The sequence below is a fragment of the Lytechinus variegatus genome, chromosome 1 (genome assembly GCF_018143015.1).
Source record: "Lytechinus variegatus isolate NC3 chromosome 1, Lvar_3.0, whole genome shotgun sequence".
Classification (NCBI taxonomy): Eukaryota; Metazoa; Echinodermata; class Echinoidea; order Temnopleuroida; family Toxopneustidae; genus Lytechinus; species Lytechinus variegatus.
In genome coordinates, this window is record NC_054740.1 from 70,253,979 (window position 1) to 70,382,639 (window position 128,661).

Consider the following 128,661-nt stretch of genomic DNA (forward strand, 5'->3'; position numbering starts at 1 on the left):
ATGGTGTGACTGGTGTTAAAGACCAGCCTCCGACACCAAACTGAAAATCACCCACTGTGTTTGGCTTGAAAGTGAACCCTTAACACCCATTGCTATACTCCTGGGATCTGTTGCCCTAAAGATACTGGTATGTACATGTAACTTTGCTATTCAATGATGGTAATTTTCCAAGGATTCCCTTTATTGTTATTGGGTGTATGACATCCTTGCTATGGCAGTTACAACTGGATTGCTATGTTATCATTAGAGTAACTCTTTTGCAACAGGTCCCAGCTCATTAAAACTTTTCAAGGGGTGGAAATGGAATGCTATTGTGAAGTCTGACTATCTGTTTTATACGGGAATCGCCCTGTAGTTATCTCCAGTTGCATAGAACAAGGTATAGACAACACAAACAAGAAATCATTTTCCCCGTCACCAACTTTTTATTTTTTTTCTCACTTTTTCATTGAATTCAATTTGCAGAATGATATCACTTCTTGTGAATGTACTTATTGCTCAATATAACTAAATTGATTTCAGGAAGATGTACTAGTATTTGAAATAGAAATAATCACATTCTACCTCGGAATACCTTGAAAATATCACTGTTCTTAATAATGCTTGATAATGCCTGACATCCTTTAAGATTAGGAAGCATTGCAGATGCATTTATCCCATTCAAGATAATTAATTAGGCCTACAGTAGTAAGAGTGATGATAATCATCATTTTCTTGGACAGGACTCTGAATCTCTGCATATTGATTCCTGTCATACCTGACAATGTCGGGTAATTAATAATAGGTTTCACAAAATACTCTTTAATAATTCAGATTGTAACAGGAGAGTGTTGACGTAATCTAAAATCACACAAGTTGTAAAACATCTGACTATAAGTGATGAAAATGCCTTGGATGTTTTTTCATTTTTCTTAATATGGAACCAATGATCATACATCCAAGGATTACATGAGAAGGCAGACATATAATTTCCATAGGGACCTTGGTCTGAATGAATCAGGTGCCCGTCTTACAAAGAGTTACGACAGATCCAATCACACTCAACTGAATGGAAGTCTATCAATGTCATAATTTTTTTCTACAAGAAAATTGCTCAATGGACTTTGTAAACAAGGAGAAGCACACTGAAATTCAAGGAAATGTTTTGAGCAAACATCCATTTTAGATGTTGACATTGATGGGTGTCCATAATTGTGATTAATCAGATCAATCGCAACTCTTTGTAAGACGTGGCTCTGATCTACACAACAAAGCAGACAGTTCACTGAAGGTATCAGAAATCAACTTCTACATGCAGCCCTAATTCTTGGAAATTTTGCCCCTTTGCAAAATTGTAGAAATTAATAACATTCAGGAATGATAGAGACGGACATCTCTTTTCTTGAGAAAATTATGATGGATATGTATCAATTGAATATACAAACAAAGAAAATGAAGATTACAAAATTAGTGATTACCGATTTTGTAATCTGCACTTTCTTTATGTTGGTTAGAGGATGCCAGGCTTATGTAAACAAATATTACAATCAGATGGATATTGTATATTTCATCAAATACACTACATTAGATGTACTTTCAGCCTTACACGTATATGTGTTGTTATTTGTGCATTCTGATACCATTACATAATATTGATTATTTCTGAATCGAATTATTGCACAATGTTATCATAACAACTGCTATGAATAATGTGTAGAGGTTTTACTTCAATTTCATTTAGATTCTGCAATATATATAATACATGTACTAAAAATCAAAGTTGAAAATTATGAAATATTGATTTAGATTCATAGATTTGCCATAAGTCATTGTCATTCCAGTTCAATTCCAACAAATCAAGTCATTGTTAACACACCTCTTCAATGAAGATATTACAGTTCATTATGGGAAATGATAATTCTTCTCTTCTAAATTCTTATAAAGAAATATAATTCTTCATTCTGGCTAGGATAGACCAGCTTTTAGTAAATATGTTCAATAAATTATTAAAATAGTTAAAATAAAATGTGACCACTACATGTATGTGGCTGTGGCTAGGGTAGGCCTACAAACCATTTACACGAACGGGAGGACCGTTCACACGTATAGGAGGGCCTTTCACACGTATGGGAGGGCCTTTCACAAGTACAGAACTCTTCACACGAGTGATCAACTGCTTGTAGACAACCTTCCTCTCAATGGAGTGATGTCTCACACTCCACTCTGGACGCTGTCGGCCGAACGAGATGTACTTGACCTTGTGACCCTCCCGGAGGTTAAAGGTCATACATGGGTCACTTCTCTGGTGATTCTCCTTGTTGTAGGTACCGTACTGAATAGCCCCATCTGTGAAAGCCAGCCAGACTAGAGTGGAGGGGTCATGGTAGATGCAACTGGGAATAGTTGTCGTGTCGATGGCAATGCCACCACGGGAGGTACGCAGCTCTGTCTGTGTGTCTTCCATGGCTGAAATGAAAATGTAGTGGAGAGATGAATAGATGATGGACGATAAAAAATTCAGGTTACTCTGCCCAAGTTGAGTCTCTTTGGACCAGGGACCTGTTGCAGAAAGAGTTGCAATCGCAACTCTACAAATCTCGCGCAACTTTATTTTTAACCAATCAACAGCTTGCGATTGATTTTTTTACTTGCGTTTAAACGCAACTCTTTCTGCAACGGGCCCCAGAGAATTTTTTTCGACTAGGTGAAATTTGACTTAGAAGGTGTTATTAGATCTTTTTTTTTGGGGGGGTTGCATATTCTGGTCTAAATTAATGCTTAGAGTGAGGTGATTATTAAAAATGGGAGATTAACTTTTGCAGATAGTTATTAAATGAACCATCCTTTGGAAATTGTATCAGCCTTATGCATCATCATTTAAAAGGTTAAAAGTGTATCTCGTGTTATGGAGGGAGGGGAGTAGGTCACAATGCTATGAGTGTGATTTGAAACAGCATACAAATTTCCAGTTGCCTGTGATATATATCACATCACTTCATTGGTCATATGAGCAGTAGACAAGAACTATTGCACATTAATCACTGAATTGTACCAGCTGGCTCTAAACATGATGTCAAGGTTATTGCACTCGGGCCATACTCATTTCAGTACAGTGTATTATTTGTAAACTTATTTGATTTATTGGGAATCATGATCATGTCACAAGAATCTTACCATTGAATTATTTTCACCAATACTTTCAATTTTGAGATCAAGCACTATTCTTGGATGTCTATCGCAATTTATTTCCATCAACTGTGCTGCCATTTCATATACCAGTCTGTTCACATCTACCCAAGATAATAGTTATACAATAATGCTAGGTGTGAATGTACCGCTGGCAATACAGTATGCCCTGCTGTACTTACATTGGTGCTTTTGCACAACATGGCAAATGCCAAACATGGTAGATAGCCTCTTACTTCATACATGTAAATCTATGCATTACAATTTACCTGTACACTATTAATACAATTATCTTCTGTAGATGTGAATGTATTGAAATATATGTTTTCACTAATTACAAATACCATATGCAATACTAGAGTGCATATCATATTTTCATTGTGCAAATATTGCTCTCAGGTGTATGTGAGCACAAAATCAAGGGCACATACATGCACATGACTTATCAAATTAAGGCACTTGTGACTTAGGATTAGCTCCAATCTTTGGTCTGATTTTTAAACAAAATTATGTGATTCATATGCAGTGAAACCTGTCTGTAGTGGCCACCTAATGGATACACAAATTTATGGCCTTTATACAAAGATGGCTGCTAAAGTTCTGAAGCACACAATTTGCCTCCATGGGATTCAAATTCGGTTGTCATTATATGCTGCTGGCTGCTATAGACAGGTGGCCTCTAACAGGTTTGACTGTACTTACCAAGCTCTGCTTCGAGGTTGACCTCCTCATCAAAGAAAGCAATCATCTGATCTGAATGTTGAATATTCAGTAGCTTCATTCCCCCATCCAAGTATGTGTTTATATCATGACAATGCTCTGCTTGGTAGATAGTTCCTGATAAAACAAAAATGATCATAACATTATTGTATACTTTATACAGTAATCTATGGTACTACAATATTAGTAAGTACATAGGCTGTAAACCTGACAACCTTCAGAATCAGATTTAAACTTTGTATTGCCATTACTAGACAAATACTACAAATAAAGTCATTTTTGGAGAATTTCATGAAAGAGTAATTTTCACGGTGACACCACATCTGCTCCTGCGACAATTGCTCTTATCTTAATATCCCAGAGGGCATAGGGTTAGAATTTTTGGTTCAGAATAATGCAAGGATTAAGGTTTATTTAGTTTTTGAGGTTAGATTTTACAGGTTGGCATATTATGCAGATTTTCCACCAGAGCAATTGTCGCCGGAGCAAATGTCGTGGAACCATTTTCACTGACTATAGTTTTAAGCTACCAACTTCCTTGCATCTGATTGGCCAGTGCAAATTTGTAAATGAAATATTACTGGTTGCTTATTATATTAAACACCCATCTACATGTATAATGAAATTTATGAAGGATTTACTCTTCATTGTTAAACTTTGCTATTTAAACTTTAAATTCAAGTCTGTTATCTTGACTCACCCTGGTTGAGTCTGATGTGGTAGTAGCTACCGATCGTTCCTCCGAAACCATCATAGAAATAGAGTGTGCCTTGCTGGATGCCATCGTAGGTAAATAATGCAGTTTCTTGGGTGGTGGAGAAGATCTTAAGAATGCCATCTTCGTATATTATCTGATACTCCAGGAACAAGGATGGATCCAGGAGGGCAGGCTGATCTTCACGGATGGTGACGGAGGTTATGGCTTCACAACCAAGGCACTCTGAGAGTGATATCTTCCGGGAACTCATATCTGGAGAGGAAAATAGAAAGAATGGTAAGAAGATAACAATGCCAGTTAAATTTTCATACTTTCTAATGTAAGACTCATGAACATCCACTGGGAGCATTATCTCCCAAGTAGTTATACTAGTATATGAAAACTGTAGTTAATAGCAAAGTCATACATATTTTCTGTCAAAAGGTAATTTATTCTTAGAGTTCGTAAAGATTTCTAATTATCGTAAATTTGACAGTATATCTACAGTGGTAACTTTGATTTTGATCAGCTGCTGAGCTCTGTTTACCATGATGTCAGTTATTGTAAATGGCAAAGCTTAATTAACCCTAAATAGACGGGGCTATTTCGACGCCTAAGAAGACGGGGGGGGGGGCTGATTCAGCCCCCCCTTATGATCTCGGCCGTCGATGGCGCGATCGTGACGAAAATTGGCACACGCGTTACCCATGGCATTATCTACAATACTATAACATCAAATTCTGCAAAAAATCTCATGTCTCATTAATTATGCTAATTTATGCGTAAAATCATAGTTTGCTCTAATTAATAAAATAATGCCCCTGAAATGCTAATTTTTGTTTCACATACTCTAGATAGGCATCTGATCAAATTTATTTTTTTTCAAATTCAACATCACATTTATTTTCTTATGTATTCTATTGTTTTCTAAATTTCTTATGTATTTCTTTGTTTTTCGACTTTTTGTTTTTTATTGTTTTTTCAATGGAAATTGTCGGGGACTTTATTTTGACCATAAAAAAGATAAAATTAATTGATTTTAAGCAGTAAAAGGAAAAATAATGATACATTTATGAATTTTGGCTAAAAACACTATTTGCATTGGATTTGTACACAAATTCACGTTTTTGAGTAATTTTGGGTCTGCATGCACTTACAAAATGTTGCGTAATTTCGGAACCGCATATCCGGGGGTCACAATTTTGGTCTCAAAAGTTGCGCGAGACTTGAAAGTAAAAAGTCAGCGAGCGACGTGGTCAAAAAATTTCGCGCGGCGGACTTCTTGCAAAAAATGTCGATGGGGGGGCTGATTCAGCCCCCCCAGTCTTTTTAGGGTTAAATGATTGCAAGTCCTCAATGAAACAGGCCCTAGGAATTATTTATTTTTCTTTGAAATGGACATCTGACAATGTTTTAGTCAATGATCTTGATTTGGATTATTTCATTCATGATCCTCCTCTTCAATTTTCAACATACATGTACAAGTCAATGATCAGTAATGATACAATGAAATAATTGAGAACAAAATGTATCTCACTCAACACAATCACATTAAGTAAAGAGTCCAAGGTAATTCCGGTAATCTCCAGTCAACTTACGTATCAAACTCATGCTCGACTCTGGGTGCGCCTGGTCTGTGGCAAGTGCAATCAAGACAGTCCCTGAAGCTTTGATCTTGAGGTCTATGAATGGTGCACCTCGCTCATATCGAAGACTGAAGAAAGTAAGGGATGTTGCTCGGATGCGGTCATGGGTCCACTGCAGAACGTTGGCTACAGGTTTTAAAAAAGACGTAATAGGCTTGAGACAAAACTCAGAAGCATCAAACCTTACAATATGTAGTGAATTTATCATTATAATCCTGCCAGCATATCTATATCACATAAGTAAAAACTGATTTCTGGACCATTTTTTGTGCTGTTTTGTTTGTATTTCACACAAAACATAAAGAGGTACACATGTTGATACATATGATTTAGTAAGGAGAAACAAGAAAAAATGATGACATCCATTTAACAAAACTTTATATAAACTTAAGCATTACCAGTATATGAAAAATAAATCAATTCTCTTCCAATGTTAAATAAAAAAAATATCCTGGTGCTAAAATGTATAAGTCAACCTCAGTTATAATACAGGTTAGATTAATACATTAATGCAAATCTAGCAACCTTATCAGGAGTCATCAATATAAAAGATTACATCAATTAAGTTCTACTAACCATATAAATAGAAGTACTTGTAGGTGTGAATAAGATACACGCTGTCCACCTTAGCGACAAACTCTAGCTTGGACACCGAGATCTCCTCCCCAATGAACCAGTCTAGCATCGCTTCGCTGTCCTCAGCTGTTTCTCCAAACTTAATCCTGCTGTTTCTCCAGGATAGGTAGTACTGCTTGCCTGAAAGACTCAGCACACCTTCTTGAACCAGACGGGAGGCATCGCCAGGAGATGTTGCCTCACCAAGAGATCCCGTAACGTATTCGTTGCCGTTGTCTCCAACACCTGGGTTAGTGTCAGAAAGAACATTTAGGGTATTAGAGAGAACCATGGAAAGACCTTGGAGTTACTATAAAAGTATCATAGAAAGCTGTGAAAGTACCATGGAATACCATGTGGTACCACAGAAAGTAGTATTGAGTTCCATGAAGTACCATGGAGTTCTATGAGAGGATAGAGAACTGCGAAAGTACCATGGAGTCCCATGGAAAAGCGTGTAGAAATCCATGGAGTACAATGACATATAAAGAAACAATCACAGGGAACTGAGAATGTACAGTAAAGTGCTATGCCAGATTTGGTCTTCCATGGGGTGGTTCAAAGAATGTGCAACTTATTTATCAATTGAACTGGCTAAAAATCAAAGAGATCAGTTAGATGATTTTTAAAAAATGTCTTTTTTTAAATGAAGGATCTGGCCGGTCATCACAGAAATCAAAATGTTCCCTGACAATCTGTATCCTACTTCTGGAGTGTTTCTATTGGAAGGTGAGGGCACCTAACTCATCTTGGTAAAACTTTGTTTCCTCTGACAATTCTTGTTCCTTGAACATTAAGAAAAGCCTCAGTCAGTCCTGCAAGAAATATGCTAGTGACGGGCTTGGAGAATCCAAGGAAATGAGAGACAATTTGCTGCATATTTATGGGGTCCACTTTACAGTTTCACTGGAAATTATAGGCCTATGCAACAATGTCTCAGTCAAAAAAACATATCTTTGGCAACGGGAGAAGAAGAAGAAGAAAAGAAAAAATGTGATGATGGAGAAAGAAGGTGGAGAAGATTGGCAGGAAGTCAAAGTGGAATTCTACCACATTCTACTTACGGATTATGTACATGCCGTTGCTGGTGTAGAGATGAATGTAGAGCAATTCTTCAGCTTCTACACTGAATACCAGCTCGCGATCAAACACGTCCACTTCTAGACTGCAAGAATCATCGATATCCCGAAGAATGATTGAAGACGACCTCTGAGTAGTACCTGTATCAAATGTGGAAGAAGGTCATGTGACTCATGAATGCTCATGATCTACGCCACTGGGAATTTTCTGACAATTGCAAACATCAAATATTGTAAAATACCTTTTTAAACTATCACTTCGAGTTGCAGGTTGTCGTTTAGCACATATATGATATACATTATCTATTCAATGGGCTTAGTTTCTTGCATTAACGATCATTACTCTGATGTATTCTCTTTCTAACGCATAATGATGCACACTCGTCCCACCCCCACACCTGCATTCACACATATTCTTGCCCCGGATACATACAACCTCATCCAAATACAAACACCCACAGACACCTACACACCCACCCTCGTACACTACCCACACAATATGTACAGCCTTTATACACATCTGATACTTAACACGTCTGATAATTAACGCACATTAATTAACTCCCCGAATTACATTATTACCATCTTTAGGATGGCAATCCGTCACAGATAGAGTTGATTACCAATTTAAAATATGGATGTAAAAAGTGATACACAATATAACCCCCAAATATATTCAGGATATAGTGCGCCATAGAACAATACATTTTGAAACTAGATATTCAATTAACTGTCCCCTTTTTATCGAAAAACCTCAAACCGAATATTATAGAAGATCATTTTGTTATCATGGCTCTAAAATATGGAATATGTTATCCCTGTCTCTCCGTTTAGCAAATTCACTTAATTCTTTTAAAAAACAATGTAAATCGATATCCCTCACACAAATATGTTTTTAAGATTTCCATGAATACTTTCTGTTATAAGTTTATAGTGATTTTGATTTTTTTTTACTTTTATGTATTACATTTTTTTTCTCATATATGTTCATTTTGTAGATGATTTTATGTGATATTGTTTTGTCATGTTTTTAATTTCTGTTGATACAGGGCCCCTTGGTCGAGCAGTTCTTGTAACTGACAGGGATACCCTGTTAAAATAAAACGACAAATTAATGAGTTTCCTCTGTAAATTTATCATCAGCAGTCATTGCCCTTGTGTAGGAATGGCTCTTTCTGCTTCTCTCTCGTTGCCAATATCTTCAAAACCTAACACCCTTTTTTTCAATAAAAAGTATTCTTATCAAAATAAAATTAGCAAGACCAGATGAAACGTACCAGGTGATACAATGGAGAAGATCTTCCATGTCGCTAAGTACCCTTCAGAAGTGCATCCAATGTACTTGATATAGAAAGTATCCGGATACCCGACCACCACCTCCTGTCCGACCACAGCTCCATCATAAAGCAATGTGAATTTGTAGGAGTATGTTCCGTCATGGTCATCCTTGTCATCGAATGTCTTCTGAATCTTCAGAGTGAATATATATGTTCCTACTACTTCACCCTTAAACAAACAGATAAAAAAGTAACTTTACTTATAGTGCATATCCAGATAAGGATCAACTCTTCATGATGTGGCAGGGGGCGGGGCCAATACCTTTTCTTACAAAATTACCAGACATGCAGTATATGCATACTATTACCAATTAATTCAAATTATTCAAAATTCCATATATTCATAAATTGATTTGCAAGTTATGTCACGCACAGCTGCCCTCAAATCAAAATATTACAAATATGCCTCCACAAATGATCAGTGTCAGGTCACAGATAACTGCATCTTCTCACGTCGAAACAAGTTCCATTATCTACATGCAATTTTCACAGATAATGTGGGGGAAAACTGTGTTAAACATCAATCAAATGACATTTGAAAACAAATATGCTGATTTGATCCTGATTTGATATACACTATAACAGCAATAGATTTTTGAAAATCTCTAAGGCGCAACTATTAGTGGAAAGATTGAAATAAATGCATTTAGAATAGAGATAAATATAGAGCTCTCTAAAAAGGCTAGGAAAAGAAGGAGGTAATTGAAGATGAAGAAAAGTACAAATGGCAGATATTCATCATTAATTTGGATGAAATTAATTTGATATAAGTTTACTTACAATTTGTTCAATTGGTCCGGCGTAGAGGGAATCACATTGGTTACTTTCTGTGTTACATCGCATAACCATGAATTCGTTTCCTTCAGTTATGCCTGACATAGAGCATGAAAAAATGAAAATGAAATAAACGATTTAATCCCTGATAAATCTTTTATTATCTAAAATAAGACCAAGAAAAAAACGACCCCCACAATCAGTCCATCAGGTTTTGCAGGTACCTGTAGTCCAAATTTAGTAAGATATTTGGCAGGAGTTACAATTTTCACAATGTATCCCATGACAACTTATGATCAATTCTCAACATACCCATTTTGCATCTCAATACAGTTTCATGTCAGATGAAGAATAATATTAATTTAAAAAGAAAGGAAAGAAAGAAAAAAACATGAGTTTCTTTTCTTTCACCTATTTTGTTCTTGGATGGATGACAAAATGTTTAGACATGCAAAAGATGCATGAAATAAATGTTTGTCAAATAATGTAAAAAATTAGTAGTTGAGATAAAAAGAAATATTCTTACCAATTGAATAATAATCTCCTTGAAGGAATTGTGCTTGTGTCAAAAGGATTGAGAAACCTTTTGGAATAGTCACGCTGAAATCAAACTGAAGTTGTAATAGCCGATCAAAGTCCAAAGACTGGTCAAAGAACTGAGCATCACCAGAAGGTTGAGTTTGTAGTATACCCGACTCATCTAACAGGGGGAAGACAGAATTTAATAAGTGAAAACTTTATTTCCTCTTGAATAGTTTTTCAAGTACACAAATTAATCCAATATATATGCCTATAGATTAGGAGTAAAACTTTGCGTTTAATCAAATATAGACACTGGTGAGTGTTTCAAATAGCTGTTGGTAAGTTAAAAGTGACTGTAAGAACGACTGATGATCATTTCTTACGTGCTAAATAATCACAAATTAACATTGAATGGTGAATATACCACAAAAAAGGATCACCAGTCATTCTTTAAGTCACTCTTAACTTACAACATGAAATATGTATTTCATAAAGCTGTCTGTAAATTAATATCATCTTTTACAAACAACTGGTGACCCTTTCTTGACGTAAATTAACCACTTCAAAATTTGATTGGTGTTGATCACCTGTTGTTCCTAAAGTCACTCTTCACTTACGACCAGCTTTATGAAACGGCTCCCGGTACAGTCAGATTTGCAGGCCAAGAACAAATGAAAATTAATTTAAACAAGAAATCTACAATCATAAATAGTAATGATTGTGGTAAATGATAATCAATAATATCAAAACCAAACCTTGATAAAGATCAATATTTTGTTATATTTTTATATTTCAGTAAAAAGAACATATCTTCCATTATCCTTCAGTGTTTCTTATTGTCCTTTAGCAGCTTTAGATTTCTTTAAATTGGCCTTGTAGTTTTAAATTGAAGATTAATGGTCGTTTTCATTGAATATTCACTTGACTGTTACTTGGGCGAGTTGATTGCAAGTTTCATAAATTTCATCAATCATGGATTTCATGCCCATTAAGTCATCCTGAGATTTGACTTGAACTCAATAGTTTATATCACAACCATAGAAGTCACTTATCATGATTTTATTGCAAGAGTCCACTGTCCATTATTGGATATTTAACATATTTGGCATTTGTAGAATTTGTCCCAGCACTTTTTTTTGCTAGAAACATCATTGAATACGGTCATAGAACTTACCTGGCTCTTCATTGAATGGTTTCACGGCTATAGAAGGGAGAGAAGAAAAAGGAGTGGAGGCTATGTAAAAAAAATGCAAATTTATTGAAAAGACATATTTACAAAGGTGAAAAAACATGACCAAATGTATACAAAACTTACATAAAATATATATGTTTAGATATGATGGATAAAAGCACCTTATGAAATATGATTTTGTGTTTAAAAATATTGAGCAACATTATCATTATGAAGGGGGAAAGCTAATGACTTATAATTTCATATTTCAATGGGCATATTGCATATGAGTGCAGTTTATTTATTGAGAAAGTTTTTGAAAGAATAAATTGAACAGTTGTGGGAAAAAAATAAATGATCAAGTTTGAGGGCAATTTTTGAAGTTACCTCATTTGTTTGAATGTACAGTGACAATACTATGATTGCTAGAAAGCTAGGAATATGGTTTTAAGTTAAAAATATATTCCTTTTTGAATAATAGCTTTCCTATTCTTTACCAACAACTGAATATGAGCAATACATGCCCACATACACCCCTCTCCAACTTACCCACATCCACAAAAGCACACCAACACACCAACACTTTTATCAACATTTCTTTATCAATGATTTCATTCAAATGACAAATTTACATAAACTGAATGTAAACAATTACAACAAAATCTTACAAATCTTAATTTTGTATCAACAAGAATATACACGAATATTTACCAAAATAACTGAAGCAAACAATGATGGAATGAAATGCCAAAAAATATATGCTTGTACACCTAAGGAAACTAAACTGAGTGCAACCCTCTATATTAATCTAATAATGTATGAATATTTATATTAATGATTGATTTGCAGAAAAATAAATCAACATATCATTTCATCCCCAATTCCATTTTACATCAAGCTTCCACATACAAAAAAAATAATAAACACATGTACATTTACATATACACCCTATCACACTTACACCCAATACACACATACACAGGTGCACATTGGAAGAGGCAAGGTTCAAGCATGAACAACCAGATGAGTTGGTGTAATAGTGAGTTTTAGTGTAGCAATTAATAGTAAAAAAAAGTAATTGTATTCTGCTGATATAAAAGAATACATTAAAATACAAATCAGATGATATGGGACTATAAGAATCATAACGGAAATCAGGGGCAGATCAAGGATTTTTCAAAGGGGGAGGGGGTGTGGGCATTTTCCAGAGGAAATTTTTGACAAGCCTCCCCCCCCTCAAAAAAAGGGTTTTAGCCAAAAATTAAGGTTATTTTGTCCATGAAAAAAATTGACAAGCAAAAAGAAAAAAGGTCTTCACTTTAAAGGGGGGGGGCACACTTCCGTTTTAACAGCATTTTTACATTACAAATTTTAATTGTGCCTCTCAAAAGGGGGGGGGGGGCACAGGCTGGCTGTGCCCCCACCCCTGGATCCGCCAGTGACTGAGAAATCCAATAGACCTATGCATTTCACGTTTCTATAATTGCAACAGGTTTTTTTATTTAGCAGACCCTAATTTTGACCATGGTAGGGTCCATGTCTTGATAGCGATGAGCTCGTAGCCATTTTAAATCCTGTCCGTTGGAAAGACTTGTGTCCGGTATAGATTTCCATTGCCCAGGGTCTATATCCTATGGGGCCTGTAGCACAAAGCTTAGCGATGATCGTAGAAATGTTTTTCTACAATTGATTGCACTGACTACAATCCACAATCAAACATGAAAATCAAGCGTACGATTAATCGCTAACCTTTGCGTTACAGAACCAAGATAGGTATGATATACTCATCTTGGGATATGGGTAAAATTTTAGCATAACTTGACTTACCAGGCTCTACTACTTCAGGGACAACTGTCTCTTTTACCTCTGTGTGAAATGAATAAAAGAACCGAGTGAGTCTTATGCAACTAAACCAGCAATAAGATCAACAGATAATTCCACTACCACCATCACCACCACCACATCCACTCATTTTTCTTTTTATAGCCTCCTTATCCTTATCTTAATACTTCATATGACAATGTTGATGACCATTGCTATTTATCTTATTTATAATTCTACATGTAGTACAACTAATATAATACTACTTTATAAATATAGGCCTACTCATGTATGTATCTTTTTCATCCATGTCTTATGTAAACATAACTCCATCCATGTGAAATATCTCAAAGACTAAAAAACATAATAATTCAGAATGAATATAGGTAAAGTGAATTTTTTTAACCAGAAAAAGTGGCATGTTTTTAGTGCTATCACACACACACTTAATGATAATTCCATCCATGTGAAATATCTTTATTCTAAAAAAACATATTTCAGAAATTGGGATTGAATATGGTTAGACAAAGAAGATTTTTTTTTATCAGAAAATTACCTGATTTTTAGTATTTTCACATGCACGTAATGATATTCTTATCAAGCAATATGTTGTATAAGAAGTTAATATACCTGATTCGTCAGTAGATCCAGTGTTTCGTATTGTTTCAATGACTGGGGGAACTTGAGATGGTTTCAAAGATGACCCTTGTGTTGATTGGTCATTACCTTCTTGTATGATTCTATTTCCCCGATTCCTTGGTAATTCTACCACAGGACTGTCTCCCCTTGTTCCTTCATCGGGTGCTGGTGCCTCAGTCTCTTCTGGTGGTGGCTCTGTTGCTGGTGCCTCAGTCTCTGCAGGTGGTGGCTCTGTTGCTGGTGCATCAGTCTCTGCAGGTGGTGGCTCTGTTGCTGGTGCCTCAGTCTCTGCAGGTGGTGGCTCTGTTGCTGGTGCATCAGTCTCTGCAGGTGGTGGCTCTGTTGCTGGTGCCTCAGTCTCTGCAGGTTGTGGCTCTGTTGCTGGTGCATCAGTCTCTGCAGATGGTGGCTCTGTTGCCGGTGCTTCAGTTTCTTCAGCTGGTGGCTCTGTTGCTGGTGCCTCAGTCTGTGCAGGTGGTGGCTCTGTTGCTGGTGCATCAGTCTCTGCAGATGGTGGCTCTGTTGCCGGTGCTTCAGTTTCTTCAGCTGGTGGCTCTGTTGCTGGTGCCTCAGTCTGTGCAGGTGGTGGCTCTGTTGCTGGTGCATCAGTCTCTGCGGGTGGTGGCTCTGTTGCTGGTGCATCAGTCTCTGCGGGTGGTGGCTCTGTTGCTGGTGCCTCAGTCTCTGCAGGTGGTGGCTCTGTTGCTGGTGCATCAGTCTCTGCGGGTGGTGGCTCTGTTGCTGGTGCCTCAGTCTCTGCAGGTGGTGGCTCTGTTGCTGGTGCCTCAGTCTCTGCAGGTGGTGGCTCTGTTGCTGGTGCCTCAGTCTCTGCAGGTGGTGGCTCTGTTGCTGGTGCATCAGTCTGTGCAGGTGGTGGCTCTGTTGCTGGTGCCTCAGTCTCTGCAGGTGGTGGCTCTGTTGCTGGTGCCTCAGTCTGTGCAGGTGGTGGCTCTGTTTCTGGTGCCTCAGTTTCTTCAGATGGTGGCTCTGTTGCTGGTGCCTCAGTCTGTGCAGGTGGTGGCTCTGTTTCTGGTGCCTCAGTCTGTGCAGGTGGTGGCTCTGTCGCTGGTGCCTCAGTTTCCTCAGCTGGTGGCTCTGTTGCTGGTGCCTCAGATTCTGGTGCTTCTGTTGCAGGTGCCTCGTTTTCTTCATCTGGTGCCACTTTTGGTGATGCCTCAGTTTCTTCAGCTGGTGACTCTGTTGCTGGTGGTTCTATGTCAATGGAACAAAGGATAATCATCATCAATTTCCTATAGCAATTTTAAACTAAGTGTTAAAATTATTAATAATTTCAGAGCTACTCTATTGTAGGCCACTCACCGAATAGAATGTCAGACCATCACTTTGCCAGAAAGGAATGCATGGATTTTCTGCGTAAGCACATAACATCCTCCCATCATCAATAAACTTAGTTTCAATCATTAAAAAATGAAATCCATTTTTGTAATTTTTGTGCAATATTTTAGGTCAACATATTAGACACATTTACTGAAATGGAATTTCCTGTTCATTCAACTTCTTTTGCATCACATTCATTATTATCATTCTTCTTAAGTAATGCAAAATTTACATATAACTTCTCAATGTCCGAGGTGCTCAGTCAGCTAACTAGGGACATATCACCTACTAAAACCTCTCTCTCCACTTTATGTAAATTCATTTTTTACTTATGTACATCTTTAAGAAAGACCAACCTGTCCCTTTTCTACTTCTTGGTTAGAAAAAAAAGTGATGGATTATGAGTAACATCTATTTCCCCTTTATTGGTTGACTTGTTGATTTTGCAAAAACAACATTTTTTGCGCCACTCCTTATTCTGAAATACTAAATCTGTCCCTGCTTAAAACGTTCTACCTACCTTCGACTTCTTCCTCGCTGAAATCCTGAATACCACCTCCTTCCGTCCTGATGTCGATGTGATTGTACAAATGGGCTTCTGATATATCAGCTGTCATAGTCAAATCGGTAGCCATATTGCTAACTACCACATTGGTTTTTTCAACCGTAACTACAAGGTTGTTTTGTATGGGAATGTCATTGCCCCACAGGAGGAAAGGTTCGCTGGGTGACTTGGCAAGGATTTCATCACTCCCAGTGATAATGACAGATGAATCCGTCGGCTTTGTACTCATTTCTGCAGATATATGAAACAGAGAATAAATAGCATTTAAGAAAAAACATTAATACTATCGAAAATTGATTGAAGATTGTCCAAATAGAAATGACTAACCCTGTGTTTACTTAAATATTATTACCATGACAACAGTGATATAAGGATTTATTTTAATTATACAATGTGACATATTCTTATCTTGTGTAGACTGCAATATTGCTAGGTGTTTATCTCCATAACGTTGCTTATACAGGGTATCCCAGAAAAAAGACCTGATGCATTCCTTAGTGTCAAGAGAGTAGAATGGTGAGTCAAAAAGAAGCTTTGTAATAATTTTTCCCCTTTTTTTTGGGGGGGGGGGGTGTGAAATGATTGTAGAGATTTCATTATTCAAACAGATAGCATGTTATGTTTTCTATATTATTAATGATTCATAATCAGCCTGATGATAACCATGATTTCATTCCTCATAGTCACAACTCTTATTCTGGTATGGAAATGGGATATGTGAACCCAAATTGATGTCATTTTTGTTCTTCATTATTAAAGGGGGTATTATATAGAGTCACTTGGCTATAACTTGGCTTCTTTCTGTTTTCTTTGTTTCATCTCTTTTTAAACCAAAGTAGTCTTTTTTATTCATCTTTGTTCATTACTTGAAAAAAAAGGACTCTCCCCCTGCCCCCTTGAAGCAGCATCAGTGCCTAACCTTATGGCCCATAGTCTGAATTCTATTGGAACTCAGGTCATGGTATTAGTGATTATAAGTTATCATACCCAAATAGTGATGAATGATTTCAATTTCAAATGAGCACATGAATCAAACCTGTATTGGGTGATTCCATGCTAGAAAAATCAGCTATTTTCGCAACATTTTTCAACCTATTGTCCAAACAATGAAGAACTTAAATTAGTTTTGTGGTAATAATAGAATTCTACTGGGTAGACATATGAAAAAATGACAACCAACAAAAATATGCTGTCCATGGGTTAATTAGAGGTGAAATGTTGCATGTCGTACAGGACATTTGTGAGTCCCATACGACACACAACGTATTCGCCGTTAATTCACCCATAATCAAATATTTTTTGTTTGTAATCAGCTTTTCACATGACTACCCACTATAACTTTATTATTGATCAAAAAATAATTTTTCATTGCTCAAGCAATCAGCTAAGAGACTAGAAATTGTTGACAATATTGTGTCAAATTTTGGGTCACCATATTCAAACTACAACTTTAGACCAGTTTGAATTTAATCCGAGTTCAGATTACAGGCCTATACATCCGCTCAGAAAGGAAAGCAGGAGCAAATATCCTAACTAATATCAGTATACATAAGTGACTGAAGCTATATTTACTTATCGTATAACTTGACCCATCTGAGCGACTAAATATCAGGTACAACAGGTCAGCCTCGAGATTAAATGAAAATTGTAAGGTTGCAGGGAAATTAAGTTGTTCAGCAACCGTTGTCCTTTCAAGCGATGTCTCAGAAGAAATCTCTCGACTTGCTGACATTGAAAAAAAACAGGAGAAGCAGAATTAATAAATGTAATCATAGCATATTTATGAGTTTTTATCACTGGAAATATACTGTAAGGGATTGATAGCAGATTTCTATTGAAATATAATCTAGGATATTCACAGTCTAAAAAAGGGTTTAGTCAAAAAGAATTTGAGGTACACGCACTAGATTTAACCTTGAAATTAGATGGGATTGAGACAAAATTTTGTGTAATATATCCAGGCCAACTATTGAATGTAGTATAATTGTTTTTTTTTTGGTTAGATAAACTGTGGTTGGGGGTATTCTAAAAAAAAATGGAGAAAAGAAAAACACCGAAATCGACCCAAGGAAAAGACAACAGGATGTACCTTCAATCTCTATCATCTGTAGTTCTGTGAAATCGCCGTCATCTGTAGAAGCCGAGACAGATTCAAACCGACGACCTTTAGGAATGTCAGCGATTAGTTGGCGTTCACTATCTGGATTAGTATTCCAGATCTTGAGGTAACCTCCATTCACATCAAAGAATATTTCAAATTCCTTATCTTTGTTTGGGATGATAAAGTTACCTGGTACCTCATCGCTTACCAAATCTCCTTGGTAAGTGATTCGGGATGCTTCTGTAGACTCCGTGCTCAGGTCTATAGCGGAGAAGATTGAAAGAAAAAACACTGTTATGACCATGGTAATAATATTAAAGCTGATATCAATGTAAAATCAAATCGAAAAAGACAAAGGGACCATCTTTTACACACACACATATAGAGAGAGATTTTGTGATTAGCATTCCGTAAAAAGATTAGTTTCGTAAGGAAGGATTCAATTTGCAGCTAGTATACAATTAAATATCTGTGTTATCAGTTCCAGACAACCATTTTCCATTTGACAATATATGTATTTTCAAGACTTTTCAAATTTGAAACATCTTTAATAATTTTTTTCAATTGAAATAGGTGGTATGTAATCTGTTTGACCACTCACCTGTATGGAGCACCTAAAAAATGACCCATGGCATAAGTGTAGTAAACTGCCTTAGCGGTATTCAGGAGACACAATGCTCACAGATTTTCCATATGGCGATGGGAGAAACTTTCTTTCTTTCCAGGGGTAAATTCAATGTGTATGCATTTTCTCTTATGACTTAAACCCTTTCTCCTTCACCCATTTCTTGTGTTTAAGTGTATAGGGGTGTCAGGGAGGGATAGAGCAAGTGTAGGGAAATGGCAGTCCTCAAGGGTATTGTCCTTACCGGCTATGTAGCAATCTTTACGATCAAAACAAAAGTAGAATCTGACGAATGTGGCCACGGTGCGTATTCTACAGGACAGTGAGGTTCTTTTCGAACCAATATCCTCAAAGGCAGTACTGCGAGTCAGAGGTCCACCAGAGCTAGTGAGTTTTCTGCCCACTAAAATCATCAAAAAATAGATATAGCATATCAGTATCAATAGAATAGAGACAAACTATTAATCTTTCAGATAATCATGTGATTAGGCCAGCACCAGTAAATGAAAAAAATGTTTAGTGTATTCAGATTGATAATCATGTCATTACATATTTGTATTATTTTCTGTTGAAGCATTTCTGCCCTTAAGTATTGATGTCTTCAAATGAAGTAAAATAGATAGTAAGGGCCAAATATTGCACATATGTATTGGTCTTAATACCACTTAATTCTTTTGTCAAGAACAGAAAACATATAATGAACTTGTATAACTAATGCTAGCTATCTGATCTCCATATTTTTTTTAAGTGTTCTGTAATCACTTTATAACTTGGCAATATATATATTGATATTTGTAAAAACTTAAACAGGGGCTAATTTTGTTTGGATTCTTGGTATAGAATAGATTGTATACATGATATTGTAATGGTAATTAACCATTGACTATTTAATAGTCCAAGACACTAGTTAAAGCTAAACATTGTGGAGTTGGCGTTTAGGGTATACAAAGCTGTAAACTGTGTGGTTTGAACACAAAACTACTGAAGAATTCATAAGAAAAATGAACAGGGTATGACAAAGTTATGAAAATTTGAAATTTTGCAACAATTGTATGCATGTCCTCAGGAACATGCTATGAAAAAAGTGGTGTCATCTCCCCCACTTTGTTAGTTATTATATGAAATATAATAGAAATAAATATTATATTAATATTAGGATTGACAGCTGATTTCCAGGGTACGATAGTAATTCCTGTTTTGATTTTTGTCATAAGGAATAGATTTACCTACACACTGGTGAAGTAGGCCTACCATTGAAATGAGAACGTTTATTAAACGAAACTGATTTTAAAAGAATATATGAAGAGTGCATTAAGGTACATACTTCTTCGGAGGCGGATTTTCACCTTTGTCCATTTTCCATCTAGTGTGGACATGTAGATATCTTCGACTGATGAACCTTCTGGTAATTCAACCGAAAGCCGGTCTCCACGGTCATTGACGATGCTCAATCGATGACTTGAGATTAACACGTTCAATTTGGTCCTTCTGGTAAGTCTAATGAAGGCTCCCTTTGTGCTCTCAGCAACTTTGGTGCCTTTGTAATCAATGTATGCGCGAGAATCATCCTGTGTACTTATATCTACAGAAAGAGAGAATAGACAACAATGCTGACATTCTAGACCAGTGCACTTGGAGTATTTGAGCAGGGGACACAGTACACTTTCTACATCATTCTTGCAAAATAACAATGGATGTCACATCAATTTGGCATGGCATTGACATCAATTAATACAGATCTGCAGATATCATGGTTAACGTAAAGGAAAAGGTTGATGCTGTATGAATAGGTAGGGAATGGGGTGCTTTGGATAACCATTGTGATATAAACAAACGGATGCTGTCGTTAATACTGATACTAATAACAATAACTCATTAATCCACACCCTATGGGAAGGGGTTCAAGAACACCTTTGGCAATCTCACACTAAGATCGACTTTGAGGGCACAGGTGTAATTTAGCACCTTGGTCTGATACTAGCTGGAACAAATCAATTTGTAATTTCATTTCATTGCAAATTTTTATGTTCCATGGACTAGATGGTCTAGAGTTTGTAAACCATCACAAACTTACAAGCAGTGAGACAGTCTTTGCCATTTGGTGCCATGCAGAATTCTAGATCGAATCGAGCTGCCCTGGTTCTGACATACATAGACATGGCAAGTTGTTGTTCATCAAGGTGAAGTGCATGAGCCCTTTCTTTCCCACTGAGAGTTCGCCATCTATAAACTAGAAAGGTGATACGACACAATGAGATAAAAAGAATTGATATAGAATATCTATGAATAATGCACATTTATGGGTGCCCCAATTATCTAGTTGCTGATATTCAATGATGCTTAGTACCTTGGTTTAGCTCCAGCTGCCCAATAAGGCACTAGATGCATTATTCCTACCAGTTATTCATTTATCTCATCTGGGTTGGGTGCAGCACAATCAATATCCACCTGAAGGATATGATACCATGCCTGGGAATTGAACCCTTAACCCTCTGTTTCAAAGTCCAGACACTAACTCACTTGGCCACAGTGCTCCACAATGTTAGGTGCTCAAATCTATGGGTGTAATGATCCCAATTTTTTAGGGGCCCAAACTTGATGTATGGAACAACATTTTTAAAAGGTCACAGGTCAGCAAAAATGCTGTCCCTCTGAATCCTGAAAATGCTTATGTAGTGTGGTTTCTTTTTCTTTATTTTTTCTCATTTTTTCCTGGTGGTGGGACTTTTGTTGGGTCATGGCCACCAAGCCCCCATCTGTACGCCATTGCTCAAGACGCTTACACTACCAAGGCTAAGCTATTGGCTAGCAATTCTACTGCTCAAAAGGAATTCATTCTTGTCATTCCCATTTTACCTCACCTTTGGCGAGTGCAGCACGATAGTAATACCATTTGTGACGTAATCACAATAATATGAAATTGTTTGAACAGTCAACATAAGGCAAGTTAAGGCAATTTTGAGACATAATTCTTGGCCATCAGAGCCAACTTAAGTCAAATGTGGCAGTTCCTAAACTCTGTCAAATTTGTGTGATTTATCACTGACAATTGCTAATTTGTTGACAATAAGGAATGCATGGTATAGGCCTACATGTGAAAAATTATAGAGAAGCGAATGAAAACTTACATTTGCCCATTCGAGATCTCCATGATCCACCTGTTTTACAGTAAAAGAGGGAATTCATCATGATAATGATAAAATTTTAGTGATAATGATAGTACTTTACCACTCCCAGGGGATTCAATCCATGTTTCAGAGGCAAAAATGTCTAAAATTATAATAAAGAATTTTGTGCGGAAAGGAAGCCGATAATTGAAAATTGCAGGTTTAAAAGTAGCTTTAAGATAAATTCAATGGTTTTATTGCATTTTCTCATGCTTTTGTAACTATTTGTATTGCATTTTATGAATCTTAAATAGTCAAATTTATGGGGGGGGGGAGCAAATCTGTATGTATGCCCTTCCACCAATATTTTCACGCGAAGTGGTGATCGCCCCCTGCCCCCAAGGACTGATACATACTACTACTTCTACCAGGGGCCGTGGAACGATTTTCCAAGGGGGGGGCTGACCATGCAAAAAAAATCACGATCCTATAGTCACTCTTTCTTTTTTTTACACGGTTTTGGAAAAAAAGTGGGGGGCTGAAGCGCCCCCCTGCTTCTGCAGCCCCTGACTGCTACTACTACTAGTAGTATTGTTGCTGCTGATGTTACAGAAATGATGTTAAAGGAAAGTAGCCAAAAAGAGGCAAAAGCCGGTATGTTGCTACACCCTACAAGTTAACAACCAATAACTTGTACAACAAAATGTGAACATTGGAGAGAACTAGACCCATATACTTTAATCGAAAATAGACAAGAGAATTCTGGTATGAATGAAGCAATCTGTCCCACCTCTTCTACTGCCCCATTGCCGTCTGTCCTTATACCTGTTTCGCCTGGATGCAATTTCTGTATATCCAACCTCCTTCCTCCTACTCTCTGGTTGAATGAATTTAACAAATCGAAAAAATATAGGCATATATTAACCAGTGATAATTTCTCCTCATAAATGTTAATGAGCTATAGTGAGTATGGCCCTATGTACGTATCAAGATACATGAACACCAATGTAGATGCCAAAGATACAATTATGATCAATCTCATTCTACTTGAAATTTTCCATAAGATATATATAAGTACATTTTTTTATTTTTTCATTCCATTGGATTAGATGTACTGCATTCCATTGTCCAATTTAAAAAGGGACAGATTGTCCAACTATCTTCATCATCAGCAATATGTTCAAATTCAAATGACAATTCAAATAAGTTTGTATTCATTTAAACAGAAATAATGATGGTGATAATATTGAATTCATTCAGCAGCAAGGTATCTTTTTATACCATTATAAATAATTCATTCCACATTATTAAGAATATTTACCTCGACTCCTACCATTTCCCCTCCTTCGTCCTCCATCGCTGTCATTTTCAACTTCACTGTCTCCGCCATTCCTATTTCGGTTACCTATTCATGAAGATATCAATAAATGATATTTCTATACACTAGTGTACCTACGGGGGGGGGAGGCAGACTGCCCCCCTGACAAGTCACAACCCATGCAAAGGATGTATCCCCCCCCCCGACGAGCTTGAAGACCTTTTTTTTTTGCTTGTCAATTTTTCTTCTGGTTCGAAATCCTATATTTGTGGTTGAAGACCTTTTTTTGCCCCCCCCCTGTGGATAATCCTAGGTACGCCACTGTTTCTGTATCAATATCAACACTAAATTACAAAACAAATAAAAATAATGATCAATAGTTTATTCTCCCTTTTCACCCTTCTTGTTCTCTTTGTGCAGTTGTAGTTTTATTGCTTGACTCTTGGTTTATTATATTTTCTCTTTAGCCCCTGCTACATGGTCTTAATTTCATTTGTCTTCCTTTAATATCCCAGTGTTAATCTGTTTTGGGGTTCTCTCAAAGTTTTATACTACACCAGGGAGTGGAATGTGGTAGCCAAAAATGATCAACAACTTCATTGACAGATCCAGGATTTCATGAATTATTGATTATACGTCTTTGCCATTATCATTATTCGTCTGGGAGATTGCTGATTCCGTTTTGCATTAAAAAGGTTATTTCACGTCCCCAAATGGACCCAATTCTCGATCCCATTAGAAGTAATCTGCCAAACACAATAATAAAACAAGGCTTCACACTGAAAATGTACAAATTTTTCTCCCTACTAAGGGGGGGGGATCATTTCCAAAACCGGTGACCCATTTCATAACAGGCGAGTACTATATAGTCACACCAACGAAACCGACTTCGTACTGAACATTGACATGTCGTATGAAATAATATATATGGTCAGTCTGGGCACCGTTGCATAAAAATTACTATTAAAGTTACTTTGCCATCCGATGGTAACTACCATGGAGACGCTGATCAATAGTCAATCGAAACTGAGAATTCCATACAAGTTGGCATTGGATGGCAAAGTTACCATAATGGCGAGTTTTAAGCAACGGGGCAAACGAGTCAATTTTGCAGGTATGGCACTGGCCTTTTATTTAGTGCCACACCCTATTGGATACATGCCTCCATATGTTCAATGAATAAAATAATAAGTGTACCTCGTTTTCTGCTTCTGTCTTTACTTTCAGAACTGCTTCCACTAGAGCCTAGAATGAAAAGGATGCAGGATAATGTTGTTTATACTTTACGTAGTTATACCGATTTCATTGCAATGTACAGTACATTAAAAAGGATAGAATGTTCTATCAACATTAAAAGTACAATACTACACATGGCCTCAAATTGTTGTGGAAAGGGAGGGGGGGGGGGTACACATACCCAAAACACATGGTTCAAGTTTCATTCTTCAAAATGCGATTGTGACTGAAGCAAATTACATTAAAGTGTCATGCGAGTCACATTTTCAGATGGTATGGAAAATGTATGGTTTACTTTTGTGTCTCAAAATAAACATTATAATTCGTCTATCAACTGAATCCAAAAATCAACTCGTCGCTAACCAAAGTGAGTCACTCTGTATTCATTTTAAATCTATTTAAATTATAGTATAGTTCAGCTAATGTTAACTTCTAAAGAAAAAATATATAATAGATATCTACCTTCACTATTTCCCTTTCCTCTTATACGTCCTCTCGTGCGTTTAGTTTCAACTTCAGCATCTCCAACGTTCCTCCCAAGGTTCCCTGTTCATACATAGGATAAGGATTAATGGCATACATTGTCGGATGTCTATATTACAAACAGAAATAAAGATTATGGATTATCAATTCTTCATAATTTCTTCTTCTGTTGCTGTTTTTTATCTCCTTTTCGACTCCGATTTGTCTTTGTCTTTCTTTACAAGTTACATGTTCAGACATTTTTCCCATTCCTTCTTTCTTTCTCATCCTTTCTCTTTCTTCTCCTTTCCTTTTCTTCTTTATTTAATTTTCTTTCTATGTTCTTCTCCTTCTTCTTTTTCTTCTTCTTCCGTGATTTGTGATGAAGATCCTTGCATTGGCATTCATTGGCATCCCACCAAACACCTGGGTGGAGAGTGAAAAGTGTGTTTTGACGCTTTGTGATAATGGGACGTCATTGTGTCTCGATGGGATATGAACACACGACCCTCCCAGTATACAAGCTGAGAGCCAGCATGTCATCACAAAAAAAAAAACATGTTTCTAATTGTGCTATTATTCACACATTACAGAAATCACCAAAGCAATGCCCATATAAATTTTCCCAGTTTAGGGGTAACACATTCTTTAAATGTATCACGAGCACATTGTATTTACCTCGAACACGTTCTCGGACTCTGCTTCCGTATCGTGATACAAACTTGGAGAGGAAATCTGAAGAAACTGAATAAGATTTTGAGAAAAAAAAATTGTTAAAACACGCGGACACATTTTTGTTTGTTTTTTAATAGCAAATATCAACAAACATCAGAGTCTGTGGCGCAAGCATTACAGAGCCTGAAATCCCGTAATTGGGCAAAACAAAAGATTGAATAGTTTGATAGGATATATATATATATTTTTTCATCATGTCAAAAGTGTCCTTTTTATGGGGGGGGGGTATCACGTCTTTTACTCTTTTGCCACCGATTCCCCAGTATACAAAAGTGTGAATAAGCTTACTTACATTCGATCTGTTTGACTTTCAGCGACGTTGTAACGTCCGATCCACCATTTACAGTTGCATAACAGAACCTATAACCGACCAATACATCCTCGTCGATCACTGCCACCATTTCTGCTCCTTCAATATCATCATTCCTGATAACGAGTCTCCCTGATGCATATTTGATGCTGAAGGAAAAATCCGAGCCTAGTGTGTAGAATGAGCCCAGCATTGGCTCGCACAAATCCTGTCCACCAAGCCTAATGGATGATTCTCCGGAAGAACTTAGAACTGTTCAGGATGATATTCAAAAATAAATATCCGATTAAACATCAGTCTATTTAATATCTCTCTCTCTTTCTTTTTCCCTCCTCTCATGATCCAATACGTCTATAGATATTTTTTTCTTTAAAGGTCAAGTACACCCCAGTATTTGAATAAATAGAGAAAAATCAAACTAGCATCACACCGAAAATTTCATTAAAATCGGATATAAAATGTATGGCATTTTAAAGTTTCGCTTATTTTTCACAAAATAGTGATATGCACAACTCTGTGACATGCAAATGAGTCAGTCGATAATGTCCATCACAAACTATTTCTTTTGTTTTTTTATTGTTGAATTATACAATATTTCATTTTTTACAGATTTTACCATAGGGACCGACTTGACTGAAACATATAGGGATTAAACAATGCTAATTCCACATGTTCAGGGAGGTATTAATCACTGTTTCACTTGACAATGAGGAGAAAATTAGAATATTTCATATAATAAAATACAAAAGAAATAGTGAGTGACGTCATCAGTCTCCTCATTTGCATACCAACCAGGATGTGCAAATAACTGTTTTGTGAAATTAAGCGAAACTTTAAAATGTCATAACTTTCTTATCTTACATCTGATTTTGATGAAATTTTCGGTGTTATACTTGTTGGATTTTTCTCTTTTTATTCAAATCATTCTTTTTTGTTGGGGTGGACTTGTCCTTTAAGGGACAAATGTCTCTCCTGCAATATTTCTCTCAAACTGTGATTTATCATACAAAATATGTGACTCCAAACTTTGATAATGAATGCTCCATAGATTAACCAGAATATAATACGTGTTTGAATTGTATTACAATTTCTGATAAAAAGTTTTTGCTGATGTGGTTTACGGTACACCGTGTAGAGTGTTATAGAAACAGTGGATAGAAGAAGAGAAGAAGTGGATAGGCGAGAAAGTGGAGATTTGAGAGTAGAGTATTCTTTCTTGAAAATAGTCCTGAAAAGGACTGTAAACCAGAAGGAATGTTGAGTGAGAACAGCTTGAGTAGCAGAGCTGGTGAGGAGATGCTGGCTTGAGTCGGCGATTAGAGATGATGAGTAGTAGAGAGACTCGACGTTTCGGACAGATGAAATCATGATATTCCCATTTCTTACCAATAACGATACTGTCGTCGAAGGAATTTTTGCTCCTAGTAAACTCGATCCTGATCGATTCTGAATCAGTGCTGCCAAATTCAAACTCCAGATCTCCGTTCTCAGATAGCCCTCTAAGCACCTGTTCACGTTCACCCCGTCGACATTGGAAAGTTCGCCATCCTTCACAACAAAATAATAAATGTAATTATTGGTAAGACTCAAATTAAAACCATCTCTAAAGGAACGATTTCTTAGTTTGAGTTTGAGCTTTTGTGACGTATAATCATAGAAAAAAACACCTAAAGTCAGCCTTTGTTTTTCACAAAGGGCGGAAATCCCAGGGGGACGTGTCCCCCTACTCAAAATAGTAGGGGAGGACACAATATCAAATGTCCCCTACTATTTTTGGTCCTTCATGATGGTAAGAAATTCATCATTCAAACTCGAAATAAAACATGTATTTTAGGACGAGATGACCTTATTTTTGTGATGATAACATTTTTTTTTGCTTGTCAAATTTATTTTTGCTGTATTTAGCTGAAATTTGCGGTGATATCCTTTTTTTTCCTTGTCAAATGTTCTAGCCCCTTGTCCCCCTACCTTTTTGGAGAGATTTCCGCCCCTGGTTTTCAGCAAGGCCCTATAATCAACAATTAACTCGATAATTACATGATTTACATTGGCATTAAAACAGTAAAAATCTACCTTTTGACAATAAAGGTGTAACACAGGAAGCTACATGGGAAAGTGGAGAATGAAATTTCGGGCCTAAAACATGGTTGGATCATAGGTTTCCTGGCAATCTCACTTCATCTTTTCCTGTGTACTTTCAGGGTGCCACAAGGCTCAGCACTTGGGTCGGCATTATTCCTGATATATGTCATTGACATTTTGTGAGGGCATCTTGTCAAAAAGCTGGCTCGTCCTGTATCGCAAGGTCGACATGAGATGTCCTTAAAACCAATGCACTTATAGGTTATTACTGTATTACGCTTATACAAGAAAAGGCCCAATAAGAAAGAAAAAGATTGTTTAATAACGACAAAAGCTAATCACATGTATATTCTTACCTCGTCTTCCTGATTTCTCACTGCTTTTTGAACTGCTTTCACTAGAACCTATCGATACAAAAAATCAAGCGGGAAAGTTCAGTTATTTTGTGACTACCAGATGTTGACATTTATAATCGATAACCACGGAACTGTTCTTTAAGAACTAAGTGACCAATCAAAATGACCTTTATTTTGTTTGCTATTTGCTTTTACCCCTACACCTCCAGTTAAAACTCTTCTTGGAGTATTTCGGAGGAACGTCATACCAAGTACATCACGATTACCTTTTCCTTTCTTGCCACGTCCTCCACGCTGACGTCCATAAGCAACTTCTGCATTCCCAACTTCAACTTGGCCTCCTGTAATCATAATTCCAAATAATATTTATCTCAATAATTTAAATGAATTGAATTTAATTCTATGATTAAATCATAATTGGAATGCATGATGAATACTTTAATTATGAATACCATTATTACTAATTACTACGTGTATTTCATTTTGCAAGGAATTTTTTCAATATAAATAACCTTACCTCCTATGCCATTGTTCTCTTTGCTTTCTGAACTGCTATCGGAACCAGTCAAAAAATTGAAACATTTACCCACTTGAAATCATGTTTGAGTGTATTTTACTCTAATACAATTAAAATCCAACTTTATATTTTTGGCGTTAAGTTACGTGCTAAGTATCAAGACTATTAGAAGACTTGGATATCTTTTATGCTGTCTATGGTTTTTGGATTTAATACCATTACTTGTAAGGAATTCACGAGAATTCTTATTTACTCGTTTGCAACATCTAATCTTATTTGCGAAAATCAGAGTACTACTTTTTATTATGTTATTCAGATATGACAGAAAAAACATCCTTTATCAAAATAAAATTCACTAAATCTCGTCTCATCTTTAAGCAAAATCAAGTCATACTCACATAATAAAGGGTATACATGGGGTGCAATTTAGTCTTGAATACTAATATTACTCATTACTGCACGATTATCATTTTCAAGGAATATCCCCTATAACACAGATGAAGACTAAACCTTACCTCCTTTGCCTCTTTTTTCTTTGCTTTCTGAACTGCCACTGGAATCTAAATATATAATGAAAACGTTCACCAACTTCAAATCAAACTTTGAGTGTGTTTACTCTGATACAATTTAAATCCAAACTTATAAGCCCGACGCGTATGCTAACATCCATTTTTATCTATTGAAAGCCTTCGAAATATTCTGATGTGCTTTTAGGTGTAAGAATGCAAGAGAGATCTTAATTGATTGTTTGCTACATCTACTCTAATATCCAAAAGTCGAGAGTGGATTAAGATGAATTCAACTTTTCCAGATATACAATATTACCTTTTCCTTTCTTGCCACCTCCTCCACGCTGTCGTCCATAAGCAACTTCTGCATTCCCAACTTCGACTTGGCCTCCTGTAATTCCAAATGTATTTCTTATTCATTTGTTGTAATATGGTTGATTCCACGGTCAGTCGCACTATTAGGTTCCATAAAATGGATTTTGTAATGTTTCTAAGCAAAACCAGCAATTGTTTCTTTCAAATTATCATGGATTAATAACATTAACATGGTGCATACCTTTCATAAATCCAATATTCGCTTTAGTCGAAGCAATTTACTAGACCAGATTATGCTTAAACATGTGTTATTTACTTTTCTACCATGTTTACTTTTAACGGATTTTTATGTCCACAATAGATTCAAATTAGCCAAAGTTACCTATTTATCACCAATAGGATTACTAGTCATGACGCCTGAATACGATCAATCAATGAATATTCCCAATAAACTGTATACCAAGACTATTTTTTTTCTTTCACCCTTAACAGGTGCATTTATTTTCCAACAAAAATCTCACATTCGGTTACAAAGCCATATAACATTCTACAAATACAGTTTCAACGTTTCAGGCAAATTGTACATTTTTCGTTTTCCCTTTTTCACAAGAGCATTATTGTTATCAATTCGTATTTTAAGTTCCTTCAAAAAAGTAAACCACAATCTTTTCTTCCTTTGATCTGTTCCCTTTTCGTTCCTCAGAATCAACATTTTGTATATGCTCCAGAAAGCAATAGACATGATATCATCAATACTTTTTTCTTGATAATTTTTCAACAAAGTATTAATGTCAAAGCAAAGTTCTACGTTATAAACATTCTTAACCATCATAAACAGATTATCGAAAAAGGGAATGTTCATTTTGCATTTCAACAAAACATGAAGTCTTCTGTGCAATTACAAGCTTCACACTTGTCAGAATTGCTAAGCTGCCATAAAAACAACATCCTTCTAGTAGGAATCAAGTTATACAGCATTTTGAAATTAAACTGTTTCAATTTGTTTTCTTTTGTATTTTCTAGATTTCTTTGAAAGATATTTTTCCAATTTATGTAATCATCAGTTAAGTTTGTCCAGTATGATGGACCATCACTACTTCTTTCATATGTTAATAAGATATGATAAAACAATTTACTGGAACAAAACTTCATTTCTTTTTCTTTTTGACGCACTGGTATTTTTGGAATTTCTAACAAACTGGTTTCCTTTATATTATTCATCCAAACTTTCGGTACTGCCTTTTGTAATTTGGAATAATCAAATAGGACTCTCGCCTTTGTTTTTTCAGCATGAAAGTTTTCTTTCAATTTTGAAAAAGATATAAATTTACCTTCAATACAAATATCTTTCAAAAAAATTATATTACTTGAGTACCAATCTTTGTAGAAAAGTGGCTGATTATCATGAACGATATATTTGTTATACCATAAAATCTGATTATTTGAATGAATACCAAGACTATATACTTTACCTCTCTTTCCACCATTCTCATTGCTTTCCGAACTCTCAGAAGAACCTGTCAAAATAATAATCACCAACATGAACTCATGAGCTTATTCTTATACTATAACATTATTGAAATAGATCTTTATGATTTTTATATTAAGTCACACAATTAACTTTCAAGAACATTGTTGCCGTTAAAAAAACATTTTGTCTCTTCTATCTTCGACCTTGTTCCATGAAATATTAAAATCAACGAATTGAAAGAGATCTTCTTTGAGTATTTCCTACATCTAATTTGATTTCTAAAATATTGTTGCTATTCAATATTGCATCAAACATTTACCTTTTCCTTTCTTGCCACCTCCTCCACGCTGTCGTCCATAAGCAACTTCTGCATTCCCAACTTCGACTTGGCCTCCTGTAATTCCAAATGTATTTCTTATTCATTTGTTCTAATATGGTTGATTTCACGGTCAGTCGCACTATTAGGTTCCATAAAATGGATTTTGTAATGTTTCTAAGCAAAACCAGCAGTTGTTTCTTTCAAATTATCATGGATTGATAACGTTAACATGGCGCATACCTTCCATAAATCCAATATTCGCTTTAGTCGAAGCAATTTACTAGACCAGATTATGCTTAAACATGTGTTATTTACTTTTCTACCATGTTTACTTTTAACGGATTTTTATGTCCACAATAGATTCAAATTAGCCAAAGTTACCTATTTATCCCCAATAGGATTACTAGTCATAACGCCTGAATACGATCAATCAATGAATATTCCCAATAAACTGTATATCAAGACTATATATTTTACCTCTCTTTCCACCATTCTCATTGCTTTCCGAACTCTCAGAAGAACCTGTCAAAACAATAATCACCAACATGAATTCATGAGCTTATTCTTACTATAACATTATTGAAATAGATCTTTATGATTTTTATATTAAGTCACACAATTAACTTTCAAGAACATTGTTGCCGTTAAAAAAACATTTTTGTCTCTTCTATCTTCGACCTTGTTGCATGAAATATTAAAATCAACGAATTGAAAGAGATCTTCTTTGAGTATTTCCTACATCTAATTTGATTTCTAAAATATTGTTGCTGTTCAATATTGCATCAAACATTTACCTTTTCCTTTCTTGCCACCTCCTCCACGCTGTCGTCCATAAGCAACTTCTGCATTCCCAACTTCGACTTGGCCTCCTGTAATTCCAAATGTATTTCTTATTCATTTGTTCTAATATGGTTGATTTCACGGTCAGTCACACTGATTAGGTTCCATAAAATGGATTTTGTAATGTTTCTAAGCAAAACCAGCAGTTGTTTCTTTCAAATTATCATGGATTAATAACGTTAACATGGCGCATACCTTCCATAAATCCAATATTCGCTTTAGTCGAATCAATTTATTAGACCAGATTATGCTAAACGTGTTTTATTTACATCTTCTACCATGTCTACTTCTAACGGATTTAAATGTTCAAAATAGATCCAAATTAGTCAAAGTTACCTCTTTTTCCCAATAGGATTACTAATCATAACGCCTGAATACGATCAATCAATGAATATTGCCAATAAACTGTATATCAAGACTATATATTTTACCTCTCTTTCCACCATTCTCATTGCTTTCCGAACTCTCAGAAGAACCTGTCAAAATAATAATCACCAACATGAACTCATGAGCTTATTCTTACTATAACATTATTGAAATAGATCTTTATGATTTTTATATTAAGTCACACAATTAACTTTCAAGAACATTGTTGCCGTTAAAAAAACATTTTGTCTCTTCTATCTTCGACCTTGTTGCATGAAATATTAAAATCAACGAATTGAAAGAGATCTTCTTTTGAGTATTTCCTACATCTAATTTGATTTCTAAAATATTGTTGCTATTCAATATTGCATCAAACATTTACCTTTTCCTTTCTTGCCACCTCCTCCACGCTGTCGTCCATAAGCAACTTCTGCATTCCCAACTTCGACTTGGCCTCCTGTAATTCCAAATGTATTTCTTATTCATTTGTTCTAATATGGTTGATTTCACGGTCAGTCGCACTATTAGGTTCCATAAAATGGATTTTGTAATGTTTCTAAGCAAAACCAGCAGTTGTTTCTTTCAAATTATCATGGATTAATAACGTTAACATGGCGCATACCTTCCATAAATCCAATATTCGCTTTAGTCGAATCAATTTATTAGACCAGATTATGCTAAACGTGTTTTATTTACATCTTCTAACATGTCTACTTCTAACGGATTTAAATGTTCAAAATAGATCCAACTTAGTCAAAGTTATCTATTTTTCCCAATAGGACTACTAATCATAACGTCTAAATGTGATCTTTCAATGAATATTCCCAAAATTATAAAGATTTTATTTTACCTCCTTTGCCACCATTCTCATTGCTTTCCGAACTCTCATCAGAACCTGTCAAATTAATAATAAAACAATCACCGACATGAATTGCAATAATTGTGAGCTTATTCTTACTATAACACTATTCAAATATCATTTCATGAACTTGACATGAAGTTACGTTGATGCGTTTGTCTTACTTTCTATTTTAATTCAAACCAACAGAGTGCCAATTTGAATTTCCCTCTAAGTTATATTATTTTCTCACGGTCATTTGTTATGCCGCCAGATCATTAAAGAAAATTGCGTAGAAGTACGATAAATGCCAGTTTCCATTTCTAGATACAATGATTTACCTTTTCCTCCTTTCTTGCCGCGTCGTCCATACCCTCGTCCATTACTAACGTCTGCATTTCCAACTTCGACTTGGCCTCGTCCTGTTACACAAACAATTTGAACTCGGTGGTCTAACTATATCATCACAGAGTCTGTACACCTAGCATCCTCTCAAACAATTATGCTGACAAAAAGATAAACCCTAACTTTGCTTTTGAAGGTTTACTGATTTCCAAACCATGATTATCATGAAAAAGTGGATTCGTTACAAATGTATTTGATGGGGATTCTTTAAATTATTAATAATGTACCACAAAATAAGTAACAGTGACATTTCCTTTTGGGGCACAATCTTGCATTCTATGATTTATATTAAAAAAAACTAAAATCATCCCTTTGCATCCTGAAATGTGCGATACGTTCATGCATTATTTACTTCTTATTGCATCTAAATCTAAAAGTGTGTGAAATTTGGACATATTTTTAAAACTTGAGAGAAAGCGCTTAAAGTCACATCTTTGGTTGCATGATGAAATACCTCCTTAAACCCAAATTTGGTTGGGAATCGGTCCATGGGGGCCGTAGATATAACCTCATGAATACATAACTAGCTCCATTGAAAGTCTATGACCTTGTTCTAAATGTTTGTCATCATGCTCTACCAAAATATGGTATCAAAAACGCTGAAATGCATAATAAGTTTTTGTGACGTCATCACTTTTGTACTCTATAAGAGTTGCTGTAAAATCGAGGGAAAAATGGAATTTGAGTATGAATCAACATTATAATTGATACTTCATGATTTTCATTGGAAGTTTTCCATCACAACCCTATTGAAAAGGGATTAAACCAAGTGCAAACATATCTCACACAAAAATGGTAATTATTTGGGAGAGGATGGTGTTACTGGAAATATTTTGTAGTTTAATGCTGATGTCCCGTTTAATCACTCAATTTTACGTACTTAGCAAATATATGTAGATACACACACTCACACACACACACACACACACATATATATATATATATTATATATATATATATATATAATATATATATATATATATATTTATATATATATATATATGATAAATATATATATTATATATATATAATATATATACATATATGTATATTATATATATGGCCATGCGTTTTGAGTTGGGCCCATTTCCGTTACAACTCAAATTTTCCTCGAAAATCGCACCATTTTATAAAATTGTATTTTTTTCTTATGTTTGACATCCTTTACCCATAAAAGTATATATATTCTGAAAGGAAATTGTCTGAGGAATTCAAAAATGCAATCAGAAAAGGCATAGGGTAATGTCATAAAAAGTTAAAGGTCAAAATATGTGGAACACTGTGAAAAAAAACATACTTCCCAATAAATCTGAGAATCAGATAAACTTTACACCCTATAGGGAAATAACATGCATATTTCAACTCTTTAGAGTGAGACCTTTCCAGTGATATATAACTTGTTGGGGATAACTCTACCAAAATAACTGGGCGCAATCGTCTTTTGAGACCAAATTTCACATCACAATTTTTGCGGGTTAATATGTATCAATGCTTGATTTACCCCTAAAATATTAATTAGTCTTGCCTTTAGTTGCATAAATACACTTGCAAACACTAACCAGTATATTATAATATATTAACTGTGGTTATTATGAATAAAAAATGATTTCATTTGACTCAAATTGTGGGTTTCGTCACCTCTTGGCTCAAAGACCGGTGGACCACAGGTTGACAACTGAGAGTCAGGTTTAACATATAAATATAGGAAAAATGTGAATGCACAATGAAAAGTCCTCATTACTGCTTGAGCTTATTTAAAATTAGTGTAAACAAAAACAACTGACAAGTTATAAATTTTTCATTAATTAAAATTGCATAAAAGGTGTATTTATATCTATTATGTTACCAGAGTAATCTGAAGATTCTGACACAAAGTTATCACTATCAGTCTACGCTGTCAATATTGAAACCATGAGGTCATAATTATTAAAACAATAGATTGATTTATCTCTGAAGCCTTTAATTAGTTTGTGCTTTTCTATTTGAAATTTATGCAGCTTCTAAATTTTATTCAAGGTGTAACCCACAACTGTATTTTATCTCTCCTCATTTCCTATACATCAGACAGTCAGAATTTCAATCATGTTAATTTCATGTTTTACATCAATTAATTATACTAATTAGCTTAATTAGGTACCCTTTAAACTGAAAAGTTCAAATTCGACCAACTTATGATTGAAGAATAAGCTAGTGAGCCCCAAAACTATTACATATTTAGGTACTGTGATGTTACACATTTAGTTTCTTAATGAAATGAAAATTTATGCTCCCCTCGTCTACCACCATGCAAAAATGGCCAATTGATGTTACATAATTGCTAATTACTGGTAAACGAAGTAATCTCAAGTATTTCTTTTTCTTTTAAGTAATTGGTATAAAGATTCCCTTTAATATGATACCAAATATACCCATGTAGCACATGTATTTCAAGTTTTATACCATTAATTATTACTGTGCTTGTCGTGCAAATGTAACGATACCACCTATTCGCGGGCCCAACTTAAAACGCATGGCCATATATATATATATATATATAATATATATAATATATATATTATATATATATATATATATATATATATATCAATGATTTTCTTAGTCTGTTGAATGAATCATGAAAACTTACCGCCTCCACGTCCTTTAACTCTGTACCGTCCTATAAACGTTGAGATCTCAGTTTCGGAAACTTAAACATTGAAAAGGGATAAAGTGAAAAATATGATTAAGGCTGGATGTCATATAATGTGACTGCAATTAATGTCAATGATTTCATCAGTATATACATCCATGTATATAAATAATACAGATATGTTTGTGTATTAAAACGATCTAGTTGACTTAAAATATACCCTTTTGATTTCGGCGAGATAACACCTTCTAAATGAGACTTCAAAGCATATTTTATACCACTTTTTACTTACCAAACTAAACCGGGGGTCGTCATTTTTTCAAGCAATCTGCTTATAATAATAATCCTTCTCCTGCAAACTGTAAATGTTCAATTTTCTTTGTTGGTAGTAGATCACACAATCATTCAACAGTGTGAATTACATCTTCGCATTGTCCACTTATTATTCGAAAAAACTGTGAATACACTGCGAACACACTGTGAACACACTGCAAATACGCAGTGAACCCGCTGCGAGTGCAGAGTGAATACATTGAATGCACTGCTATAACAGAGTGAATGCACTGTGAACACACTGCGAACGTAATGTGAACTCACTGCGACTGCACCGTGAACACACTGTGGCAGTTTCTTTCCCAGCAGGGAGTTTCGCACAGTGGCTCAACTTACATTCAAGCTCCTTAATCTGTAGCGAGGAATCTCCTTTTCCACCATTGGAAGTGGCATAGCAGTAGTTGAAACCACTCAATTCATCACCCTCGACCGATGCAGCAAGTTCAACCCCTGATAAAATGTTCCTGACAACCAGACAATACCGAGTGTAGATGATAGTGAAGGAAAACCTCTTTCCTTTTTCATAGAATGATCCAATGGGGAGGCACAAATCTTCACCATTAAATTTCATGGTCGATTCACCAGAAGAGCTTAGTACTGTAAAAAAAATAATAACAAAGTGAAGTGCAAATATATATATTTTTTAGAGGTGTCCTAATGGCTAATACTCCAAAGCGAAAATAAACATTATGAATGGAAAGATGACAAAGTATAGTATCAATAATACGTTCTATAATGTGACATACGTTAAGAAATACGAGAAATGATAGGCAATACCACGACAATAGTTTCGTAAAAGGACACTATGAAAAACAAGATATTGGACAATGTTCATGTATTCTATTGACATTATCATATACATGTTAGATTTTGCACACATAATCATAATTGCTGGCACGAGAAAGAAAGGAAAATTCTTTGATATAATACAGGGGAGTTATATACGATGGGTAAATTATCAGAAGCTTTGTTTTTCTATTCTGGAAATATATATCTATTTTCTTAATCTCTTACCAATCTCAAGACAGTTCTTTCCATTTTTATTTCGACAGAAACTGAATGAAAACGATTCGGCAGAGCTAGTCATCTCATACTCCAGTTTCTCATTCTCGGTGAGATCTTCAAAGACTAGCTCTCTTTGTCCTCTCCTACATGTGAACGTCCTCCACTCTGAGGTAAGTCAAAATGAAGTAATCATCATTGGTTTAGAATAATGGTGAATACTTGATATAATTTCTAGTTCTTTCAGAACATTTTTTTTTACCAATGTGTCATACCATTACAATTGAAAGTCACAGTTTAAAGGAGTTCGTTATTAAATATTGACTGGACTTTAAAAATAATTGAATGTACAGTCCAAGTGTCAGTTACCTGTCAGTGTCTTTGATATGTTGTAAATATATAACTGCAATTTTTTTCAGTTGCCCAAAATAACATTAAAATTTTATTATTATAATTATTTTCCCCAGCAGAGAAATTAAGCGATGATTTTTTTTCAGTCACGGATATTTCGAAGTGTCTGTAAGAATTTGATTTTATTTATTATATTTTTATTCCACATGAAAAATGAAAGATACAACACACATTATAAGATATAAAGTTTAAGGCAAATCCACAAATAAGTAGGCCTTAACTTACATGATTCTCGCAAATGCAAAAATCGAGGTTCACCACCACCTTCATCAATACCATCATCATTATCATCATCATCATCAAGTATATGTGCAATCTCATTTCAATCTCCATCTTCACAGGCATTTCTATCCCCTCCCCATACGATCTTTGACACAAAATCACCTTGATTCATAACATTTATTGATGTACAAATATTTTACCATTTCGGTTTCTATTTCGAGATCGACCACCACTCCGTACTCTCTCGACCACCGTCTCAGCATTGCCCTTGTCCGCTTTTCGTCCTTGAAATAACAGAAAAGATTGGTATCGAACAAACGAAGACAAAGAACGGCAAATGGACACATACATGTCATATCATGAATATAATGGTAACGTGTTTTGGAAAATTCATACTTGTGCTAAGAGTAAAAAGGGTGGATTCTTTCATGTATATGTATTATACTATTGGCGCCCCAATTAATACTCAAAAAGTGTTTATATCGTATTTGATCCAAAATATATTTACAAAGAAATCCTTTCCTATAGAAAGAAAAATTCAAAACCAGAAAGAGATGGAAAGGGAGCTCGTAGAGGGAGAGAGTATGAGAGAGTGGGGTGTGAGAGGGAGGAGGGGGCTATATTGAGAGATGGAACACAAAACGAGAAAGTGCAAGGGTGAGTGGTGGACATTACTCAGCAAAAAATCCGGTGTTCATTGAACACCAGCCCGGAATCTATACATGTCCACACCATAGAAGTATTGAAACAACACCAGTTTGGAATCAAACCGATGCTGTTTTAATACTAATTGGTGTTGTATAAACACCTTTCTGGTGTTAGACCAAAACGAAACTGGTGTTGTTTAACACTTCTCTGGTGTGGACATATAAAGATTCCGGGCTGGTGTTAAATCAACACCGGTGTTTTTGCAGTGTATATGCAAAAACTAGAAGACATGTTCATAAATTCTTTTTAAAAAAAGAGTTACATTAGGTCCCGCATTGGGTATCATAAGACAACTTTACCTCCATTTCTCCTGTTCATTTGGCCTTCCGAACTGCCGCCTTTAGAACCTAATGAAACATTGGTGAAGTCCAGTTAGTATGGCCTAAACTTGTTCGAAAGCTGAAGTCGTCGGTTTCAATTACTTATTTTTGCTCGTAATACTTTAAAATATAACTTTTATTTTTTATAAAAAGAATGATAGACACTAACTGATTATTAACGATTTTGCTTTATATAAGCTCTCCTTCTTTTCCTTTTCCAGAACTGAATTAATTGAATCTACACTCTAAAAAATGAAGTGCTTATTTAGCAGTAAATTGGCTTGTATAGTGACTGCACTTTGAGTGCTGAATTTGAATGACTAAATCAGCACTCAAAGTGCAATCACATATCATATTTTGCTTGACCTTTATGTTGCTAACGCCCACCCCCCCCCTTGAACACCATAAAATCAAAATGCTTTATTCTGCGTAATTTTTGTTTTGTCCAAAATCATACCTCATGCCTGTTCAGGAGCAATACATCTCTATTAACTTCTTAAGCCAATATCCCCTTAACCCCGGATTCCATATAATTAATTATATATGTAGTTTAATGTCCTACCACTTCGATCTTTATCTGTACGTCGACCACCTTCTCGTACTTTCTTAATCACAGTCTCAGTGTGTCCCTTGTCTCTTTTTCGTCCTCCTAGATACAACAACAAAAGATAATATCTATTATGCGAAAAATAGTTATTTGAAATATGAAAAAATCAAATATTTCCACTTTCCTCCAATTCACTTTGATTCAATTAAATATTTATTCAATTCCAATGAGACATGCATAAATCGCGTCGAAACTCCCTTAAAATTGAGCAATTATCAATTCAAAATATAATATTACAATTGTAATAATAAACAGCATACAAGACAAAAAGAGTATTGATTTTGGGAAGTCATAAAAACCCGGATGTTATTTTCAAGATGACCTACCTTGATAAGAATACAGTGTATTACGTTTGTATTAAATCCATTAAAAATTATAATTGAATTCAAAACAGTTTATGATGAAGATGTAAAACCTGGTTTTATTAGTAATGGTACTTGTTAGGTCATCTCCCTTCAGTTTATTTAAAGAAAAAAAGATCTGATAAAATGTGAGAATGAGACATCGGACAATTGTACTAAATCAGTCATCCGTTTAAAAACAAATCAATTATTTTTAGCTATCTTTCATACCATTATCGTCTCCATTTTTGCGACGACCTCCTCCTCCTTGCTTGACTTCTGTCTCTTTATTTCGTTCAGTTTTCTTCCCTGGTAAAAAAAAATAATAAAATCAGACAATATTTTGACAAATGACAAATTTTATAATGATATTGTCTTGTTTATCCCAGATTTTATACAATGTTAGACTTCTGGGGCTTGTTCCATAAAAAATAGCCTTAAAAGCTTGCATACATCATTATGACATTGACATTTAACACATTGAAACACACTGACAATAAATTTACTAAAGATGCAAGAGGCCCCTCGTGATTCTTAACAGAGTCCCCTTTTGTTGCAATTAAAAAACACTTTTTAAATCAACAATCTGTGATTTAACAGATAGTTGCAGAAAATGTGTAATACATTTGTTTGGATTTGGTTATGAATTAGAGATGACTTGAGCATATTGCATGAATATTTAATATAATGATCACATTTAAAAAAAAAATAAAAGACAAATAAAATAATCATTACCTTTTCGAGAAGTTTCCTGAGTTGTTTCTGTATCCCCTCTCTGGTTCTTCATTTTACCCTTGCTACTCTCTTATTAGAAAATAGAAATAAGGACAACCATTCAATACTGACATTCTTAAGATTTTTAGACGAGTCTGCGAGCTAACTGATGTGCATCATTTTTAAATGGGCACTTTTCATTGATTATATATATCATGTCTGTCAGTGTTATTCCTATTTGTTTTACTTTACTCACATTAAACATTTTCTTACATCCTTGATATTAACAAAAAGTATGCAGCATTTTTACCGGGATTTTTACCAGCACTAGTATGCCTTACTGATGTATCCAGGAGAGGAGAGTTGATGGCGGTTCCCATCTTAACAAATTCCCCCTCTCTCCCTCTCAATCTGCTCGTAATAATCTATTTCTAATAAAATTTACCATTTTCTGTGGTGATGGTCTTCTCATTGGTTGAATGTGACACTTTCGTGAAACCACTTTGCTGGATATTCAGGCCTTGAAGACCTGATAATGAAAGCATGATTTCAAAACAGCGATTTAATTTTACTTCCCCCTTAATATCAATGTTTGATACATCTTATTGAAAAAGATGCATCAAGAGAATCGATACTTTTTTCTGTCCAAATGTTTATCTTGGATTCATCTGTTCCTAATTTGTTAATATGCAAATTCTATGGCTTAATTTATTGTTGTGTAAAATGTACAGTATACAGCTCAAGCTAAAGAAGGAAGTATTTTCTGAAGCAGGAGTAGACCTGCAGTATAAAGAAATAAGGGCTAGGTGTAATGTAGACTTATGTAAATTATTCATACATTTTGTGTTAAATTCAAAATCTGTCGTAACTTAAACTGAAAGAAATATTAAGCTCCATAACGTAAATCAGGCGTTTATAGGTGCATATAAATATTGAATATACGCCAAATATTTTGTTGAACAAATTTTTGTCTTCATTTCCTTACCTGATCCTCCGCTATGTGTGAAACGGTCATTATTATCTGCAACTGTGTAAATCATAATGATAATGAAGAGAAGGAAACGAATATTTAAAAAAAAAGATGGAGAAGATATTTCAATCTTTACATAAGCAATGTGTATGCCCGACGGTCAGTTCTGAGTCAGGGTATAACGAAAGAGGAGGAGGCGAACTGAATTTAGAATATAGTTTAAGAAAATACAACTTCCGGTTTATTTGAAAATGTGACCAACGAAAAATTCACGAAGCAAAAGGGGCGAAAGAGTTATACCATTAGTCTATATGGTTGCAATTTACACATATATACAAATGTTATAATGACATATTGCATTCTATTACCTTACGATGCAATACCCCGCCAGCAATAAATTGATAGATATGTAAAAAAAAAACAATAGACATGCAACAAGAAAGAAAATGTCGAATGGAAAATATAATATAATGCATTGATGTATTAATTAATGGAGTAATGGTATACGTGGTAAGGTTTATTTTTAAAGGAAAATACTAGACAAAACACGTGTATTTCTTAAGATAGTTGAAATTGAAGTCAATCCTCACCGTTGTAACTGCCGCCTGCAGAAACTGTAGAGAAATACAAAATATAATAAGAGATGCGAAGGTATCATCGTCCATGAAAATATATTATTGAACAAAATCTTCATTTCATTTTGGTTGGTTTTCATCTTATTTTACTATTTCTTCGTTTTTCGTCTTCTTCTTCTCCTTCTCCTCCTCCTCCCTTCTTTCCCCTTCTTCCTTTCGTCTTCATTATCAATATCATGGTCACCACTTTGGTGTTTTCTTCCTCTATCTTTCCTCCTTATTTCACATTAATTATGTAATTAACTTATCACTCTCCAAGTCTTTTCTAATATAAACACTGTTTAGTGATTTCCTACTGATTTTCATTTCTTCCCAAGGCTTTCCACTTTCTTTATTAGCCCCACACACTATCCCATCTCTAACGGTGTGTGCGCGTGGGTCTGTATTCGTTCTTCTCTTTCAAACGCACGCACCCACATAAATAGGCCAACACCTTCACCTCCGTTTATAAATGCACAGACCAATCCTTTTTCACACATAATACACACACAGACACGTTCTTCACCCGACGCACATACGCACACGTTACCTATCCTCTTTTGGTTAAAAAAAAACCATACAGGCGTTGGCACTTGAATGATGAATTCAACCGAAGTTGCGTGCCGGGGAACGAGCCCCAACCATTCCTGAGATTTGTCAGGCACATTATCCTCTCAATTGTATGCCCTCCACACATTCCAATGCGCGGATACATTCATATCCATATAAATTAAACCAATGAATTATTAAAATTGCCAATTCTTACATTAAAACCCCATCAAAAATATTTAAGTCATATTTATAAGAATCATATGATACCTGAAGTTGAAACGACTGCAGTCAGAAGTAAGACAGCACTCAACGCCGGGGTTTTCATGTTGAACCAGTCTGTTCTAGACAGGTCCTGTAAACTGTAATTGGGATAGAATGTATTTCACCGAATGCAAAAAGAGGGATATAAAAACGGAAATTAGAAAAAATATACATACATAACGAAATATATAAATATAAATGATAGCTTCAAGAAGATATAGTGATCCTATCTTCTTTTCTTCAGAGGGTCGTGGGTTCGAATCCTACTCCAGATTTACAAGTATGCAACAACAAATTCATACCATATTGATAAAAAGAGTCTTGGGTGCATCTGCTAGAACAAATGACAGACGCCATAAAGAAACATAAAAGTAATTATTGTTATCAATATGATCTATTTCTCCTTTTTTTGAAAAAATGAATCAAGTCGTGCCTCTTTATATTCCCCTAAAATAATATACTCCCCCTCATTTAAAATGCTTCATTTCCTTACACATATATCTGTTTACAATGGTCAAAGCCTTTTATTTTAATCAAAGATTTCTATTTTTCTATTAAAATAATTATCGTTTTCTATCAAACCAAGTTGTTGATCCAACAAGAAAACTAAGGATCCAGTTATGTTTAAATATATTTGTAAATACTTCATGTAAATCTAAATGCCATCCATGATCCAGTGTAATGCTATTAAAAAGATCCATCTTCAATTATTATATTAATATGATTGCACATAATTTTGTCTTAATATGTGATTATTCATTTATATCATTTTGTTGTTTACTTTTGTGTAAATCCAATAACAAGTAGTCATGAAATTAATTAGAAATAAAATTTTAAACTTTTTTGACGTAAAGGATAATGAAATATTTCTAGTCATGTAATGCGTTGAATTTGAAACATCAACTTGATTTTCATTTTAAAGGGAAAGGACGACGGATCGTTCCATACTAAACTTGTCAGCTGGTATCAACAAATATCGATTAGTTTTTTTTCTCGTTCTCTTTTATTATCTATTATCGGTCAATTAACAGAGAACAATTGAATAGCAGAGCAGGTGAGTTAAAACAGACCTGTGAAAAGTTGTTAAAAGTTGTAAATCAGGACGAAATGCTAATGGACCTTTATTTGTGAATAATACCAGAGGGACACTTTCTCTTTCATATCACCAGCAAGGCCCCATTGTTTAGAAGGGCTTTTAATCAATACCTGGTGGAACTATTGTCCAATTTCAGAAAAAAAAATCTCATGCAGTTTGCACGTACTCAAATCGATTCTTTTTTTCACTTGTCAAATTCACCTTTGACATTTTACTCAGATAGGACACTTTTAAACACAATCCAGTCAGAATCCCTCAAGACTATCTTAATTAATCTCTCAAAAGTGGTGTAACTCAGTGGAAACATTTCTCGACCATGTTCAATAAAATGTTACCATCATGGTAACTTTTCAGTCCATGGTAACTATCATGAAGAGGTGATCACACATCGCCAGTTTAGATGGCGGTTGGGCAAAACCGCTGTGCTTCGCCACACCGTGGTTACACCGTACATAAACCGTCACTCATCCGCCTCAAACCCAAATATTCCCGGGGAACTTTTTAGTGGCGATGTCTGTGGTCTGCAATGGACCGTATTCAAAACACCGTTCATCGTGTAAAGAACGCATGCAGGATCACCGTGTTCGCGCCGGAGGATCTGTAATGAGAGGGTTTTTGATTTGCAACGAACGTGGATTTCAGCAACTCGGGCATATATAGCAAGCACTTTTAATCTGTATTCGTAATTCTTGATGGACCAACAATTCTGAAAAACTTGACATAGAACCACCAGAAAAATCCAAAATATACTATCGTGGTATATAAAATAGAAGAATTTTTCAATTTACTGTATAAAATGTTCCCATTATTATGTTTACAGTGAATTTGATTACCAAGAATTAATAAAATTAATGGTTTACCCTTCTAGCCAAATTTTGCCTTCGCGCCGAAATGTCCCAGTTCGTCTTTTATTATTTTAAAGTAAACATTTTCGTGAATTTGTAAATAGGAGCAAATAGAAGTGAAATTAATACCTACATCTCAATGATATCGCCTATGCTGCCAATTTTATGCCTCCATAAGTTTTGTTCCTTTTTTGTTTTTGTTTTGTTTTTAGTTTTCTTCCTGTCTTGTCCAAGTGATTGTCTGTTCACACACTATACAGCAGGGGTATGATATAATATTTTTTGTTAATTATAACATAGTGAGTAGGCATAAATTTTACCCCACTAGTATTCTTTTTCATTGTACAAACCTTTTCATTTTACGATTTGAATTTCAGATCAAAGATATACTATTTATTGCAGGGAATCCATACTAACAAGCTTCGCTTTCCAGTGGGTTCCCTTTTTTCATTTCTGTATATTTTTGTGTTTCGCTTTTTGTTAAATTTTGGAATGAAAAAGAATTAATTCATCAATCAATCAACATATAGGCCTATCCTTTGCAGCGTGAATTATTTGCTAGTTCGTATTATTCAAAGTCCATCCCACTGGAATGTTGAAATGTACTGTAAATACATTGTTTTGCTTTCGCTTTGTATATTGGGAGAAATCGGTGAACAAAATATTCAAATTATCAAACTTCCCTAATAAACCTTCAAAATTCCAATAAAATATCGATTTGAACAGATAAAAATTATATTAAAACGGAAAATTTCATCAAGCTTGGATGGAAAATGATTAAAAAGCATTTTAAACTCCTGCTTGATATGGAATTAAAAGAACCCGTGAAGTCACAAATTCACTACATTTATTTCTCTTGTATACATTTTACTGTGTGGATAATATTGTGTTTTCAAGTTTGTCCTTCCAGTTTTTGTATTCTTCATGATATACGTTTCAGCTCATTATTTTGATAATTTATTGTGATTTTATAGAGATCATCTCTGTCATCAATACGAAATTAAATTTGTTATACGAGTGTGTGACATAATCAGGTCCTTCGTTTGAATACTGACTGAAATGTGCATTCAACTGTATCATAAAAACTAGCCGAACCATAAAATACCGTAATATTCATATTTTATTTCCAATATGTTAAATTTTCAATTTTGTATGAGTGTCTAAATTTTCGATATTTATTGCTTTTCAAAATTCTTGTTATTTTAACAGCAAATAGGGCAGGTCAGTTAATATAAAAAAGCTCCGATATATAAAAGCTTTTATAAAACATACTGGACAATACCAATCTCAGATTGGTCTGGTTATGTTGACTAAATCACTAATTCCTCCTGTCAAGCGACCTGTCTGGGTTCTCGATTTTATCACAAAAAATATATACATGCATGTCACAATCGAGTTTTCGCTGATGTAGACCAAGATTCTTAGATATGTTTTGCTTTAAAATGAAGCTGGTATTGAAACTGAGTGATGATAGTGATTTAAAATGCACTAAAATTGTTCAATAATGTATACTATCTAAATCGACAAAAAGCAGTGAGAATATTTAGCAGCTTTAGCACAATTCCCCTTATGTTAAAATTTTCTAGCAATTTATTAATTTTCTCAACATAAAAAATAATTTGCAGTATGTACAGGAATTGAAAGTAACATGTATCATGTATCAAAGAAAAATGGAAGCCATGGAAAAGTATTAAAAAAAGGGGGTAGTAATCGGGTAAATTCGTTTAAAGTGATTTGGAAATCCATTTCTTATTGGCCTGCATGGGTCCCGTAACAAAAAATGTTAGCTCAAAATGTTGACTAATCGTACACTTGATTATCACTGACTATCTGACATTTTAAGCTGACGTGTTTGAAAAGTGATATGCAGTTTTTTTTTAAACTTGGTCGAGATCCCAATCATAATGACCTTTCATTCAGAATAACAAAACACATTTAAACATGGTTTGATTTCATATTATTTCAATCAAAACAGTTATAGGATATATACACTTTCAAAATATAGTAATTAAATAGAAAAGTTACGAAATTGTGACGGACTTCAGGGTGTGTGTGCGTGTGTGTGCAGATGTGAGGGTGTGGGGGGAACAATAAACCCTAGGAGAAGAAAATCATCCCATGAAAACAAAATCCCACTCATTCTTGTAATCTACCTGAAAAAATCTTACAATCAGTTTAAATTTTATTTAAAGTTTATATATTAACATTTGGATTGGTTTTTTTCACAACCGGTAGATAAACTGTATCCCTAAAACAGTGTGCTGCCTGATATTATGTTTTATCTCACCTACTGTTTGCGGTATAATATATTGCACTGTGTGGTTTATGTGAATTAACTTGAATTAAATCAATTCTAAGCAAGATGAAATTTTCCCGTCAAATATTAAATTTTAATTCTAAACGTTTATGAAAACCCAATAGCGATTGATATATACAGCTGAATAAAATCCCATATGGTATAGAATGTTTGATAAAAAAGTAAAACAAAAAATACCTATGAAAAAAAATACCAAAATACCTATACAAGAAATGGTTTAGAAAATGGGTGAAGCGTAAAAATGTAGCTCTCCGGGTAAAAAGATTCAAACACAAATAAGTAATAATCCTCTCATTCTACCATGTAGTTTCTTTCACTTCTCTATTCACCTCTAAGCAACTTACTAAAACCTAAATTCCGTTGTATCTTCATATTAGAATATAGTATTTCAATATTGTTAATTTATTTCATTGGTTACATGTCTGTATTATCATTGTTCAATAACTACAAAACAAAAACAATTGTACATTTTCATTGACCCTTTTAGTCTCTCGTGACCTTAGTTACCAAATGAAGGAAAATGTAAATCTATATACATTTAATTATAAGAAATGGTCAAAGACTAAGTCTGGAAATTAACAAATAACACATAGATTAAAGAAAAAAATAACGAAGTACAGTACTGGAAAAAAAATAGCGAACGGTGAAACACGTTACACAATTGTTATTTTTATTTTGTTATTAAAGCATCAGTATTCAGTATTGAAGTTTATAATAAAAAAAATATCCAATTACTGCAACTGTCAGTTAACGATGAATTTTCCTCTTTGAAGTAAATGATTACATATACTTTCATACTTCCAGCGGTATAATAATTTATCTGATTGTTTAAATTAACGACCCCCTGCAATGTCGAAATATAAATAGTTCACCTTACCTTATTATTTTATAGCTTTACGATCATGTATGGGTTGGATTCCAAGTCAAAATCACAAGAAAACCTGGAGTTTTCGGTGCCTTTACTGTCACCGATCAACTCTTTGACTGAAATGAAATCAAACTGAATCACAAATGCATTTTTCCTCATCTACCGATGAAAGCAATAGCTGCACGTTTCACACGTAATGATCACGTGGTCTAACACTCGACCAATCAGAATGAGGCCATTCCCTGAAACTAACTGTCGGGATTTAGTAATAAGGCGCCCTTTTACTGGTATCTAGTATTGATTAAAATACTCCATTGTTTTACTGGTTGGCGATTTCCCACACCCACTTTTGGTTTTATAATATTGCCTTCATTTGTAAAAGTACAACTCCTTTGTTCTGCTTTGTTCTCTTTACTTAAAATATGGGAAATTTCTCTTTTTTTCTTTGGCGAGGAATCGGTGGCAGATGGGATTGCATAACTAAACAGTCGACGTGCAGAAAATATTACCCAAGAAAAATAGTCACTCCAAGGAGAAAGTAGATTGCTCTAATTTAGTTTGAAAATATAATGGTGAATATTTGTTTTTCTTTGGGATAGAGAACTGAAGAGTGTGAAAGTGATATATTTACTGTTACATAATCATCCACACCTTATAGTAGAAAGTGAATGAGAATAAGTATCGAAGGAAAAAAGAATAAAACAAAATAGGTATATACAATGAACCGCCTGTTTGCTTGAAAAGTTTTTAAAGTGTTGAAGATGAAGTTGAAGTGATCGTAAAAGAATTGAGTTTGGAGGAAATATCTTAAATCATACAAATATACAAATTTGTATCATTTTTGAGCTACCCAATTAAATATGTGCTCTTATTTATATGTTTTTCTATTCTTTTCGAAAAAAAAATACAGTGGACAATACATGACTTCCATCATTATTCTGTATATAATTATGTTACAATTACTATATGGTTTACTTCTGATTGTGAACTAATTTTGCATTTCTTGATTTACTATTCATTTCTTTAAAAGCCCTTCTGATTATTATATATCATAACATTGTTCCCATAATACTTCATAATCACGCGTCTAGACATTTGTCCTGATGCTGCTATAACTTGGAGGTGTCTATGCATGATCTCCATCTGGACCAGACGACTTCTTTGTCGTTCTCTGTCTTTTATACGACTTTTATTGATTTTAAAACGGATATTCACACCCAATAAACGCGGTTGGCAGGTATAATAATTTCTCACGACATGTGCTGCTATTTTACTTCAGCATATGTCAGCTGTCACTCCCAGTCATTTACAATTACGGTGATCTGCCGATATGATTCAATTCCTAGTCTGATCTAGTTCCGCTTTGTTTTTCTTATTTTTACTATAATCATTTAAACCTTTTTTAAAAGAAAAATCCTTCTTCAACTTCCTCTCCCCCTGCCTTTTTATCTGATTGTTATTTTCATCGTCTTCGTCGTCATCATCTACATCTCCTTCACGAGCATCGCCACCAAAAACACCACCATGGCCTGCATTGTCATTATGATGTCCGATTTTTTAGCCCAATCATATTTGTTTCCTGATTTGCGTCTCTGTTTCTTTCAACCTGTCTGCGTTCTCTCTATACGTTACTCAATACCCCCACTCCCACACACACCCTCACCCACACCTACTACCCTCTCACACGCACATCCACTCCCCACGCTCATACCTATAGGTCACATTTCTTCATGTTTTTTTGTTCTTCTCTAACGCACGCACACAACCTCACAATTTTGGACACTTACTAACGGTAAATTGCCAATTCGTCCACTGCCAACTCGTCTACTCACCACATGGTCTACCTTCATTGAGTCTTATGCCATTCCGTCCATAAACATTTCGTCTCACAATTATTTGGTCAAATTATTCATTTGGTCCAATCATCACTTCGTCTAATCACCAGTTCGTCTATTACCATTTCGCCTAATAAATAGTCGGTCTATTGCTAACTTTCTTTTCATTCATTTTGCACAATCAACACTTTGGTTTAATAGACCAGTTCGTAATTACTTCATGGACAATTTTGGTCAAATGACCTTTCATTTCTTTCATCATGATAGGCAGATTTCAAAGCAAGATATTACGTAAGCTTGCCTTACATAGCAGGATGAAGGAATTGAATAGACCAGGTGACCAGAATAGCACACCAATGAACGCTTAATGAAGGTATTTGTTGCATTCCTACTTTGAATGCATATCTTAGCATGTTGCACAATGTACTTGACAAACTGTGAAACACTAGTCGTTCGTGGAAGCATTGTTGTTTTTTGTGGATGTAAATAAAAACGACAATTCAAAAGAATATATGAATAATCAAGACATCAAAGTTGGTGCTTATCTCATTAGATTTTAAAGCACCATGTCACTTTAGTGCAAATGACCTTCTTCTGATCATGCGTAGAATCTTTTGATCATGCGCAGAAAGGAACTACGAACTGGCTTATTAGACCAAATGGTATATCGATAAATTGGCTGTTGGACAAACTGGATATTAGACGGAATGGCATTAGACTAAATGAAAGTAGACCAGGTGGCGAGTGGACGAACTGATCGTAGGCCAAATGATAGTCTACGAGTTGGCAATTAGACGAATTGTAAAAAACCTTACTAACACACCCCACACTTAACCAAATGCACACACCCCACACAGAACCTAATGCACACACGCAAACGCACTCCATCACACACATATTAACATATGAAAAAAAACCCAAACAAACGACGCTGCATATAGTTTCTAACAGTACAATACTGTCCTTATAAATAATGTATGTAGATACTTTTCCAGGATCAGCCCCTGACAAGGGGGGGGGGATATTGGTCACCTGTTAACATAAATCGGTTGATATACAGGGATTATTTTTTTGACAAGAGTTTATGTTAATATGATTATAGATCATAAATCTGTTCTAATAGTAAAATCCAGCATGATGCTCTACAAGAAAAGGTCTTAACACAACGACTTTAAATATAATACCTCTGGCCAAGTCGATGCTCTTTTAATTCAGTCATGTTCGGTGTAACAATCATGTCAATGGCGTGTATCTACATTCTGTGTGTGGCTCCCTCTTACGACCTCTCTGCGCCCTTGAACACACACAACGAGAGAAAAAATATCAATCGATTTGTAAAGATTTAAATATATTGCTCTTTGAAATAAAAACCCGTAAATTTCTTCTGTATTTTGTAAAGAAACAATCAACCAAAACTTAGAAAATTTTCAAGGTTCAGGAGAACCGCATATGAAACGAGGCGGAAATCGTGACAAAAAGGGGAAAATAAATCAAACAAAGTAGGTATTTGTGTTATCTTGTGAATACAAATATAGACCCATCGCTCCGTACATGTATAAATGAATACAGTTGCTCAATGTGAAATCGTGTAATACATGAATTAACATTGCATGTATCATCGACCAACACAATGTGAGAGATTCAACATTAACGTGAGAACTATGTCCATTAATATACATTCCGTATTCAATAAAAAGTTTACACTTTGCGAAAGTCCTGGGAATTGAAAAATATACAACATGAGGATATTTTTTTCACATTGTTTGGTTTGGGTCTTATCTATCAGATGAAAGTAAACATTTCGACAGAATGTTACACTTGAGCGAGCACTGTCCATTTGTGTAAAGCTCGCAGAAATGATCATTTTCATGCTGTATCAAGGAAAAGGGCGAAATCGAAATGACCGTCGGCATATTGCTTATACATAATGTTTTGCATTTTTAGCCAATTGAATTAAAACAGATACATTTAAACATTTTGTAACATTTTTGCCACCCAAATAAACATTTTAACCGTAGGTCAGCACAACCTTTACTTTTTTGTGCCAGCTGGATCTGAGGACATACATGTTACTGAATGTAAACAAAGGTTTATTTCACGTATCTCTGGTATTTTTTTCCCTTATCACTTAAAGTGGGTTTACATTTCATATTTTATCTAATACTTGTTTCTCCACAGTGTTCCTAAGCTTGGCAATTATAAACAGAAGAAAAGTAATGCCTAAGCCATTTCATGTAAATCACAGCTCCGTGTGAAGCAGATATCATCATGATGGCTTCGGTGTGTTTGAAAGGGGGGCGCAATCGGATTTTATGAAGTGTTTAACTATTTCCATTTCTGCACCAATCATTTTTAACGAAATTTTATAGGAAGTGGTGCTCATGTGGCAACGTGTACACAGAAAGATTTGTTGACAGTTATATCGTTATTTGCTTAAAGAGATCTGTAACAATGTTTAACTATGGAAAATGCTTCTGGATATTACAATTAAATGATTTTACAGGACAAAAGTGCAAACTTTTTTGTATACGCCCTGTATAAGTGAGGAATTCTGTCAATGTAGATGGACAATTTATTTATGCTTTATCCTTATAATAAACATAAATAGAATGAAGAACGTTTAATCACCGTGTTTATTCATTCTAAATCAAGAATATATTCACATCGATTTTTTTTTGTCATCTATGCAAAGTTGTAGGCGGTACTCAAATGTGGCTGATATCAAAGACGAAGAAGAAGTGGTTCTCTGAAAAAAAGAGTCTGTTTAATTCGATAAAACCTGATTTTTCCTAATTCTGTTATGAGATCGATTGAATTAGCTTCATAATTATATATTTGTCTAATATCATATCCAAACAATGATCTTGCTTGCTACACTGTGAAAAATACCGATTTTACAGAAAAAAAAGAAAGAAGATTTTGCAAAAAGCAATAACAGAATCATTCTGTAAATTAATAAAGCAGGAATTTTTCTGCAATTAACAGAACAGGTCTGTTTAAAAAGGAGAAAAGGGTGTTTTATTAAAGGAAATTTGTAAGGTTCCATACACCAAATACCAATTTCCTGTATAATTACGCAATCTGGTAAGATTACAGGTGTTCTCGAGACTCTGCTGCAGGAACTTCTTTCATTTTAAGGATAAATTTTCTAACAGTGTAATGTATTCAATGAGTTTGCATATATTTATTCTACTGTCCACACCACACGGAAAAGGGTAAAGAAACCTTGTTTTCTTGGTCTTTTTTAGAAATGTTTTTTTCATTCATTTTTACGAGGTAGACAGTCATTATACTTCTCGCATCCATATACGTCTCTACCTCATACATATCATAAGAAGAAAGCGTAAAACCAAATTGTATATGACAACACTTCTTGACACCTATGATAAGGTAACATCATATTTGCACCGACGAATACACATCAAATCAGGGCAGAAAATACAGATGACGTCATAAGTGCAAATTCTATTTTATTCTCTATTATTTTGCTGTCTCCTGTTACGTCCCCCATAGTGATTCTTATTCATGACATAAAGTCCCTGCTACGTAATTTGATAAAGCCCCTAATTGATGTTTGATTTGGCGTTCAACTCGCAATAACAACATCACTCCGAATCATTTGCTCTGATGCCGCGAGATGTTTACAATTTTGAAAATGTGTGCCCTCTATTGCATTCCGAGACAAGTTCAACAATATAAGCTGATAATGACGTCATAGTGAAAGGTGTTCGATCGACGCTCATGCATTATGTACTAATCATTGTATGGGGATGGAATGATGCGTATGTGAATGTGGGTGTGGGGTTGTGGGGTCATTGTAGCGTGTGTGTTTTTTTTAGTGACTATCTAAAAACAATTACGATTCAGTAAGTTCGGTTTGTAACATAGCATTTCAGTGTGAAAATAATGTTGAATTAAATTTAATGTATATTTTCGTTTTTTTTCTTGACAGGAAATGGATGTTTATGCCTTCGGTGATTGCAAAAACAAAACGTTTAAAGCAGAAGACAGAGAAACAAGAAATACGAATTTCCTACCAATAACTGATAAGATCTCTCTGTGATTTTGCTGTTTTCTTGAGCTTTTTATTCAGTCACCTTGGTTAATAGACATTTTACTTAATTTATAGAAATAAAATTTAAGAAAGAAAAACACACTCTTTTGAAATATGTATATTTCAATTAGGCCGCACTATATTAATGATTATACATTATTATCTATATATAGAAATTACTACACTTGGATGTGGACTGCCCTCATTGTTTAAAAATTTATGATAGATTTGAAATCAAAACAGTGATTAAGAACATATTGTGGTCATCAGTTGAATAAAGTGAAAATATGCTTTTAAAAGTTCCCTTCAAGTGTATCGCAAAAAAAGAAATCAGTTTCTCTTTAGTCACACTACAGCTGCTATCTTGAAAAAAAAGCAGTGTCAGACAAACGATTGAGAGGTTGTTTTTCTGCAATACAAGAGGCGGGAAGGACGAGATCAAGGACATTATTCAAGAAGTCGGGAGGGCGAAGCGAGTAGAGTAGGGAGAATCCTCCGTGAAAGCATTTTCGAATAAATTTGTGTGTTTTTCGAGGCTGAAGTTCAAGAACCTGGTATACGAAGGAATTGTTTATGAAGAAAAGGCCCGCCTGCTGTTGAGAAGTGGGCTATTCTCATTATTTTTTCTGTATTTTTTTGTAGGCTGAGTATTAATCTAATATCCTCATAAATATGACTGTTGTTCCAATGCCCCATTTTCTTGTCAAATTATGATGGAAATAAGAGTAGGGGATGCTTAAAATGCTAGATTGAATTTCCATGGTGTGTTATCTGGTTTGAAGTCCCAAGTATACCCACTTGTTATTATAGTGCATGTGATTTCCACGTGATAGAATGAAATCCACCGAAGTATTCACCAATTGTCATGAGGCATTTGATATTTGGATTATTCTCAGTGTGATTCAGGTTTAAATCATATTATGAATCGTTGATAGATGGCTAAATATATTGACAATATAGCCGTCTGCTGCGTTAGTTGATTTACACCTTAAGGACCCCATGGAAGAACAGTGGTATCTTGTTGATACCGCTGAAATAGGCCATCCTCCATCTGTATGTTATGTTAAATAGATCATGTATGTATTTTATCTTTTTATATGGAAATAAATACAAACAAACCTTTTAAAAAGAAAAGTTTATACTGCACATCATTGTTTATATCACTTATAAATTATGAGTATGTTGATAATATTATGGATTATATTTGTACATGGTATATGAAAACGCATTTTATACATGAGTTAGACTATTTTGATTTTAGCAAACGCAGCGGCGTATTCGGTGGCCAGGGGGGGGGGAGCAAAAAAATTTCCCGGTCACATGGCATAACCTCGTACTATTGTGAATTGGTCATATCATGGTATGATCAGGGCCCTGTTGTACAAAGAGTTACGATTGATCCGATCAGTCGTAACTCTATGGAAATCCATCAGTGTCATAATGTTTTCTACGAAAAATTTACACAATGTCCTTTTTTATTGAAAGAGAAGCGCAGTGAATTTTCAAGAAAACAATGAATGTAGGAATATACATCACAGCTAGATAATATTTTGATCAAACATGCATAATAGATGTTGACGTTGCTGGCCGTCCATAGTTGCGATTGATCGGATCAATCGTAACTCTTTGTACAACAGGGCCCAGGTGTAATGGTGTAATAAGGCGACGATTTTGAGAAGGCCATATTGCGTATCGGGTAGGATTTATCTTTAAAAAATGTTGCGAGCGAGCAAAAAATTTGACATTTTTAATACAAAAAAATTGTGATAGATTTTGACATGATATCCAGAGAATATACTTCAATCTTCTATCTTTCCATTCCTTTTTTGCGGTCTGTACGCCTGTATGCTTAATATAAGTCACAAGCGATCGAAGCGAGAAAAAAAATCACCATTTCGTGAGAATCTAACTTTGAGATATATTTTTTGACATTATATTCAGTAGATAAAAATCATAGTCTTACACTTTTCCTTTGCTTTTCTTTCCTCTTTTTTTTCTTGGTTGCAGAACTATTGGGGAGCATGGCCCAACCTTTCCGTACTCATATACGGCTGTGCTATGCGGTTGGGGTCCTGGGCGGAGCCCCTGGAACTTATTGATATCAAAGCCATTTAAACCTCGCAGATTGCCGCTATTTTAATCAAACCGCGGGTATAAACAGGATATAGCTTTTACACAACACATTTATTCAACCCAGTTGCGTAATGAACAAATATTTTGAGAGGACAATACATAGCGATGTGGGAAATTTTGTAAAAAGTCGCCAGCGAGCAAAGCGAGCTGGAAAAAAAAGTAATTGCCTATTGAAATTAAATTCTAATTATATGATATATTTTTTATTATATTCAGCAAACAACACATTTCATCGTTTCCATTCGTTTCATTACTTTGTCTCCTATAATTTCTTTTATTTCCCTTTGGTGTGGAACCAAGACCCCCCCAACGCCTGTACGCTAGTGATTGAGTATTGAGTATGGGTTTGCTACGAACTCTCAGGAAGTTTGGTTTTTATAGATTATGTAAACATGCATGGCATCTTATTACCCTATTGGACCTTTGTTTTTCATGGTATGCTTTAAAGTTTCTTTTATGCTTCTGAATTTTATACGCGCCTTCCCCCCCCCCCCGGGTTTTTTTTTTCTGCGTACGGACATGGAGGACATAACAAATAAACAACCATCACATAAATGAGCCTTATCTGATATACCATCCGTATGTATGAAGAAAACATCTTCGCTATATCACAGTTGGACTTCATTTGGGTCGATGTATTTATAAACAGAGCGCATGTGGCGCCGTCTCGTTAATGGGTGTAACTTCACGGTGAGAGCAACACTCAGTCAAGTCAAATGACGGCTCCTGCAATTTGCGATATCTCATGTTTTTTAACCCTTTACCAAAGTTGAATAAAACGCAAATACATGTTGTAAATCCCAAAGCATCAAGTTGTTTGCGCATTTTTTTTTCTAAATTGGTCATATATATTTCTAATTTGCTTAAAATAGCAATTCTTATTTTAGGTCAACTGCACACCGATAAACGTTCACTGTATTCTCAATATAATTGCTGTTTTAATGGTAAAATAATTCTTAAAATAACAAGGATAGAGAGAGCTTTTTATAAATCGAGTCTGACTTATTTATCTCCGTTTTTTTTAATAAACCGGAGATAAAAGAAAAGGAAAGGAAAAACAAGATGAAAACGATTATATTCATTAGTTGTTTTATGAAGAAGTAGAGGTAAATAAAAATCACTTAATAAGTAAGTCTATTTAAACGCGAACCTGATTTTGATAGAAATATGAAAATAATATGAATAATATTCAATTCAATTCATTTATTTCCATATTCAAATTGTACAATGTAAAAAGCATGATAAAAATACAAGAATCAATTAAGAAAGACAAAAATACCCAAAAAATACAAAAATACAAAAAACACCCAAAAAAGCAGAACATAATGTAATCTGAATACGGAGGAATTGCCAAAAAGCCAAAGACGCTTATCGAGGGCAATCCCAGAATAAGAGTAAAAAGATACATTCATATCATGAGAAACAGGAAGTGTGAGACAGACAGACAGGCAGAAATTAGAGAGAGGGGGATTGGAAAGAAAAGGAAGAGAAATAGGGAAAAACTGAGAATAGAGAATTGACATGAAAAAAAAGAAGATTACGAAGAAAGAAAATAAAATATACATGCTAAGTATATTAAAAATCTACACGCAGTATATATGCCATGTATTTACGTTTGAATGTTAACAAAGTCGGACATAATTTAAGTTCATCTGGAATGTTATTCCAGCATCTAGAACCAATTAAAGCAATGGTAGTTTTTGAGAAATTAAGTTTTAAGAAAGGTAAACGTAAATCCCCTTGTGCCGTAGTACTATATAAGTGTAAAAAGATCACTAAAACTCAAAGGCAGTATGCCTTTGAAATAAGAATACATTAATATGGCAACTTGTAGGTGATTAATTTGAAAGACATTTAAAACATTCATTTTCTTAAAAAGAGGAGAGCTGTGACTTAAAGGTGGAGCATTGCACATAGCCCTAATTGCACGTTTTTGTAGTATGTATAATCGGTTAAAAATAGTAATATGTGCAAGAAGTTTAAATTTTGAAATAAATTTAGTTGGCTGGAAATCCTTTTCGGGAAGCAGGAGAAAATTAAAGGTAAATATCAATTAATTAATCATGTCTTGATCTTAGTTAACTATCTTATTTACAAAAACCGAGAATTAAAAAAACTTCCTTCACTGATTGAAATAAAAATAGTATTAAGGGGGATCAAAGAGAAGAAAAGAAATTAGCAACAAAGAGGGGGACTCTTACAATCCATTTCTCTAAATGGGAAAACTTAAATATTAGACCATGTATTGGAGCCCGGAGCCAGTTCTCCACCGGATAGGGGATGGGGTGTTTAAGGGAGGGTTGGGGGGGGGGGGGGGTAATGACAAGGGCTGAGTTTGTGTTTGAATTTATTTGGGTGAAGAGGCCGAGGTGATGGGTCTAAAATATATATGCTGATGGCTTCAATTCGTTTAGGTTTTATTAATGATTTATTTATTTATTTTTGTATTTGGAAAATTTCTCTTATGTTTTTTATTTGACACTGGAAAAAAAATCAATATGTTGGAATTTTCTGTAGAAGTTTCTTCTTGATGCATATAATTATCATCAATGTTATTAATAATTATGTATTGGAAGATGTCTGACATTGTGTTTTATTGTAACATTCATGAAAATATTATTTTTCAAAGTTCTATTTGTTATATATATTTTATTTTGTATATGAATTTAAGTTGTCAATAAAAACTACTCAATACAAAAAAATTCCACAGTTTCCCCAAACAATATTACAGTAAGACAAATGGGGTAAAATCATTTAATTGTATAGCATCATTAGTACTTTAAAAGGCACGACAAGTTTAATACGATTTAAAACACCAATAGCCTTAGCTATCTTAGATGATATATTATTAACATATTCATTCCAGGTAAGCTTTTCATCGATTAATATACCCAAGAAATTTGTGTGCTCTACTCTTTTGATATTGACATCACCTATTTGAATTTGCATATCAGAGTTATGCAATGAATATTTTTTAGATTTAAAAAGCATATATGAAGTTTTGTCAAAATTAATTATGAGACGGTTGGATATAAACCACTTGTAAATATTCTTAATTCAGTATTGACAATAACATTTGTTTCATTTAAGTTTTGACCTGAAATGAATAAATTAGTATCGTCTGCAAACATAATTGGACAAAAATGTTTACTAACATATTGAAAATCATTTACAAATATTAAAAAGAGCAAAGGCCCGAGGATTGACCCTTGTGGCACTCCGACAGTTAAATCAAGTTGGTCAGATGATACATTGTCAATACATACAAACTGCTTTCTATTAAAAAGATAACTTTTAAACCAATTGTGTATATTTTCCCTGCTACCGTAATATTTAAGTTTCTGCAATAATATATGGTGATCAATGCAATCAAACGCTTTTGAAAGGTCCAGAAATATTCCAATTAAAAACTTTTTCTGTTCAAAAACATTGGCAAGAGTGTTTGTGAAATCTAAAAGAGCAGTGCTCGTTGAGTGACCTCGTCTAAAACCAAATTGTCTTTCGTATAAAATATTGTTTTTATCAATATAATTCAATAATTTATTATATACAATTTTTCAAATGTCTTAGTAAAAAAGATAAAAGAGAAATCGGACGATAGTTAGAAACTTTTTCTTTATCTCCTTTTTTAAAAACTGTAATTACTAGGCACTTAGTTTATCGGGGAATATACCTAACTCTAATGACATATTAAAAATATTGCACATAGGTTGTAAAATAAAACATAACGACTTTTTAAAAACTTCAATATTGATATCATCAAATCCCAAACTCTTATTTACCTTGAATGACTTGACTACATCAATAATATCAGCTTGACTCACCGGAGTTACAAACATGGAATGATCTGTTCTTCTTTTCATAAAAAAGGAAAAAATGCAAATCGCTCGATGGTAAACTAGTTATAAGTTTAGATCCAATTGTATACTGAAGTAACTATTAAACTGTTTAACAATTTCAACCGTATCTTTGGTTTTCACATCATCATCATATTTAATAACTGTACACTGATCTTTGACTTTACGTTTGTTAATAACTTCATTGATGGTCTTCCATGTTTTACTAATATTACCGTTAAGTTGAGTAAATTTGTTTACATAATATTTCCTTTTACATCTTCTAACTTCGGTATTGAATTCATTTCTGAATTCTTTGTATCTATTTCTTTTACTCAATGATGGATCTTTAATGAATTTACGACATAAATTATGTTTCTTTTTACACATCTTCCGTAAAGTACTATTAAACCATGGTTTATTATCTTTAACATTGTATTTAGAAAGTTTGAGAGGGAAACATTCATCATATTATTTCTTGTACTGAGTATAAAATGCATCAAATCTATCATTAACATCAGTAAAATTATAAACAAAAGACCAATTTTGTTTTTGTAACTCCATACAAAATTGAGAAATTGAGTCACTATTAAAGAGAAATTCCAGTAGTTGCAGTAAACACTGATTTCATGAGAAAGTCTGTAAAACAAGGCTTAATTGTCAGTATATCATCGAGGATCTAGATCTGGTACAGTTACATAAACTGAACTTTGTGAAATCTTGAAATCTACGCAGAAAAATGTTCACGCCGAAGATCCCCAGCACATGATAAGCGCACGTGGGACAATGTATAATCATTGCTTAGAGCGTCGGGCCCGACGCTCTACCCGAATCCTGTGCTTATTTCCTGATTTCTCAGCAATTACACAATTTCTTCCAGAATCCTTTGGCACATGCGTTTTATTTCATTGGATTCTGTACGAACTCATTTTGATATCGTTACCAAAACTAGCATTTACCTTTAATTATTCGCTTTTGATAAAACGAAGGTAAAGAATTGCACTTTTTATAATTTGAAATTGCATATATTGCCCAATGGTCACTAAAATCACACGTAAGAATTCCAGCACGACTAACACTGTCTGGTACATAAGTAAAAACATTATCTATGAGTGTGGCACTCTCAGAGGTAAATATGAGATGATCTTGATGACAGTGTGAAGAAAGGTAATCAAAGAATAATAACATTATCGATTATTCGAACATTTTCTATTAAAGAAAACAATCATCATAATAGTGCAAGCGCATACATTCGTAATTTCGAAGGTTCGTTATTCCGAAGGTTCGTATTTCCGAAGGTTCGCTAGTCCGAAAACGAAGTGAGGTTTGTAATTCCGAAGGTTCGTTAATCCGAAAAAGAAATGAGGTTCGTAATTCCGAAGGTTCGTTAGTCCGAAAACTTAATGATTAACTAACCTTATTTCGTTTTCGGACTAACGAACCTTCGGAACATGGAACCTTATTTCGTTTTCAGATTATCGAACCTTCGGAATAACGCCACAAATGTTCGGATTAACGAACCCTTTTACGATTTCGAATCAAAGAACATCGAGGTATAGGCTATTTACGTGTTTCGGAATTACGAACCTTCGGAATAAAGAATCTTCTGAATTACGAACCTTCGGAATTACGAAGTGTAACCTAGTGCAAGCTATTTTAAATTTTAAAGGGGAAGTTCACCCTGACGACAAGTTGATTATAAAAATAGAAAGTATTAGTGAAGGTTTGAGAGAAATCCATCGAAGATTAAAAGAAACTATAATATAAGCTTATTTCTCATTCATTTATGACGTCATATGCGAACGCCTTCACGTGAACAATTAAGAAATAAAATTTATATATTTATCTATTATATTGCAAAATATGTGGAGCAGTTGCCTGTGTATAACAAAGCAAGTTAAAAAGTTGAAATTCATATATAATTACACTCTCAATCTTTGATGGATTTTCTTCAAACCTTCACCAATATTTCTTGTTTCTCTGGTATTTTTTTTGTTTAGAGTGAACTTTCCTTGAAATCCCAATATGTAAGATATGAGCAGATGTACCTACCAATGTCCTTAATTAAGTATAGTAGGAGGAAAGGAAATAACATTGATTTCAATCTCAGAGCATGGGAAATGACTGTCATGGATTGGATATGTTCATATCTTTAATGATGGCATCGTTATGTGTTTTTCTGTACTTGAGAATGTCCTTTTAGTCTAGTTCTATTTTCAGATTCACAACGTGACCAGGAACTTAAGCAGAATCAAATGGAGGTAGGGAATGGGAATGCAGACAATGTTTCTCAGGTTATGAAGGAAATAATCATGAGATGTGGAATGTTGTATAGGGATAAGGAGGAAGATAGGGGCAAGAGATGGAGGGATGGAGAGGGAATTTGATCGACGAAATATGCCGAATGAAACAAGATGACCCCCCAAAAGAAGCAGGAATAAGGGAGGTAGACCTATGAGAGAGAGAAGTAGAGAAATAGAGAGGAAGAGAAATACAGAGAGAGACAGGCAGACAGAAAGACAAAATAATAGAGAGGGAGAGAGAAAGCGGGGGGAGGGGAGAGAGAGGGGGGGGGCGTACACACAACATCTTGTTTATCCCCAATGAATAAAGCCAGGGGAACGGGTGCACGTCCCCATCCTACTCGACTGGTAACAAAAAGGCAGAGAAAGAGTTTGAGGATTCGAAAATCTCGACTCCCTCATGTTTATTGTTTCGCCATTGCTCACTACTTAGTAAAGGCGCTTCGCGCTTTCAATAGGAGCAAATTTATGTAACACGGTCTCCATGTAGGCATGGCTCATGTACATTTATCTTCATTTTTACATCATTGTTTGCCGTATAAATGACCGTATAAAAATATCGGTCCCAAGGTCTCATAAAGTGTTCAATTTGTTATTAAATGAAAGCCAGTAGCCATGCTTATTAATAGTGTACTGGCAATTGTACTGATCTTTCAGACCGACAAAGAATGTACATGTTTTTATCTAGTGTCTGGAATGACGTGATATTATACCACCGTATGATTACTGCTAGAATTTTCATGTCTCACTTCACGATATTATCCGATTCGCTGTTCAGAATGAATGAATGTTCGTGCATGATCGAACACCTCCGATAATGTTTAAACGATGTATTTTGAAATGAAAGAGTTAAGATGACGAATCTTATTTGAAGACGTTGTCATAGCAATACCATATTTAATGATATTTGTAAGGCAGCATAAATTTGAAAAAGAGGAAGACAATCTTTGAATAAACTATGTTTTCATCCCCCTACAATGCCTGACTAGATCGGGAGCTTCTTATTTGACATTTCTTCCCTGTTTTGTTGTGTGTATGATTCATTTAAGGAGAATATATGTTGGTATGAAATTGCTTCAGCCAACATGTATAATATAATTATGGAGCAATGGTTTGGGGAAATACACACTCAACCTACCTAGATAGAATATTGCTTTTACAAAAGAAGGCGTTGCGTGTTATTTTCAACATGTCCGCTTTTAGCAGCCTCCATTTCCAACCTGATATGTAATGATCTTGAATATATTTTTGTACAGGAGTACTTGAAATATGTTTTGTTATTTGTATGTCAAAATGTACAAAAGAAATTGTAATTGTTGAAAATGGAAATAAACGAAATTAAATGAAATAATGCACAATTCCACAGTAATACATTTACCATATGAAAATGTCCATACACGTGTCCTGTGCCTATATCTTCACATGTTCACCATGAAGCTGCAGTCGGGTAGGGAAGGGAATCTGTATTGCACAAATTGTGCTTTTTTTATATTTTTTTAAAGTGTTCACACGAGCGTGGATCTTTCTCATTTATTACAATTTTTTTTGTAGATGTAATTTCTCTCCATTTCCAGCATACTTGAAATAACTTATAACCATTTTCAAATTAAATTTACCCAAATTAGTCGCCATAAGTTCATATTGACTTTGAATCGAAGAGATGATAAGAACCAAATAATCATTTTTTTTTTAATTTGACTTGTGAGTTGTGAGAATATTACGTGTAGAAAATCTGAGTTGTGAGAATATTACGTGTAGATAAAAATGTTTTCATGAGTGAAATCTAACCTAATACATTTTTATAACTTTTTAGTATTTAACAAACATGCAAGTTACTTGTTTACCCAACATTGGCCAATTATCATCATTGGTATGTCATGATTGCTGTGAATAGACCTTCAGGAAAATTATCTTGTTATTTGGAACAAACTCCTTTCTTTTGTGTTGGTGCTAAATCCCTTTCTGACTACGTCATAGTCTCTTTCTCATCTGCGAAGAGCAAGGCTATTGTAAATTTCTTTGAAGTCTTTGTCAATGTTTATGTTTATTTATGAAAAAACACAATGATGAAACATGTGGAAAATTATGACATGAGGATGACCTGGCCAAGCTCCTCGTTTCCTTGTTACTATTATGTGTCATGTATAATAAATTAATGTTTATTCTTCTTTTATTCCGAGGATAGAATGGGGTCAAAACTCGTTCGCCTTACTTCATTAATTGGCCCTTTGGTCTTGCAATCGATGTGCGTCGTTATCCATGACGTCACACAATTGATTTATTATGTAATAACTCGCGTGAACGCAGGAGAGATGTTGTGTAATACTAATAGTTGCGTTCTCTTTTTATTGACACGTTTAGTTGTTTTTACTTGACGATGTTGTGAGTAAAGAGAAAGTTTTGTCATCAATTTTAATACAGGCATGTGGCGTATCCTTTCCGGCTTAACACAAATGTGTAATGAATTAAATGTATAAAGTTACGAATATATAAGAACATGAGGCATTTAAAAGATATGAAGCAATTAAAACGATTTTTACACTCCGATTACTTATATTAATAAACTGAGTACATTATAATTATTTGCTCAAGGTATGCCTACTCTACATTCATTCTGATTTATGTTTTCAGAAAAGTACATTTAGATGTAAAAAACACAAAAATAAAGATTAGGGAAAGATGCAGTGAAATGACATTCAATCGTATTGTATTTATTACAGATGGGTTTCTCGTGACAATTTTCCATTTCTTGTTTTGTTGTTGTAATTTTGAACGCTTTGCTTCAAAGTGGTTTTGTTACAAAGTTCACAGATATAAGCACGAAACCATTGGATTATACAAATAAAACTATAAAAATAAAATCCCCCGAACCTATGACCATCTTGAGTATTAATTGAAATTCAGAGTTTCAGTTTTGGATTGCCATTTTCGGTTCCGTGTTATGAACATTGAACATTGTGTTCATTTCCGTATATCAACTTGTTTTAATTCTAAGGGTTCCTGTCGGAAGTTAAGTGGCAAAGAGTTTTTGAGAAAGAATTTGTTCATACTACAGAAATAAAAAAAGGTGATGTTTATCAATATTCATCTATCTCTATATTGTTGAACACTGAGTAGGAGGGGTAAAGGATAAAATAACTAATGAGGCTTTTTTAAGGGGGCGGGGACATAAAAGCTATGTATCACGATGCAATGTGGTCTGATATTGGCATTAGTACTGCTAGATAGTCATCTGCTCCTATAGCCTTCTTCATGTCCTTTAACTCTTTTTGTTATTATCCTTACAATTTCATTTACCTCTATGACTATATATATATATGTATGTATATATATATATATATATATGTTATACAATAAGGCAAATTGTATATATTTAAATAGAGAGAGAAATAGAGAGGGGGTCGAGAGAGCGAGCATTGGAATATCTACATATCAAGCAATGTTTTATTGAACTGTAGGCCACGTGGAATTTCATTTTGCATTGTTTCTTCCCTTTTGTGTTCGCTGATAATAACAATATGACCAAAAGTAAAACTACAATAAAACAATTTGATTTTACGTTATTATTTTATTTTACCCACAACGTTTTTGTCCGATTTTATTAAATGAAATTCAGTCTTCAGGTGCGTGTAATTAAGAATTCCATCAAAGGATACTGTTTGAAATAAAACTATATATGAAAATAGTAATTATTACTGGCAGCTGGGACTCACAAACAGTATGAACTCAAGATGGGCTGTAAAAATGCAAAAAATACTGGATAACTGTAAAAACAAAACATTTTAACATTCATTTTACATGAAAATCGCCATTAATTTACAAATACGAACACTATTGCAATCAACGTAAAAACACGATAGTTCGTCGGTATTTTTTTTTACAAAGATTATTATATTTTACTTTGTTTTACATTTAACTTGTAATTCGACGGTACATATCACTGAATAAATACGTTTGGTTTGTTAAATCATTGTGTCGTTCATTTTGAAAAGGTATACCTATTCAACTTACGATTTTTCTATGTAAAATTACTAGTATTTTTAACAGTGCATAAATGATTTTAACATGCAAAAGTAGCTTGTTTGGAGGAAAAACTGGGTGAATTATACTTGAAGTGGAAAGGACAGAATATTTCTGTCTAAATATTATTAGGTATGATATTAGGAAGAACTTTTGAAAAGACGAGTGCAGTTTGTACAACTCTGGTTAAGAGCACCAGGATCAAAGGTTTTTTTTCTCTTTAATTTTATCCTTTTGATTCTGATTAAATTAAAAACCCTCAAATGATTATATCTTACTAATCTTGAAGTATATGATGTTATGAAAATACACAGTACCCAAGAAATACAATGTCAAATTCAAATTATCATGAATATATACTATTCAACCTCATATTATCTGAAACCTGTATATGTCTCTGTTCTTTTGCATGTTTTAAGATATTTTTGCATATAGTTTGCATCGCTATTTTTGGTGTTACTCAGAGCAAAAACCTGTAATCTTGGAAAATATTTCAAAAGATTATTAAACGTAATACTTTGAAATTAAAAAGCTGAATGAAAGTCACCAAATATAAATCTTTATTTAGGCACATGTAATCGAAGATTCACATGTATTATTGATACATCATTTGTTACTTCAATTCATTATATTATATTTTTACATAACCATTACCTTGTCTTGACAAGTTCCAAGAAAAAAAATAATTCACACCTCCTAATAAGGAGTTCCTGAATGACAAACGAGAGCTCAGAGAAGCATTGATTTTTCATTCGCGCGCTCCATTCGTCAATGGACCAAGACGGACTAGAATGCGCATGATACACACACAGTTTCTGCATTCATAATAGTCAGCTTTTAAGAAGTCACTCATAAAATGTTGACGAATTACCGGCAAGCGGACGCGCTGCTGTTTAAGCTCCTGTACGTGGATACTTAAAAGGATAGTGGACGATATACTCATTTCTTTCATATTTCAATGCATGGTTCCCCCCTCGTTACAAGCATTAATTCTTCAAGTTTGAGGTAAGTGAATGGCATGAAACTATTCATTACGTATTTTTGTCTACTTAGTTAGCAGCGGCCCTTTTTTTCGAGCCTGGCAAATGATCACTTACAAGTGGCCAGAATCAGCGGCGTATCATTGCATAGCTATTTGCACCTATGTCCGATGTCCACTAGGATCTGCAAACAACAAGTAGCATTCTTTAAAGCACGATTCTCTGTTTGCATATTAATCACACTTCATCTTTATCAGCATCATTATAGTGGGTCTCCTTCGATGAAATACAACAGTCAATACTAACAAATAACACATCGGTTTTAAATTGATATACATTGAAGGATAAACTGATGTAGTATGAATCTTGATATATCACAGTACAGCCCACTATATACGACTATAATGTAGAAGGCACAGGTCAAAAGTAAAACCATGGATCGTACTAAAAAGTTATTATATTATCGTTTACATTCGAAAGCATACTTTGCCTTGTATTCGTATGATTATTATGACACAGAAGCTGTTTAATTCACAATGACGGTTTATTAAAAGTGGTCATTGTATCTTTGTATTATTTGGGAAAGAGGGAATCACTTGGAATACTAGTGCCAATCACTCACGCAACGGTGAATGGCACGCAATCCGTGAAGAATTGTCATGTTTGTCAGAATATTGTCTGTTTTAATAGTGGGTTTCTTTCTATTGCACTAACCTTGAGTTAGGGAGAAACAAACCACGGATGGGCAATGTACAGTTTATGAGATGGCAAGCGAACAGTGTACTGATATATTATATATATATATATTATCATTACAATTATTATTATTATTATCATTATTCATATTACATTATCACTATTACTATCAGTATTGTAATTATTATTACTTTTATTATTAATGTTGTTGTTATTATCATTGTTAATATTATCATTAGTAGCAGTAGTAGTGGAAGTAATATCTTATTAAGTGTTCCTTTTACGAACACCATCACCATTATTTGTCATCATTATTATCATGATCATCACCTTTGATATGTGCAGCAACATGATCATAAAGGTTTTGTATGGGTTCAATCGTTCTTATTGCAAGCACAGATCACGTACTTATTTCCGATATTGCTTGCAATCTTACCGTCTGATGAACAGCTGCCTATTTCTAGTTCTTATCTTTCCTTTCCTAGCCCACTCCTTCTCCCACCCAATCCCTCTTCGATCTTCATCTCAACCATCCAACCCCCTCTATCCCCCCCCCCTCTCTTTCTCTAGCCATTTGACTTCCATCACGTGGTGTACGTGAGGGTACAAGGTACAAGTAAACATACTGACACATTGTTACTGTAACGGTCTGAGTCACTGTATAGTTCGTTATTTTACCTATTATTATTTTAACCTATATGCCTTGTCCACATTTTGCGAGTATAATTTCCAAAGGGATTAATTCCGATGAAGAGCTTAGGTGGTTTACAATATTAACGTTCGGGATTATAACGCTTATGGATTGGAATAAAAAACAATAAAGAGATTCCCACCTTGATAAGCAGTTACAATGTATGTTTAATTTGGTCAGTTGCCACAATAAAATTGCCAAGTTCATGTAATGTATGAATCTGGATTGACATTGACCATTGGGGGATTTGCCAAACCATTAAGAGAGGTCGGGTGATCTCATAGATAGGAATAGAATCACCAGATAGGATGTGAATCCCGATGAGATTCTTAATTAGCCGGATACACTCTCTCCTAATTAAGCAAGAACATTGATGGGAACGAACTCCATGCAGTTTGTAATAGACCAGTTCGTAGTTACTTATGGACAATTTTGTTCAAATGACCATTCATTTATTTCATTGTGATAAGCAGATTTCAAAGCAAGATATTACGTATGCATGCCTTACATAGCAGGATGAAGAAATTTAATAGACCAGGTGACTAGAATAGTACACCATTAAACCTCCATTGAGGTATTTGTTGTATTTCTACTTTGAATGCATATTATAGCATGCTTTATACAATGTACTTGACAAACTGTGAAATACCAGTCGTTCATGGACTCAATGTTGCTCTTTGTGGATGTGAATGAAAAACACAATTCACAAGAATATATGAATAATCAGGACATCAAAGTTGGTGCTTATCTCATTAGATCTTAAACCACCATGCCACTTTAGTACAAATAACCTATCTTTGATCATGCGCAGAATCTTCTGATCATGCACAGAATGGAACTACGAAATGGCTTAATAAAGTAAATTTGCAAGGGATATATAAAACAAGGCGTATATCTTCAACAGATCTTCTTGTACGTTGCGTTGTTGTGCATTTCTACTGGTATAATTATTCATATATACTGATATGAAAGGCCTCGGTAAATTCCGTGTGGATGACGTTTTAATGCAAATGTCGAAAGAGGGAGGGGTCAAATTTATGCAATGGCTAGTAAAACAGCAGATTCAATGCTCGGACCCTCAAGCCAAGTTAAATAATCAGCTGACACGATTAAGTGTTGTAAAACCGATGGCGTAAAAGGTTCAGGACAGTGACGTATGGGATTTTAACTCTAGAATAGTTTTTGTTCTTCTTGATTCAATAAAGTCAGTGGACAGTGAAGCCAGGTCGCCATATTCTTTAGTTCTGCAAGCTGCGCCCACGAGCGCTTTATAGTGCATACCCAGGAATGCAAAGAGCTTCACAAACAAGAACAATTCTCTAAAGAGTCTCACTGTTTGCTGTCATTAACTAAATACAAGCAAAATAAGTCATACAATAGAGAGTGACAATGTCTACTTGGTGTCTGCGCTGTTGTTTTGCAAGTTCATGGTGAAGACAGTTCTTTTCAAGGCATGACAAGGGCGATCACATTCACTGACATGTATGAAAATGAAGCTTGATAGCATTTGCAAATGTATAGGCCTAAAGGTACATTGGAAAACGTTTTTACGGGGGGGGGGGGGGGTCGGAATCTGCACAGACAGGATTAATGCAGGATCTTACTGAGACATTTGGCATGAAGACTCCTGCTACGCTGTTCGTTTTCAATATCATTGTCTCTGAAATATGGCAGATAGCATAAACTACTTAGTTTATGAAAAACATGTACATGTAAAGACGCAACATTACCAAATGAAAAGGGAAACCGACAAAAAATCGAAGTACAATGTCAGCTGTCAGGTTTAATGCAACAACTTTTTACGCCGTAGAAAGTTTTTCAGCCTAGCGTAAGTATATGTGCTTTAATAGGATCCTAGCAAACTCGTTGACAACGACTAATGAAGGGGAATATTATTCATTGGAATAACGTCATTATTCCGAGTATGTTTGAAAAAAGCTGCGGGTACCTGGCCCATACAGGTTCCTGTCAGCGGAAGACTCCCAAGTCCCTGACGGAACTACCACATGTCTTTAACCCCGATGTCACCCGAACGAACTATACCACTTGGGGTCATGCTCAAGGTTAGATTATTAGAAATACCAAACCATACAAAATAGTCATGCAATGGAGGTATTCGCATTTTGATATAATGGTTCTTGTCGAGGCATTGACAAACTGGCCCCACTCACTCTTAATCATGCAACAACCAAATTACAATCGTGGCGGATAGGCCTACGCACAGCTTTGTTACTGCTCTCGCAGAAAATCCACATTGATCTGGAAAATAGATATAATTGAAGGGCATATTCATGTATTTACTTAGGTTTTAATCCAAAATAAACATGGATTTTAAAAAAGAAGAGAAAGAGAATGGAAAAAGAAGTAGATATTAGACACTACTAGGAAGAAGGGTTTTGGTGGGGTAACTATAAGTATGATTCCATGTAATCGTGTGAAATTATTTCACCCAGAGATATCGTCTTTTCCTTAGGCAATTTTGTAATTCGTTTTTGTGGATTTTCCTGATTTACTGATGAAGATTATAAGGAAATTGAAAAGTTTGATACCTTAAAAGAGGCATGTATACAGAAGCCAAGACATGTTCATTTATCAATTATTTCTTTCACACACGCGCTCGCGCACACACTCAAACCTAAATGCTGTTACCCGCTTTTGACAGAAATGGCGCTAAATTATCTTTGCAGTACACACCCCTTACACGCATACATGGTACATGAGACTTAAATTATTAATGTAAATCTACAGAACTCCACTCTTCACACTTTCCAATTCTTCTGTATTATGTAACAGCAAAATGGAATCTACGTTTCTTACGGTTGCTATATCTATCTTGCCTCTGGTATATGTATGGTATCAAGTTGGGAGAAAAAACGTGTATATCAAGCACGTATGTTCTCTTCAATATAAGAAGCACGTTTCCCTTTCCACTAATAAATCCTGGGAATAAACTCGAGATTTCAATTTAGCTAGGATTGCACGTACGCGAGAGCCCGCCATTACGCTGATTACAAATATATAATGACGATGTATTCTAATCTTTTCGAATGCAAATGAAATATACTAAATGTAATATTCCTCTCTCTTTCTCTCTCTCTCTTCCTCACACTTCCTCTGTCTCACTCTGCACTCTGCAAGTATACTCCACTTTCTCTAAGATGTGCGTTATTGAAATTTTCATTTTAATAATGCCTTTTGCAATTTCTATTGTGTTCCAACCTGTATATTAAAAAGGGATATCCAAAAGCAAATGGCGTGTTACTAATATTAAAATCAATTTGAGTTCCTTAGTATGATTGCCTCATGTTATAAGAAAAATCTGTAAACATTTATTCATTTTTTTTTACCAAAAGAAATACTGTATACAATTCGAAAATGAATCTTACAGTTTGAGAGAGCTAACATAGAAAGCAAAATTAAATGGCAAGTGATAGGAATGGTTTGACATCCCGGTCCGCAAGAAGATCATAAATAGAAAAGTGGAAAGGCCAATTCAGATAATAGCAAGTTGTTTTGGAAGAAGGGCGATGACAAAGAATCAGCTTGGCCCTGTCATTTTAAATTGGAAGAGTATAGCAAGACTTCATTGAACAAGGGTGACGGTGTGGGATTTCTGCTGACTTACAAATTATTAAGCTGACACTCTTCTGCAATATCATGGTGACTAATATCACACTGAAAACACATGGCCGTTTTGAGATGTACTTTGGATGCTGCGTAACTACTGTATAAGGTTTTGTTTCCTTAACCTAAAGTGTTTGTGCATTGAATTAAGGAACGAATCCGTCAGACACTTACGGATGGCTTGAGAAGACGCGTGGTAAATAACTTTGACTTCTCTGGTAGCATAGCTCGGTAACTCCTGATATCTTGGTTACAAGTTGCCTTTCGGAAGTTTGACAACCGCCAATGATATGGTAAGATTTGAATCTGGAAGCTTGGGGTTGATATTCAGTCTGTAGACGTATCTACCCAACCCTCCTCAGTCATGTCAGTACCTTGACCGAGGACTTTCACCCGCCATCTGCCCAAGTATGTCCGAAGTGACACCACGTAGTGATTTGACGGGCGTGTATTTGACAAGGTGAAAACATCGTGACTGTCTTTCACTCTTTAGTGGTCCGTGAGGCTTCAACTTTAAACATGGGATAAGGTTACTCGAATAAGATGCCAGAAATGATTTTTTTTTCTTTTGCGTCAGAGCAAGAACAGCTCATAACAATTAGGTGATCGGAGGTGAAGAGTAAGTAATAACAAACTGTTGTCACCTTTTTTCTAAAACTTTTATACTGATGACTGTAAGATAAAGTGCCCAGCCCACAAGGGGGGGGGGGGATTGGGCTGTGGCGTTGTTAATTCTGCCTAAGAGCATTTTTATACGACTTCCAAAGATTTCGAAAGTGAGCACATATCGTTGCTAATCAACTGAAAGATGGATCCATTATAATGATACGGTCAGGGGCGTGTTTTATAAGGTTGGGTCATTTATTTTTAGATGAGATAGTGAGATAGCAAACCTTTTTTGCCACGAATTTCATATATGTACACAATCCGTGTCTCACATAATGTATTAATAATCCTTCAAAATCGACAAATAGATATTGAATTTGTCTCCATGTAAAATTTATGAACAATATAATAGTGTCGGTACTATGGTTGAATGGAGCTTTTACAACGATTGTCAGAAACTTATGATACAATAATAGCACAGTCACTGGGAATCTACCATTTTTTTAATTGATTATTTGTTTTATTTTATCTATTCACCATGACTCTTAACCATATTGAAAATTGGAAAGCGTAAATCCGACTACTACACGGTAAAAATACAGTCAAACTAAACAACTGTTTAATAATTTTTGACCAACGTCTCGTGCGGAAATCGGCGGAGGATAGCTCATCATTTTCACTCAACGATCTCTACTTCTCAGTGACCCATCGTTTGGTAAACTTATATCCTAGATTTTACAGTGTAGATTCTGTCTCAGCTCCTCAGTCAATAATAAATATTGTGCAAATATTGATATTGATAAGATATCTCTGACCGAATGTACAAAGTCCTTCCTATATAAACTTCAAGCCAGACTTATTGTAACTGTACACAGAGAAAGACATAAAACCAAACATGTTATGAAACTAATGATAACATTAAAAACATATTTGTATTTCTAATTCTCTGGAAAGATGGTTTGAACTCATTGCCGTTGGGTAATCACCGTTAAATGGCAAATGTCTTCCGGCAGGAAGTGATAAAATATTGCCAAAGATAATGTAATGCATTATTGATGATATGATCTATATTCTACATTCATTATGACCTTCGATGCCAAAAGTTTAGCTCTGAACTCTGTCTGAGTCGATGAGACTTGGGAACCTAACTACACTTGAAACCGAAGATGCTACATTTGACAGCGTTTAAACTCACAACCGTTCCCAAATTTGCTACTCAATCCACAACAACCAGTGCCACTTATATTCATCAAAACCACTTCATTTGATGTTGTTTTTTGCAGCTGCTGTTGGCATGTAAGATTGTAGAATCATCAACAAAACACAAGAATACTACTCTTTATCTTTGTTTCCCCACTCCTTTCTGAAACTTCTATTACAACTACAATTAAAAAAATCATCATAACTAGTCTACATCTGGGGAGCGTTTCGTCAATATTTTATTATCCGACAGGTTTTCAGATCTGACAAGTTTCCTTGATTCTGATTGGCTGATAGTCACCGTTACCATGGTAACTGTTGGATAAAACAGTACTTGTCGGATAAAACGTCCGACAAGTCCTTTCATGAAACGCTTCCCTGTTTTTTTTTCTATTGCTAAAACTACTACCGGGTGCTCCAATGATCAATCAAGTAGTGGGGTAATAAACAGAGGATAGGAAAAGAAGGATAAGAAGGAAAACAGAAAAAAGGTATATGAAGAGGGATTTTCGTCCCGTATCATCCCTTCATTCATTCAACTCCATGTATAACACTTGCTGTATCTGTCGACGCAAGATGTACATGTAGTATAGTGACTTTATTTACTGTGGCTTCATGATTTCATTTGTACGTATTGCACATCAGTAACCTCCAAGGAACTACCAGTAGATCTTAGCTTGTGTCAATTGATGCAAGATGAATCAGGAATTTTAATAATGTGCGGGTAGATCCTATCTCCAGACAAAAGAAAACTGAATACTCTTTTCTGATGAAAAGTAAAAATCCTTACCTATTTCAATGTTTAAAAGACAGATGGTCATATTCCCATACCAGTCCCCCAAATGTCGTCATCAGTAAGTGTAAATCAGAGGGATTTGGGCATATATCAATCCATCACTTACAAACTATGCTCATTTAAAATGAACAGATAATAAATATTTTTAAAATCGCTATATTGTTGAAAACTATATATTCAGAATGTGTTATTTTCAAAAGCTGTTGCTGACCTTTGCTTTGTGTGGCCGTGCCTACAAATATACTACCTATAAACTATGACAAGTAACTCCAAAAGATAAAAATATACACTTTGGCATTTTGTTGTTTTCAATATTTCGTAAATTGTTGTTCTTGGGTTCGATAATACTCATTCACTTTATTTGGCTTTTCACTTTCCTCGACTTATGTTTATTTCGATGATTCATTTTATGATATTTCTATTTTTGTCAAGCACTCGTTAGCATACATGGTTGTTAGATTGCATTTTATTTATAACTCCAAAATATCTTGTTTTTAAGTAATCACCCCATATAAAAGATCGAATTGGATGAAAATTCTAATTTTGGTAAGGTAGTTTCCATATTTGGATCTATAATAACCTTGTTTTGGTGATTTAGAATAAAATTTAAAAATAAGGATCGTTCTTGTTTCTTTTTGAGCAAAATTTCTTCAGAGCAGGCCAAGGGGGGTTTCAACACAGTGGAGCGTTGTGGCCCAGTGGATTAGTCTCCGGACTCTGAAACAGAGGGTCGTGGGTTCGAATCCCAGCCATGGCGTAATTTCCTTCAGCAAGAAATTGATCCACAATGTGCTGCACTCAACCCAGGTGAGGTAAATGGGTACCTGGCAGGAATTTATTCCTTGAAACGCAGCGCGCGTAACAGCTGCACTGCTAAAGCCAGGGTAATTATGCTGCATATACTGTAGAGCGCTTAGAGACTTCTGACAAAGTAAGTATTAAGCGCTATATAAGCAAGTATAATTATTAATGATCATTGATCAATGTGATATGGAGGCTGCAAAATCATTGAAACCCTTTGAGTTGTGTGTTATTGCTTTTTGCCCAATTTTCGTTTAATCCTTTTGAAGCCTTACGATTTAAGGTGAGGTTACGAACTTCGTTATATCTTAAATTCTCTTTCAATCAATGACAGAATAGCTTTGGTGATAATTGTGAAAGATACAAAAAATAATAATGTTAAAATGATGATGATTGTGGTATTATTATTTGAATCGCGTTTCAAAAAGCCCTCTAAAAGCATGTTCTTTGCTCTTTTGACCGATACTGGTTATGCTTTTGATGTTGTCATTGGCATGCAATGTTACCATGGTAACTATAAGGCAAAGAATATCCTCAAAACAGTGAACGGTACAGTCAATTACGACTATAGGCGAAACAGTGATTACCCCTCCCGTCCCGAGGTCGATCCTGTGTGAATCTACAGTGTCAAGAAAGCTTGCCGCATCATTATTTTCCAATCCATCATCGTCATCATGATGAGATAAGGAGTGTTAGCGGGCTCAGGAGGTCTTATGCACGAGATTGTTTGTTAATGGTTAAATGGCGGTTTAAGAGTTAAAGGTATAGTCTGTTTTAAAGGTGCTAGGTTTCAACTAATAACAATGTGTTTCCATTTACCAAAACGTAATTAGATTTTCCGCAACTTATTAAATTATATTTCAAAATACATTTTTTATATAAATGAGTGATAAAAAAACATATATAATAATAATAATTACATTTGTAGGGCGCTTTATACGGCTGTTTCAAAGCGCACAGGTTGGCAGATTATAATAATATACAGTCAATCGGTCACAAAAAAAATATGAGAAAAGGTGAGCTTTAAGTGACGATTTGAAAATTTCTACGTATCTAGGTTTACTTCGAAGTGTGCATAAGTTTGGGTTGATTTAGTTCATACTTCACATCCTCGTGAGGAGCTTGTATTTTTCATGCACTCGGCAACCCTTCACGGTTTCCTGCTAAAGAAAACTCTCTGTGGAATTTAAAATAATTACCAAAGCTGATCTTGAGCATCATGCTCGGGAAAGCAAGAAGGGATTCCGCAGCATTTTGGTGGATCGTCATGAAGAATGACGCGGGCGCCATACGAAAGAAGAACCGAGAACGTATCAACTTGGATACAAACAGGACTATAGAATGACGAAAGTATAACGGTTTGACGATTAGACGATCATCAGCTTAATTGCATCAGAGGGCGGATTGGGGAGGGTGACGGTATTACGTTTAAGATGGAGAAATAATCACCACTGTGGCCATGGTGGAAGGTTGGAAGTAAGAGGTAAATAACCTGTTTAATTTTGATTTTCCAAGTCGCATTTACTTTATTCTTCACTTATAAATGTATGATAACGATACATTTTTAGAATGCAGAGAAAGGTTAATATAATGGGGGGATAAAAGAGGAGTCCAAGGCATAAAGTTGTGAGGAGATGATTGGAGAGACAGAGCGTGTGGGTGTGTGTGTGTATGTGAAAGAGAGAAAAACCCAGAAAAACCTTATCAAGCCCAAAATACAAGTAAGCATGCCCAAGTGTTCGGGTAACATCCCATTACATGCACAGCTTAAATGCCAGTTCCACCCAATAAGGAGGTTGTTTACATAAATGGGGGAAAATCATTAAAATTGGATGTTAAAGTTCGACATACAGATCTGTGTCATGAAATGAAGGATTTTTTTTAATGACATAACTTTGCTCGATTTTGATGATACTTCAGTATTATGCTTGTCTGATCTCTTGTATTTCAAAATCAACTTGACGTGGGGAGCGGGCTTGCTTTTAAAAATAGGAAAGATAATTTGCAGACTTTCTCTAGCAAGATGAGACATCGTTCATATGTTTGTTTTATAATGTGCACATGTGCGCTTCTTGTTGCTGCCCCAATTAGAACCGTATTGTCATAATCGTTTTATTTTTCGAGTCCGATCTTTTGAGTGTGCATTCGTAAGTCCTCACTTGCATGGGCAGGTTCCATCGATTTCAAAGTATCAGAATAAAGTTATTTGACTAGAGAGTCCTGGGTCCCGTTACACAAAGGTTAGCGATTGATCGTACTCTTGATTTTCACGATTGGTTGTACACTGTATAGTCTATGCAATCAATCGTGGAAAATTTCTACGATCATTGCTAACCTTTGTGTCACGGACCCCTGGAGATAATCTTTGGGAAGTATGGTGAAAGTTGATTTTTGCCCCATGTTTACCAGACTTTGACGTAATAATCCACTCAGGCTTCAATGGAGAAAAGTACAATCAACATTATTCATCCAGCAATTCTGGTACATATTCTGTTTGTTTAACCGTGTAGAAAACCAGTCCAAAATACCTGTGAAAATCGATAGAGGCAAACAGCACGTAGAGATCATGTATGCATTGCAGAGGGCCAAATTTGTTACCGTGTGAAGTGGGGATAGCGCCATTGAGTTTTAGATGCATCTTGCTGCCTGATTTATAATGCGGCGATGACATCTTGGTCTTATAATGGACTTTCTAAATTAAACTAGGTGCAAGGCTGGGTATAAGATGAGTGTCGATATATTTTGTCAGGTCTGGGGAATTAGGTCACAGTAGTGTCAGTGTTCTATGGTTATGCTTAATGGTTATTTGTATTATAATTACTCGATAGATTACCGAATGCCAAATAAGTATAACTGATGTCACTTTACTGTTTGTGGAAATGGAGACGGAATTGTGTCTCGTTCCTTCTAATACCTAAATAAAGACTGAACGTGTTGGGTACATGTTGAGTTAAAAGGTAGCATGCACATTTGTTGGGTAAAAAAGCTGTATGTGTTAAGGATTGCGCTTTTCTCTTTGCCATGTTGTGTGAAATGTATAGACATGAAACTTGCTTTTACATAAAATTTTACCCATCAAAGACGCAGGTTCGATTATTTTTTTTACCCCAACAGACCTTATTGGCCATTCTGTACCTATTAGCGTCCTTGATATTTAACCTTTAAACCATATTTTGGGAAAAAAATTACACCAACATAACTAGACATTACTTATGGTTAACCATAGCTATAAGATATGCACACGACAAAATAAAGTTACACTGCTCGTGTGTGTGGGTGTGTGTGTGTTGGGGGGTCAATGAGTTCTGGCATGAACAAATCAAATAAAACTGTACTCATTGTATAGTTCACAGACATTTTGTCAAAATGTATTTTGGGGTTTCCGTATATGCTTGGTCTAATCGCTTTATATAAACAATGGCACGTGACAGAGAGGATTGTGTTTACACCAGAAATATGAGAGGCAAAAGAGCCCGTTTCCCATTCCAGAATTAGATTTCGTGAAAGTGTCATTGACAAGTTAGCAAGCCATACGCTGCCTCATACTTGTTGTTTAATAGATACAAAAGAGGACGAATTTAAATGAAATATATGGCTCCCCTTGCCACCTATACATTCAGTAGACCTTTTTTAAAAATTGTTTGTACTTTGCATTAATTACGATTTTGTCGCTGGCTTTCAATATACAAGATTTTATAATGAGGTTAATGATTTGGAGTCAGATGTCCGTTTGGACTGCTTAATGCAGGGTTGATTATAAGGCTAAAAAAATGAAAATTAAAGTATTATAAAAGAACCTTTGTTATTTTATTAAAATACCCCTGAATATTATCAAAGGGCACACTCCTCAAAATAATCTTCCTCCGGCCGAAATTGTGATCGTATCTCTTACCGATTTTATGCTTGTGTTTGAGCGCCAAAACCCATATATGAAACCGAGCGTTATTTAACATACCAAACGCAACGAAACTCGAAAATGAGCATATATACTATTCGTATTCATCAAAGTCTTCTTTCAACAATAACATGCTGAAAAGGCGTTTGCAGGCCAGACGAGGATGATGGATCTCTTGGGACTGTATCACGTAATAGGGACATATTTTCTTTTCACGAACCTTCGTATGTGCGCTGTGTTTTATATGATTTCTATTCCAAACTAATAAGACCTGTTTACTCTAGACGTTTGGAATAAAAGTAATAATGCTGGTGGGTATATGCGCAAACTAGAATCCTGAAATTACCATGCATTCATTAGCAACAGAGCAATGCCGTGGTCTTTCATGCATTCTATGTGCCGGGGAAAGGGAATACGTGAACAGATTGGGGGCAATTTTTTAAATCTTCCCTGTCGACAACAAGTTGAAGAATTGAATAAAAAAAATTTAGAATTCTATGGATAATTTTATATTCTTTCTGAACTGACACTTCAGTGAGATAGTAGGCTAAATGCACCCTTTATTTTGTATTGAGTTTTGATTGAGAGAGTATACTGTCTGAAAGTGCTAGGGATGTTTATGATACGGAAGAATTTGCGATTGCTGCCAGTTTATTACCAATGATAAGTTGACGCCATTCATCCAAGAGCCACATTTAGAAATGATTACATAGAACTGAAACTGAATTGGATATACGTACTCCCAGTGCATTGGACTGCACACAAGTGTTTTTTTTTTTCATTTTTGTTTTCTAAATTTCTTATCTTAAACAATGGCCATTCGGGGTGCAATCATTTCAGTGAACTTTCTTCTTTTAAATACCATTTGAATTTCATGAAGAAGATTTTGATTGCTCGCAGCGGTTGTATTCTTCTTTCCACATGTGGAATTCCCATCATGTGAAAGAAAGTTCTACAATGCACCAATTTCGAGCGTGTTTGCTCTTCAGTTACTAAAAAGAACATCTGAACCTTTTAAAGCTTTTAATTCTACTAGTACAGGGGAAATATAACAATTGTCAGATTCTGGACTAATATTTTTTTAGATATGTCTTGATAATGCAAATATTCACATGCTTATGCGATATTTCTTTAATCACCCGTGACATTCGAGTAATATAGGTTTTGTCGCCATTATAGATTTAGTTGCCCTTTTTAAAATACTTTTATTTTTCCTCAGGGATTAGAAACTTAAAAGTCAAGTGGACTTTACAATATTACTTCATGTATTTTATGTAACTATCGAAGTATCGATACTCTTAATGGTCTGCATTCGAAGTATATGCAAACAAGTCATGTTTTATAACTTTCAGTCAATTTCGAAACAAGACGTAGACGCCGCTCGAAATGAAATATCGCGTCTTTCGACGATGATAATATTATTGAGGTTGTTGAAAAGCATCAAGGAAAAAAATATTACAAAAATGTTAAATTCAATGGGGGAAAAGTATCGAATCAGCCGAGTGAAAAGATAAAAAATGTTCAAGACTCTATGAATTTCATAGCTTTGCACGGCCATGTTCCATGGCACGACAAACCCGCTCTCTAGATTCAATCGTTCATTCGTTATGTATTAATATGACCTCGTCTGACACGAAGCCACATTTCCAGTCGCCATTTAAAATTGATTTTCTTACCAACTATTGTGTATTACCAACACTAATTTGCGTCAATCTATTTTTATTAGTGGGGCGGAATACAACAGAAACAGAGAAGAAACATTACATGGATGGTGGGCACCTTCCATCAAGTGGAATGTTTCAAGTGGAATGTTTCAGAATAACCCTGGGAATAGACCCAATGCCCAGGGTATGTCTTCACCTTTGTTGAGAGTAACAATAATCGTAGATTCTCTACGCGGAGGTCTAGGAGAAAATAGTTATTAGTAATCTAATGAATGCTATTCTATGTCAGGATAAAGCTCAACGGGGCTTAAGGTATCAATAGCAACCAGCATCCACACAATGATACAATTCGATTTAATCTAATACATGTATTGATTCAGAAAACAGACAGTATCAGGCAGCACAGGCGATTGGTAGCAGAAGTGCTTCAGAGATTCTACACACGTGACAACAAAAGAGAAATGCTAATGATGATAACTAAAGCGAGTATGATGAGGGTAATAACGACGATAATAATGACTCATATAGGCCTATACTTCTACTCTTACTACAAATACTTATAATTTTGACAATAATGATTATTTATGAAGGTTATCACGGCGACGAATGAATCAATGTGGATGCTTCACTGTACATGTTCTTTTCCACAATGCTCACTTTCTCAAAGTCGGCCAGGACATCGAGTGTCGGTAGTCTTTTTAAGCCCAAACATTTGCCGACAAAAGAATACATGTCATAGTGTAACGTGGAGCCTCCAGTATGAATGATGATTAAGATATCGTTTGAGGGTGCGAGTATGTAATTAAGATACAAATGAATAGTTCTTTCTCTCATTATGTTTTGTCGAATTCGCAGGTTGAAAACGCAACGTGAAGATACTTGGACCTTTGTTTATCGCTCTTACTGAACGATGTGTCTCCTTTATTAATTAATCCGATTGTCTGTTTAACTCACATATGATATTGATTCCATAGGGTAATATATTTTTTCTGTGGCAAGGCCAATTGAGCGCCTGTCGCTACACTTACAGTATATCCAAAAGTAATACAGTTCTCTAGTTTCAATGTGTCACAGTGGTACATTTTCTTTCGGAATTATATTATGTAGTAAATACTCCAAGTGGTACTATTTTGTATCCCCATAATATAAGATATGTTCATGTGTAATATACCTATACCTCTTTAACGAAGGAATTGTGTCAAATACAAAAAAATTGGAAATCAGTCCACCGATTAAATATTATTCTTCAGTGGAATTTTAAACTTCGCACACTAAAAGTGATTAATTTATTTGCCCCTTTGTGTAATTGTACTGACAACTTGAATCGACAGGTCAAGAGTGTCAAGTTCGCCTCACCCCCCTCTCTTTCACCCTTATCTCTTCCTCAAACCTTCTTCTTTTAAAGGTCTATGCTTCTATCCATTCTTCTCCTCTGAGTCATCTCGACGTGCCACAAAAAAAACGCACACACAACTCAACCCACGCACACTCTCATCATACTCACACATGTGCGCTCGCACTTCCACACACACCTTGCCAACTCGGGCCACACTCGTGAAGTTACTCATTACATTGCCGTAGGCTCATTACAACATTCGATAATGAGTATGAATACAATTTACAACATTTCAACACATTCAATCTTTCCCTGCTTATCAAATTCTGCTGCTGTGAAGAATAATGTTAGGGTAGTCTTTGTACGTGTTGGGGGGGGGGGGGGGCGGGGTTAATGCTGTGTTGATATTTCCCCCTTAATCTTTAAGCCTCATCTAAATACAAATGTAAATGTTTAAACACTAAATATATGTCTCCCTGATTCTCAACATACTTCGGGGCCGGCGTGCAGGCCACAAATTCCAGATATCCTAGTATAATCATGTCGAATTCCAAAGTCATTGTAACCACTATCTACTGCACCACAAGAATCTACTGCACCACAATGACACCGACAAATAGATGGGGGCTTGGTGAACCATGCCCCACCCCCCCCCCCCCCCCGAAAAAATAAAGTTGACGTACGACCACGAAAAAACGGAGAGAAGGAAAGAAGAGGAAAGGGGAAAAGGATTGAATATGATATCGTCACGTTTGTCAAAATGTATCACAAAGTCAGCTTTTCGTTACAAAATGTTAGAAAGTTTGCTTGTTTGTTACTTATTAGAAATTTTGCCCGATAAACCTTATTTCGCCTTGAAAATTGAAATTGTTGGCCCATTATGCCAATAATCATTAAATGACACAAAACATGGCTATCATGGAATTTGGGTGATGGGAGGAGAATAAAATCTTTATAAATTTGAATACTGATTGTAGATACTTACGTCAAAATCTGAATAGTTGTGCAAGGTTTGAGTTTAGCCATTTTATGGAAGGAACAAACAGGGAAAATAAAAAAAAATCACTTTCACTTTGTTTGGCCTCTTGTACTACCCTTAGTTTACCTTGAGTTTTTCTGGTTTCTCCGTGTACGCAGGTGATGTATCACCCACTGCCAGTGTGTACTATGCATCAATAATGCAGAGAGCCAATTATCCAGTATGCAGCTCATCAATTTGAAAGGATTGTAATTAGGCCCCTCGTTCTCTTAGCTCTATGCCTGTTTGTTCATTCCCCTTTATTCGGTATTTCTTTTTCAAAGTTACGAGACAAAGGACACAGGTATTGGGCGATAAATTATTCATATCTCTTAATTTCACGTAGATTAAACAACGTAGGCATCAAAACTGGCCAAAATGATTAATTGCCTTTGTCGTATATTTCAGAGCGATCTTTTTATGATGTCAGATCCATCAAGATATAATCGAAACAAAACAAACGTTAGAAAAGATGGGAGGAAAATGTGTGGATGAATAATCATAACGTGCATTGTGGTGTACTTCATTTACTTCAGAGAATGATTCAGATATATCTTTTTTAATAGTATTTTAAATTATTCAGTTCCAATCATGCAAAAATTCATACAGGCAGATAATGACTCATAACATACCAATAATATACAATAGCCATTCATATCAAGTAAGAATTAACAAATGCATATTTTCATAATTATTCATTAAATAAAAAAACTTTTGAAAAAGAATAGGCCTACCAAGGGCCATGTAAACGTACTGTTATTATCTATGAGGTCACTGTGACCACTGTCGGCTATCACGGATAGTCATGAGCTTTGTTGTTTTTAATTCGTCAAATTAAAGACTCAAATTTTTTGTTGTAAACTTTGCCTTTCATGTATTTAACGCCGACAGCATGATCAGAGGCGTTATTTACATATACATCCTACCTTCCTAATACTGGTTATTGTTTTGTTTCTCCCTCGGAAAATAGTGTAAGGTTTGTCATGGTGTGTCTGTTATTGAAATTCTAATGAATTCTTTCGAATCGTTGATATTCAGATTTCAGATTGAGGAGATAGTGATTATTATAACCATGTAGTAGGTCCATGTTATAACTCAGTCACCGCAACCGCAGGTAATGGCACACAACTATGTTTATGCCTATCCCATACAGAAATGGGTTCGGACCTTTTTTTTGGGGGGGGGGAGGAATAATATATTCATACCCTTCATACAAAAAAAAACATACAAAGTAATCAAACTCATCTCGAGGAGGCCGTGATTAAGTTGTAACTTTGACATAATAGTAACCAGTGATCATTGTAAATTAGTTTGAAAGGGTTTTAGATCAACTTTAACAGTACTCCTATTTTGTGACCTGTGGTGTCTGAACCGAGCCTCATCCGCTATATCAGCACGTCTCCACCTCCTCATCAGGGCAAGTTATTTGATTAGTTCAGCCCAAGCAGAATTTGTGAGGATTAATAAAACTCATTTCGTCCAGGTGTCCCTCTGAAATTATGATTTACTGACGCTCGAGATGATTTCAAGAAACCCAATGCCGTCCCTATATATGTCGAGCAGAGTCAATGCCATGTGCGGCAGCTCATCCCATTTATCGTCAGTCATAAACCAAAGTAGGTCAGTCATAACATTAATTTTCCCATCTTTCACGAGCCGTGCATAGGAGAGGCATTTTGGCGGCTCTCAACAACACTCATATTATATTCTTCCTTTCTCCCCCACGTACGTACTTGTACACACCCACAACCTCCCGCGCGCACTTATCTTAGGCTGTTGCTTTTTATTCATCAACTTTGTGGACATCTTTTGCAAATGAGATAAAAAGGTCAATGTTGTTTATTGATATGCGAGTTCAGATTAGCTTCTGTCGAATTGGTGACAGTCGAGTAGGTACTCCATATATTTTTTTTTTCTTGTTCTTTGTTCGATATTGATCCACGGACACTCGTATCAACATGTTTAAACTGGTTATCTACTAAATGATCTCTCCGTTTCAAGTTTTAGTCAAAATTTGAATACTTTAAGTGGGCGTTATTTCAGGAATCCTTACCGAAGTTTCATGTTTCTTCTGTTGAGCCCATTATCATCTGCCTGCCTAACGCATATAAAATTGCAAACGTGATTCTGGCTCAGATCGGGGTGTCGATGGAGTACGTATTGAAATGTGTTGTGGTGTTTGGGGAGAGGGTGTATGAATTATGTAGATCTGGTGTTAACGAGATGTCAATTCGGCTAAAGTACAAAGTATTTTACGAGTGTACTGTTCACCCTGAAACAGATTCCATCTGTAGTCTGTTACAAATCGATTTCAACCCCTGATAAGAAGATGCATTAAACACAAGAAACATCCACGTCGGTTGTTCTATCCTAGTTGGTCGACAGGTACTTGTCCCAGTGTATCTATATGGACATTCTTTGTTGATGAGAACCATTGTGATGGGGAATGTATCACTATCACAATAACCATAGTAAAGCGTTGAAATAAAATGGACAACTAATATCAGTCTTCAGTAATCTTCACTGGAATGTTATAGAAATGGTAATGATACCACCACGGACTCTCAAAGTATGTCTTTTTATCATGTTGTTGAATTCAGAACAGAAGAATGTGTAGAGGATAACACGGCATACATTGGATCATGTGGAAAGGAGCAAGAATATGTTTATTGAACGTGAAGTCTTAAGATAGCTATCACAGTAGACTTATTTTATTTAAGGGTTTAAGTTGTGACACTCCGCTGCATTCGGGATTCCTGAATCAGAACGATAAGAAGAATGTTATATTTTTGTTTCATTACATTGATGTATGTGTATGTGTGTATAATGTGCACGCCATAGCATCAATACCAATTTGATATTCAGATAGAAAGACACAGCTCTGTTTTGATTGATATTCATAAAGTTTATAAAGTGAGAGTTGAAAGATTGCAGTCGATTGATAAGGTAAATTGATACAAAGGAATGTTAACTTTCCTGTATACCGCGTACAAGAGGGTGGAGTAGGGCTCAGATTGTCAAAGATGAAAAGTCAACGACCGTCATCATGACCGAGCAACGTTGAAACGGGAAAATTACTTAACCCAATTTCACTGCATTTAAAATCTATCCTGATTGGCCGAAAGAGAATCATATGCCGTCAACGTCACCACACTTGCAATCTGCTTTCTGTGAAAGTCGTTAATCGATATATAGTTCATGAATTTATTGTGCACTGGAATTAATATGTGTAAGTTAGAGATAGGCAAAGCCACATATCAATGCATTTGAATAAATTAGCTTTTCACTTTTTTTTCATTTTCTGCAGGCTACGCCGAGGCTGGAGTACCCTCATTCGTTAATTACATCTTCAAGCGTCCGTCCATGCCGTTTGTCAAGACTGGTTTTCGGCTTAGGTTATTGGCTAAATTTAACGATAGGTTACAGCAAACTTCTTCGAAATTAGCACTTGACAATCAGAAGCGTGTGTATCCGGCTACCTATATCGTCACCGTGAACACTCGATAGTATCACTTGCTCTAAAGGCCAGAGAAAAGTGGATGTTATGAACTGCAGAAGCGAGCAATCAATCAAATGGCATTAGAACGTTGGGGTGAGCAAGATCACACAGAAATACTCTTACAGTAGATTCAAAAGCGAAAATTCATCGTAACCTCCTCAAAAGGGAGTGTCCCAGGATCGTGAGGGATCACACAAAATCACACCAGACTTCCCCATTAAGTGCCTTCAGTTCAAGTAAAACTATGACGTCACAAGAATCGTGTTCAAGTGATGTTGGCAGCATGCCAACTGCATCATCAGACCAGGAGACATCGCAAGGAGTGCAGTCTTTGAAGGCACTGTCTCTTAACGGTCTCAACCAACACCTATCTCATTCCGCAAGTGCTTCTGAAGATTCACAGTCGATGCCTTCGGGTGTTAAAGGACGCCCTCATCCCGTCCTTTCATGGGGAGAAGTAACGGAGATACCAAACGGTGCAGCGGCCAAGTCACATGAGTATGTGAAACATCCTATAGCAGGGTCATCGAGTAGTAGTGAACCATGGCAGGTCAGGTCAACACAGAATCCATCAAGGCCTTTGGTTAGAAGACCTACTCCAATGGCTATTCGAGTGCCTAAATCTGTACTTGGTAAGAGCAATTTTAGGGGGGAAATAGAAGTGATTTGATCATCCACCTGGCAAGTGTGACACAAAAGTTGCTAACTTTGTATTTCCAGATTTTGATATAGGAATTTGCCACAAGAATGAAACTTCTTATTGATGTAATTTCTAAATTTGTCTGACGAATGATATTTTAACTTTTCTGAAACTGGATGAAATAAATTTTCTTTAGCAATTGGGATAGCTTAAATGGTACTTTTCGAATTTCATTTGAAAAAAACCCCCGGACTTTTTTAATTACTAGTAAGAGAAAATCTCATCCACAAATTCTATTTCTTTGAACGAACTTGACAACAGACATTTTAAAACTTAAAACATTTCCGCAACGAAGCTAGGATCTTAAAAAGAGTTTAACTAGATGCACTCTATATTTTGTAACCTTCCACATATTTAAGATATTCATAATTACTCCCGCTAACATGAAATCATAGTTATAAAATTTTCACACGAATTTTATGTTGTAATCTAAGATTCCTGTTAAAATATCCATAATAACTAGGATGGCGTCCAGGCAGGATTTTTTTTATTTTAACATCGTTCTAATTCTTTGATGCTTTGATGGATCATAAGGATAACAAAACTACGCTAGCTTTAGCATACAAAAATAAATGCACGATATGGCATATCTCATTATATTTTGACTAATTGCCAAACCACATATACATATTAATTCATTATGCGGTCCATTTTTATGGTTTTGAAATTAACATGATAATAATGCTAATAATGATAATCTGTATACCCCAGTACACATTGATTGAAAATATGCACACACATACACTGTACAAGCATGCACACACGCTCACACACACACTCACACACGCACATCATGACATTACAGTAATGTCATGATAAAATGATAATGATAAAACACAAATATGACCAATATACCGCTGTCTCCTCTCAACTGACAGAATCGCATAATAAATGGTATTTGTCTCGTTCTCACTAATTACCTGATTGGACGAGTGGCGATATCTTTAAAGGCTTTCTGTAAATGGCACATCGCATCATCTCCTTGGCGCGCGCTTTCCTCCAAGCTTTATTACAAAAAAGTGCAGTCTTTGAAGCAGACTCAAAGGCCATTATTCTAAAGTCGGGTTTAATTTAAACTCTAGTCTGAAGTTGGGGTTTGATTATGGAGAGCCGATTGTGACATAAATCACTAAATTTATGGGTTAGATTTATCAGCTCATTCGCAGTAATCAATAATATCTTGTAATGAATTGGTTGTCGCCATTATAGCACGATGAAAGTGCACTGTGAGCACGATAAAAATAATTTTTACCAAAAAATAACATGTTTGGCTTCCGATAAATTTTTCACAGATTTCGACTAAAACACTGGTCAAAGGATGTAAGCGTGGAATAAATGGGCGGTTCACAACCATTCATAATGGATTGGTTTAAGAACTATTACGATTTATGGATGTTTCGGTCATGATTAACGCTGATGTTAGTATTTCTTTTATGCATGTATGGGCGTCACCGTCATCCTAGTAATGATAGGTTCATTAGACTTTTTAATCCAGATACTGGCATGTAAATCATTGTGGTTGTTTCGAACGATTCCCGTCAATCTTTCATATTTTGAAGAACGGGCGTTCCTTAAAGTGTACGTAGTAAACATGAGAATTGAATATCTTCACTGTTTCCAAGTTGGTATAGTCAATACATATTTCTGATATGCAAATCAAAATTTTCTAGTGCAAATGATTTAGGGGGATATTAACGTCATTTTGTGGAAAGAAATTCATATTGAAGGAGTGACAAAAGATAAGCTGGAACCACTCGAGGATAGAATGAAAAAGAAAACCACAACCTCCGTGTTTAATTGCAATTAATATTTTGTAAAAATGCAATTACAACAAAATTGCATTCTGCTAAACTACTTCAGCAAAAATGTGTCATTTACACGTATTGCCTTGGCAACAATTGCGTGAGTTGGTTTGCAGAATACTTGTGCATATGGAAATAGAAGGGAAGGGGAATATTCCGAGTGAATGAGAGAATACAAAGTGTTTTATCATTTTAGATACGAGTGTTATGCCTTGCATTTAGATATCTCAGTCCTCTCTCTCAAAGCTTGCATTATTCCATGTAGGTTGCATTACTTTACACCTTCATTTCACAAGTTCCTAAAACGTCATATTATTTAGAAAGAACTAAAGTTGGTAGTGGATAATATTGAAATCTAAATAAACATACATTTCCATCTTTGTGCGAGACTATCCCCATATCATTTTTACTGTACAGTAAATATATGAACGTGTGTAATAATTTCTAACAAAAGTGCATTTATTACACATTTTGTCAAACGAAGGAATAAGTTGAATACTAATTATCATTGTATGCAAGTGACAATAATTGTCATTAAGATTTTCAAACTTGCATGAATAATGTTAATGAAACTATTCTTAAATCGTAAGGAGTTACGTTTAGTTTGGAAATTCCTTTCGAAAGAGAACATGTTGAATGATAATGAGGACTTTGTAACAAGACTAGTATCTACGTCTAACCCTTTTTATTCGATGGAACTCCAAAATGATATCATATCTCATATTGATAGTTTGAATTTTCACCTGAGCAAGTATTTCGCATTTAAGCTTTGTTGAGCGTAACACCGGTAGGAAATATTGCAAATACAGATTTGAAATAATCACCTTGTTTTGGTCGGTATGTTGGTTATCAATTTGTTCTGTTTTACAATTGTGTGAACTGTGAAGTATAAATGTCGAAACGCCTTGTGCTAAATCACTTGTAGTTGCAGTTTGCATTATAATAACATACATGACTTTTGAAGATTTTCGGAGCTGAATGATATAATAATTTTGTTTGAAAATTTATTGAATAAATAACATTGGTTAATTTCTAACAAATGAATACGGAAAATTTTTGAATCATCTCCCCCCCCCCTCCATAAAAGAGAGTAGGCCTAATAAACACGCAGGTGCCATCCGTGAACGATCGTATCATCACGGTATCTCTTAATACATTATGATAATACTTGTAGGTAATGTTGGTTTGATTCCAATACATTTATACCTGTGTTTGTTTTGTTATATACAGACAAGGCATCAAAGAAAATGATGGCCGCATCGTTCGAGGAAGACGAAGAAGACGAGGAAGAGCGTGTTGTTGACGGAGATCAAAGTCCTGTACCAGTGTCACTGAAGCAAGGAACCACTGCTGACGTCCTCGTCATTGAAGACATCGAGAGCAGTGAGGCTGATACCCCATCGCCAAGGATATCGGGCTCGAAAGATCTTCATATCGGCTTGGCGGTTGATGGCCGTACCAACGAGTCGAGTACTGACACTGGTAGCCCAACGATCGTCGTCCGGACAGACGTAGGTGAGGAGATCTCGCACGAAGAGGCGGAGAAGCTAGCAGATGCAGACGAGGATGAGAGCGAGGAAGAGGAGGATGATTTCAACGCCGAGGACAAGCATTTCCTTTCGCCAACAGTATCAAAGTCTTTCACGAAGAATCCTGAGCCGGAACCAAGTAACACTCGGGTTCAGACTGTTCCCCATCACCCACGCAAGTTTGTCCGCAGACAGACGCCAATCAAATTGGATGTACCCAAGAATCTAAAAGGTACCAGTAGATTCTATTTCCCCCTCATTAATTCAGTTATCTAGGCCATCCCGTCTAAAGGTGTTTGGAATACTTGCAGAAATATAATGTTCTAATAATATAATGTCGTTACCTGCAACTTCCATTAAGATTATGAGGGAGTTTAGCCCGTATGCGGACTTTGGGAGTTCGACTTTTTTTTCAAAAAATTCATTTTAACAATATGTGACAATGTAGCAATTGAGGCTGGAGAAAGCATTTTCCAGATATCCCTGAAAAAAAATACAAGCACAAATTATTGTTATGGAAATCTTCCTTGTATTTTAGATATCATGGCAGAGAAATCAAGTGAAGGTATTATGGAGGAAGAGGAGGAGGAGGAGGAGGAAAAGGAAGAGAGGAAACCTAGCGAGTGTGGACAACAGAAGTCAGAAGCAACAAGTGGTCAAGTGGATGACAATCAGTCATCAACGGAAAAACTGTCACCTTCGTCTGCTGAAAACGCAGCCGATGCCAGCAGTGGTGCGGTAAATGAAGAGAACACAAAAAACGACGTTGCTGAAGTTGATGTGTCAGGTCGACCAGATATCATCACCTCTGTGAACTGCAATAACAACAATCGTGAAGCATCTTCGTTGGACCTTGTGGAGGGAGCGAATGGCACAGTCAAGTCCAATGACGGAAGAAACGTCCAGGATGGTCCCAAGGATATGGGATTACCCACCCTTCAAAGACAATCACTCTTCAAGAAGTCGGCTAACTCAGGTAACAAAGACGGCAGTGGGAGCCCTTCTTCGGCCAGGAGGAAAGTATCGCCACACCATACCAAGATCTTGAAGCGACAACTGACTCCGTTAGAGGTGGATCTTCCAAAACACATCATTTCAGGTAATATTCTAATATTCAATCCTCTGGTTCTTTCATCTGGCTCTTACTTTTTTTTTCTCTGATTGAGGACTATTTCGGTTTGCTCTTCCTCTTCTTTTCACTTTTCACCTTTTCTCATTTTAAAACTCCCTTTCCCATCTTCTTTTTTCCCGTTCCAGTCTTAATTGCTTTCTCCCATTTCTTCCGATGTTCTCATTCCCTGAATACATTTACACTGAATGTCTTAACCTGAGCTGAATATGATATTACGAAAGTGATTTATAGAATTTGAATTAACATAGAAAGGAACAGTAGTATAAATATGGTAATGGACAATAAGGATGGTGATTATAATATAACAAAGCCAGTGGCTTAGGTAACAAATATAATATATAGTTTAAAACATTGTGTGTAAAATATATAATGAAATAAATACCTACATCATATCAATCGTCTTTCTAAAAATCTTTGTTTTTCCTGTTTGCAGATGCTATGAAGAAAACATCCGATTCATTCTTAGAAGAAGAGGAGGAAGACGAGAGCTGAATTGAAATTTTTCTAGACTCGAATGAATAATTATTTTGATCACGTTTCTTCCAAGCGAGATGGAACCTCGAAAGCGGAGGCTTTTACTGAATCGAGAAGTGACGATTTCATTCGGTTTCAGAGATCACGACCTACCACCAGCATTGTACTGATCCACTCGCCATACATTACAGCATGATCCACTTTTGGTGATACATATACACATCCTATAACAGAGTAACTAGAGACTGAATCGATAGAAATGTGGTAGGAATGAAAAGTCATCTTTTTTATATTCATGGTGAATTCTAAATACTCCGAAAAGCCACGGAACCTACTGAATTCTCAGAGAATTTATAAAAATAATGTTTAAGTCCATTCAAGCACTGCACGACTATCTTTTGCTCGATTATTTACATGAACTTGAAGGGCCTTTTTGCTGTAATACGGATACTCTTTTTATATTCCTACATCATTCCATCATATTAAACCGATGATTTGCATGTAAGGGAAAACTGGGATCAGGAGAGTGCAAGCATCTTTAAACTGAGGCCTAATGATGGGAGGTTGTTTTGTATGAAGACGCACTTGATATCTCCTTGCTTGGATCAACATTTAAGACAACTGTACTGGCTTGCTCTTGTTGATTCTACTCATAAAGGTGGATAACTTCCACTTAATCAGATGTTGAATAGATCAGTGATTGGAGTCGTCGACATTATGGTTTTCAGCCTTTCGAAATGGTGCTACCTGATTCACATCTTCTAGATGGATAAGGCCTATGATATGAATGAAGCGAATAATAGGCCTACAATGTGGGTTTGCTGAGCAAAGTAAACGAAACGACAGGTAACAGAATGGTATTTGTCTATACTGAATGAAAGCTTTTTTATGCAACTGACATTTGCTCTCTCTTCATTGCATCAAACGAATTTGCTGCTTTGTAGACCTTGCACTGCGAGAGAAGATTAATTGATTTCTGCTTTCAATTAAGAAAGCGTTTGTCCTTTTACCTAATTGCAACGTGGCGGTATACGGCGCAGATGTGATCTCTTCTGCTGTGAAGTCGTACAGTTAGCCCGCTTCGAAGATCGCTATCACCATGGATGGATATCACAAAGACATGCCGTCATTTTGCAAGATCATTTGTACATTAAGCGCTCTGTCAAAGATGTTTACATTATGTTAGGTTATTCCATTTAGGCCTGCAAGCCGAAGCGTTTTGTTTTAGCTGTCTGCATTTCAACCACGTTGCACATCACACGAGGACACTGCATCATAAGTTGTTTTAGCGTATGTAATGTATAACATTTGAACTGTAATGTTCAGTTAAATGACACATTACTGATTGATTTTGTAGTATTATTCACATTTCGCCTTGCTTAAAAAAAAACAATTGCCACATAGTACGTCACACAATGTGACATCATCTTCACATGGTCAAATATGAACATTTGAAAGCTGTGAATAACATTTTTCATGTAGTTGTTCGTGAACATAAACACTCAAAAGTGTAGAGGTGTACACAGTGTGAACGTATCATCACATTGTTAGGGTTTATGGTTATAACACTATAAATCACATCTCTACCTGTGTGAACACACTTTGAATACGTTGTGATACTGTGTTCTTTTCAGTTTGGTGATCTATTCCACAAATTTATCTTCTATTCATGGCTGCAACAGAAAAATTATCCAGGGTCTTACAATGTTCGCATTTAAAGGTGAAGATCACCCTGACAAAAAGATTGTTGTACAAATAGCAAAAAAAAATCATTAAAAATATTGTTTAGGGTTTGAGGAAAATCAATCAAAGAATTAAAAAGTTATTAGAAGTTTGATTATTTCATTTGTGACATCATTCCTACATAGCAAATGTTAAAAAAAATCAATGATATGTCATTTTCTCAGAAAATTGAAAATGGTTTTTACCTATACCTTTTGTATATATCACTAGACAAATCATTTCACACCCGATCATAAGTAGAAAACCATTTGAAAATGAAAGTCATGCATTTTGTATAACATAACATATGGGGCAGCTGCTATTTTATGATGTCACAAATCCAGAACTTAAAATTCTAATAACTCTCTCAATCTTTAACGGTTTTTTCCCAAACCTTCACCAATATTCCCTATTCTTTTTGCTATTTTTACAAAACGCTCTTCTTCAGAATGAACTTCCCTTCTAAAATAGAATCATATACAGTGCGTATCAAAAACAAAAAACGGGACAGATTTGAAAAGTCTATAAAATTTTTGTTTCAAATTATGATCTCTATATTTTGGTGTCAATGGGTGCTCTTGGGTCTTAGCCTTCAAATATTATTTTTTTAAATAGTTTCGTTCATCCTTGAGCGAACACGGAATGATTTTGTCTGGGGTCAAAAAGGAGGCTTGCGCAAAAATGGCATCAAATGACATGATGGTCGGACTTTTTGCTAATCAGCAGACTTCCTCTTAACCTTTTCATTATCTTTGCCATAATTATCGAATTATGCGGTCAACATTCATTTCCAAATCTACTTATTTGCTTGAATATTTCTGTTGTTCCTTTTTAATATGTTCTCTTTTAGGTTTGAATATTCTTTAGGCAAGAACAATTTTTTTTAAACTGAAGTTAGGGAGAGCGTGTTTTGACTCATTACACCATTGCCATTGAAAGACATGAATCCTTTCCTGTTTGTCCTGTCAAGGATATAATGAAACTTGGTGAAGGATTCAATAACCCCTTGAAAATAGGATTCATGTCTTTTATATGTACCATAACATAATTTGTTTCACATAATAAAAGTATTTGAATGATTACAAATTCTCCCAATTAATAATGCGATTCTTCTCACCTGGGTTGACAAAAAGTCTTATTTTGTTACTTATGAAGGAAAATACAAAGGTAAAAGAAGTTTGAATGAAAAAGAAAATAATTCAGGTAAATATATAAATCTATAAATGAAATTTGACAGCATTATTTGAAAATTATGGCAAAAGTACTGTACAATACTGAAGATTTGGTGTAAATTGACCAAAGCCTAACAGGTCCGATCTTTCAGTTTAACTTGTGTCCAGTTGCCATTAATAATTTTACATGTGCATCCAAGGGGGGGGGGCTATCACCAGACAATATATAATTGAGAATTTCAACAGTGTGATTCGCATTGTCACTTATTCAACTATTTCAGCACACTTGACAGTCGCACTGTGGATGCATCAACGCATTGATTGAAACTGAAATTTTAGCATGGACTTCGTGAACAACACTTGAACACACTTTGCGACACTGCGCTCTTTCTAGCAGGGATATTATAATTCCCCCCAAAAATATTATTTTCAGACCAAGTTCCCTTCTTCTTGATCGTTCTCATGTAACCAAGATGTGTTATGATTCATAATGCACGGTTAAAGGACAAGTCCACCCCAACAAAAACTTGATTTGAATAAAAAGAGAAAAATTCAACAAGCATAACACTGAAAATTTCATCAAAATCGGATGTAAAATAAGAAAGTTATGGCATTTTAAAGTTTCGCTTCATTTCACAAAACAGTTATATGCACATATCGGTCGGTATACAAATGAGGAACTGATGACATCACTCACTCACTATTTCTTTGTATTTTATTATATGAAATATGAAATATTTTTATTCTCGTCATTGTCATGTGAAATGAAGTTTCATTCCTCCCTGAACACGTGGAATTCCATTATTTAACATTTCGTGCTTCAGGCAAGGAGGTCCTTATCGTCAAATTCGTAAAAATTGAAATATTGTATAATTCAAACAATAAAAAACAAAAGAAATAGTAAGTGAGTGACATCATCGACTCTCTCATTTGGATGTAACTGGTTCGTTCATATTAACTATTTTGTTAAAAATAGGCGAAACTTTGTAATGTCATAACTTTCTTATTTTACATCCGATTTTGATGAAATTTTCAGCATTGTGCTTGTCTGATTTTTCTCTATTGATTCAAATCAACATTTTGCTGAGGTGGACTTGACCTTTAATAAATGCAGTAGCCATTTGATGATATAGGCATAATATTAAAGTACACTGGCACTTACGCGAACAAACCGCATCGATGAAAAACAAAATTATCACGCTCAACTTGACTCTTAAAAGAACGTCTACATTGAATTCAGACACGTTATTATGATAAAAAAATCATTATTTCCCTATTAATTTCCTTATCTCCATGCATTTTTCCACTTATATATGCTGCAAATGTTTTTGGATAAGCAGTTTGAAGCTGTTAAAATTGCCAAGATTAGTTTCGACTTAATTGTCGAAAGATTTGAATGATATAGACATGCGAATATTACTTCTGGTTTACTTCTTTTGGTTGACAATTATTTGTAAAGATGATGTTAACGGTTATAAATGTCAATCAAAATGTCAATAACGGTAGTGGAATAAATCTTTCCAAGAAAAACATCTTTATTTTTTTCTCATTATGTTATAGCTTGTGGTTGATAAGATATTTTATACGTAAAGCGATTCTTTTTGTCGAAAATATTTTGATTTTCAAGTCTTTAATCGGTAATTAGCATTCAACCATGGAGTGCGTATAGACCACTCCTTTCGTTTTCGATATCAGCGCTGCTAGAATATGAAAGTTTCGGTTTATTTAATGGTCTCCCAGTCGTGTTTTGAATTACTATTGTAATATCAATATCACTCAATTGTAATTTTTATGTGGTTTTTCCAATGAGGAATAAAAGTTTCATGCACGACGTAAAAGCGGGAATTTCGTTACACATTCAATTACACAATTACGAAAACATGATATAAATATACTTGGAACGTAACAAAAACAAAGTAAAACAGTGATAATGGTTAAGCCTTAATTTTAAACATGTACTTTAAGTTTTCAAACCCCAGTTTCCTTCTACCGTATAAGATTGTTATGGACATTTCAATTTTATAAAGAAAGATGAATAAAATTCTTGTCTTGGTAAGAATTTCTTACAATATAAATAAGAAAAAATACCAAGATTACACACATTTCATGGGTTGGCAAATAAATTTGTTTTCCTCTTCCGGATATAGGCGTACAAATGTGTTTCTCCGTATTTGGTGAATTGAACTATTAAATTGTGTTTTATTTGGTTACAAACTAAGTCTGCATAAGTGCATTCGGATAATTTCTGACCGGTATGAGCGTCAAATGTGTCAATCATGATAAAAGTAACCTCGTTTGTAACGATTAGAACTATACATTATTTTTGGAGTAAATTGCAACGCATGTTTTTGTGAAGATACATTTACGATATGTTAATGATGTATATTAATTAATAGGCCTATGCTGTCTTATTATTGACATCTTCCGTGAGTAAAATAAAGAGTTTTGTAAGTCAAGTTCTACTCTTGTTACTAATATTTCTACATATATATATTGTGATGTTCATTCTTTTGTTGTGAATTATCAGAAAAATACACTAAGAAATGAAACAAAAAAATGCGGATGAAACAGTTTTTTTTATTCAGTCTGCTCTTCAAACGTAATGATTTATTGGTATCAATATTCATGGTAATATAAGTTGTGAACTCTCAAATAACTCTGGTTATGGCATATTCAATTCGAAGATAGAATATGATACAACATAACATCACCACAAAAGCATCAAAGAGAGAGAGGGGGTGAGACGGACATAAAGAGCGCATTAAGTGAACTGGAATATGATTTTATTTTTCAATTGAGAATTCTTCGAGTAAAACAATACGTAATATCGTTTTTCTTTCCATTACTCACGGTGAACCGCGGATTAAACACTGACATATAGTTGTATGCATCTTATTAATCATTTTCCCCCAAAAAAAATCAGCAAGCAGTGAGAAGAAAGATCAAACAAACACGTTCTTTAATGCATTTTAATAATTTTCGAATGATTGAAACCACTTTGTTACCGTTGACCAAAATAGGAGAGTGAAAGCATTTAAACACTGGCATGTGGCACCATTAGTTCTGAGCAAAATCAGAATGGTGTTGGCGTAAATCAAAGGTATGCTAGTAAACTAGCAGACCTATCACAATTGGAACTTGTCAATTGTTACTACTTGCTATCTTCACTGCTTTCTTTCTTTTTACCTCTGTTTTTCTTCTTACCTTTCTCTTTGGAGCTCTTTTCCTTACTATTTCTTTTCTCTTCACTGCCACTTCTATCCTCGTCACTGCTTTCTTTTCTTTCGCCTTTCTTGTTCTTTCCTTCGCTTTCTCTCTTCTCTTCACTGTTGCTTCTGTCTTCTTTGCTTCCTTTATTTTTCTTGTCCTTGTTCTTTCCATCGTTCTCTCTCTTTTCTTCACTGTTTCCACTCTCTTCGCTGCTTTTAGTCTCATCACTGTCACTTTTCTCATTGCTGCTTCTAACCTCGTTATTTCCCGCATTCTCTTCGCTGCTCCATTTCATTTGACTTCTTCCACTCTGTTCGCTGCTCCTCATCCCTTCTTTACTCCCACTCTCATTACTACTAATGTTCTCTTCACTGCTCCTATCGTTCCTCCTCTCATTACTGCTCCTTTTTTCTTTACTTTTACTCTCATGATCAGAACTTTCACCATCGCTGACTGCGCCTTCTTTTCCCACCATTTCAACTTCTTCCGAGGTGTAAACAGCGTGAGCATAGGGCTCGCAAATGCGATTCCCGGGTTCCAACCGAGGAGAAAATCCGCTCCCAAAACCGAAATTGAATACCGCTGCTGGATCAGAGGTGGATATCCGGAAGAGGGAAACCGGGATGAAATCCGGGTCGTAGTAACCGAGAAACGGTTCACATTGTTGAGAAGAATCCGGATCAAACAAGCCGGTTTTGATGACATTGTTTTTAACCTCAAACCAATAGTAGTTCGGGTTCACAGCGGATACTAATCCGGCATTTTCAACCGAGGCAATGGGTACATTGCCCCTTCGGATCTCGCTTCTCGTATTTTCTCCAGTCCCATAAACTGCAGGTAAAAAAAAACAATAATGACCCCAATAGAACTTGGGATATTAAAAACAATAAATATATAGCATTTATGAGGTAGAATACATACCTTACAATTTGGAACAGTCTAGTAAATGTTTCACATTTCTGTATTTCTGTTTATTGGTTTGAAAAAAGTTTATTGTTGATTGTTGTCATAACAGCTTAGGATTAAAGTAATGAAATCAATAGAAGTCCTTGCCGGGGTAATTTCTTTTTAATTCTTATTAGTAACAAGATAAAAAAACTCTTGTCATAAATTACTGAAATAGCGCCACTTTAAAATTCAGGGATAGTAAATGAAAAATACAGAAATGTGTATTACAATATTAAAATAAGCTTTCTTATTTTTTTCAGAATAAATGAAATGAATTTCTGCTGTGCATCCAAGAAAAAAAAATCTTGGGCTCGATCTGTAAATAAATCTTTTTTTTTTTGAAAGATCGGAATCAGGGGCTTTTATCTACTGCTTGACAGGGCGCCACACAATACCAGCAGACCTTTGCTGTACATCCACTATCATCTAGGAACATTAAAAAAATACCCCAGTCCCTTAAATTTTGAGCTAACTCAGATTGGAAGATCATCATTTCAATCTGAATATTTTAAGGCGGCTATCGTATATACCTCTGTGAATGCTCTTACCGATTTCATACACTTCTCCTTTTTGTTCACCTGATATGGACAGAACAACCTTCCATGGCTTATCAGTGGCAAGTTGGACGGCGTAGAAATAAGGGGATGGAGCTTCATCGGTGTAAGAGCCAGCAGTGGGTACTGAGTTTGAAATAATATTAGAAAACTGGTTTCAGATGTTGAATGGTAGTCGATTAATGAAAGAAGTGAAAGAAAATGATTTTTTTTAAATATATATTAAATGAGATGACGGTAGAGCATGAAGTAGGAGCTCATATAATGAATTATATCTGAGCGAATCAAACACCTATTGGCATATGACATGACTGCATAGATTACATGGAGCTGTTTTTGTTTTGCGGGGGGGGGGGCAGTAGCAATTGTCATGAGTCATGACGCAATGTATGATACATGATCGATTCGAAACTGTTATAAAATTATATAGGTTGTATAAATTCGAATCAGTGATAGGTCAACATGCCATTATTTATCACAAGACAATACATGTAGAGCAGACAGGTTCACACATTTCACGTTCTGGACTCCGTAACACAAAATATGAAAGAACACTTCTGATTGGTTCCTAGTCAGTATTTTGCGACAAGTGCGCGTGTAACATTGATCTTGATTGGTCAGTTCATTTAGCGATTGATCGCTAATCTTTGTGTTACGGAGCCCAGGATTCACCTAATCACAGGTGAGCTCTCATTGGCACATTTTCTTAAGTACGGAAGGGGGCGGCAAAATGGTATGGTTACCAAAAGTTACTTTATAGACATACAAATACACAAAAATAACTTTATAGATTATGGCAAATTAATGTGTGCTATTCCATGTATCTATATAAACAAAGGCACCGATTTTACCTGTAGTGTAAGCGAAGTGAGACGAACTTGTCATGCTGAATCCGGCAAAGCTAACCGGTAGAGGTTCCGGATCTGTCCATTCTAACAGAGGATCGGTTAACTGTTCATCATACACCCTGATAGTACCGTCATATACGGATATCAAGAAATTCCTTGACAGTTGAGAAATGGAAATGTAATTGATTTTTAACACTCCACTTGAGGCATACATGGTTTAGCCAAATTAGTTCGGCAATATTTGTTTTAGATTGTTTTGCTTATCATTTTTTTTTGGACAGACATGGTTAACATGGGTTCTTATCAAAACTTATTCAAGGACTTCTTTATTATCACATCTACAAAAATCGAAATATTTGATATAACATGTAATAAAGTACAAGAGATCATGCCCTACTGTGTGGTGTCATGGACTCTCGTATTTGCCATGTTTGTATTTTGCATATCACCCGTGTCGTGTGTGCACAGTAACATTTTTTGTGTAATCAGTTAATTAGTTCTTGTTCGATACCTTACTCTTCCTGGCAATAAAAATCCACCTTCTTCGTAGGAGCTAACAAGAGTTTCACACGAGCTGCATCTTCGCAGCGACAAGTCCGAGTTCCTGTTACCGCTAAAGACTGCAATGTGAGTAAAATATGGGAACGGAATTTTATAATGTTGATAAGCATTTATACTTCTTTACTTTGTTTTCTATCTCTTCAGTACAGAACTGCTTTACAAGCATGGACCTATCCACGGGGATTACTATATTGTTACTGGGGGTGCTCAGCATTGTCACAGCACCCCCAGTAGTAACAATAGATAATCCTCTGTGGATAGGTCCATGTTTACAAAAGAGCCCTGGTAAATACAAACGTATTACAATAATATACATTATACAACGAGATGAACTATAAAAGAGTAATACAATAAAATCAGTGGAGGATGAAGACAAATACCAGCAACTGTCAGTTAACGTCATTAAACACATGGTTATGGCGGTCTTATCCTTATTTTTTTTTTAATCAAATCAAATAAAAAATGCTAAATAGTTAAACATAATAATATATATATCAAAATAGAAATATTCTATCCCGAGGCACACAAGAAGAAAGAATGAATACGAGAGTTAGGTGAGTGTCCAAAGCGTCAAGAAGTTACATAAATAAGACTCCAGTTCAGATTTGAAAGTCTCTAATGGTGATATAATTCTTAAATTTAATGGTAAAATGTTCTTTAAAAAAGGTGCTGAGGCAAATAAGTTTTTTTTTTCAAAGATTCCCTACCGCGTAGCCTATATTATAAAACACATTGAAATTTGATGAATGTTTTCCTCTCTTTCTAGATATGCACGATAACTCCTTTGGTACAAGGAACAGTTCTTCATTGCAAGTGGCAAATGCGAAGGATTTTTTTAGTAAACAATGTCTCACCGATTTCATACATTTCGACTTGTTGGCTTCCGTCTGCTGACAAAGCAATTGAGACAGCGCCCTCTGTTGTGACTGTGAACTCAATGTACTTGCCAAAGTAGTTTTCATGAAGTGGATGGAAGCTGTACTCAAACTTTTCTTCCAGTGATGATTGCTCATAGATATGAGCCTGGAAGAGATCGATATCATGGGTCGATTCCAGATGACCTTTGGGTTGAAATAGTAATAATAATTATAGAACTGATAACAATACATGAGGCTTGTATAGCGCACTTTCCATTTTAATAAGATGTTCAAGGACCTTCGGATCATTAGAGAGAAAAAAATATGTATTACAGGTTTGCTCTTTAACGATGAAAAAATAACTCAATGTCTGTCAAAAGAACACTACGCATGTCAAAAGCACTCTTATACGAACTGGTTTGACATTTTACATTCTATTCAATTTTATTAGAGTGCTGCTCAAAAGTTAGTGAACCCCGCCAGAAAATGAACATATTATCTAAAGTGTTCAAGTTCTGACATGCTTTAGATGAATAATTGTGAATTCAGGTGATAAAATATTACATTAAATAAAGTTTGATTCTCTAGACTCGCCGAACATTGTAGTGTTGTTGTCTACATTGAAGGAGTATCTTTTGGGGAGCGGTTAACTAAGATTTTAACAGAAGTAATAGGAGGAATTATATCATAAATTACAATACATCAGTGAAGGATTTTCTGCAAACGGTTGACAGGACTTACAAGGGAATAATAAGTTTCAAAAGCAATCGTACAGCCACACCAATAAAACCGACTCCAAACCGACCGATACTACGTCATTCGAAATAATGTTATATCTGAGATCCGTCTGGAATCGGTTTTGTTGATGTGTGTCTACCGTGAGTGAATCTCTTACCCGTCGATGCACTATAATAGAAGTACTTATAGAACTGCCATTCGTATGTTAGACCATCGTCGCCGGCCGCAAACCAGATGTACTTCGCATGGATCGGTTCATCCAAAACGGCTCCCATAAAGCGATCGCCACTTCCCATTCCGACTTCTATAATATTACCGTCGATCGAGACCCAAAATGTAACATCACTGAAACGCAACAGATGGTCTCCTTGAACGCTCACTATCTCAATATTGTTCTTTGAAAGAGTTGACCTTTGGTTGTTGTCAACCCCCAAACCTAAAGCACGACCAAAATGAAAAACAAAAAAAAAAAAAACAAGCGCGAATAGTTATTTCTTTTACAACATGAGTAAGGAAAAACGAATTTCGCAACCATACTTTGCTTTCAAAAATTTTGTTTTCATTCGAATGCCATACAAACATTTTACTGAAACGTGTGAAATGTGGATCTTCATGGTATAGCACGTTCTCCTTGCTCCAGGAGTGTTTTATTTTCCTCATTTGTCACGTGTCACATGCGAAAGATGAATAATTTTACTGTAGCTCAATCTGTCAATAGAAGATGATTCTCTAAACCAGTGTCAACTCACTTAATATCTACACTAAAACAGTTCGTATCGTTGACAATCCTGAGAACTCAAAACTCTTCTTGGCTTAAACAAGTCTTAAACAAGTCCATATAAACAAGGAATAGTATCTTAATAGTCGGCATCAAAAATTATACAAGTATGTAAAACGTATTTTTATCAACAGAATATTAGTGCCATATTTCTGGTCGTTTTGATATATATCAGTCGTACATAAGTAGAAGTCTAAAAGAATCTCTTAAATCACAGAATTCTTGGCTGAACTGACCCCCCTCCCCCGTTTGATTATAAAAGAAAGGCATAACACAAACTGTCCGTTCTTCGATTGATAAGGTGCCATGTTACTTACGGATCTGGATGACGTCTGTTGCAGCTAAGACAGAAGCCTGATTGGAAAGTGCTATGAGGGCGTTCTGTTCGGCTTTAACACTGAAGGAAAACCTCATCTCAGATTGGTCACGTAATACGGAATAGCTTCGGGGGTAAATAGAGTCTCCGGGACCTTTGCCAGTATTGAACGATGATATCAAGGTAGTTCCTGTCAAGAACAGAATATTGACGATTACTGGATCTTGATAGATCTTAGGAAAAATCTTGAAAATACACCAATTATAAAAATGGAATATAAAGCCAGATAAACCGATTGAAATACTCTTATCATTTTATGAAAACGTCAGTAAATTAGACAAATTGAATATTTTACAATAGGGGTTTGACATTACTTTGTGCGATGATAAATCATATTTATTCTTTCTAATGATGTTCTTGTGATTTTAAGTTTTTAATTTCACTCCAATATGGAGGGATTTGAAATAAATTAAGCTGGAATGTAATTAGGATACAATCGAATTCTGAATTTAGTTTGAATCCTAAAAATTTGGTTTTAAATCTCCAAGGAATTGTATTCAAATTGTTCGATATTAAAAAAAAATGACTGTATAGGATTAAAACAAAAATCCAGAATTCGGTTGGTCCCTAACTACAGTCCATTTGGATTTATTTTAAATCCTTACAATTTAGAAAGTTCCCAGCTATCATTCTAAATAATAATAATTGAAATATAGCCCGAAGAATCTGGTTAGAATCGTTTTATGGAGTCATCTTAAAGAACTGTAATACATAATGTTAACATAGTTTATAAAAATATTTTAATATGATGATTTTTTCTGTAACATATCACATTTGTGATGATTATTTATATATTTTCCTTCAATTTTCATCATGTTCAACCTATTCACAGTGATCTTTACCTCTTGGATAAGATATCAATAATTTAATCAAATTGTCAACGTGACCGTTGTGTGGCACATCATCCCATCCATCTCTTACCTTTTGGTGGAATATTGTATCGATATTTATGATCCTAAAGTGCATGAATAGAATGAATCTGCAGTTACTACTAATGTAAAATAATCAGACATTTAGCATTCAATATTACTTTGTGACGCGACATAATTATGTATGACCAATAATCATAAAATGTACTTGATCTGTTTCTTAGATACAAGCTTCTTATTGTAAGTAGATCTATCTTTTCAGGACAGAAGATGACCTTGTAAATCTCATGACTTTAAAATAGATAAACCTATAAGTTTGTGACGTGATGTGGCGTTACTTCCGGCGTTACTAACAAATATAACCCTTTTCACTTGAATTAATGGTGTTCTCCTGATACTTATCGTGTCATACCTGAATAGAAGATGAATTTGTAAACTGTCCATTGTCCCGTAAATCCTTCTATGGTACCAAATCCAGCCCAACCGATCTCCAAAGGATAAGTTTCTTCGTAATCTAGGATCACTGAATCCGCTCCTGCTGCCCCGGCGATCTGTCCAAGCCTCACATTAAGTTTATTGGTTCTGCCGCATCGTATGAGCTCTACGAAGAACTTGACGGGCTTGGAGCTTGTCAAAATGGAATCGGTCTGTACGGTTAGCACTGCCGTACAGTAGTATATGGATGTACATCGCATGATGTGGGTTTCGCTGTTCCTGTTAACGCCAATATCTGCAGGCACGGATTTTGAAAAAAGGAGAAAATTATCTGATATTCAATAAGTATCGTCGTGATAATTAAGTAGAATCGCAGTTCAAGGTTTTCATAGATCATCAATGAGTTTTGTATTCAATTTCTTTTACAAGTTTACCCTACGGAATAAACCCCACTGTTCCTGCAACGTGGGTTGCCATTACGAAGAAAATTATGATGATAATAAGAGCTACTAAAAAACAGATAAAATAATAATAAATCAATTCAATTAATTATTACAGTAATGATAGGCATAATAATGATAATAACAATAACAAGTATGATAAAAGTATGAATAATAATTACAATAATGATAATAACGTGTTGTTTTTTTTATGTACAGTGTAAAGCGCTCGTGGACACATCCACACTCGATGTATTCAAAGGGGATATTCTGGCCAAAAAGATGGATATATTAGATAAAAAAGAGCCCCCAAAACGTCAATTCAAATAAATTGAGAAAGTAAATATTCCATCTTTATCAGATCTGAATTCACTGTTAACACCCATTCTTGTATCTCCAAAAGCATTGATTCAACCATGCATCCTGTTCCTTCCCTCCAGTATGAGGTATCCACTTACGTAGCTTATAGCTGGGATATTCCGAATCCACTGCTGGTGATAAGGATACCACGGCACCGGCGGCTGCTGTGACCAAGAACTCGAACCTTGATGGTCGGGAAGAATCAAGCGGACCGACTTCATAACGAGGTGATTCATTGTCGAGACCGGAAGTGGTAAAAGTTACCTTATCACCTGACATAAAGAATAATGAATAGGCCCTATAGAAGGCTTCGATAATGACATCTTAAATAAATGTAATAATATGACCAGAATTGTGTACACCAATCGATCTCGTACTGGGTGTAGTTTGCCGATTATTCCTATAAAGTAAATATATCAATCAAGAGATGCTTATATACTTCGTGATGTAAAAGACTTTGTCAAAGCGTTTATTAACGATGACTGAAAAAATAAACCCACATAGATCACTTGGTAAGTTACTTACTTGGTTCTTCTTCCAGCGCAGAGGGCGCTGCCAAAGCTGCAGCAGATTGATTGGACCCATTCTCAGTGGGACCCGGCTGTGGAACTACTGGAGAGGTGGGTTGTTTCACTGCCTTGGTTGTAGTGGTAGCTTCTGCAAAACACAAAATTTGGATGAAATAGATGTCTTGAGACAATGTGACAATTTATTCAAAACACTATTATACCATTACTACCTGCAGTTTCAGTGACTTCTTTATCTAAAAATCAGACAACTATCAGTGCACTTTGATTCTATGTTTAGTGATGATTACACTTCGACCAATTGAAGTGAAAGAGGCCAATGTACCAACATACATTCTGAATTCAGTGAATACGTCATTAAATACCTGGTTTTGAGATGATTTGTTTCGACGAGGTCCAAACGCCAGAACACTTTGTCGTCCTGAATCCAGCATACATAACATGGATCGGTTCCGGATCTTCAAAGACCACGAGCGCGGATCCATCTGACCGAAGGCTGCCAGCAAGACTAGCTTTCCCTATTCTCGCCGACAACGTCCCATCCTTAAAGATGATATTGATGTAGAAAAAGGCGGGAAACAGAGAGCTGAGAATATCCGGGGTCTGGATGACGTGAAGCTGTTTACACTCTGACGAGACGCACTTAGTGATGATCATCATTTGATTGTTGTCAGTACCGATTGCTATGATTTAACAATGACAAGAGAGTAGGGATTTTGGCAAATAGTAAGGTGTTGGATTCGACTCCGAGTTTGATATCACACCCGATTCCGAAAGTGTACACGATTAACTAAAAATAACATTTATCAATTTCTACTTACACAATTTCTAAGAGAGCTTAGAAAAAGATACAATTTTTATCAAACCCAAACAAGGAAATAAAAGACACATTTACTCTTATAATATCGTGAATAAATGAAACTATATATTGTATCAGTTAACATACTTCCAATAGAAACACTATAATGTTCATGATAATTCACTTCGAAAACGCAATCAAAGGATTTACATTGCGTTTTAGAGACTTGAATATTTTACCAATAGTTTCATACCAAGTGTATAATTATCTGAGATAGCTGTTGTAGCTTTAAAAACGATTTCGGCCTGGCAAGCAGACTGAATGGAGAAATCGATCCTCGCTTCATCTGCGGCTGCAAATGGTCCCAGTTGGTAAACATAGTGTTGACTTTGTTGAGTAACAAACTTCGATGTCGCAGCTGTGGACGAAAGTAGCATCAGCATGACTAAGCGACAGGATTTCTCAATTTAATATTATATATGTATATTAGGGAAGTAAAAAATCTTCAATTAGCAGGGAACGTGATCCCATCAGGGTCATCTTATGGTTCCCGCTTCAGGGACTTCACCTGTGTTTTAACGCAAGGTATTGGCAGTATATTTAAGAAATCATTATATGCGAACTACCAATTTACTTTGGATATTCAGCAGCATATCAGCCATCTCAAAACTGACTCCGTACCTAGTCCAACTACTCCAAACAAATTGAAAGCATACTGAATGACTGACTCCCTTTCGAGTAGTTTCTGACCAGGGAGGTTTTCCCCTTTAGACTTGTTTTTGCTCCTTTTTTGCTGTATTCAATTCATGCGACAGACTTGGTGAGAACCGTACCGACTTCAATTTCCTAAGTAACAAAGCTCAATGAATAGTATATAAGTCTATATCCACATACCAGTCAACATAAAAATAAATCTGATATTCATTTCTGTGTTGCCTTGCGAAATCTCACGAGATATCCTCCTGTAGATTAGGTAGTCACAATAATCGTGTTATCAAATATGGATGGTATTATTTAAACTGTTACCTAGAGCATTCTAGAGATTTAAATTTATTTTGAAATAGTTTGTGTTAATACCATGTTTGCCTACTACTTACAATCGTATCGGATGAATTGGTTGATAACCCAGTAACCGGCGGAGTTTGGTGTACGGAATCCCATGATAGCCACCTGCAATGGGTCTGGGATGGTATACATCAGTAACCTCCTGTCCATTAAGTCGATACCACCAAGCTTTCCTAAACTGATGAAAAGGGCGCCACCATCGACCGAACTGAGCTCTAAGAAAAACGCCGTCAGCTGTCTCAGTTTCAACACCCCGTATTCCAGAGCTGTTTCCAGAAGGGTACAGTTCATTGCCTCGCACCGATAAAGGCTTAGTTTAGTGTTACCATCAGCGCCAATACCTTTGGAATAATGTGTTTTAAAAGTTTACTATAAATGGAATTTAATAAGTGGATGACCAAGTGTTATTATTTGACTATTACATGCGTCATAAATGATTTCAGTGAATTTCGAATGTCGTTTCAAGTTAAATGCTGTACTCACGTATTTCATATCGATCATGTTGATCCGTGCGATCCGCAGAAAGTGAGAGAATGACCTGGGAAGGTGATATAACACCAAACTCAAAGCGTGACACGCCCTTCGGTTTTTCGGCATTCGTTACTGTCTTCTCGTGATGAAGCAGGGGATAATACTGAAAATCACCACCTGTCTCCGTCTGGAAATTGGTCAGATCCTCTGTAAGTGATATGGGAATTTATTTTATTCTACTTTATTTTTTTTATTTTGGGGCAGCAAGTATACAATCATGACTTGACGGTAAAGAAGTAGGTAGGGGATGTTATCAGGCATTTGTTCTAGATTGATTGTACAGTAATGTACCAACAGATTTAATGTCCTAACGTACATTTTGTATTTATTATGCATGCGAACAATTTAAAAATGATGATGAGGGTGACCGACAACTATAACGATTGCTCACAGCTTATATGGTGCTATTTACGACATCTAAAGGCACAGATCTTTTGAAAAAAGGGTAGCATTCGAATATATCCAGGGGATGCGAAACTTCGGTCGGACCCGTTTCCCCACATACAAATAAATGAGTCAACAAAGTTCAGATTACAGACATCATAGTAACTTCGTCACAAGAACAACTACCTATGGTCTGAGGGTCAGTGGCCGATCAGAAACAATGGGTCAATGGAAGTAACCATGATGGGATAATTCTGTGATCCTTCGATTAAATAGGGTTCAAATTTGTCTGGTTGAAGAAGAGAAGATGGGAGAAGTTCCATAGATGACGTAGAAAAGGATAATATACCTGGTAGTAGAAGCTTGTGGTGAATGGTCCAATCGCCTAACACGCCGTATGTTCGGATTCCCACATACTCAATCTTGAGTGGTTCCGAATCTTCATAAGATAGCAACGTAATGGTTTCAGCATCCAACACGTCTCCTTTCCCTAGACGGATCTAATAAAACAAAAGTTTCGACGTCATGAAATTGCAATTGTTCTCATCTGAACTTCGTTCCATGCCATAAACCTCACCTTAAACTTCTAAGGTCTGTATTCTAAAGGTTAATTTCAACTTATACCATGGTCTACCTCAGTGTTAAATTTTGGGAAGCCGGAAATGTCGCTTTTTTTATCATATTGTATCTTTCAATGTCTTTCGTGTGGTGAATAACATACTTTTAGTTATTATTCCCTGAATTTTATGAATGATTTGGATGACAATGAGCTGATTATTGAACTCTTAATGTTGGAGATTTGTGTGTCAATGTACTATCCATAGTTTATATTAAATTATAACGATCCTCTTTTTGTGCTAGGGTGTCTGCATAGAAACACAGAAAATATTTTATGTAAAAAGACAAACGTCTGGTTACCACTGATGTACATGTTAAAAATCCAAGATGAGCAAAGGTTATCTTCATAAGATATGGACATAGTGATACAAATAGAAATATTTAGCGTTGTCAATTCTAATAAATTCTAATAAAATGGTCAATACATTAACCCCCCCCCCAAGAACATATTCGTTTTCAAATGTTTATTTGATTAACAGTCATGTGTGGTCTCCAATAATAAAAGGAAATCATCTTTAGTAGATAGTAATAAACACGGTTTCCTTCTGTTAAACGTACGACTACTGTCCCTCGGGAATGTAACGGTGAATATGGACATAACGAATCACCTTTCATTTTGTTAATTCAGAAAGAATTCTCGTCGTCAGTTTGCATAATTATGATATATATAGCTTTCGTGTCAAGACACGTTGGACTCATCTACTGAAGATAGTAACCTGGAGTTTCCTTTGATTCCTTTTCTTTTTTTATTAGAGCCGTAAAGGATAACAGAAATTCAAGGTACGATTTCATTTTTTTTTGGAATTGATATAGGTGTATATCTATCGATTCCAATAATTAATTTTATATCAAGTATCATGCCTTATATGGAAACAAAATTATCTTCATAAGATGTAAACATACCATTTTTTTTAGAGGTCGATCTCACCAGTGAAAAGTAAATCTCTAAAACCACTTTATAAACCTCTTGGTTCACAATACATTTGATTTATAGGACAATGCCTAAATCTATATTGATATTTTATGGTAACGGGTAGGTAAAAAAATACCTTCAATGAGCCATCGATGGCAGGAATTACTTCGATGAAAAAGAGCGTTTTCTTGATAGATTTCAGAACATACGGGGTGTCTTCGCTCAATACAGTATAACAGACAGATTCAAGGCATCTCTTCAATTCCGTTTTCAAATTGTCTCCGGTACCAATTACTGCCGAAATAAAAGCGGTTCACACACTTAAAGAATAATATTGCAAGGTACAAGATTTTAAATCATCGCAAGATAATAAAACAAATAAGCTAACGTTGATATAATGAAGATTATTCCGCTGACTATAGTAAAGGTCAGAATGTATGTAAAGGATCAATTCACCTTCGAGAAAACTACACAGCCCTTTGAAGATTACAGCAGATGAATTTCAGTTCGTATAAACCGATATCCCTTCCCCAGATGAAAAGTCTGTCTTAATTATTTCTTATTTCTTTGAGGACACGTGCATTGTGTAATGAAACTCGGTAATTATTATTTTTTAATATTACTAAACATCTCAGAGCTAATAACTATAACACACTGACATCTCTCAATTGTGCACTGGTATAGAATTTATCTGATTCTACAGCTAGCAATTTTGTTAGTCGTAGTATTATTGACAAAGTTCGCATTGTCGGCTTTTTTTAAATATCAAATAATTTATATAGAAAAACAACCTGATGCGCAATTTTTAACAGTATATATCTATAAAATTGTATACTGAAAGAAATAAGTAGTGAATGATGTATGGCGGGCTCGTAAACCTGTTGCAGAGGTGTTAAGTGTTTCACTGACTGAAAATTTGATAATATGCTGCTTATTCCAAATACTAACGTATTTCATAGTAGTCCGTATCAGATCCATTATGCGAGATGAGAGCCACTGCGACATTCTTATCAGCCTTGACTGCAAACTGGCCTCGACTCCCAGTCGTAAGATCTAGAGGTCCAAGCTTGTTCACATAGCCTGCAGTTCCGTCTGTCGTTACATTCAACACATTGCCTGCAACGATATATGAACAGAACCGAACCTTATATGGAATCTTCTGATTTCAATTGAATTTCTTATTCGGTCTTCACACCAATGTCGCTAAATGTTCAAGGCAAACAACGTTAATCATGTTTCTAATCATATCAATAATCACAGGCCAACTTATTCTGGTAAACCTTATGGATTTCCTTATAAATATGTGAAAGCAATCACCTGACATTTCTATAGGTTTGTCGTAGTTCGGTGGCTGAACAGCAGGAACTGCACCTTCGCCACCACCTGCATTGATGCCTGTCTCTACAGCTTGACCACCGCCGGAAGAACCGTTTACCAACGTCGCATTGCCTTCTGGAGGAGGTGTATGAGTGATCACCGGGTCTCCGGGTTTGTCAGTGATCAGAACTCGGTCATCATGGCCTTATCAAAGAAATGCATGCAAGAAAATACAATGATTTTGATATTGTAAAGATTCTAGTTCCCATGAATTATATTATCACATCCGCACCTAGGTCCCTATAGCTAGAAATTAATACCATACACACTTTTGGCCTTTGTACTTCAAGAAATGGCACATACATGTAGACCCTACAGAGATTAGTGTATGATAAAGACGAAATGCCCGAGAACTGTCTATTTATATGCACTTCGCGAAATAATAATATAAACAGGGCCCGCGGGGAGAATAGTTTAGGAACAGGAGTGGCTGGCTACCCTGGGTAAACTATGACGTCACTATTATTTTTATTATCATTATTATTTATTATCATTATCATTATTATAACTATAACAAAAGAAGAGGATAAAATGGACCATAATATTCATATGGGCATAGCAGTAAAACATGTTTACTTTCAAACAAGTTGATTTATTTATAGGCCCAACATATTTTTTACATGTCGTAGGACTGTAAAATGTCGGACACTTACCATCTTCTCCAATATACTTAAGACCAAAGAACGTCCACAGGTCTATGCCGGTGGTGACCCGCTGAAGACCGATGTACTTCAGACTCCCAACGTCGACTTGAGACAGATGGAGCAGGGGTGTGTCCTCCCCGCTAATTCCAATACAGAGTGTGGAATCGACCAACTTGGCAAATAGGTAGGCACGGTCACCGAGACTGAGGCGGTTTCCCGAGTAAGAAGCGATGGCCACACCGTTGTAAGAAACATCTACACGACTGGTGCCCATACTGTCACTGTTCATGAAAGCTTTTAGTAATCCAAAATATTAAATGATATCAAATGAGATTTTTCCTAGGCACTGCTATCATGGCAAGACATCATAAATCACTTCTGTAATCAGTTTTTCCATCATCTCTCATTATGCTGACTTAGTGCTACAGTATATAATGAAAGGAAAATAATATTCCACACACATGTGTTTGACTTTGCTGATGGAAAGCAGTCAGGGGTATCAACTTGATCAGTTTCTGATCATGTTTTAAATGTGAAGCTAATATCTGTTCCAAACCAAGATTTCACAAGCATACGGAGATACACCCCCTCATACACGAATGGGAACGAACATTACTGGAAATGATTGTAGGATGCAATGCCAACTTTGTATGAACCAAAGATTTCTGACACAAAGGTATTTTTTGTTTATCTCGATAACCTGAGGGCGAAAAAGTTACACAAATCTCAGCCGACTCAGATGTAAATATCCATTGATTTGATGAATGTCAATTAGAATTTCTTACATAATTGGTATCCTACTCCTTGCTGATATCTTGGTTCCGATGTGAAAAACATGAAGGCTGCGTCTGTTACGAGTGCTGAAAACAGAAACGTGAAGTCCCCAGGGGGTATCTGGAGATCATAGACGGGTTCATCCAATGCCTGAAGATATATCGACACTTCACCTGTTGAAACCAAAGGAAATCAAGGTGGCTCAGTGGTAGAGCGCCCGTCTCTTTAATGTGAGGTTGGGCTTCGATCCCCGGTCGAGTCAAACTAAAGAACTTAAAAGATTGGACCTTCTACTTTCTAGCCGGGCGCTCGACGTAATAAAAATAGAAAAGGGTAATAATAATTATGTTATAGAAGATCTGCTGGGAGGACAGTTCCTAAGGGCTGAAGTAGCTACCCTAGGTACATAATAATTATCATATTATCAAAATGGAGTTCTCCAAGTACTTTAGTAATTACAGAGTAGTGATAGAAGAAAATATAAGTCATGTATGATTTAGTTTTAGTAAAAGAGATTACCCCTATTATTCTTGAATGTAAAAACTTTGACAGACTGTTTCATCTGCATTTGTCTTTTTATCCGTGCTTTTTTATACAACCTTCTTGTAAGCTCTGGCTTTGTCTCTGGCTTTGTCATGAGACAGTGATTGCATCCCCGGGTTGCATTCTTTTCCCACCGAACACAAATACGATATATAGTTTTAAAATATCATTTCATTTAATGTACATGTTTATATTTGATCTGTAATAGGTAAAATTCATAAATACATACACACACGGGGCGATCAGTTCACTGTGCTACTCATATTGACCTTAAGCTGTGTGTCTGTGACCAACATAAATAGATAACGAAATCTGACTTATTTAGAGATAGGCAATAATAGTTCACTTATTTTACAAATATAGTTTTTTGTGTCATCATTATCATCAATCCCAAAACTCGAATGTTGAAGTTAGTATACCATACCTCTGGCCGCCGGACTAACATTGAAGAAGCGCCATTTTGTAATATCACCGTTAAGATTTCCAAAGTTGATAAATCGTGGAAATGGTTCACTCAAACCTTGAACCTAAGATGGAAAAATAAATTCCTCTAAACGTATTTATCCTTTAGTGTAGAAATTCTGAGTAATGCAAATGTATATTGTGATTATTTGGAAATGGATTGATGTTTCGAACTATCATGACTTTTACTTTTATCATTCATCTGTCAACATAATATTTTTAATAAGTAATTCGTTTCTCAAAATAGATCCAGGGGATTGGCATCCGTATACCTCATAAAAGAATCCAGACGTTTTTTTGCAAATATCAAAGCAACATATTTGACGAGGATAAAAAAAATCATAAATATCATATCATATCATGCTTCAGAAAGAAAAAAACACGGAAGTTGTTCTTATAAATTGAGTGTTTGTCACAATTAGATTAGACTAAGTAAATGGATACATATTAGCAAGGACTGGTAATCTGGCAGACGTCTAAAGTTTCTTTGTAAATGAAATAGACCGCATCGTCTATGCCAAATGCCTTCTTGATTAATTATCAGGAGAAGTACGTGTTATTTTAACTTTATACATTTGAATATATGATTAAAAAATAGTAATGGGCATATAAAGGTAAGATAAATTTATCTTACGAACTAAAAAATAATATTTTTTTGTGTATTACTACATCTGATAGCGTGGGTGTGTGTGAGTAAATGTGTGGGAAGTGTGTGTGTGTAAAGGAGACCAATGGGAACGTGTGATAGTATCGGTGTGTGTATGTAAGTGACGCTATGAGCTTGAAATATGCGTGTTGGGGGAAAGGTCGAAAGCTCCCTCTGTCAGTTCAACCTTTCCCTCAGCTCTCAAACGTATTTCGTTTCTTGAATCGCTTGGCCAGTTCCAAAATTATTGTAATATCTTAGTCTTACCTGAAGGATAGGATCTTCTCCTATTTTTCCCGCCACCATGGTTGAATCTTCTCGTCTTACATACATCTTCGTAAATTCATCCTTTGAGAGGAGACTACCTTCGTATTTATCGAACACTTGATCATCGTATTGCACAACAGAAGATGTCTGCACATCGGTAATTCTGTCAAAAACTGCCAGTAGAATATACAAATTAATGATACGGTTATTTGCACTCACAGTCTATAGTAATTCAAACTATATCCATGTCTTTTAAAGAAAGAATTTGGAAATTTGGATACTTATGATTTACGCCAGGAAGGAAAATTATGCATTGCAGTTCTACAAAAGTTATATTTTCATGTTCCTTTCAGTGTTTTACTTCATGATCAATTTACATTATGGATTATAAGAAAACAATTATTCACCTTCAAACGGACAGCTGTCCACTTTCCTAAATTCAAGAGGCATTAAGATCATTTTCAATTTAGGCTGACTATCCGGTTTGTTGACAGTGATGAAAATGAAATGAATATGTTTTATTTCTTGCATTGAGATATTTAATTCTTTGGCAGATTTGTAGGTCCATGGTTTTAGTAAGCACAAACAGAATCATTAATTTTTAACCCTGACAAATTCAAACAAAATAGTCTCACCGAACATGTAGCTCTTCTGATCTAATGGTAGAGGTGAAAGTGAAACAAACGCATCTCCCCCTGACTGAACCTCGAAATCAAATTCAAACTTATCGAATGGCAACGGTGCAAATGGATAGATAGATTGTTGTGATCCCGATGTATGATAAGAGTAGATATGGGTATCCGTAGGAATGGGTTCCACACCAACTATGAAAATGAAGAAAATTGGATAAAGTTCATATTCCGACGACCGTAGCAGGATTGCAAGACCAGGCCAAATCGCAACGTTAGGATGTCGGTCACATTGATTAATACTACCCAGGCCAAGTAAAAGGGACACGTCCGCCTCTCTTAATATCTAGAGACAGGCACTTAAAATGAAAAAAAAATCTATTGAAAAATTTTATTTGCAAAAATAATGGTGACAAAGATGAATATTGTTACCGGTGCTTTTAACTTGTACATCATAGAATGTCCACCGTCCTCTTTCGCCATGCTCCGTTTGAAATCGGATATATTGTACAGAATCGTATGGTACTTCTTCCACGAGGAGAATAGGAGGGCTACCTTCATTGCCAACTGATAGCGTTTGTTGAGTATATCTGGTATATAAAAGTGGAATAATGCATCAAGAATACATCTATGAAACATGAAGAATTGAATACATGATATTTGCCAAGTGTGAATGCCTACGCGCACTGTCATCCTGTTGCCCACTTATAACATGCGTTGGGTGTATCTGGTGGATGTTTCATAAAGTCATTCGCAAGTTAAGAGTAACTGGGAGAACGACAGGTGAACCTTTCTTACGCGCTAAATAATTACCGATGAACATTTAATGGTGAATAATTTACCACAAGAAACGATCATCAGTCGTTCTTGAAATTGCTCTTTACTTACGAACAGCTTTTTGAAACGGCCCCGGCTAAATGAAAGTGCAATAATGCATCGAGAATCTTCCAAGTATGAGTACTCTGCCGGTATATTTGCTAAGTACGCAAAGCCATCATGTTGATTTTAATTCCATTTTGTTGATCACTGTTCTTATATTTATTCGATATGGGTCTCATTAAAGGCCACTTTTGAAAAAAAAAACCTTAGATAGATAGATATATGAACATGAAACCAACTCAACTATTCTTATGAAATAAAACCTATAAAATAGACTAATCACCTCGTGTCCGATGAATTAGATACCCCTTTTCTTTAGATTTGAAACCCGTCACAGACACGAGCCTGATATTGAAATCTCCTTGAAATGTATTATTTTGGTAAATACGGTGTGAAATCTATAACCTACATTGTGCGATCAATTATTTAGTGGCTATTATAAACTAATTGAGGGATTATTATTTTATTATTACCTGATATAGAATGGTCTATTGGTAGACTCGCTCAGAAGATCCTCCTCTATGCTCTGAAGAACCTCACCATTCAAAGAGATATAGGAGGTCTGAACTTCCCCGGAGTCATGGCCGTCGTCAAAAACTAATACAGAGAGATAATGAGTTGGGTTGAAATGTGTTGTATTTATTAAATGATATTCACATCAATAATCTATTCTTTTCAGGAAGACAAATCTAAAGACCGATGTTAAGAAAGCCTCTTTATTCAGGTAATATGATCTAGCATGGAAAGTAAAAATAAGTTCTTGAACAAAGGGGTCTCGAATTCTAGTTAAGTGTTCGAACGTCCATTATCAGAGCAATATACAATGACTGCCCCTACCTCAATATTCTTCCCCTCAGAGCCCCCTTTCTTACCAATATTATAACCATCAGTCGATCCCATTGGTGAATCAGTGAGGATAATCCTGGCTCGCCCTTCTGCCTTCAGTTTAAACTGAAGCTCGTACTCTCCCACTGTATACCCGTGGATGGCCAACAAGGATGCGCTCACTCCGTCAGTGTAAAACACTTGTACGTCTAATATAGGTGAAGAACACACAACGTTCATTTTTAGAGGGTAATATGGCATTGTAGAATGTCGGCCCGCCATTCAGCCTTGTCATGCTTGTGGTGGAGGCGGACTTGAGTTATACAATTATTCCATTTGGGTTTTTTCCCACCTTCAACCAAAGCATTTTATTCACGTCGGTACTATCGACCGAGGGTAACAAGACTAGTTAGGTGACCCTACTAGCAAAGGCGGGATTCCAGGGGGGGGGGGTAGTGCCCCTTGCCCCAACAATTACATCAGTTCTGCCTATTGACGTCTTCGCTTCTGTATAAGGGGTGATTTTGTGAGATTCTGTACAGGAAAAGGGTCATCTCGATGAGTACAAGGAACGATGTGTATGAAATAAAATATAACATTAGCTGAAAACATCCCTGTATAGTGTTTTTGTGTAGACATTGACTTATTGTTCAGACATGTATTATATGTAAATAGCTTTTGTTGTTCTGCTCTGAAGCGCCTTGAGCATCTCATCAAGATGGAAAGTGCGCTGTAAAAAATCTCATGTATTATTATTATTAAATATTTTTGCCCATCCTTGTCAGTCTAAATTTCCTACTGAGAGGTGCACTAGTATAGTGCAAACACTCCGGTCGCTCTATAGTACATAACAACTATTTTAATGTATAAAGTCGAATGGCTGGCAATAAGATTATGAATGATAAATACAATGATTAAAAAAAAACGTGACATGTATGTCTATGATCATCATCATTATCATCATCACTATATTTACTGATGATTTTGTTCAACGAGTTCATCAGACCTCCAAGGCTGATAAAAAGGATTGGACTTCTAACCCCAAAGACAAGGCCAAATCCAATGCCACATAATTGTCATCGAGGTCAATGCCAAGATAGAGAATCACTGCAGATGATGTTCCGTTAAAAAAAATAGTCAGAATTTTTTTTTACAGTTATTATCGATATCTTCTGAAATGATCCCCTGGTCTCGTTTGACATCATACCCGAGGCCTATAGGACTAGACGTCAAAGGCAAGAGATAGGGACGAGGGCAATCTTGAATATCTCACCTCTATAACAAAGACAGTCTTCTACGTTTGCCAGGGACTTTGCATATCCTGTAGAATAAAAGTATGAAATTATATTCCTTAGCAGAAAACAGTGATTGCGTAAATATTGATAAGGGACAAGACAAGTCAGAAGTGAGTTAGATTTATAGCTCGAAATAAAAAGTAGGGGTATAGATAAATCAGATAAATCGATCTCTCTTTCATACTAATTTTCCTTCTTTCCTATTTTCCCCTCTCTTTTTTTTTCTCGTCGTTTTTCATCACCTGTCTCAATTGAACTGTTTACTTCTCGCTTCATTGTGTCTAATGTATGATTTGTATTGATACTTCCTTTTACAGAATAAAGAAATTGAAGCAATTGAGTGAAGGAATGGGACATACAGACAGACATACAGATATAAACAGAAAAGCTCAGACTGATATAATAACCACATAGACGCATAAAGAGATTGCAACACAGATTTAAACCGACAGAGATCAACAAATAGAGACATAAAGACAGGAGGAGACATACAAAGACCAAAAAAGAGATAAAATGACAGAGACCTGCGGAAAATGAAAGACAGAGAGAGAGAATGAGAGAGACCAGGGGCCTGTTGCATAAAACTTTGTACCTGAGAAAACGCTGGTAAAAACTGAAAACTAAGGTTAGTCTGATTTCTGCCATTGACTTTAACACAGGGCAAAAACTCCGGTAAAAACAACCTGAGTTTTCTCAGGTAAAAAGTTTTATGGAACGGGCCCCAGTAGCTAGAAAGGCGCAGTTAACAAAGACAGAAGGAAGCCAAGAGGGACCATCGGAGAGTACTGTGAGAGGCTAACAGATAGAAATACAAATACAAAACAAGCGATAAAGACATACGATTAAAAGACAGTGGGAGATCAACGATCAGAGACAAACAGAATAGACCAATAATAGAGTGATGTAAAAGAACAGCGGGAGTGAACAACATAGAGGCATATATAGACAAATGACAACAAAGGGAGACCAAGATATGTTATAGACCTACAAAAAGGACAATGATGATACCATCAGATAGAGACATATAGACCACCGAGAACAACAGACAGATACCTCTTGTACATAAATATGGAAAAGAGAGAGATGACAACGATACCGATATACAGACGAAGAAAAACATACAGAAGGAAATCAACACATAAAATATTTAGAATCGTAGTTACCAATGACATCCGGAACCATATCAGGAAAATACCAATCAGCGGAATCGGAGACGAAGGAAGAAAAGCCCAGGTGCCGAATAAGAGACGCATTTACTCCTGGTAGCTCCAGGAAAGGCTCCCGGTACCTCTCACCAACTTGAAGGGTTTCATCCTCCACCCTAACATAGAAGTTTGCCGGATCTTCACTTTCTATCGATTGGCGGGGCGAGTAGGTGGTCGAGGCCACTGGATGCTCGTTGATGCGGATTTCGGCCGAGAGGTCGTATTCATTTTCCGCATGAACAAAGACTTCGTAATTCAATGTGCAGTTAATAAAACATTATATCAATAGAAATGGTAAAATGCAATACAATGCAATTCTAGCAAATGTATTCGTATCTGCATCATCAATTCCTCCAAATTCAAGATAATAGGACCTAAAACCCATATACACATTGATATTTTAAGAATATAAATCTATTTATATATCTGAGAATTATTTAAGTGTCTGAAGCAAAATAAATCATTCTAAATGTATACGCCTTTTTTTCAGAATTTTGTTTAAAAGTATCATCTATCATGCAGAGGACGATGGATGCGTGGACAACGCTGACCTTTCAGAGATGCTTAATTATTGTTTTTGTGGCCAAGACATGGAATGGTATATATGTATATATATGAATATATATAAAACAAACAAGTAGAAATTAGTGTAACTTCATCCACTACACATCTGTTCCGTAGGAACAGCAAGAACGGTGCTCCCACTTTTCAGGTACAAAGTGAAGTGATTTAGTGTATGTTAAACAAGCACATTTACGGGAAGTTCATGAAAGACTGTGATGTGATATGTATGTATATATATATATATATATATATATAAAATTGTCTAGGGACGTCAGGAGATACATTTCAGTCAGTAGTGAAAGTCTGAAAGATGACACGGATACGCAGGGCGGTGACAGTGTACAATGAAAGAATCGGAGTTAATCCAAACGCAAGTATAAATTATTTTTCAAAATCGAAAATAAATTTATAGTTAAACTAAGACCTAAAGAAAATTCTTTCCACATATTCTTGTAATTGCTTTGTTCTTTTTAATCTTGCTTTTGATTTTCACTTGGCTATTCCTCAAATTTAATGATCAGATACAGCACCCCTATAATGCCACATGTTGGGGTCAACCGCAGCCCCTCTCCACAATAAAACAAGCATAGATCTGCATGATACACTTACCAATAAAGTAACAATTCTTTGACTTTTGTTCTTCAGCTAGTTCCAGTGCAGCTGTACCCTTCCATTTGAGTGAGAAGTCAATCTCGAAATCGCCATTCGGAATACTTACAAATGGATACACAACGCAGTTATCTCCTGTAGTTGAGTATGTGAAAGTTCCTGGAGGAATCGATGACAGATTAGGGAATAGTTTGGTTGATTCTTTCATTGAAAACAATGGTACTGGGTAGGTTTACACTTGGTAAATAAGAGTAAATCTCACTTATGATATAAGAAATTTAACCCTTCTGGAAAGAACACAGTGTAACAAAGTGTGATCACATAGTGTGCCAAGATTCAACAGTGTGAGGAAATTTACACACTGTTGACACCTTGACAGTGTGACTGTTCGACTATGTAAATATGTAATTCACACTGTTTAAGTGTTAAAATTTAACAATGTTAAGGTGATTTCTCATTGTATTCCACTGTGAACACACTGGGACACTGTATTCTTTCCAGTAGGAAATAAGACTAATAGAGAGGGGGGGGATAAACAAAGAAAGAAACAAAACATCACCGAAGTATCACAAAACAAATTGTAATGATTGCAAAATGATTTTCATGTCACCTGGATATTTTGAAAACTTCCACCAGCCTGCAACGCCACCTGTTGTAAACCCGACATGATTGATTTCAAGCGGATACCGGTCTATCCATACCAAGAACGGATCCAAAGAGTTGTCGGAACCGACTGCCACGATTCCCTGGTAAACGAGTATCCAAAAGACCCGCGATTCGGTTCCACTCAACCGGCCCGGTTCGTTGTCGACTGCAGTCGCGGTGCACTGATGACACCGGCGGATGACAGACCTTGAGTTGAAGTTGGCTCCAATTTCTTTTGATATTTAGAAGTAATATAACAACACAGTTGTTTAGAAATGCAATTTCCTTACGTAAATACAAAGAGACGCATATAGGAGTTTATCTAGAGATATAAACCTGTAGGTTTAATTTTAGTTTGGTGTATGTATATTCAACAATCGTGAATTAAGTTAACAAAATTCCAAAATAAGGATACATTAAATTCATCTGCCAAAAAATACACATCTATTGTGAAAAATTATAGACTTTCAAATTTCCAACAATTGAAAGCAGGTGTTAAATTATTAAAACATGAGTTAAATTAAATGTAATCTAATTTGATAAACGCTTTGATTGCATGTTAAAAGACAAATTATTTTTCGTGTCTTTTTTCATAGTAATAATCATTATTTATTCCGTCCATTTACTAATGCCTCGCATACATCCCCAACTTCAACCAAGTACCATACTTGGGTGAAGTTTGAGTTGGGGATCATAATGAGTAATGTGTTACGTAAATGCATTTTGTACTTGACTTTTTTTTTTGGGGGGGTCCATATTTAGAAAACTAGAAAAGATTACATTCGAAGGTATGTAAGTTTTCTCGTTTCTATCACAAGATGATTTCATTTTCAACCTGCTTATTCCTTTGACTCTAATCATGAAATATCGAAAGCAAGACACCATCTTACCGATTTCATACATTGAATCCAGGACCATGTTTTGTCTTGATAGTCCGATTAGAGCACCATGCTCCGCCCTCACCTCAAACTTGACGAATTTCACGTCATGACTGAGACGAGGAAGCACCCAATTGTAGCTCAGATCGTCACCGGTTTCAAATGATTGACAGTTATCAATGAGATCCGCAGGACGGGCAATGATAGCTGCATAATTATGTGCGGACAGAGTAGAATTAGTCAATGGAAACATATGGATAGATATAACCAGGGTGGCGCCATGGTATTTTGAAATAAAAGAGGGTGAGAGATGACCTAAAGGTGATGTAAATTTCGACATAAACAGGGGTACAGAGTATTAGCTTTATTCCTTTGCGTCCCTCTTCCCCCTTTCCCTATTTCATTCCATCAATTGATAAATGATATAATAGGTGGCTGCCCACTCCCCCCCCCCCCCCGGCGTCATCTCTGATTTAACCATAAGGCCGCTATGACGGAACCATTTTGGGTATGAATATTTGGGAATACAGGTCTCTTAAAACTATCAAAGAATCGGAGAAACATTTAAACCGGGTTATTTTTTTCTCAAAATGTCCGATGTGTATTGTCATTCGATACGTAATCAAAAAAGAGAAAGACATAAGAAGTGGATCTGGAATATAAGTAGATGAATAATCGAAGTGCGTGGAGAAGAGTGACGAGCAGACCCGACTTCCACTGATACTGACCGGGTGCAACGAGATGATAACGATGATGATGGTGACGATGATGATGACGATGGTGATGATGATGATGATGATGATGACGACGATGGTGATGATGATGATGACGACGATGATGATGATGATGATGATGGTGATGACGATGATTATGACGATGATGGTGATGATGATGATGACGATGATTATGACGATGAAGGTGATGATGATGATGGTGGTTGTGGTGATGACGTCGACGAAGAAACAGTAGATGATGTGTGATGGTTATGACGTTCAACCAACTAATCAATCAGCTCGTCACCCACAGGTCCTTTTTTTATCTACCTACTTATACAATGATAACGATATATGCAGCCGAATATCCATTCAGTCAATAATTAAAAAATAGCTTAATTTGTCTTTTTTCAATAGTAAATATAAAAATAAATCCCTTTCAAGAACATTTTTTTCAAAGTTTGATATGTAGTCCAGTCACTAAAATCGGGTTTAAAAGTTCAAGACAAACATACAATTAAACGCACATGATCATTTTTAATTTTTTGTTAAATAAATGCATATGCGTTGGGTCTCTTAAACTTACCAGAATATGCAACACGAGGGAAGAATAGACCTATGAAGAAAATAAACGCCATGTTATTTTCAGGTTACCCACTTCCTAAAATGAAACACGATGAAAGAGTAACGAAGGCTTCTGATTTAGTCAAAGCATTCCAATTAACCGTGCCACATTAGATCTCCGTTTCTGTCATTAATGATCAGATGACGTCTGCCAAATCACGAGTTTGAGAGGCTCTTGAAAACGTGTATACATTAGTGTATATCCCATATTTCTTTACTCGCCCCTATTTTGTACTCTTCTAAAATCCTATACAGACAAAGCTGTTTCCAATGCCGTACTTTTCGGGGAGAGGGAAGCGCATTGTTTGAAGGGGCAAACAACTTTGCCATAAATTGGTTATTCGTGTGCAGGCGTTATAAAATAAGAATTTTGATTTGTTTGAAAATTTGACAGTGGGAGAGATCCCAATTGATTTACTCTGTAAATCACTCCGTATTTGTTAAGCCGACTGTCAAGATTTGAGATTTTCCAATAGTGTTTGACATTCTCCTAAACATCTGGCGGTATGTCAATCTCCACAAGATGAAACAATATTTACACATTACAAAATCATCATATCGATTGGTCTGCGCGCACAGGCTTAGGAGAATATGAATATGATGTAGACCTGGATGTAGACCTATAACGCTTTGTCGACTTACACTCGAAGAATTATTAAAAATACCACAAAACTTGAAAATTACCATTTTTGCCATAACAATCACAACAATGCATTCTTAGGAAAAAAGTGCGAATTAAACCCGTTTTAGTTCTGTATTTGGAACTCTGGAGAAGGGTACCCAAAATGTTTTTGCGTGCTCAAATGCCTTAAATGGTTTTATGAAGAACTGTTTTGGAAAGGTTCTAAAGTAGATATATGTGCCGGAATGGAGGGGGGGGGCATAGGGGATAAATAATTTTTCCATGCATGTGTAACCTAAGAATAAAGAAAGTGTTCGCTTATTTGAAGACAAAATAAGAGGTGAAGGCAAGTTTCTTTTCTTGAATTGTAAATATCATTTAAAACTTAAAAATTTCGCAACAGATGGGGCAAGGTATACTTATAAGTGAATTTAGTGTATAGAATATAGATGGTAGCCGCACGTCCGTCAACGAGTGAAACGTACAATTTGTTTAACCCGACATTTTTCTTTTCTTCTACGTTTTCTTGCAATGTAGGAATAGTTTTCCTTACTCACATACTTAAAACGATTATTTTTAAAGTCATGTTTGTTGTCCTTTGCGGAGATTTTTATGTTTAGTCCCCAAGAAATGTGTTTTCGAATGCCCTATAAACGTGACTTTTATATTCTATTTTTACACGAAGTCCCTCCCTACAGTTGGAGGTGGTTATTGGCGGATCCAGGGGAAGGGGGCGAAGCGACTGCCCCCCCCCCTTTGCCGCGCAAATAAGGGAAGGAGGGTAGAAAAAAAATAAATAAGGTGAGGGAAATAATAAGTGCTTCACACTCACAGTGTTTCCTGCCGAGAGATATAACAATATGTTCAAGACGATAACATGGGGTGTTTAGGATATATCTTTCTCAAGTCAATATGTGTAGTGTTTTCTAGGGTCACTACCATCCAGGATAACTTCCAACTTGCAAGTCAACTACCACCCCCCCCCCCCTCCCCGCAAGGATAAGTACCACCTAAAGGGGAAATTCCGGCCGACCACAGACATCAACCCGGACAAATAACTCGGACAACTACTACCACATTGGCGACTAAAAATCACTACCCCTAGACTAGCTTCGAGTATAGTACACCCGGATAATTACCACAAGCGAAATGCCCCGTACAATTACCACCGAGAGTTGTTACCATCCAAGACAACTACCCCATGTAATTACAAATTAAGACTACTGCTTCACATGACAAATACAACCCGAACAACATTAATTATAATTTTCAAAAGAAGTTTTACGGCTGTATCATTTGCCTCCTTCTCGATTTTATGTATCTTTTTTTATTCTATTTCCGTTTTTGCACTTCTTCATCCTCCTCCTCTTCTTCTTATCCTTCTTTACTTTTTTCTGCCTTTTCTATTCTTTTGTTTTTATTTGCGCTGCCAATAAGAAAAGAGCGGGAAGTTCGCCCCCCCCCCCCTCCTTCCTAAATCTTGGTTCAGTCATTTTTTTCCTTCAGGGACCCATTGCTTGAGTTCACTACCATGGCAACAGCCTCGGACAGCCAATCAGAATCAACGATTTCATGGATGTTAAAACTTTTATGCAATGGGGGCCCTGCATGGGAATTCATTTTCAAAATTTTTGAAGATGAATTGTACTTCATGGGAATATAAAGCATTTTTTTTTATTCAACAAAGGAAAGAAATAAAGCCACACTGTAAGACATCATTTCAATGCATCTATTTTATTTTGAAGGCTGATGATGGATTTACAATCACACATTAAAAATTGATAACAAAATACCAAGCATTTTTGTTTGAATTCTTAATTAGAAAATTGATTATACAGTTTGCACGTCTTGGAATTCTCTATACAAGTATATAGTAATATGAACTACATTGTTCACACTGTCCGAACATTTTCATAGTCATTATTGGCAGCAAAAATCTGCGTGTTATAGTTTTCTAGTTTATCATTCTTTATATTTTTTAAGTTGATGTTTCTCCTCATAAACTTCCTTTATTGGTCAAAAAATCTATGGAAGAAAATATTTACGGAATGCTGAAAGCCTTCATTAAAAAAGAAAAAATCTCAAGCATATAATCAAATTTCATTCAGAAAATCATGGTTAGATCTTAAAAACGTAACTAGACTATAATCTGTGTAACATAGGTATGACTAAATAGAACTTTCCAATAGCAAAAAAGAGTCACCTTTATCGTGATTTCATTATTTTTTCAAAGAGGTCAGAGTCATGTATGTCTCACATGTCTCTCGCATATAGGTCTACCAACTCACTTCAGCATAATACAAGAAAATGATGTCCTTAC

At 35.5% G+C, this 128,661-nt stretch overlaps 4 protein-coding genes across 5 annotated transcripts; 1 reads left to right on the plus strand and 3 right to left on the minus strand.

The window, feature by feature from the left end:
- Nucleotides 1-1,311: 1,311 nt before the first annotated feature.
- LOC121431742 lies at nucleotides 1,312-48,952 on the minus strand. The gene is made up of 51 exons (XM_041629437.1): nucleotides 48,821-48,952; nucleotides 43,692-43,783; nucleotides 42,849-42,872; nucleotides 42,274-42,315; nucleotides 41,734-41,817; nucleotides 41,310-41,378; nucleotides 40,806-40,883; nucleotides 40,189-40,275; nucleotides 39,606-39,653; nucleotides 38,799-38,882; nucleotides 37,978-38,133; nucleotides 37,300-37,560; nucleotides 36,628-36,687; nucleotides 33,938-34,018; nucleotides 33,609-33,653; nucleotides 33,141-33,215; nucleotides 32,824-32,868; nucleotides 32,347-32,421; nucleotides 32,030-32,074; nucleotides 31,553-31,627; nucleotides 31,235-31,279; nucleotides 29,764-29,838; nucleotides 29,454-29,552; nucleotides 28,688-28,762; nucleotides 28,422-28,469; nucleotides 27,370-27,531; nucleotides 25,966-26,235; nucleotides 25,617-25,682; nucleotides 24,939-25,022; nucleotides 24,438-24,485; nucleotides 23,244-23,327; nucleotides 22,713-22,799; nucleotides 21,944-21,973; nucleotides 20,890-21,045; nucleotides 20,140-20,397; nucleotides 19,060-19,218; nucleotides 18,179-18,451; nucleotides 17,662-17,814; nucleotides 16,045-16,320; nucleotides 14,178-15,398; nucleotides 13,554-13,592; nucleotides 11,730-11,756; nucleotides 10,560-10,733; nucleotides 10,040-10,131; nucleotides 9,200-9,428; nucleotides 7,908-8,063; nucleotides 6,805-7,089; nucleotides 6,181-6,354; nucleotides 4,586-4,855; nucleotides 3,868-4,002; nucleotides 1,312-2,445 (listed from the first exon to the last, which is right to left on the minus strand). The coding sequence occupies exons 2-51, from the start codon at nucleotides 43,747-43,749 to the stop codon at nucleotides 2,045-2,047; spliced, it is 7,143 nt and encodes a 2,380-aa protein (XP_041485371.1). The 5' UTR covers nucleotides 43,750-43,783; nucleotides 48,821-48,952; the 3' UTR covers nucleotides 1,312-2,044.
- Nucleotides 48,953-67,818: 18,866 nt separating this feature from the next.
- On the plus strand, nucleotides 67,819-95,233 carry LOC121421541 (transcription initiation factor TFIID subunit 11-like). 2 transcript variants are annotated; one of them, XM_041616286.1, is made up of 5 exons: nucleotides 67,819-67,997; nucleotides 87,607-88,430; nucleotides 91,531-92,061; nucleotides 92,368-92,928; nucleotides 93,395-95,233. In XM_041616286.1, the coding sequence occupies exons 2-5, from the start codon at nucleotides 88,043-88,045 to the stop codon at nucleotides 93,451-93,453; spliced, it is 1,539 nt and encodes a 512-aa protein (XP_041472220.1). In that variant the 5' UTR covers nucleotides 67,819-67,997; nucleotides 87,607-88,042; the 3' UTR covers nucleotides 93,454-95,233. The 2 variants fall into 2 exon arrangements, with proteins under 2 accessions (XP_041472220.1, XP_041472227.1); XM_041616293.1 differs by lacking the exon at nucleotides 67,819-67,997 and adding an exon at nucleotides 77,853-77,869.
- Nucleotides 95,234-97,774: 2,541 nt separating this feature from the next.
- LOC121431751 lies at nucleotides 97,775-108,520 on the minus strand (the record flags this gene model as incomplete). Its single annotated transcript, XM_041629450.1, has 11 exons — nucleotides 97,775-100,370; nucleotides 101,036-101,167; nucleotides 101,893-102,044; nucleotides 102,401-102,509; nucleotides 103,305-103,511; nucleotides 104,203-104,481; nucleotides 105,141-105,329; nucleotides 106,481-106,798; nucleotides 107,402-107,575; nucleotides 107,829-107,960; nucleotides 108,196-108,520. Coding segments are annotated over 11 exons (2,907 nt in total), but the record flags the coding sequence as incomplete, so codon positions are not given.
- Nucleotides 108,521-108,759: 239 nt separating this feature from the next.
- On the minus strand, nucleotides 108,760-119,698 carry LOC121421531. The gene is made up of 15 exons (XM_041616277.1): nucleotides 119,234-119,698; nucleotides 118,835-118,958; nucleotides 117,915-118,072; nucleotides 117,489-117,677; nucleotides 116,854-117,026; nucleotides 115,903-116,005; nucleotides 114,947-115,108; nucleotides 114,171-114,455; nucleotides 113,458-113,661; nucleotides 113,089-113,256; nucleotides 112,277-112,434; nucleotides 110,959-111,109; nucleotides 110,178-110,372; nucleotides 109,727-110,035; nucleotides 108,760-109,047 (listed from the first exon to the last, which is right to left on the minus strand). Exons 1-15 carry the CDS (start codon nucleotides 119,466-119,468, stop codon nucleotides 108,848-108,850), a joined length of 2,814 nt encoding a protein of 937 aa, XP_041472211.1. The 5' UTR covers nucleotides 119,469-119,698; the 3' UTR covers nucleotides 108,760-108,847.
- Nucleotides 119,699-128,661: the final 8,963 nt, after the last annotated feature.

What these genes read in the sequence shown, in the direction of transcription:
- LOC121421531 (XM_041616277.1), bottom strand. Translation starts at nt 119,468, where the DNA reads ATGGCGGGCCGACATTCTACAATGCCATATTACCCTCTAAAAATGAAC. An exon ending in CAAACCTATAGAAATGTCAG is followed by an intron (nt 113,257 to 113,457) that starts GTGATTGCTTTC and finishes ATATCGTTGCAG; the next exon opens with GCAATGTGTTGAATGTAACG. An exon ending in CCACAAGCTTCTACTACCAG is followed by an intron (nt 110,373 to 110,958) that starts GTATATTATCCT and finishes TATCACTTACAG; the next exon opens with AGGATCTGACCAATTTCCAG.
- LOC121431742 (XM_041629437.1), bottom strand. Translation starts at nt 43,749, where the DNA reads ATGAAAACCCCGGCGTTGAGTGCTGTCTTACTTCTGACTGCAGTCGTT. An exon ending in TGAGAATGGTGGAAAGAGAG is followed by an intron (nt 29,839 to 31,234) that starts GTAAAGTATATA and finishes TTGGAATTACAG; the next exon opens with GAGGCCAAGTCGAAGTTGGG. An exon ending in GGGAAATGGTAGGAGTCGAG is followed by an intron (nt 22,800 to 23,243) that starts GTAAATATTCTT and finishes TCATTCAACCAG; the next exon opens with AGAGTAGGAGGAAGGAGGTT.
- LOC121421541 (XM_041616286.1), top strand. Translation starts at nt 88,043, where the DNA reads ATGACGTCACAAGAATCGTGTTCAAGTGATGTTGGCAGCATGCCAACT. An exon ending in TGTACCCAAGAATCTAAAAG is followed by an intron (nt 92,062 to 92,367) that starts GTACCAGTAGAT and finishes CTTGTATTTTAG; the next exon opens with ATATCATGGCAGAGAAATCA. An exon ending in TCCAAAACACATCATTTCAG is followed by an intron (nt 92,929 to 93,394) that starts GTAATATTCTAA and finishes TCCTGTTTGCAG; the next exon opens with ATGCTATGAAGAAAACATCC.